Source organism: Trachypithecus francoisi, unplaced genomic scaffold, assembly GCF_009764315.1.
Source record: "Trachypithecus francoisi isolate TF-2019V2 unplaced genomic scaffold, Tfra_2.0 Lachesis_group11, whole genome shotgun sequence".
In the NCBI taxonomy this organism is placed as follows: Eukaryota; Metazoa; Chordata; class Mammalia; order Primates; family Cercopithecidae; genus Trachypithecus; species Trachypithecus francoisi.
In genome coordinates, this window is record NW_022681456.1 from 83,157,693 (window position 1) to 83,300,033 (window position 142,341).

General features: G+C 44.5%; 3 protein-coding genes and 1 non-coding gene across 25 annotated transcripts; 2 read left to right on the forward strand and 2 right to left on the reverse strand.

Moving 5' to 3' along the window:
* Positions 1–4,790: 4,790 nt before the first annotated feature.
* TFCP2 (transcription factor CP2) lies at positions 4,791–88,068 on the forward strand. Of its 3 annotated transcripts, none has more exons than XM_033222054.1 (15): positions 4,791–5,644; positions 60,898–61,049; positions 61,924–62,000; positions 63,222–63,327; positions 69,225–69,331; positions 71,216–71,368; positions 73,165–73,275; positions 73,978–74,066; positions 76,991–77,039; positions 77,430–77,523; positions 79,146–79,236; positions 81,699–81,823; positions 82,833–82,975; positions 85,717–85,768; positions 86,569–88,068. In XM_033222054.1, exons 1-15 carry the CDS (start codon positions 5,523–5,525, stop codon positions 86,604–86,606), a joined length of 1,509 nt encoding a protein of 502 aa, XP_033077945.1. In that variant the 5' UTR covers positions 4,791–5,522; the 3' UTR covers positions 86,607–88,068. The 3 variants fall into 3 exon arrangements, with proteins under 3 accessions (XP_033077945.1, XP_033077946.1, XP_033077947.1); XM_033222055.1 differs by having other exon boundaries at positions 86,572–88,068; XM_033222056.1 differs by lacking the exon at positions 71,216–71,368 and having other exon boundaries at positions 86,572–88,068.
* On the reverse strand, positions 11,646–11,752 carry LOC117091135. The gene has a single exon (XR_004440257.1). It is a non-coding gene; the product is annotated as a U6 spliceosomal RNA (small nuclear RNA).
* A 10,804-nt stretch (positions 88,069–98,872) lies between the features above and the next one.
* Positions 98,873–122,657, forward strand: CSRNP2 (cysteine and serine rich nuclear protein 2). 6 transcript variants are annotated; one of them, XM_033222059.1, is made up of 6 exons: positions 98,880–99,294; positions 105,569–105,857; positions 105,949–106,185; positions 109,052–109,311; positions 114,994–115,290; positions 119,221–122,657. In XM_033222059.1, exons 3-6 carry the CDS (start codon positions 106,035–106,037, stop codon positions 120,139–120,141), a joined length of 1,629 nt encoding a protein of 542 aa, XP_033077950.1. In that variant the 5' UTR covers positions 98,880–99,294; positions 105,569–105,857; positions 105,949–106,034; the 3' UTR covers positions 120,142–122,657. The 6 variants fall into 6 exon arrangements, with proteins under 6 accessions (XP_033077948.1, XP_033077950.1, XP_033077952.1 ...); XM_033222061.1 differs by having other exon boundaries at positions 105,569–105,722; XM_033222057.1 differs by lacking the exon at positions 105,569–105,857 and having other exon boundaries at positions 98,873–99,294.
* LETMD1 (LETM1 domain containing 1) lies at positions 114,013–137,169 on the reverse strand. 15 transcript variants are annotated; one of them, XM_033222064.1, is made up of 9 exons: positions 136,927–137,096; positions 136,223–136,374; positions 132,895–133,010; positions 131,258–131,340; positions 128,768–128,954; positions 128,543–128,644; positions 128,286–128,438; positions 126,030–126,126; positions 115,636–115,720 (listed from the first exon to the last, which is right to left on the reverse strand). In XM_033222064.1, the coding sequence occupies exons 1-9, from the start codon at positions 137,046–137,048 to the stop codon at positions 115,701–115,703; spliced, it is 1,032 nt and encodes a 343-aa protein (XP_033077955.1). In that variant the 5' UTR covers positions 137,049–137,096; the 3' UTR covers positions 115,636–115,700. The 15 variants fall into 15 exon arrangements, with proteins under 15 accessions (XP_033077967.1, XP_033077955.1, XP_033077956.1 ...); XM_033222063.1 differs by lacking the exon at positions 115,636–115,720 and adding an exon at positions 123,122–124,187; XM_033222073.1 differs by lacking the exon at positions 115,636–115,720 and adding an exon at positions 123,122–124,187 and having other exon boundaries at positions 131,258–131,306; positions 136,927–137,078.
* Between the last annotated feature and the right edge of the window lie 5,172 nt (positions 137,170–142,341).

A 142,341-nucleotide genomic window follows, 5' to 3' on the forward strand; every position in this document is an offset into this window, starting at 1 on the left:
CCTGGGCGACAGAGCGAGACTCGGTCTCAAAAAAAAAAAAAAAAAAAAAAAAAAGAAAAAAAAAAAAAAAGAAAAGAAAAAAAAAAACCAGGCCAGGCGTGGTGGCTTACGGCTGTAATCCCAGCACTTTGGGAGGCCGAGGCGGGTGCATCATGAGGTCAGGAGATCTGAGACCATCCTGGCTAACAAGGTGAAACCCCGTCTCTACTAAAAATACAAAAAATTAGCCGGGCGTGATGGTGGGCGCCTGTAGTCCCAGCTACTCGGGAGGCTGAGACAGGAGAATGGCGTGAACCCAGGAGGTAGAGCTTGCAGTGAGCCGAGATGGCGCCACTGCACTCCAGTCTGGGAGACATAGGGAGACTCTGTCTCAAAAAAAAAGAAAGAAAGAAAGAAAGAAAAACAAAACAAAAACTTCTGTGAAGATTAAATGATATGATGTATTTTTTAAATTTATTTATTTATTTATTTATTTATTTTTTTTTTTTGAGGCAGAGTTTCACTCTTGTTGCCCAGGCTGGAGTGCAATGGCACGATCTCGGCTCACTGCAACCTCCGCCTCCCAGGTTCAAGCAATTCTCCTGCCTCAGCCTCCCTAGTAGCTGGGATTATAGGCATGTGTCACCAGGCCCAGCTAATTTTGTATTTTTAGTAGAGACGGGGTTTCTCCATGTTGGTCAGGCTGGTCTTGAACTCCTGACCTCAGGTGATCCACCCGCCTTGGCCTCCCAAAGTGCTGGGATTACAGGCTTGAGCCACTGCGCCCAGCCTGATTTATTTATTTTTAATAGAGACAGTGTCTTGCTCTGTTGTCCAGACCGGGTACAATGGCCCAATCATGGCTCACTGTAGCCTGGAACTCCTGGGCTCAAACCATTCTCCCACCTCAGCCTCCTGAGTAGCTGGGACTACAGGTGCACACCACCATGCCTAAGTTTTAAATTTCTTGCAGAGAAGGGGTCTCACTATATATTGCCCAGGCTGATCTTGAACTCCTGGGCTCAAGTGATCCTCCTGCCTCAGCCTCCCAAAGTGCTGGGATTACAGGTATGAACCATGGTGCCAGGCCAAGACAATGTATTTTAAAGTACTACTGAGGCCAGACACGGTGGCTCATACCTGTAATCTCAGCACTTTGAGAGGCCGAGGCAGGCAGATCACATGAGGTCAGGAGTTCAAGGCCAGTCTGGCTAACATGGTGAAACCCTGTCTCAACTAAAAATACAAAAATTAGCCAGCCACGGTGGCGTGTGCCTGTAGTCCCAGCTACTCGGGAGGCTGAGGCAGGAAAATCGCTTGAACCCGGGAGGTGGAGGTTGCAGTGAGCAGAGATCGCACCACTGTACCACAGCCTGGGCAACAGTGGGAGATTCCGTCTCAAAAATAAATAAATAAATAAATAAATAAATAAGAAAATGCTATTAAAACCATAACAGACTGGGTACCTTGGCTCATGCCTGTAATCCCAGTACTTTGGGGGGCTGAGGTGGGAGGATCGCTTAAGCCCAGGAGTTTGACAGTCGCTTGGGCAACATAGTAAGATCCTGTTTCTACTAAAAATAAAAAATTAACTGGTGTGGTGGTGTATGCCTTTAGTCCCAGCTACTTGGAAGGCTTAGGTGGGAGAATTGCTTGAGCCTGGGAGGTGGAAGCTGCAATGAGCTGTGATCATGCCACTGCATTCCAGCCTGGGCAACAGAGTGAGACCCGGTCTCAAAACCAAAACCAAAACTAAAAAAAAGAAAACATGGCTGGGCTCAGTGGCTCACGCCTGTAATCCCAGTACTTTGGGAGGCCAAGGTGGGCAGATCACAAGGTCAAGAGATCGAGACCATCCTGGCCAAAATGGTGAAACCCCGTCTCTACTAAAAATACAAAAATTAGCTGGGCGTGGTGGCACGTGCCTGTAGTCCCAGCTACTTGGGAGGCTGAGGCATGAGAATCACTTGAACCCAGGAGGCAGAGGTTGCAGTGAGCCGAGATTATACCACCACACAACAGCCTGGTGACAGAGTGAGACTCTGTCTCAAAGGGCATGGTGGTGTGCACCTGTAGTCCCAGCTACTTGGGAGGCAGAGGCAAGAGGATTGCTTGAGCTCAGGAGTTTGAGGTTACAGTGAGCTCTGATCAGGCCACTGCACTCCAGTCTGGGTGATAGAGCTATACCCTGTCTCTAAAAGAAACAAAAAAAGCCTAAGCCCATAACATACTTTACAGTGTAAATTAATGTTATTAAAATAGGATAACAAAATCAACCCAATGTTAATAGAGAAGCAGAAGTGTACTACTAGTGGGAGACTGGAGCTAACATTTATTGAATCATTACTATTTTAGTGGCATTTTGGTACCTCATTTAATACTCACAACAAGTTTAGGAGGAGGTATTATTTGCACTAATTTATGCATTAAAATACTGAGGCTCAGAGATGTAAAATTACTTGCCTGAGGTTATACAGCTAGAGGTGGAGCTGTTGGTCAAACAAGGCATGGCTCTATCTAAGAGAGATTTAAAAATACCCTAAGTACAATGCTGGTTTACAAAGGATTTTGACCACCAGGCATGGTGGCTCATGCCTGTAATCCCAGCACTTTGGGAGGCTGAGCCAGGTGGATCATTTGAGGTCAGGAGTTCGAGACCAACCTGGCCAACATGCTGAAACCCCGTCGCTACTAAAAATACAAAAATTAGCCAGGTGTGTGGTACATGCCTGTAATCCCAGCTACTTGGGAGGCTGAGGCAGGAGAATTGCTTGAACCTAGGAGGCGAGGTTGCAGTGAGCCGAGATTGTGCCACTGCACTCTAGCCTGTGCAAAAACTTTGAGCCCTCAGATCTCCATGTGACATCTCTCTTGTGGTCTATGAGCCCGGGACCCATTCCTTTACCCACAGTCACACATTTTGAGATAGAATTGGCTCATGGGAAGAAAAGATGGCTTAAAGAGATACTGAATATCTCCAGAATGGGCCAAGACTTGGATCGCAGGGCTTACTAAGGTAAGACGGCAGGTTTAAGCCCGGAGCCCTCAGAGAAATGCCTATGGCTGAAACACCCCACACCGGCACAACATGTTGTCAACTTCATGTCTACTTCTTTCTTTTTCGTGATTCTCTTATTCCTTTTTCATTCCTTTTTAAATTCAATAAACATGTTTAAAAGTCCTATTGAATGCAGGAACTATAGTAGGAGATATTTAGAACACAAGCCTGAAAAAGACCTATTCCTTGTTCTTTAGATCAATCTAGTGAGAGAAGCAGATATATACAAAAGTATAAGTCAAGGCAGATTTTTAAAAATTCAGCAATGGAGTACAACAATGAACCAATACTTTCACATAAAGGCAATGTCTTGTAATGAAAAATGCCAGGCTTTGGAATCAGCTCTGAAGCTGGCATGTCAATTTAGCTCTGGCCAATGTAAGCGCTTAGCCTTGGTTCCTTATTGATAAAAGAAGAGTTATTATACTTAGCTTTATCATTCTAATTCCAAGATTGCTTTGAGGACTACTCATGGTGTAATAAAATTCCTAGCAATAGTTGATACTTAATAAACAATGGCCATTATTACTCAATCCTCAAAGGAGGAAGGTGAAGCAGATATAGTTACTCCCGTTGACAAAGGAGGAAGCTAAATCTCAGTGAGATTAAGCAATTATTCTGAAGACACCAAACTAATAAGTGAAGACGCCTAAACTCTGATTTTCAGATCTTTTAAATTCCAACACCCCATACCAGCACAACAACCTTTTAAAAACTACAATTTTTTTTTTTTTTTTTGAGATGGAGTCTCGCTCTGTCACCCAGGCTGGAGTGCAGTGGTGTGATCTCGGCTCACCGCAAGCTCCACCTCCCGAGTTCATGCCATTCTCCTGCCTCAGCCTCCCGAGTAGCTGGGATCACAGGTGCCCGCCACCACGCCAGGCTAATTTTTTGTATTTTTAGTAGAGACGGAGTTTCACCGTATTAGCCAGGATGCTCTTGATCTCCTGACCTCGTGATCCGCCTGTCTTGGCCTCCCACAGTGCTGGGATTACAGGCGTGAGCCACCGCGCCCGGCTTTTTTTTTTTTTTTTGAGATGGAGTTTCACTCGTTGCCCAGGCTGGAGTGCAATGGCCCGATCTCGGCTCACTGTAACCTCCGCCTCCTGGGTTCAAGTGATTCTCCTGCCTCAGCCTCCTGAGTAGCTGGGATTACAGGCTCGCGCCACCATACCCAGCCAATTTTTGTATTTTTAGTAGAGACGGGGTTTCTCCATGTTGGTCAGGCTGGTCTTGAACTCCCGACCTCAGGTGATCCGCCCACCTCGGCCTCCCAAAGTGCTGGAATTACAGGCGTGAGCCACCTCGCCCGGCCTAAAAACCACATTTTTACTGATCTCATGCTTTTCTGTTCAATTGCATTAGAGAGGACGCCTAAGATAAAATAAATATAGAGGGAAGTGGGATTTATGCAGGGTCTCCACCTCCGGAGAGGTGAGTTTAAGGAGACAGGAGAATGAGCAGGAGCAAGCGCGCGCACGTAAAGAGCGTATGGGAAGTAGTCAAGAGTCCGCCAGGGGTGGAGTGGGTTCATAAGGCTAGAAGGAGGGCTCCTTCCACGGTTCAGGGTGATGACTTGATGAGTAGCGGATACTAGAACTCTGGTAACTACACGGAGAGACGTTTAAACCCGGACACTTGCACGCCGGGTCCTCTCCGTGATCGCCCAGCCCATCTCGGGGGCAGACCCGTGGCGCAGCCCGCCTATCATCGCGGCCGAGACTGACGAGGTCTCTTCTTTATAGGCGAGCGACAGCGTGACGTCATGTTCGCCGGGCAGGCGAAGAAAGAGGACGCCATGATTGGTTGGCGCTGGGGCGGCGGGCGGTGGAAGGGCCTGGGGAGTCCAGGTTTCACGCCTGTGCTGGACTTTCTCCTTCTATGTTTCCAGGCCGTCGGGGGCTACAGAGAGCGAGGAGTCGGCTCAGCGGAAACCTGGATTTGGTTCTAAGCCGTGGGGTTGAGAGGGGGTGACCGGAAGTGATCGTGGGACTGACCGGAAGCGAGGCCTGGAGGGGAAAGAGAGAGCGAGCCCTGGGAGGGAGGGGGCCTCCAGCAGAAAGGGGCGGGGGAAAAGGTGCAAAAGCAGCGTGGGAGCGCCGGGCTAGCTTCCTGCGGCTGCTGCTGGTCTGTCTGGGAAGCCGCAAGCCACCACTACGAACTCTCAAGAGGGGGTCTTAAGGAGTGGGAGTGCGGGAGTCCAGAGCTGCTTCTGGGAAGTCTGCAGTAGTTGAGCAAAAGGGTCCTCACGTTCCTGAGACCTGGGCAGGGGGGATTTTGGAACCTGGGGCAACCAAGAACTAGCAGCCAAGGGTACGGGAGATTAGTTAGACGAGCAGTGCTGGTCGGGCTTGGGGGTGGCTGGTGGGCACTGCGTGGGAAACCCTGGTTTGTAGTTTTCTACTGTGTTACTCCTGTTGGGTAGAATTACCCTCCGCGCCTTTGTACAAGACACGGTGTCTCCTGGGGCAAGGAAGGGGCCAGGATGGCCTGGGCTCTGAAGCTGCCCCTGGCCGACGAAGTGATTGAATCCGGGTTGGTGCAGGACTTTGATGCTAGCCTGTCCGGGATCGGCCAGGAACTGGGTGCTGGTGCCTATAGCATGAGGTGAGTGAGATTTTCCCAGACCCTACACCTTCTGAATAACAAAGGCGGATAGAGACTAAGAAAAGTGGTTGAGTGGGAAGGAGGTGTATAGAGTTTTAAAAAGCTCTCTACGATTGTGGGAAGGGGACTTGTCCTTTGTCGCTTTGAGTATTGTGGAAGAAATGGAAAAAGCGATTGTAGGCGATATGAAGCCTGCGCAGGATTAGTGGAAGAAGGAAGAGTGGTCCCTGATTAGCAACCAGATGAATGTTGAGAGGCTGTTGTGCCAATGTGCATTGGAGACTTGGGGACTGTTGGTGTATGTGGGGGTAAGTCTGACGTTATGTGAAGAAGGGGTTACATATAGCATAGGAAGGATATCTAGGAAGTTGGGAAATTGGGAGCTGGTGCTTAATGATGAATATTCGTTCGTTTCTTGTTGGAAAGATATGGAAGTCCTTGATGAAGAAGTCCGTGCAGCTATATCTTATCACTAGCTTGCTTTAAGACTTTACTTAATTCTGGGGTTTCTGACTTTTAAAACATAAGCTGTGAAATGAAAAAATGACGAAGAAAACTTAAGATGCTTCCGGATCTTTACGTATCAAGCCAATTGTTGATAACAGATGATACATCTCCTTGCGGCCGGGCTCGGTGGCTCACGCCTGTAATCCTAGCACTTTGGGAGGCTGAGACGGGCGGATCACTTGGGCCTAGGAGTTCGAGACCATCGTGGCCAATGTGGTGAAACCCCGTCGCTACCAAAAATACAAAAATTAGCCTGGTGTGGTGCTGCGGGCCTGTAATCCCAGCCACTCGGGAGGCTGAGGCAGGAGAATCACTTGAACCCCGGAGGCGGAGGTTGCAGAGATGGTGCCATTGCCCTCCAGCCTGGGCAACAAAGTGAGACTCCATTTGAAAAACAAAACAAAAACTCCTTTGAAAGCAGTGTTACTGCCTATATAACTTTCTGCATGCATTGGCTAGTTTATTCCTCCAATATAGTTTATTTCATTTATAGATGTGCAAGAATCCTGTATGGAAGTGTTGAAACAGCTGCGTCTTAGGGGTAGATGGACTATAATTGGGTTTCCTAATGCATTATAAGACTTTAAGTGAGTCAAGAGACTAGAACTTAACATTTTCATTGGGTTTATAAAAGTTCATAGGGGAAAGATGCTTTTTAGGGGGAAACTAGATGCATTTTTCATTCTGATAGTGAGATCTTTTAAGAGTTATGTAAAGTTCCTTTATTCCTACTAATTCAAAGTGGACTTTCCTCACTGAAGTAAAATTATGAGTTAGAATTTACGACTTCAGGCCGGGCATGGTGGCTCACACCTGTAATCCCAGCACTTTGAGAGGCTGAGGTGGGCGGATCACAAGATCGGGGGTTTGAGACCTGGCCAACATGGTGAAACCCCGTCTCTACTAAAAATACAAAAAATTAGCCGGGTGTGGTGGGGCACGCTTGTAATCCCAGCTACTTGGGAGGCTGAGGCAGGAGAATGGCTTGAACCGGGAGGCGGAGGTTGCTGTGAGCAGAGATCACACCATTGCACTCCAGCTTGGACAACAAGAGCAAAACTCTGTCTCAAAAAAAAAAAAAAAAGAGAATTTAATACTTCAGCATCTTGAGGAATCTTTACTTATAATTAGAATAATAAAGACTGTTATTCTAAATAATAATCATGCCTGTAATACCAGCACTTTGAGGGGGTAGAGACTGGAGGATCTCTTGAAGCCAGGAGTTCCAGACCTGCTCTCCACAAATTAATCAATAGATAAATTACCCCGGCCTGGTGGCATGTTCCTGTAGCCCCAGCTACTCAGGAGACTGAGGTGGAAGGATTGCTTGAGCCCAGGAGTTTGAGTCTGCAGTGAGTTGTGATTGTACCACTCTACTCCAGCCTGGTGACAAGAGTGAGACCTTAAGAAAAAAAAAAAAAAAATTAAGAAAAATTGGAAAAAAATAACTATCCTTATGTAAATATTTTAGTGATTTCTGGGATACTTGAGTTCTATATGTGCTATCATGCAGTCCTCTTAGTCATGAGAAATTTAACTTTGGTTTTACCTGTCATTGTTTATATAAGTCTGAGCATAAAAATAGAGGTGAATTTGGTCTGAAAGTAAGTGCCCTGACCCTGAAGTTAACACATGAGCATCTGACATAATATTTGACAATTTTCTATGCTGTTGCTTGTGTAAAGATATTCACAGCAAAAAGTTTGATTTTGTTTAGATTACCAGAGGTTAGGCTGGAAATAATTAAATATAACATCATCAAACATTTGTTAATCTACTGAGTGCAATACCATATGCTCTTGATCCTATGCCATCTTGCATTTAATTAAGAGTGCTTTACAAATCATACCGTGTGGTTGTCGCAGACATTAGAATGGCTCGCATATTTACACATTTAGGTTTTTTCAACATCAAAATCAAATGCGTAAGTTTTCAAACATCACTTTGAGTTCTCAAGAGCAGAGTGTGCCAACATTTTAAGTACTCTTTTCTTTTCTTTTTTTGAGACGGGTCCTGTTCTGTCACCCAGGCTGGGGTGCAGTGGCACCATCTCGGCTCAGTGCAACTTCCATCACCCGGGCTCAAGTGATCCTCCCACTTCAGCCTTCCCAGTAGCTTAGACTACAGGCACATAACACTATGCCCGGCTTTTTTGTTTTTTTCATCCTTCTTTTCATGTGTTAGGTACTTGTCACTATTCTCTTGACTTTTTTTTTTTTTTTTGAGATGGAGTCTCACTCTGCTGGCCATGCTGGAGTTCAGTGGCGCGATCTCAGCTCACTGCAACCTCTGTCTCCCTGGTTCAAGCAATTTTCCTGCCTCAGCCTTCTGAGTAGCTGGGACTACAGGCACACATCAACAAGCCCAGCTAATTTTTGTATTTTTAGTGGAGATAGGGTTTTGCCATGTTAGCCAGGCTGGTCTGACTCCTGTTCTCAGGTATCCACCTGCCTCGGCCTCCCAAAGTGCTGGGATTACAGGTGTGAGCCACCATGCCCGGCCAGCTTTTTTTTTTTCTTTTGAGATGGGGTCTCACTCTGTTGCCCAGGCTGGAGTGCAGTGGCATGTTCATGGCTCACTGCAGCCTTGAACTCCCGGGGCTCAAGCAGTCCTGCCTCAGCCTCCTGAGTAGCTGGGACTACAGGCATGTGCCACCATGCCCTACTCAGAGCTTTTCATAAATGCCGTTTTAGTGTTAAAAGAAGTTTCCTTCTATTCCTAGTTTGCTGAATATGTGTGTATATGTGTTTATTGTGGTAAAATACCCATAACATAAAATTCTATCATTTTAACCCTTTAAGAATGTCCAGATTAGTGTAATTAAGTACATTCACGTTGTTGTGCAACCATCACCGTGATCTGTCTCCAGAATTTTTTCATCCCAAAGTGAAATGCTATACCTATTAAACACTAACTTCCCATCTCCCCTCACTCCAGCCTCTGGCAACCACCATTCTACTTTCTGTCTCTATGAATTTGACTACTCTAAGAAACTCATATATGTGGGATCATATATTTATCCTTTTGTGACTGACTTATACACTTAGCATAATGTCTTTGAGCTTTTGCTGAGTGTTTTTCTTTTTAAATCATAAAAGGGTATTGAATTTTTTCAAACATCTTTTTTGTGTCTATTGAGATGATAATGTGGTGTATCACATTGATTGATTTCCTTATGTTGAACCACTCTTGCATTCCTGGGATAAATGTTGGTCATGTTATATAATTTTTTAAATGTATTGTTGGATCCAGTTTGCAGTTTGCTGTTATTTTCTTGAGGATTTTTGTTTCTATATTCATGCGGGATATTGGTTTATAGTCTTCTTATCATATCTTTTTTTTTTTTTTTGAGGCGGAGTCTCGCTCTGTCGCCCAGGCTGGAGTGCAGTGGCCGGATCTCGGCTCACTGCAAGCTCCGCCTCCCGGGTTCACGCCATTCTCCTGCCTCAGCCTCCCGAGTAGCTGGGACTACAGGCGCCCGCCACCTCGTCCGGCTAGTTTGTTGTATTTTTTTAGTAGAGACGGGGTTTCACCGTGTTAGCCAGGATGGTCTCGATCTCCTGACCTCGTGATCCGCCCGTCTCGGCCTCCCAAAGTGCTGGGATTACAGGCTTGAGCCACCGCGCCCGGCCCCTTTTTTTTTTTTTTAAAGAAACTAAGTCTCCCTGTGTTGCCCAGGCTGATCTTGAACTCCTGGACTCAAGGAATCCTCCTGCCTCAGCCTCCCAAAGTGCTAGGATTCCAGGTGTGAGCCACCATGCCCAGCCTGAATTTTATCATATCTTTTTCTGGCTTTGGTGTCAGGGTGATGTTGGCCTCATAGAACATTAGGAAGTGTTCCATTCTTTTCTGTTTTTTGAAGGACTTTGAGTAGGATTGGTGTTAATTCTTTGAATATTTGGTAGAATTTGCCAACGAAGCCATGTGATACTGGGCTTTTCTTTGTTGGGAGGTTTTTGTTTAACAATTCAATCTCTTATTATAGGTTTGTTGAGACTTAATGTTTCTAAACATTTGTCTGTTTTATCTAAATTATCTAATATGCTGGTTTATAGTCATTCATATTATTATCTTATAATCCTTTCATTTATGTAAAATTAGTAGTAATATCCCCGGTTTCATTTCTGATTTTATTTATTTTCATCTTCTTTCTTTTTTTCCCAGTCAATGCAGCAGGAATTTATAAATTCTGTTGATCTTTTTAGATAACAGATTTTTGGTTTTGTTGATTCTTTCTGCTATTTTTATTCTTCTTGGTTTTTGTTGTTGTTGTTTGTTTGTTTGTTTTTGAGAGATGGGGTCGTGCTCTGTTACCCAGGCTGGAATGATGCAGTGGTGTGATCATATGCACTGCAACCTCAAACTCCTGGGCCCAAGTGATCCCCTTACCTCAGACTCCTGAGTAACTGAGACTATAGACATGCATCACCAAACCCAGCTAATTTTTTTTTTTTTTTTAATTTCATAGAGATGGGGTCTCACTGTCTTGCACAGGCTTTGAATTCCTGGCCTAAAGCAATCCTTCTGCCTCAGCCTCCCAAAGTGCTGGGATTATAGGTGTGAGGTACTGCACCTGCCTTATTTTTATTCTTTATTTCACTTATCTCTGCTCTAGACATTATTATTCCCTCCGTTTTGTTGGGTCCAGTTTGTGCTGCTTTTTCTAGTTCCTTAAGGTCTGAAGTTAGAGTATTGATTTAAGGTCTTCCTTTTTTTTTTAACTCTCTTTTTATTTTTATTTTTTGTAGAGATGGGGGTTTCACTATGGTGCCTAGGCATGTCTTGAGCTCATGGGCTCAAGCAATCCTCCCACCTCAGCCTCCCAAAATGTTGGGATTAAAGGCATGAGCCACCATACCCTGACTTCTTTCTAAAATTTTGTTATTATTTATTTATTCATTTATTTGTGTATTTATTGAGACAGAGTCTCTCTCTGTTGCCTGGGCTGGAGTAGAGTGGCGTGATCTTGGCTCACTGCAACCTCTGCCTCCCAGGTTCAAGTGATTCTCCTGCCTCAGCCTCCCAAGTAGGTGGGATTACAGACATGCACCACCATGCCCGGCTAACTTTTGTATTTTTAGTAGAGACGGGGTTTTGCCATGTTGGTCAGGCTGGTCTTGAACTCCCAACTTCAGGTGATCTGTCCGCCTTGGCCTCCCAAAGTGCTGGGATTACAGGTGTGAACCACCGTGCCTGGCATTATTATTATTATTATTTGGGACAGGGTCTTGCTCTGTTGCCCAGGCTGGGGTGCAGTGGCACCATCACAGCTCACTGTAGCCTCAACCTTCCAGATTCAGGCAATCCTCCCACCTCAGTCTCCCAAGTAGCTGGTACCATAACTAGCTAATTTTTGTATTTTTTTTAAGAGACAGGGTTTCATCATGTTGCTCAGGCTGGTCTCAAATTCCTGGGATCAAGTGATCCTCCTGCCTTGGCCTCTTAAAGTGCTGAGATTACAAGCATGAGCCACCATACCCAGCCCTGAAATGTTTAAAATATGGAATGCTTCACGAATTTGCATGTCATCCTTGTTCAGAGGCCATGCTAATCTTCTCTGAATCGTTCTAACTTTAGTATATGTGCTACTGAAGTGAGCATTAAACAACATACTTAAACACCAAATGAATAAAAAGAGGAAATCATTAGGGAGATAAGAAAATACAATGAGCAAATTAAAATGAAAACATACATACCAAAACTTATGGATGCATTAAAACCTCAGAGGGAAATTTAGGGTTGTAAATGCTTCAGTGAGCTGTGATCGTGCCACTGTACTCTAGCCTGGGTGACAGAGTGAGACCCAACCACACAAAAAAATCAGGATTTAGTTCAAAAGCTCTTATACATATGGGGACTATAGTTATTACAATATATTGTATACTTGAACATTGCTAAGACAGTAGAGTTGATTTTAAGTGTTTTCACCACAAAAAAGAGAAGCATATGAGGTAATGCATGTGTTAATTAGGTTGGTTTAGCCATTGATACATTTGATGGTGTCCCAGTAGGCCCCATGGCTCGTTCCTTTTTTTTTTTTTTTTTTGAGATGGAGTCTAGCTCTGTCACCCAGGCTCGAGTACAGTGGCACCATTTTGGCTCACTGCAACCTCCACCTCCTAGGTTCAAGAGAGTCTCCTGCCTCAGCCTCCTGCGTGGCGGGGACTACAGCCGTGGGCTACCACACCCAGCTAATTTTTGTATTTTTAGTACAGATCTGGTTTTGCCATGTTGGCCAGACTGGTCTTGAACTCCTGACCTCAGGTGATCCACCCACTTTGGGCTCCCAAAGTGCTGGGATTATAGATGTGAGCCACTGTGCCCAGCCTCTGTTCCTTTTTCTTTGTTCATTTTTTTTCCTGCTTTTTAGCTTAAGTAATTTCAGTTCTATCTTCATGTTCATTGATTCTTTCTTCTGCCTGTTCAACTCTGCTGTTGAATCCTTTAGTGAAATCTTTATTTTGGCTCTTGTATCTTTATGTCCAGAATTGCTGTTTCATTCATTTTTATATTTTAAAAATTTTTTTTTTTTTTTTTGAGACGGAGTCTCGCTCTGTCGCCCAGGCTGGAGTGCTGTGGCCGGATCTCGGCTCACTGCAAGCTCCGCCTCCCGGGTTCACGCCATTCTCCTGCCTCAGCCTCCCGAGCAGCTGGGACTACAGGCGCCCACCACCTCGCCTGGCTAGTTTTTTGTATTTTTAGTAGAGACGGGGTTTCACCGTGTTAGCCAGGATGGTCTCGATCTCCTGACCTCGTGATCCACCCGACTCGGCCTCCCAAAGTGCTGGGATTACAGGCTTGAGCCACCGCGCCCGGCCTTAAAAATATTTTTATTGATATTCCTTACTTGCTTATACATTGTTCTCCTGATTTCCTTTAGTTTTTTGTTCGTTTGTTTGTGTTTTCATAGTTTCCCTCAACTCTCTGAGCATATTTAAGACAGTTAAAGTCTTTGTCTAGTAGGTCCATTGTCTGGCTTGCTTTGGGGTGGTTTCTGTCAATTTCTTTTTCTTTTTTTTTTTTTGAGATGGAGTCTCGCTATCTCCCAGGCTGGAGTGCAGTGGCGCGATCTTGGCTCACTGCAAGCTCTGCCTCCCAGGTTCACACTGTTCTCCTGTCTCAGCCTCCTGAGCAGCTAGGACTACAAGTGCCCACCACCACACCCAGCTAATGTTTTGTATTTTTAGTAGAGATGGGGTTTCACCCTGTTAGCCAGGATGGTCTCGATCTCCTGACCTCGTGGTCCGCCCGCCTGGCCTCCCAAAGTGCTGGGATTACAGGCATGAGCCCCCATGCCCCACCAATTTCTTTTTTTTTTTTTTTTTCCTGTGAATGGGCCATATAGTCCTGTTTCTTTGTTTGCTTTGCAAAGTTTTCTTGGGAAGTTGACATTTTGTGTGCTGTAATATGGTAACTCTGAAAGTCAGATTCCACTGCCTCCCTAGAGATAATTGTTGTTACTTATGAAAGCTGCATTTGTTTTGTGACTTTTCCAGATTGTCTTTGCAAAGAGTGTATACCTGGTTGCATGTGGTCACTGAATCTCTGTTCTTTTATCTCTGTGGTCTTTCAGTGACTTGACAGAGATTTCCTTAAATGCTTAGATCCAATAAGAAAAGAAAACATAAAGAAAAAAGGAGCGTTCTCTCTCTTTAAGTTCAATTGTCTGGTGCCACTAGGGAAGCAACTTCAGTCAGGGGGTGTGCGTGTGTGAAACAGTGCCCAGCGCTCTGGCAGCTCCTCAGCAATCAAAAGTAGTGAATGAAACACATAACCTCAATTTTTTGGAGGACAAAGCCCCTATTTCCCACCCTAGCACCAGCAAGCTGCAACAGGAACTGCCATCTCAACAGCTGCATACCACAGGACTGGGAGCTACAGAATGATAGATGCTATTCCAAATGCCAAAATTCACTAAAATTTACCAACTTTTTTCTTCATCAGGCACTCTTCTGGACACTGCAAGTGTTTCATTAGACCCCAGAGTCCTAAAATAGTCACCTCAAGCAGTTCTTGCCATCTCAATAGTTGTTTTGGTGAAAGTACTAACTCCTAGAGTTCCTACTCTATCGTCTTCCATTACCTATGTCCCTAATTTTCAGCATCCATTTAGTTGATCCAACCCTCCTTCTGACTCAGTGTATGTGCGCACACACACATGCACACACACACATACTCATCCAATCTGTTCTCTACACAGAAAGAACCCTTTGTAAGTGCCAGTGCCTATGTTTTTTTTTCACTTAAAAGATAATTATTTCATTCTCAATATGGAAAAAGCAGAGTTTAAAAAAAGAAATTCACAGCCGGGCGCGGTGGCTCACGCCTGTAATCCCAGCACTTTGGGAGGCCAAGGCAGGCACATCACAAGGTCAGGAGTTTGAAACCAGCCTGACCAACATGGTGAAACCTCGTCTGTGCTAAAGATACAAAAAATTAGCTGGGCGTGGTGGCAGGCACCTGTAATCCCAGCCACTCGGGAGGCTGAGGCAGGAGAATCGCTTGAACCCCAGAGGCGTAGGTTGCAGTGAGCTGAAATTGTGCCAGTGCACTCCAGCCTGGGTGACAGAGCAAGACTCCGTCTCAAAAAAAAAAAAAAAAAAAAAATCAGAGAGGATTGTGGGAAGATGATAAAGTAGAAAGTACCAGAAATCTGTCTCCCCACCAAGATAACAATTGTTCTAGCAGAATCTGTCTGATGCATCTTCTTTGGAACTCTGGAGTTTATTGAAATCTTACAACTGTGAGGAATTAACTGCAATTTACCGTCCAATCCTGGACAGTAAATTGTGGTTAATTTCAGTCAATTGCAGCACTTAGTACAATAGCAGCTGCCCATCCACATCCCTCAGCCCCATGGAAGGTGGCTGTGCACGTGTTCCTGGAGCAGCTTGCACATAGTTTGTGGAACCGAAGGTGGGCAGAAAGGACCATTTCTTCCAAATATCAGGAATCTGAATCAAGTGCAGTAGCTGCTGCCTGTAATTCCAGCGCTTTGGGAGGCTGAGGCGAAAGGATTGCTTGAGCCTGGGAGTTTGAGACCAGCCTGGGCAACATAGTGATACCCTGTCTCTAAAAACAAAAACCCACATTTCAGAAATCTGTGCTCCAATCAGAATTGCTGCTTCTGGCCAGGCGCAGTGGCTCACGCCTGTAATTCCAGCACTTTGGGAGGCCAAGACAGGTGGATCACTTGAGGTTAGGATCACTTGAGGTTAGGAGTTTGAGACCAGTCTGGCCAACATGGTGCAACCCTGTCTCTACTAAAAATACAAAAATTAGCCAGGCGTGGTGGCGCATACCTGTAACCCCAGCCACTCAGGAGGCTGAGTCAGGAGAATTGCTTGAACCTGGGAGGCAGAGGTTGCAGTGAACTGATATTGCACCACTGCACTACAGCTTGGGCGATAGAACTTGTGCCACTGCACTACAGCCTGGGCGACAGAGTGAGACTCTGTCTAAAAATAAAGAGGCTGGCGCAGTGGCTCACACCTCTAATCCCAGCACTTTGGGAGGCCGAGGTAGGTGGATCACTTGAGGTCAGGAGTTTGAGACCAGCCTGGCCAATGTGGTGAAACCCCGTCTCTACTAAAAATACAAAAATTAGCTGGGCGTGGTGGGGGGGGGCGCCTGTAATCCCAGCTATTTGGGAGGCTGAGGCATGATAATTGCTTGAACCTGGGAGGTGGAGGTTGCAGTGAGCCAAGATCACGCCATTGCACTCCAGCCTGGGTGGCAGGGTGAGACGCCATCTCAAAAAAATAAAAAGTAAATTAAAAATAAAAGAAAGAATTGCTGGTTTTGATCACGGAGTTGCAAAGAGGCAATGGTTATTGTTGCACCTCACCACTTTGTTATAAGTCCCCCCACTACCACCACCAAAGTGATGTCCAGGAGATTTCTCTTTTTTTGAGACAGAGTCTCACACTGATGCCCAAGCTAGAGTGCAGTGGTGCGATCTTGGCTCACTGCAACCTCCGCCTCCTGAGTTCAAGCGATTCCCCTGCCTCAGCCTCCCGAGTAGCAGGGTTTACAAGGGCCCGCCACCATGCCTGGCTAATTTTTTTTTTTTTTTGTATTTTTAGTAGAGACAGGGTTTCACCATGTTGACCAGGCTGGTCTCGAACTCCTGACCTTGTGATTCGCCCACCTCGGCCTCCCAAAGTGCTGGTATTACAAGTTTGAGCCACTGCATCTGGCTGATGTCTGGGAGATTTAAAGGGCTGGCACTATACTCTCTGTCTCCATTTTTTTTCTTTTTTCCCTTTTGAAAGCCAGATATTGATGACTAGGGGCCGGCATGGTGGATCACGCCTGTAATCTCAGCACTTTGGGAGGCCAAGGCTGGAGGATCACTTGAGGTCAGGAGTTTGAGACCAGCCTGGCCAGCATGGTGAGACCCTGTCTCTACTAAAAATATAAAAATTAGCTGGGCGTGGTGGCTCATGCCTGTAGTCCCAGCTACTTGGGAGCCTGAGGTGGAAGAATCGCATGAACCTGGGAGACAGAGGTTGTAGTGAGCCGAGATCGTGCCACTGCACTCCAGCCTGGGCGACAGAGCAAGACTCTGTCTTAAAAAACAAACAAACAAAAAAACATATTGATGACTAGGACGATCAATAGGAACCAAATAGATGGGAGAAATGAAGAAGTCATTGTGCATGCCCGGGATAGGTGGAAGGCTCAGTACAGTCATGTACTGCATAATGATGTTTTGGTCAGTGACAGATAGCATAGATGACAGTGGTCCTATGAGATTATAATGAAGGCCAGGCATGGTGGCTTATACCTGTAATACCAGTGCTTTAGGAATGGGGGGCTCTCTTGAGTTCAGGAGTTCAGGACTGGCCTGGGCAACATAGCAAAACCTCATCTCTACAAAAATTATAAAAGAAGAAAAATTAGCTGGGCATGGTGGTATATGCCTGTAGTCGTAGCTACTCCGGAGGCTGAGGTGAGAGGATTGCTTGAGCCCAGGAGTTTGAGCCTGCAGTGAGCTATGATCATGCCCCATCACTCCAGCCTTGGTGACAGAACGAGACTTTGTCTCTAAAAAAAAAATTAAGATTATAGTGGATAAAAAAAATATTATAATGGGTTGGGTGCAGTGGTTTATGCTTGTAATCCCAGCACTTCGGGAGTTCAAAGTGGGAGGATCACCTGAGGTCAGGAGTTTAAGACCAGCGTGGCCAACATGGCGAAATCCTGTCTGTACTAAAAATACAAAAATTAGTCAGGCATGGTGGTGCATGCTTATAATCCCAGCTACTCTGGAGGCTGACGCAGGAGAATTGCCTGAACCCAGGAGGTGAGCGGTGGTTGCAGTGAGCCAAGATAATGCAACTGTACTCCAGCCTGGGCAATAGAGCGAGACTCCATCTCAGATTACTGAAATACTAAAGATAAAATTGAAAGTGGGAATATTACCCTCAATTCCACAGAAATGGAAAGGGTAGGCTGGGCATGGCAGCTCACATGTATAATTCCTATGCTTTTGAAGGCTGAATTGGGAACATCACTTGAGCCCAGGAGCTCAAACCAGCCTGGACAACATACTGAGACACTGTCTATACAAAAAAATAACACCTGCCTGTAGTCCTAGCTACTTGGAAGGCTGAGGCAGAAGGATTGCTTTAGCCCAGGAATTCAAGACTGCAGTTAACCATGATTGTGCCATGGCATTCTAGCTAGGGTGACAGAGCCTGTCTCTTGGGCTGGGCGCAGTGGCTGACGCCTGTAATCCCAGCAGTTTGGGAGGCTGAGATGGGCAGATCACTTGAGGTCAGGAGTTTGAGACCACCCTGGCCAACATGGTGATATCCCGTAAAAATACAAACAAGAAAATTAACCAGCCATAGTGGCGTATGTGCCTGTAAGCCCAGCTATTCAGGAGGCTGAGGCAGGAAAATCGCTTGAACCCGGGAGGTGGAGGTTGCAGTGAGCTGATGCTGCGCTGTTGTACTCCAGCCTGGGCAACACGAGTGAAACTCTATCTCAAAAAAAAAGAAAAAAAAAGAGAGATTATAATAGAGTACGATAAGCAATTGTAGGCTGGTCTGAAGATAGTGAATTATCTTAATTGATTGTTGACAGTCAGTTAGGGATAGAACTTATTCTACTCTTTCCCCCATCCTTACTACTGCACTTGACTAGTTTTTTGGGGAAAAAAATTAATAAACCAATTGTACGCCAACAAATTGGGTAACCTAGATGAAATGGTCACATCCTAGAAACACAAAACCTACCAAGACTAAACTACTAAGAAATAGAAAATGTAAATAGTCCCATAACTCATAAGGAGATTGCATTTGTAATAAAAAATGTCCCAACAGAGAAATCTCTGGACCTGATGACCTCACTGGTGAATTCTATCAACATTTCAAGATTAACTAACACCAGTCTGTTTCAGACTTTTCAGAACATTGAAGAGGAAAGAACACTCACTAATTCATTCTGTGAAGTCAGCATTATCTTTGACATAGTTTGGATATTTGTCCCTCCAAATTGCAAGTTGAGATTTGATCTGCAGTGTTGGAGGTGGGTGGGGCCTAGTGGGAAGTATCTGGGTCATGGGGGTGTATCCCTCAGGAATGGCTTGGTGTGGTCCCTATAGTAATGAGTGCATTTTTGCTCTATTAGTTTACTCAAGAGCTGGTTGTTTAAGTGTTACACCTCTCCCCTCTCTCTTGCTTCCTTTCTTGCCATGTGACATACCTGCTCTTCCTTCACCTTCTGCCGTGATTGAAAGTTTCCTGAGGTACTTATTAGAAGCAGATACTGGCACCATGCTTCTTGTACAGCCTGCAGAACCATAAGCCAAATAAACCTCTTTCCTTTGTAAATTACCCAGCCTCAGGTATTCCTTTATAGCAATGCAAAATGGATGAATACAGTCTTGATGCCAAAGCCCTACAAAGATGCTCTAAGAAATCTATAGACTAATAGTTTGTTCTTTCTTTCTTTTCTTTTTTTTTTTGAGACAAAAAAGAGTCTCACTGTATCACTGAGGCTGGAGTGTAGTGGTGCAATCTTGGCTCACTGCAGCCTGGGCCTCCTGGTTTCAAATGAATCTTGTGCCAAAGCCTCCCAAGTAGCTGGGATTACAGGCATGTGCCACCACACCCAGGTAATTTCTAAATTTTTGGTAGAGGCGGGGCTTTGCCATGTTGGCCAGGCTGGAAGTGATCCACCCTCCTTGTCCTCCCAAAGTGCTGTCTTTACAGGCGTGAGCCACCGTGCCTGGCCTATAGACCAACATTTCTTAGGAACATTGATGTAAAAATCATCAACAAAATAGTAGCAAACCAGATTTAGCAATATATTAAAAGGATTTACACCATGACCAATAAGCAAATGAAAAGATACTCAACATTGCTAATTAGGGAAATGCAAGTCAAAACTCCAAGATACTACCTCACACCCATTAGGATGGCTGCTATCAAGAACAGCAGAAAATAATTGTTGGGAAGGACATGGAAAAATTGGAACCATTGTACACTGTTGGTAGTCATGTCGAATGGCACAGCCTATGTGAAAAACTATGGTGGTTCTTCCAAAAATTAAAAATAAAATTACCATATGTGTCAGGATTTTCCAGAGAGACAAAACCAGTAGGGTATAGATGGATGGATGGGTGAAGGAGAGGGAATTTATTAGGAGAATTGGCTTACTCAATTATGGAAACTAAGAAGTGCCATGATAGGTCATCTGCAAACTAGAGAACCAGGGATGTCAGTACATTGGCTCAATCTAAGTCTCAAAGCCCCAGAACCAGGGAAACCAGTGGCATAACTTTCACACCGAGGCTGAAGGCCTGAAAACCTGAGAGGCTACTGGTGTAAGTCCTGGGGTCCAAAGGCTGGAGAACTTGGAGTACTGATATCAAAGGGCAGGAGAAGGGTGTTCCAGCCCCAGGAGAGAAAATGGATTTACCTTTCCTCTGCCTTTTTGTTCTATCTGGGCACCCAGCCCACTGGATGTTGCCCTCCCACATTGAGGGTAGATCTTCCTCTCTCAGTCAACCGACTCACACACCAGTGTCCTCTGGAAACACCCTCACAGATACAGTCAGAAACCATGCTTTATACCCACTTTCTAAGTATCCTTTAATCAGTCACGTTGACACCTAAAAATCCTCACACCATACGATCCTGTCATTCTACTTGTGGAGGTTTAGTGGTTCCCCTTTATCCTAGGTTTCACTTTCTGAGATTTCAGTTACCCAAGTTCAACTGTGGCCTGTAAAAAAGATAGGTGAGTATAGTGTAATAAGATATTTTGAGAGAGAGAGAGAGACCTCTTTTATTTATTTATTTAGAGATGGAATCTCACTGTGTCACCTAGGCTGGAGTGCAGTGGCACCATCTCAGCTCACTGCAGCCTCCACCTCCCAGGTTCAAGCGATTCCTGTGCCTCAGCCTCCCGAGTAGCTGAGATTACAGGCGCCTGCCACCATGCCTGGCTAATTTTGTATTTTTAATAGCGACAGGATTTCACCATATTGGCCAGGCTGGTCTTGAACTCTTGATCTCAAGTGATCTGCCCGCCTCGGCCTCCCAAAATGCTGGAATTACCGGCATGAGCCACTGTGCCCAGCCACATTTATATAATTTATTACTATATATTGTTATGGTTGTTTTATTATTAGTTGTTGTTAATCTCTTACTCTGCCTAATTTATAAATTAACATTACCATGGATAAATACATATATATATATATATATATATATAGAAAAAAACACACTATACGTGGAGTTTGATACTCTCTGTGGTTTCACACATCCATGGGAGTCTTGGATCCCCCCATCAGATAACGATGACCTAATGTATACTCAAAATAATTGAAAGCAGGGTCTTTAAGAGATATTTGTGTACCTAATGTTCATAGGTATAACCCATTGATCAAGGGATGAATAGATAGGCAAAATGTTGTGAGTGCATACAATGGAATATTATTCAGCCTTTAGGATGGCTGCTAGTAAAAAATCGAAGTAACAGGTGTTGGAAAGAATGTAGAGGAACTGGAAACTTTATGCATTGCTGGTGGCAATGTAAAATGGTGCATTCACTGTGGAAAACAGTATGGTGGTTCCCAAAAAAATTAAACGTAGAATTATGATACAGCTGTTTCACTTCTGAGTATGTATTCAAGACAACTGAAAGCAGCTACTTGAGCAGCTATTTGTACACCTGTGTTTAGCAACATTATTCACAACAGCCAAAAGGTGGAAGCAACCTAGATAAACAAAATGTATATAATATGTACATATGATGGACTATTATTCAGGCTTGAAAAGGAAGGAGATTCTGATACGTGATATAACATGGATAAATCTTGGGACATTATGATGTGTGAAATGTCAGACACAAAAGGATAAATATATGATTCTACTGCCATGAAATACCTCAGGTAATCAAATTCATAATGATAGAATGTTGAGTAGTGGTTACCAGGAGAGGGGAGAGTGAGTAGTTCTTGTTTAATGGGCACAGAATTTTAGATTGGATGATGAAAATTTCTGAAAATGGATAGTGGTGATGGTTAAGTACACTATGAATGTACTTAATAGCACTGACATGGACACTTAAAAATGGTTAAAATATTACAGATTGAAGCATTGATATAGACAATAACAACAAAAAAAAACAAAAAAAGGTTAAATGATAACTTTTTTTTTTTTTTTTGAGACAGGGTCTTGCTCTGTCACCCAGGCTGCAGTGCAGTGGCACAATCACAGTTCACTGTAACCTCAAACTCCTGAGCCCAAGTTATTCCCCTGCCTTAGCCTCCCGAGTAGTTGGGACTACAGGTGTGCACCACCACACCTAGCTAATTTTTTAAAAATTTTAGAGAGATGGGATCTTGCTATGTTGCCCAGGCTGGTCTAGAACTGACCTCAAGCCATCCCCCTGCCTTGGCCTGCCAAAGTGCTGGAATTACAAACCTGAGCTGCTGTGCCCAGCCAACATAGTATTACGTATATTTTACTACAAATTTTAAAAATGGAAAACAAAAAGAATGCAAATAGTTCTCCTTTGCCCTAGTCCTGATCCCTCAGCTAGCTGCAAAAGTATTTACCACCAATGATGGTTGCCAGGGGCTGGTTCCTGTTCAGTGGGCATGAGAGTTTCAGCTTTGCAAGATGAAGAGTTCTGGAGATGGATGATGGTGATGGTTGTACAACAATATGATTGTGCTTAACACCACTGAACTGTTCACTTAAAAGTGATTAAGATAGTAAAGTTTGTTGTGTGTATTTTATCACAATAAAAAGCAATTGGGAAAAAATAATTTTAGACTTGTATAATATTTGCATGAATACTACAAATAATTTGTGAAAACCCTTCACCTAGATTCCCCAAAGGATAATATTTTAATATATTTGCTTTATCCTTCTCTTTTTCAGAATTTCTCACACACTCAGAATTATTTTTTTCTGAATGATTTAAAGGTAAAAGGCAGATGTGATACCCCAAACACCTAAATACTTCAGTTTGTATTTTTTAAAAACAAGAAATTCTCTTACATAACTATGGTATAATGATCAAAATCGGGAACTTAACACTGACACAATGCTATAATCTGTAGACCTTATTCAGATTTTCTCTGTTGTCCTAATAATATCCATTATAGTAAAAGAATATCCAGTGTCATGTGTTGATTCGGTGACCTTGTCTCTTTCATCTCCTTTAATCTGGAACAGTTCTTGAGTCTATATTTTTATGACACTGACAATTTGATAAGTGCAGGGTAGTTATTTTGTGGAGCATCCTTCAATTTGTTTTTGTCTGTTGTTTCCTCGTGGTTAGATTCAGGTTATGCACGTTGGGCATTAATACCTAAGAAGTGATGCTGAGTTCTCTGTGTATCATATTAGGATGCACATCTATTTATTACTCTTATTACTGGCAATATTACTTGAGTGGTAGGGTCCAGTTTTCTCCTTCATAAAGTTATTCATTTGCCTTTTGTAATAATGTCTTGGGAGATGTTTTGTGACTGTGTAAATATCCTGTTCTCAGACTTTCACCTGTTAATTTTAGCATTCACATGATTCTTGCCCTAATCAGTTATCTTTATGGTCATTGCCAAGTGATTTTCTCTTTTTGCCTTCCCTCTACATTTATTAGTTGGCTTTCTACTGTAAGAAAGAGTTTTCTGTTCCTATTATTTTTTATCAATATAGACTCATAGATTCTTACTTTATTAAATACATTGTAATCTTCTATCACTATATATTTTGATGACAGTGTTCCAGGTTTGGCCAGGAGGAATTCCTTCAAAATGATGTACACACAGAGAAGCCTTTTAAAATTAGGTCTTGTTAATACTGTCCTAAGTTAACTATTAATATCACCCTTTTTCACTCACCAAGGTATACCTGTTTTAGTGATAAATTATATGATCACTTTCTTTAAAATGTTCATCAGATTGTGCTACTTTTCTCCTGAAAACTGTCCAGTGGTTTCACATCTCACTTTGCATAAAAGCCACACATCTGGCAAGGATCCATATGGTCTGCTCCTCCAGCCATTTTGTGTACTCTTTCCCGGCTTGCTCTGCTGTAGCCGCACCTGGTCTTAGGGCTCCACTTTCACCTCACTGTCTTTGCATTTGCAGTTACTCTTCCCGAAACATTCCTGTATGTTCCTTACTTCCTTTAGGTTTCTACTCCCATGTCACTTTATCAGAGAGGGCTTCCAATCTCCTTCATGTAAAATAGCAAGAGCCTCCTTCCCCTCACCAGCACTCCTTGCTTTCTTTACTCTCTCTGCTTTATTTTTTCCCTAACATCTGATGTGTAATTCATTTGTTGGCTTCTCTCCCCAACTTCATGCTTCATAAAAGAAGGGATTTTCTTTTGTTCTCTGCTCTCTGCCTACTGTTAGAATAGTGCCTAATAAGTAGTATGTGCTAATTTGTTGAGTGAATGAACTGACTATCTCTCCATTTTGTTAAAAAAGGCAAGTACTATAGCAGTTCCTGAGGCAATGATCTCTCTTCATTGAGACCTAAGTCTCTTTATTGAGACTGATTTTTGCCCTTTTGTTGCTGTTGTTGTTTGCTGTGCTTTTTCAGTACTTTTTTCTTCATTTCTACCCACTTCAATTATCACCTGCCCATCTTCCACATCTTCTCTCTTTGTCTTAGAGTTGGTCAGTTGTTACTGTTCTTTACTTTCCCTTTCATTCTAAGTCTTTTATGATGGACAGTGTATTTAGATGAGGTTCGCCCTGTTTTGCTGCAAAGGTTATCCATTACTTTTTATTTTATTTTATTTTATTTTATTTTATTTTTTTTTTGAGGCGGAGTCTTGCTCTGTCGCCCAGGCTGGAGTGCAGTGACCGGATCTTGGCTCACTACAAGCTCCGCCTCCCGGGTTTACGCCATTCTCCTGCCTCAGCCTCCGGAGTAGCTGGGACTACAGGCGTCCGCCACCTCGCCCGGCTAGTTTTTTTGCATTTTTTAGTAGAGACGGGGTTTCACCGTGTTAGCCAGGATGGTCTCGATCTCCTGACCTCGTGATCCGCCCGTCTCGGCCTCCCAAAGTGCTGGGATTACAGGCTTGAGCCACCGCGCCCGGCCATCCATTACTTTTTAAATTTTAAAATTAAAAATAATTTTTAATTCATTACTTTAAAAAAAAATTTTTTTTTCTTTTTTTTTCAAGATGGAGGCTTGCTCTGTCACCCAGGCTGAAAGTGCAGTGGCGCAATCTTGGCTCACTGCAACCTCCGCCTCCCGGGTTCAAGCGATTCTCATGCCTCAGCCTTCCAAGTAGCTGGGATTACAGGTGCCCGCCACCACGCCCAACTAATTTTTGTATTTTTAGTAGAGAAGGGGTTTCGTCATGTTGGCCAGGCTGGTCTCAAACTCCTGACCTCAGGTGATCCGCCTGCCTTGGCCTCTCAAAGTGCTGGGATTACGGGCATGAGCCACTACACTCAGCCATACTTCACTACTTTTTAAAAGATGGCACAGCTGGCCGGGCGCGGTGGCTCACGCCTGTAATCTCAGCACTTTGGGAGGCTGAAGTGAGCGGATCACGAGGTCAGGAGTTGGAGACCATCCCGGCAAACACGGTGAAACCCTGTCTCTACTACAAATAAAATTAAAAAAAAATTAGCCAGGCGTGGTGGCGGGCGCCTGTAGTCCCAGCTTCTCGGGAGGCTGAGGCAGGAGAATGGCGTGAACCCGGGAGGTGGCGGAGCTTGCAGTGAGCCAAGATCGCGCCACTGTACTCCAGCCTGGGCGACAGAGCGAGACTCTGTCTCAAAAAAAAAAAAAAAAAAAAAAGGCACTGCTGTAAAAATATAAAGACATGCTAAGAATGATTAAGTGCAAATTCAGGGAGTTGGAGGGGTATATAACTGAGGAAAAATATAGAGGGCTTCAACCATTAATGCTGTTTTGTAAGCTGCCTAGAGTGTACAGTCATTTGTTACACTGTTTTTTTTTTTATGTCTAAAATACCTTATAACAAATTAAAGACTAGGCACAGTGGCTCACCCTGTAATCCCAGCACTTTGGGAGGCTGAGGCAGGTGGATCACCTGAGGCCAGGAGTTCTAGACCAGCCTGGCCAACATGGCAAAACCCCGTCTCTACTAAAAATGCAAAAAATTAGCTGAGCATGGTGATGCATGCCTGTAGTTCCAGTTACTCAGAGACTGTGGCACGAGAATCGCTTGAACCTGGGAGGCGGAGGTTGCAGTGAGCAAAGATCGTGCCACTGTATTCCACCCTGGGTGACAAAGCGAGCCTCCATCTCGGAAAAAAAAAGAAAAAAATTTAAGAAAAAATGTATCTATCACGTAATCTATTTCTTCATTCTTTTAAGTTATGCTGTTACTCCTTTTTACTGTAAGTTCATAAATTTTCTTTGCTTTCCTACATTTTTCTTGGCCTCCTCTTATTATAGAAGACAACCTACAAAGCAGCAGTGTTGCCTTCCTTCCCTTTACTTTTTTTTTTAAGGTGTTTGGGGAACGAGTGATGTTTGCTTACATTAATAAGTTCTTTAGTGGTGATTTCTGAGATTGTGGTGCACCCATCTCCTGAGCCTGAGCAGTATACACTGTAGCCAATGTATAGTCTTTTATCCCTCACCTCTTCCCATCCTTTCCCCTCGAGTCCCCAAAGTCCATTGTATTATAGTTAAACATTTGTGACCTCATAGCTTAGCTCCCATTTATGAGTGAAAACATACAACGTTTGATTTTCCATTCCTGAGTTACTTCACTTAGAGTAATGGTCTCTAGTGCCATCCAGTTTGCTGCAAATGCTGTTATTTCGTTCTTTTTATGGCTGAGTAATATTCTATGGTGTATATATACTACATTTTCTTTCTTTCTTTTTTTTTTTGAGATGGAGTCTCGCTCTGTTGCTCAGGCTGGAGTACAGCGGCGCAATCTTGGCACACTGCAACTGTCACCTCCTGGGTTCAAGAGATTCTCCTGCCTCAGCCTCCTGAGTAACTGGAATTACAGGTGCCTGACACCACGCCAGGCTACTTTTTGTATTTTTAGTAAAGACAGGGTTTCGCCATGTTGGTCAGGCTGGCCTCAAACTCCTGACCTCAAGTGATCCGCCCACCTCGGCGTCCCAAAGTGCTGGGATTACAGATGTGAGCCACTGCACCTGGCCTGTATACCACATTTTCTTTTCTTTTTTTTTTTTTTTGAGACAGAGTCTCACTCTGTCGCCCAGGCTGGAGTGCAGTGCCACAATCTCGGCTCACTGCAACCTCTGCCTGCCGGGTTCAAGTGATTCTCTTGCCTCAGCCTCCGGAGTAGCCTGGATTACAGGCACCCACTACCATGCCCGGCTAGTTTTTGTATTTTTAGTAGAGATGGAGTTTCACCATATTGGCTAGGCTGGTCTTGAACTTCTGACCTTGTGATCCGCCCGCATCGCCTCCCACAGTGCTGGGATTACAGGTGTGGGCCACCACGCCTGGCCACCTCATTTTCTTTATCCACTTGTTGATGGGCATTTGGGCTGGTTCCATATTTTTGCAATTGCAAATTATGCTGCTATAAACATGCATGTGTTTGGGAGGCCGAGACGGGCGGATCACGAGGTCAGGAGATTGAGACCATCCTGGCTAACAGGGTGAAACCCCGTCTCTACTAAAAATACAAAAACTAGCCGGGCGAGATGGCGGGCGCCTGTAGTCCCAGCTACTCGGGAGGCTGAGGCAGGAGAATGGCGGGAACCCGGGAGGCGGAGCTTGCAGTGAGCTGAGATCCGGCCACTGCACTCCAGTCCGGGCAACAGAGCGAGACTCCGCCTCAAAAAAAAAAAAAAAAAAAAAAAAAAAACATGCATGTGCAAGTATCTTTTTCATATAATGACTTCTTTTCCTCTGGGTAGATACCCAGCAGTGGGATTGCTGGATCAAATGGTAGATATACTTTTAGTTTTTTAAGGAATCTCCACACTGTTTTTCATAGTGGTTGTACTGTTTACATTGCCACCAACAGTATAAAAGTGTTGTTCCCTTTTCACCACATCCATGCCAACATCTGTTGTTGTTTTTTTTTTAATTTTTTGATTATGGCTGTTCTTGCAGAAGTAAGGTGATATTGCATGGTGGTTTTGATTTTCATTTCCCTGATAGTGATGTTGAGCATTTTTCCATGTGCTTGTTGACCATTTGTATGTCTTCTTTTGAGAATTGTCTATTCATGTCCTTAGCCACTTTTTGATGGGATTGTTTTTTTCTTGCTGATTTGTTTGAGTTCCTTGTGGATTCTGGATATTAGTCCTTTGTCGGATGTATAGATTGTGAAGACTTTTCTCCCACTCTGTGGGTTGTCTGTTTACTCTGCTGATTATTTCTTCTGTTGTGCAGAAGCATTTTAGTTTAATTAAGTTTCATCTGTTTATCTTTGTTTTTGTTGCGTTTGCTTTTGGGTTCTTGGTCATGAAGTATTTGCCTAAGCTAGTGTCTAGAAGGGTTTTTCCAATGTTACCTTCTAGAATTTTTATGGTTTCAAGTCTTAGATGTAAGTCTTTGATCGACCTTGAGTTGATTTTTGTATAAGGTGAGAGATGAGGATCCAGTTTTATTCTGCTACATGTGGCTTGCCAGTTATCCCAGCCTTCCCTCTACTTTGTCACCTTCTGTCTTCCCCACCCCCCCCGACCTTTTCCTATCCTGGTCTCCTTTATCTGCCTTGTTCATAGTAGTTTCCATTTGTTGCTGATAGTCGACTCTCACTATGCCTCAAGTGGAACCTAACAGAATAAACTTGGGACTTTGGGTACACAAATAGGTGTTCTGGTTTTCCTTTCACCAATGATTTAATTTTCTTTCTTTTTTTTTTTTTTGAGATGAAGTCTAACTCTGTTGCTGAGGCTGGAGTGCAGTGGTGCAGTCTCAGCTCACTGCAACCTCTGCCTCCTGGGTTCAAGTGATTCTCCTGCTTCAGCCTCCCGAGTAGCTGGGATTACAGGCGTGTGCCACCACACCTGACTAATTTTTGTATTTTTAGTAGAGATGGAGTTCCACTATATTGGCCAGACTGGTCTCTAACTCCCGACCTCAGGTGATCTGCCTGCTTTGGCCTCCCAAAGTGCTGGGATTACAGGCGTGAGCCACTGTGCCCCGCCTAATGTTTTATATGCGCAGCAAATCCTAGTTTATTCCCTCGGTCACTAAGCAGATTTTTACTCTTATCATTCAGCAAACGTTTGAGTGCCTACTATGTACTTGGTTTTGTACAGCGTGATTCTATAGCTTTGTCTTCACCATATGCTCCCATATGCAGGTGCTGAATATAAATAAATCAAACAGGTTTCTGTCTTTCATTTGCTTACAATTTGATAGAGAAGACATGTATATAAATAAATGTGATACAGGTTGGAAATAAATAGGAATTCAAAACATAGAAATACTACTTCTACCTCCTAAGGTGGTATCTGAAAGAAGGGTAAGATTTGGCCGTGCAAAGGTGGAAGAGAAATATATTCCCGGCAGAGGGATTATAGGAACAATGGAATTGTTGGATTATGAGCTTGCTATATCTTCCTACAAGATAATGCTAAATTATTTTTCTAGTATACTTAGAGTTTAGGTGTTTCGGTTCTGCATCCTAGCCATTATTTTATTTGTTCACTGTTGTAATTTTTGTGTGGAATAGTATTTTATTGTGGTTTTAATTTGTATTTTCCTAATTTCTTATGAGGCCAGCACCTTTTCATATGTTTGTGGGCCACTGGTGTTTTCTCCTAAGAATTAAGTATTTGAGTTTTTTGGGGATATGGGGTGGGGGAGGGAGGTTTGGCCTTTTTCGTATTAATTTATAGGAATCTTAAATATATTTTATTAATTTTCTTTTTTGAGGTAGGCTCTCACTCTGTCACCCAGATTGCAGTATAGTGGCACAAACTTGACTCACTGCAGCCTCAAACTACTGGGCTCAGGCAATCCTCCTACCTTAGCCTCCTGAGTAGCTGAGACAACAGCTGGGCATGCCACCATACCTGGCTAATTTTTTATTTTTGTAGAGATGGAGTAATCTACAAAAGTGTTGAGATTACAGGTGTGAGCCATCATGGCCAGCCCCAAATATATTTTAGATACTCATCTTTTGTCAGTTTGTATGTAGTCAGTATATTCTGCCAGTTTGTGGCTTGTCATTTCCCTCTCTTTATGTGTCTTTGGTTCTAAGGTTCTTTTTTTGGTGGGGAAGGGGCAGGGACAGGGTCTTGCTCTGTCGACCAGGCTGGAGTGCAATGGCAGTCACAGCTCACTGCAGCCTCAACCTCCTGGGCTCAAGTGATCCTCCTGCCTCTGCCTCTCAAGGAGCTGGGACCACAGGCATGCACCACCAAGCCTGGCTAATTTTTTGTATTTTTTGTGGAGACGGGGGTCTCCCTATGTTGCTGAGGCTAGTCTCAAACTCCTGGACTCAGGCAGTTCTCCCACCTCGACCTACCTCAAAGTGTTGGGATTACAGGCATTAGCCACCATGCCTGGCCTAAAGTTCTTAACTTAGTATAATTTATGAATCTTTTATGGTACATGATTTTTCAGTCTTGTCTAAGAAAAAAAATTTTTTTTTGAGACAATCTCACTGCATCACCCAGGCTGGACTGCAGTGGTATGATCTTGGCTCACTGCAGCCTTCACCTCCTGGGTTCAAGCAATTCTGCCTCAGCCTCCCAAGTAGCTGAAATTACAGGTGTGTACCACCATACCCGGCTAATTTTTGTATTTGGTGTTTTTTTTGAGACGGAGTCTCACTCTGTCCACCAGGCTGGAATGCAGTGGTGTGATCTCGGCTCACTGCAACCTCTGCCTCCCAGGTTCAAGCGAATCTCCTGCCTCAGCCTCCCAAGTAGCTAGGAAGACAGGCACCCGCCACCATGCCCAGCTAGTTTTTGTATTTTTAGTAGAGACAGAGTTTCACCATGTTAGCCAGGCTGGTCTCGAACTCCTGACTTCAAGTGATCCGCCCACCTTGGCCTCCCAAAATGTTGGGATTATAGGCATGAGCCACTGCACCTGGCCTAATTTATGTGTTTTTAGTACAGACAGCATTTTGCCATGTTGGCCAGGCTGACCTCAAGTGATCCTCCCGCCTCAGCCTCCCAAAGTGTTGGGATTGCAGGCATGAGCCACCTTGTCCAGTGTTGTCTAAGAAATTCTTGCTTATGCTGAGGCCATAAAGACATTCTCCTATATTGTTTTTTTAAAGTTTTCTATGTTTGCTTTTCACACGTTAGTCTTTAATCTACTTAAAGTTGATTTTGTACTAGGTGTTGCTAAGGTTCCAATTCTGTTTTTTTCACATCCAGATGTCTGATTTTTCTGCCATAATTTATTGAAAAGTCCATCTTTTGCCACTGATCAACTATACCAGCTGTCATAAATCAAATTTCTATATATGTGGGGTCAGTTTATGGGTTCTGTATTCTCTTCTATAGGTTAATTTGTCTATCTGTGTCAATGCCATGCTGTCTTAATTACTAAAGTTTTAAAGTAATTGTTGGTATCTGGCAGGGCATAGCCCTTATCTCGTTCTTTTTCTGGAGTATTTGGCCTTTCTTGGTTCTGCTTATTGATAGAAATTTTAGAATGGCTGGGTGCAGTGGCTCACACCTGTAATCTCAGCATTTTGGAAGGCTAAAGTGAAAGGAAGGATTGCTTGAGCCCAGGAGTTTGAGACCAGCCTGGGCAACATAAACAGACCCTATCTCTACAAAAAAAATTAAAAAATTAGCCAGGTGTGGTGGTGCACACCTGTAGTCCCAGCTACTCAAGAGGCTGAGGTCGGGGGAGGATTGCTTGAGCCTCGGCAGTTGAAACTGCAGTGAGCCATGATTATGCTACTGCACTTGACCTAGGCAATAATGAGACCCTGTTTCAAAAAAAATTTGTTTTTTAGAATCATCTTGTCAAGTTGAATCTATTGTGATATTTATTGGAATTGAACCTATAGATGAATTTGGGATAAATTGACATCATTGGCATATGTATTCAGTCTTTCTTTTTTTTTTTTTTTTTTTTTTTGAGGCGGAGTCTCGCTCTGTCGCCCGGACTGGAGTGCAGTGGCCGGATCTCAGCTCACTGCAAGCTCCGCCTCCCGGGTTTACGCCATTCTCCTGCCTCAGCCTCCCGAGTAGCTGGGACTACAGGCGCCCGCCACCTCGCCCGGCTAGTTTTTGTATTTTTAGTAGAGACGGGGTTTCACCGTGTTAGCCAGGATGGTCTCGATCTCCTGACCTCGTGATCCGCCCGTCTCGGCCTCCCAAAGTGCTGGGATTACAGGCTTGAGCCACCGCGCCCGGCCTGTATTCAGTCTTTCAATCCTTGAACATAATGTAACTCTCTATTTAGGTCTTATCTGAGTATTTCTTGAATTTGTCTGCTTTGTGTCTGTACTTTCGTTGCTGTGTCATATTCTCATTGTTTTTTACCTGGACTGTTGAATAGCTTTCAACTCCCCATCTTTGGTCTATTTTTTCTAAGAGACAGCCTAGCATAGTGACATCGGAAACCAAACTTAGGGGTTTGAATTCTGGCTTCACCAGGATTGGGCAAATTACTTAACCTCTCCATGCTTCTCTTTAAAATGGAGGTAATAATAGTAGTACTTACCTTGTGAGATTGTTATGAAGATTAAATTAGTTTATATATGTAAAATAATTAGGGTAGTGTCAGGCAACTAGTAAGTGCTCAATAAATGCTAGCAATTATTACTGTCATGTAAATTCTAGTAGCTTACCTCCAGAGCCTGTCCTCTAAATTTCTATCTGCTACTGAAGAGAATGTGAACTCAAGATATATTTTATAGATAAAAACATATAGGACTTGCTAATGAACATGAGGATAAGAGGAAAGGATCAATCTAGGATGCCCTCAAGAGTTCTGGTTTGGCCGGGCGTGGTGGCTCAAGCCTGTAATCCCAGCACTTTGGGAGGCCGAGGTGGGCGAATCACGAGGTCAGGAGATCGAGACCATCCTGGCTAACACGGTGAAACCCCGTCTCTACTAAAAATACAAAAAACTAGCTGGGCGAGGTGGCGGGCGCCTGTAGTCCCAGCTGCTCGGGAGGCTGAGGCAGGAGAATGGCGTAAACCCAGGAGCCGAAGCTTGCAGTGAGCCGAGATCGCACCACTGCACTCCAGCCTGGGTGACAGAGCAAGACTCCGTCTCAAAAAAAAAAAAGAGTTCTGGTTTGAATATTTTGTTGGATGGTATTGACATTTGCTGAGAAGTGGGGATAGGCTGGGTATGTTTGGAATAAGATCAAGAGTTTTATATTGGACTTGGTCTGTTTGATATCTCTGAGAGACAACAAAAAGGCAGTGTTAGGTAGGTATTAAATATGCAAATCAATATACAAGTCTAGACCTAGTAGACACATTTGGGAGTCATCAGAATAAAGAGATACTTGAATGTATGGGAGTTAATGAGATCTTCTGAAAGTGTAGAAAGAGAAGAGCCAAAAATCAAGTGCAGAGGTTTTGTAGAGCAGGAGGGTTGCCACAGGGAGTTAAGAAGATGTTGCCAGTGAGGTGGGAAGAAAATTAGGTAAGAGTATTCAGGATCCAGAGAAGAGAGTGGTGAATGTAGGAGTTACAGCTGTGTTGAGTGCTCCTGAAAACAGAAGTAAGATGAGCCCAGAGGGCCGGGCTCAATGGCTCAAGCCTGTAATCCCAGCACTTTGGGAGGCCGAGATGGGCGGATCACGAGGTCAGGAGATCGAGACCATCCTGGCTAACACAGTGAAACCCCGTCTCTACTAAAAAATACAAAAAACTAGCTGGGCGAGGTGGCGGGCGCCTGTAGTCCCAGCTACTCGGGAGGCTGAGGCAAGAGCATGGCATAAACCTGGGAGGCGGAGCTTGCAATGAGCTGAGATCCGGCCACTGCACTCCAGCCTGGGAGGTAGAGCGAGACTCCGTCTCAAAAAAAAAAAAAAAAAAAAAAAAAGATGAGCCCAGAGAAGTGACCATTGAGTTTGGCTACATGGAAGTTGTTGGTGACCATGACAATTATTTTCCATGATATGTTGTAGTGAAAGCCGAACTGTGTTGGTTGAAGGAATGAATTGGAGGTGAGGAAATAGAGGTTCTTTATATAAAGACTTTTAGTTATGAAAGGTACAGAGAAGTAGAGCAGTAGTTGAAGGCGGATGTGGGAAGACTTTCTTTTTTTAAGATGGGAAATACTCAAATGTGATGGTATGCTAATGGGAATGATCCAGAGATGAAGATTGATGGTACATGTATTGGGATTATCAGAGGAAAAAGGTTCTTGAGAATTGAGAAGGGGTGGGCTCCAAGTCTGTGGGTAAGGATTAGCCTTTCCCAGGAGGATGAACTTAGCCCTCATTACATCAGGAGCCAAAGAGAAGATAGTTTCAAGGGCAGATAGATTTGTAGGTTTGATAGGGAAAGAAGATGCTTAAAAATGTGTGAGAGATTTAATTAATTAAATTGTATTTGAAGAAGTAATTGCAGTAACATGCAGACTCGTGAAGAAGAATATTCAGGAGCACTTCACAGGGATCATAGACAGCCAGGTACTCAATACAGAGTTGATAATAAATGGTAGCAGCATTGTCTTGACTATTCATCTACAGTATAACCCAATCATGTTTGCCAAGTAGCCTAATTATAAAGACTTTTTTTGTTTTGTTTTTTTGCAATAGAGTCTTGCTCTGTCACCCAGGCTGGAGTGCCGTGGCATAATCTCGGCTCACTGCAACCTCCGCCTCGGGATTCAAGCAATTCTTCTGCTTCAGCCTCCTGAGTAGCTGGGATTACAGGTGTGTGCCACCATGCTTGGCTAATTTTTGTATTTTTAGTAGAGACGGGGTTTCACTATGTCGGTCAGACTGGTCTCAAACTCCTGACCTCGTGAGCCACCACACCTGGCTTTTTTTTTTTCTTTTTTTTTTTTGAGACAGAGTCTTGCTCTGTCACTCAGGCTGGAGTGCAGTGGTGCCATCTTGGCTCACTGCAACCTCCACCTCCCAGGTTCAAACGATTCTTGTACCTCAGCCTCTCGAGTAGGTGCGATGACAGGCGTGCGCCACCATACCCAGCTTTTTTTTTTTTTTTGTATTTTTAGTAGAGATGAGGTTTCGCTATGTTGTCCAGGCTTGTCTCTAGCTCCTGGCCTCGAGTGATCTGCCCCCATCGGCCTCCCAAAGTGCTGGGATTATAGGTGTGAGCCACCCTTCCCAGCTAAAGACCTATATTTTTTATATGGGCATATTATTATTATTATTATGGGCATATTATTATTATTATTATTATTTTTTTTTTTTTTTTTTTGAGGCGGAGTCTCGCTCTGTCGCCCAGACTGGAGTGCAGTGGCCAGATCTCAGCTCACTGCAAGCTCCGCCTCCCGGGTTTCCACCATTCTCCTGCCTCAGCCTCCCGAGTAGCTGGGACTACAGGCGCCCGCCACCTCGCCCGGCTAGTTTTTGTATTTTTAGTAGAGACGGGGTTTCACCGTATTAGCCAGGATGGTCTCGATCTCCTGACCTCGTGATCCGCCCGTCTCGGCCTCCCAAAGTGCTGGGATTACAGGCTTGAGCCACCGCGCCCGGCCTTATTATTTTAGTCATTTAAAAAATAGTGTTTATTGAGTACCTAGGATGGCCAGGTCTTGGTGATAATAGGGTGACAAGACAAAGAAGATCCTTGCAAGAATAGAGCTTGCATTCCTATGAGAGAAGTACAGAGAAGAAACTATAAACAGACAGATAAGGAAATTTCAGAAAGAAGTGCCATAATGAAAATATATGGAATCTTCTTTAGGTAGAATGACCAGTGAATGTCTCTCTGCAGAGGTACACACTTGAACACAGACCTAAATAATAAAAAGAACCATACAGAAATCTGGAAATTCATTTAGCCTTAGGGCAGAAAGACCAGCTATATTGCAGAATCTTTTAGTCCTTCACCCACCTCCCCCTGCTTTCTTTTTTTTTGGTCCCAGCTACTCAGGAGGCTGAGGTGAGAGGATTGCTTGGACCCAGAAGTTCAAGACCATCCTGGGCAAGATGGCGAGACCCCATCTCTACCAAAAAAAGTAAAAAATATTATTTTATTATTATTATTATTATTTGTATTTTTTTTTTTTTTTTTGAGACGGAGTCTTGCTCTGTCGCCCAGGCTGGAGTGCAGTGGCCGGATCTCGGCTCACTGCAAGCTCCGCCTCCCAGGTTCACGCCATTCTCCTGCCTCAGCCTCCCGAGCAGCTGGGACTACAGGCGCCCGCCACCATGCCAGGCTAATTTTTTTGTATTTTTTTTTAGTAGAGACGGGGTTTCACTGTGTTAGCCAGCATGGTCTCGATCTCCTGACCTCGTGATCCGCCCGTCTCGGCCTCCCAAAGTGCTGGGATTACAGGCTTGAGCCACCGTGCCCGGCCTATTATTTGTATTTTTTAGACAGAGTCTCGCTCTGTCGCCCAGGCTTTAGTCCAGTGGTGTGATCTCAGCTCACTACAACCTCTGCCTCCCGGGTTCAAGCGATTCACCTGCCTCAGCCTCCCAAGTAGCTGGGATTACAGGCGCCTGCCACCACGCCTGACTGATTTTTGTATTTTTAGTAGAGACAGGGTTTTGCCATGCTGGTCAGGCTGGTCTCAAACTCCTGACCTCAGATGATTCATCTACCCTGGCCTTCCAAAATGCTGCGATTACAGGTGTGAGCCACTGCGCCCAACCAAAAACTTTAAAAATTAGATGGTTGCAGTAGTGTGCCTCTGTGGTTCCAGCTATTCAGGAGGCTACAGCAGGAGGATCCCTTGAGCCTAGGAGTTCAAGGTGGCAGTGAGCTGTGATAGCACCACTACACTCCAGCCTGGGTGACAGTGTGAGACCCTGTCTCTAAAAAATGAAGGAAAGAAAGGAGGGTGTACAGGAGGGATGAAAGGAAGGAAGGGCCCAGGTGCAGTGGCTCACGCCTTTAATCCCAGCACTTTGGGAGGCTGAGGTAGAAGGATCACTTGAGCCCAGGATTTTGAGACTAGCCTGGGCAACATTTTGAGACCCCATCTCTACCAAGAAAAAAAAAAAAGAAAGAAAGATAGAAAAGAAGGAAGGAAGGAAGGAAAAAGAACAAAAGACAGAGTCTCACTGTATTACCTAGGCTGGTGTTGAATTCCTAGGCTCAAGTGATCCTCCGCCTCAGCCTCTGAAAGTGTTGGGATTATAAATGGGAGCCTCCATGCCTGGCCTTTGAGTCCTTTTCAGGTTTTTTTAGTGAAATCATAGTTAATTGATACTATCATTTCATTAGTATGAGTTGTGCAAATATCCATGCATAAGTGTTAGAGTGCAACACCTTTAGAAATATCTTTGGAGCACTCAGTGGGAGCTTTTGATTATATATTTTTTGCCCTCAGGAATGTTTTAAACAGTTGCTACTTAATATAAAGCATTGAGTGTTGATAAACAGGATAAAACTTGGATAAAATGAGTTTGTTTGCTTACTATTTCCCTACTGCCTGAAATAATCCCAGGCATATCAGTGTTCATAATGTATTTATGAATGAATGAATAAATTCATTTGTAAATCCAGTATTTAATAGCTGTGTAACCTTGGGCACATTATTTAACATTTCTAATTACTGTAGCCTCAGTTCCTTCAGTTGGAAAATGGTGAGGAGGAGATAATTCCTCCTACCTCACAGCATTATTGTATGAATTAAATGCAAATTTATGTGCAAAAAATGAATCATAGCAGTTGAGTTGAGGTAGAAGAGAGCAGATGGACCCCAAGGCCTGGGGGCAGGGGAAGGAACTGCAGTTTGTCTGCTGAATCTTTTAAAAAGGGAAAAGAGGCCAGGTGCAGTGTCTCCTGTCTGTAATCTCAGCACTTTAGGAGGCTGAGGCAGGAGGATCCTGAGAGGCCAGGAGAGTGAGGCCCTGTCTGTACAAAAAATTAAAAGATGAGCCAGGCGTGGTGGCGTGTGCCTATAGTCCAGCTACTTGGGAGGCTGAGGCTGAGGTGGGAGGATTGATTGGGCCCAGGAATTTGAGGCTGGCAGTGAGCTGTGATGACGCCACTGCTCTCCAGCCTGGGAAACACAGCAAGACGCAGTCTCACTATACGTACGTATAGAGAGATGGGAAGTATGGCGAGAGATGAGACTGAAAAGGTAAACTGGGCCCAGTTCTGAAGGGTTTTGGGAGACATGTTGAGGAGTTAGCACTTTGTCATGATTACATTGGGAAACCGCTGAAACTTTATAAACAGAGAAGGAACATTTCTAGATTTACATTTTTAAAAAGTTACTCTGAGGCCGGATGCGGTGGCTCAAGCCTGTAATCCCAGCACTTTGGGAGGCCGAGACGGGCGGATCACGAGGTCAGGAGATTGAGACCATCCTGGCTAACCGGGTGAAACCCCGTCTCTACTAAAAAAAAAAAATACAAAAAACTAGCCGGGCGAGGTGGCGGGCGCTTGTAGTCCCAGCTACTTGGGAGGCTGAGGCAGGAGAATGTCGTAAACCCGGGAGGCGGAGCTTGCAATGAGCTGAGATCCGGCCACTGCACTCCAGCCTGGGCGACAGAGCGAGACTCTGTCTCAAAAAAAAAAAAAAAAAAAGTTACTCTGGCTACAGATTGGAGGATAATGATAAAAAGCTAGTTATCATGCCTGAGAAGGGTTGAAGCTTAGTAAACTGGGTGTCTTCTGTTCTGCATATCCTTAGAAATACAAATTTACTCTCTATAAAAGACAAGGGGCAAATAACATTTCTGCTTTGATTACATCATCAGAGCTAACTGGTTACATCTCTAGGGAATTTGCTGGCCATTTTAGAAGAAAAGGCCTTCATCAGAAATGTGGTCTGGCCTGACACAGTGGCTCACACCTGTAATCCCAGCACTTTGGGAGGCCGGGAGGCGGGTGGATCACCTGAGGTTGGGAGTTTGAGACCAGCCTGACCAACATGGAGAAACCCTGTCTCTAGTGAAAATAGAAAGTTAGCCAGGTGTGGTGGTGCACACCTGTAATCCCAGCTACTCAGGAGGCTGAGGCAGGAGAATCGCTTCAACCCGGGAGGCGGAGGTTGTGGTGAGCTGAGATCATGCCATTGAACTCCAGCCTCTCACCATTGCACTCCAGCCTGGGCAACAAGAGCGAAACTCGGTCTCACACACACAAAAAAAAAAAAAAAAAAAAAAGAAATGTGGTCTGAGGGAGGAGAAATGTTCTTAAGTCCTATCACTTTGAGCATAAAAGAGAAGAGATGGTTAGGGCCTATTTACCATTTCATAGGACTAAGTATTCTGGTACTTTCAGGATTTTCCTGAGAGTCATCAGCAATTACAGCCTTAAAACACAGAAAAGTACGCCAGGCCCAGTGGCTCACGCCTGTAATCCCAACACTTTGGGAGGCTGAGACAGTTGGATCACTTAAGGCCTGGAGTTTCAGAGCAGCTTGGCCAACGTGGTGAAACCCCATCTCTACTAAGAATACAAAAATTAGCCAGGCATGGTTTACATGGGATTACAGGAGCGCGCCTGTAATCCCAGCTACTCAGCAGGCTGAGGTGGGAGAGTCACTTTAACTCGGGAGGCGTAGGTTGTAGTAAGCCGAGATAGCACCACTGCACTACAGCCTGGGCAACAGAGTGCTACTGTGTCTCAAAAACACACACACACACACCCCAAAAAACATGCACACAAGAAAAATAGAAAATAAATAAATAAAAACACAGAAAAGTGTCTGTGCTTGCCTTTCAGTACAGGGAGGAATGAGGGACTAGAGAGATTGTCCTACTTTGAAGCCGGGCATGGTAGGGAGTACAGGATGAGCAAGACCTAAGAACTCTCAAGTATAGAGAGGTAATAGTGATGCTTGCCAGTGAAGATGGAAGCCTAACTGCAAGGAGGAAGAAAAGCATGAGCTGGTAGACATTTTGGATGGGAAAAGAAGCTTTGAGGCTCAGCACTATAAAGGGCTAAGTGTGGATTCCCTTAGTCACAAGAAAACAAAACAAAAAAAATAACTGTTGGTGTTTTCCCAGTTATGCCATACTATGATGATAGACATTTGATCTTTGAATACTTAAATGAGAGTTCTATTTTCTATATCAAAATAGTCAGATTCCCTTGAATATTTAACCTATGAATATTGTTGTGAGTTGCCATTTTTTGCCTAACTGGAAAGAGTCAGTGATTTCAGAAATTTAATAAAAGAGCCTAGTACTAATGATGCCACAGGTGATGTTTTCAATTAGCAGTGTTTTAATGAGATTTGTAGGCTGGTAAGAGCTAATCCTATAATGTATGGAAAAAAACTAAGAAGGTAGGCCTATATCTGGTAAATCTCCTGAGGTAGGGCTTTGCTGATTCAGATTTCTTTGATTAAATGTTTAATATCTTACAAACTCCCTGGAAGTAAATTTGTATCTGACATAGATACTTTTCAGCTTCCAAAATAAATAAGGTTAGCAGAAATTAGATGTGTTTAGTGACTTTATAAGCTAAAGGAAAATAAAAGCACATTTCTGGTAGGTATAAATAATTGGTAGTTGGCAAATAATTCAGCAGAGTAGAAATGTGAGAGACTGAAAGACTTGAGGAGAAAAAAGGGAAATCAGCTTCATTGTTTGGTAAACTTCAAGTTGTACATCTCAGACTTTGAGATACATCTGGTATCTTGCAAATGATCTAAACTGATCTCATAATCGTGCTGAAGAAATAGAAAGATTTGTACTCCAGAAGCACTTCTTAAAGTGCTTAAAGAACATTAAGCCCGGTTTTAACATCTGGGAAACAGTTCCAGAACCAGTATTCCCAGAGAAAGACTATCAAATGACAGCTCTCTCAGGGATAGCATAAAATCCACATATAGTGTAGTTTTTTTGTTGCTGTTTGTTTTTGAGACAGAGTCTCTCTACTCTGTCGTCCAGGCTGAAGTGCAGTGGCGTAGTCACGGCTCACTGCAACCTCCTCTCCCTGGTTCAAGCAATTCTCCTGCCTCAGGCTCTCAACTAGCTGGGACTACGGGCTACAGGCGTGTGCCACCATGCCTGGCTAATTATTTTTTATACTTTTAGTGGAGATGGGGTTTTACCATGTTAGCTAGGCTAGTTTCGAACTCCTGATCTCAAGTGATCGACTTGCCTTGGCCTCCCGAAGTGCTGGGATTATAGGCATGAACCACTGCACCCAGCCTATCGTGTAGTTTTTATCTACTGCTCACTTGTGTTTCCATGTTCCTGGTTTGAAACTGGAGGGGAATAGAGGTAAGCTACTCAGGGCAGTTGCATAAAACATCTGCTATAAGCATACTAGGCCCTTTCAAGTTACATCATTTTTACTATATGTTTTAAAATAATTCCTTTATGCTTCCTTTATTATCACTAATACTGTAAAGACAGTGAACTGGAGAGAAAGAAAACATGAGGGGTTTGCTGAATAATTTAGTATGGTATTGCTGTGAAGAGATAGAAATTTAGATGACAATGATGTTATATTCTGTCAGGGAACCTTCTTTTTCTTTTTCTTGTTTTTTTTTTTTTTAGAGTCTCGCACTGTTGTCCGGGCTGGAGTGCAATGGCGTGATCTCAGCTCACTGCAGCTTCTACCTCCCAGGTTCAAGAGATTCTCCTGCCTCAGCCTCCTGAGTAGCTGGGATTACAGGCACCTGCCACCACGCCAGTCTAATTTTTTTTTTTGTTTTTAGTAGAGATGGGGTTTTACTATGTTGGCCAGGCTGACCTCGAACTCCTGACCTCATGATCTGCCCACGTCGGCCTCCGAAAGTGCTAGGATTATAGGTGTGAGCCACCGCGCCCAGCCAGGGAACCTTCTTTAACTTGTTTATTGCTATATTCCTGCCACCTAAAGCAGGGCCTAGAACATAGCAAGTGCTCAAAGACTATTTGATGAATTCAAAAAATAAAAAAGGTTTGAAGGGATTTACTGAGACCATGTCAGACTGAATGTTTTCACCCTATGTGTAGACCTGAACAAATACCCTCACCCTTTGTGCTAATGTTTCAAGATAGCTCACTGAGGACCTCTGCAAAGTCAAGTCTTGCTATAAAAAGATGGTCATTCTAGATGACATAGAGATCAAACCCATTCATTCTCTTAGTTTATTAATACATAGCACTGAGTAATTAAACTCACCAATCCCTCCTCCCCATTTGGATTTAGTTGACATGGGATATAGCCTGAAAGGGAGTTTTTAAAGCTCCCCAGGTGATTCTAATGTGCAGCTGCTAAGATTGAGAGCCACTGCTATTTATATGCCTTTCATACAGACCTGACTTGAATTTAGTAATATAATATACAAATACAGCAGAAGATTACTTGAAAACTATTTTATTTCTAAATACTTTCTGACTTAAAAAGCAGGATCTGATTGTAGTTTTTTGTGTGTGTGTGTGTGACAGTCTTGCTCTGTCGCCCAGGCTGGAGTGCAGTGGCATGATCTCAGCTCACTGCAACCTCTGCCTCCCAGGTTCAAGCAATTCTCCTGCTTCAGCCTCCCGAGTAGCTGGGACTACAGGCGCCCACCACAACCCCGGGCTAATTTTTGCGTTTTTAGTAGAGACAACGTTTCACCATATTGGTCAGGCTGGTCTCAAACTCCTGGCCTCAAGTGATCCTCCCGCCTCAGCCTCCCAAAGCGCCGGGATTACAGGTGTGAGCCACTGTGCCTGGCCCTGAACTGTACATTTTTGTTGTTGTTGTTGTTTGTTTTTGAGATGGAATCTCACTCTGTTGCCCAGGCTGGAATGCCATGGCATAGTCACGGCTCACTGCAGCCTCAACCTCCAGGACTCAAGTGATCCTCCCACCTCAGCCTCCTGAGTAGCTGGGACTACAGGTGCGCACCACTACGCCTGGCTAATTTTTAAAATTTTTTTATAGAGACAAGGTCCCACTATGTTGTCTAGGCTGGTTTTGAACCCCAGGGCTCAAGTGATCCTCCTGCCTTGGCCTCCCAAGTGCTGGGATTATAGGCGTGAGGCACAGTGCCCAACCTGTATTTGTTTATCTATTTAAGTAGATATTATTCCTGTTCTTTTTTTTTTTTTTTTTTTTGAGACGGAGTCTCGCTCTGTCGCCTGGGCTGGAGTGCAGTGGCCGGATCTCAGCTCACTGCAAGCTCCGCCTCCCAGGTTTACGCCATTCTCCTGCCTCAGCCTCCCGAGCAGCTGGGACTACAGGCACCAGCCACCTCGCCCGGCTAGCTTTTTGTATTTTTTAGTAGAGACGGGGTTTCACCACATTAGCCAGGATGGTCTCGATCTCCTGACCTCGTGATCCGCCCGTCTCGGCCTCCCAAAGTGCTGGGATTACAGGCTTGAGCCACTGCGCCCGGCCTATTCCTGTTCTTAAGTAGCTGAATTACAGTATGATCTTTTAGACTTGTCTTTTATTATGTTTGTTTTAAAAATACTGTTAAAGGAACTGTAAATAAACTTGATTTAATTTGGTACAAAGTTCTAAGGGGCACAAAAGACTAGAGTAGTGTTTTTTCCAAACTTCAGGTTGTAGTAAAAATTTAAAATGAAGTCAAATAGAGACTACCAAGGCTAGGCGGGGTGGCTCATGCCTGTAATTCCAGGACTTTGGGAGGCTGAGGCTGGCAGATCGCTTGAGCTCACAAGTTTAAGACCAGTGTGGGCAACATGGTGAGACCCCATTTCTACTAAAAATACAAAGAAATAGGTGGGCATGGTGGTGCATGCCTGTAGTAGTCCCAGCTACTCAGGAGGCTGAGGTGGGAGAATGGCTTCAGCCCGGGAGGTGAAGGTTGCAGTGAGCCAAGACGGCACCACCGGACTCCAGCCTGGGCAATAGAGCCAGACCTTGTCTCAAAAAAGAAAAAAAAAAGTACCAAAATTAGTAAGTATTGTTTCATGAAACTTTTCAGTTCTGTAGACGCACAAATATATGTATGTGTTTACTGGGTCTGAATATAAAATGGCTTACCTAATACGAATGGTATTTCAAGATGTGGAAAGCCACAAAACCAGAGTGTGTGACAAGAGGGAGGAAAGAAGATAGTCATCCCATCATTCCTTTTATGGGGCTACACTGTTACACACATTTATTTTCTCCTTTTTTCTCTGTTTCTTATACATTTTTTGTTTATTTTCTTATCCAGTTGCTTAATTTTTGGATCTGGCCATATTGTTCAAATTCTTTAACATTGTTTCTTTCTTTTTTTTTTTTTTTTTTTTTGAGACGGAGTCTCGCTGTGTCGCCCAGGTGGGAGTGCAGTGGCCGGATCTCAGCTCACTGCAAGCTCTGCCTCCCGGGTTTACGCCATTCTCCTGCCTCAGCCTCCCAAGTAGCTGGGACTACAGGCGCCCGCCACCTCGCCCGGCTAGTTTTTTTTTTGTATTTTTTAGTAGAGACGGGGTTTCACCATGTTAGCCAGGATGGTCTCGATCTCCTGACCTCGTGATCCACCCGTCTCGGCCTCCCAAAGTGCTGAGATTACAGGCTTGAGCCACCGCGCCCGGCCTGTTTCTTTCTTTCTTTTTCTTTTTTTTTTGAGATAGGGTCTCACTCTGTCACCTAGACTGGAGTGCAGTGGTGCAATCTCAGGCCACTGCAACCTCCACCTCCCCAGTTCAAATGATTCTTGTGCCTCAGCCTCCCAAGTAACTGGGACTATAGGCACCTGCCACCACGCCTGGCTAATTTTTGTATTTTTAATAGAGACAGGGTTTTACCATGTTGGGCAGGCTGTTCTCAAACTCCTAACCTCAAGTGATCTGCCCGCCTCAGCCTCCCAAAGTGCTGGGATTACAGACGTGAGCCACCGCGCCCAGCCAACACTGTTTCTTTACCCAAAGAGTGAAAACAAAGGCCAGGCATGATGACTCACGCCTGTAATCCCAGCACTTTGTGGGGCCAAAGCGGCAGATTGCTTGAGCCCAGGAATTTGAGACCAGTCTCAGTCTGGGCAACATTGCAAAGCCTCATCTCTACAAAAAAATATAAAAACTAGCTGGGCATGGTGGCACACACCTGTAGTTCCAGCTCTTCGGGACGCTGAGGTGGGAGGATGGCTTGAGCCCAAGAGGCTGAGGCTATAGTGAGTAGTGATTGTGCCACTGTACCCCACTTGGGCAACAGAGCAAGACCGTCTTAAAAAAAAAAAAAGAGTGAAAACAGGTATATTTTATTGGTAGTGTAGTTAAAGGTGTTATAGCATTAAATTGTTTTAAAAGGTAATGTAAGTTCAGATGAGTTATATTGTAATCTGAGATAGTTTTATGCTTTGTTGTTTCTTAAATGTCATACAGTGGCTTTTGGAATGTACCTTTTTTTTTTTTTTTAGTAGAACTGTTCTAAGTAAGGTTGACTTAATATTTTCCTTTGCACATTCACCATTACTATTAAGTTTTGTTTTAGAACAAAGAAATTTTTTAGAAGCTTTGTTATCTTATCGCATAACAAACCACGCACAAAAACTTAGTGGCTCAAAACAACAATGACTTCTCATGAATCTATGGATTGACCATGCAGTTCTCCTTCATGTGGAATCAGTAGGCTGAGGCTGCAGTCATTGTGAGTCCTAGGCTGGGACATTCAAGATGGCTTACTTACATGTTTGATGCTGGGCTCTGCTGGGACACTGGGTTGGCTGGAGCTCGCTGTCTTTCCGTGTAGCCTCAGGACCTCCCATCTCCACTGAGCCACTCCATGTGGTTGCTTCAACAGAGTAGCCAGACTTCTTACTAGCAGTTCAGAGTTCCCAAAAGTGCAAAAGTAAAAGCTAGCAATCCTTCTTAAAGACTAGACCCAGCCGGGGGCGGTGGCTTACGCCTGTAATCCCAGCACTTTGGGAGGCAGAGGCAGGTGGATCACGAGGTCAGTACTTCAAGACCAGCCTGGCCAGCATGGTGAAACCCCATCTCTTCTAAAAATACAAAAAATTAGCCAGGCATGGTGGTACATGCATATAATCCTAGCTACTCGGGAGACTGAGGCAGGAGGTGGAGGTTGCAGTGAGCCGAGATGGCACCACTGCACTCCAGCCTGGGTGATAGAGCAAGACTCTGTCTAAAAAAAAAAAAAGAAAGACCAATCCCTAAACCAGAACTTGCACACTGTTATTTCTCGCACATTCTTGTTAAAGCAAGTTACCAGCCCATATCCAGTGTGGAAGACGTGCTGCGAAAGGGTGTGAATACAAAGAGCTGTGGGTCATCTGAGACCATCTTTGGAGATTAGCTACCAAAGTCACATTTAGCAGCCTAGTGATGAAATCTCGGGCGGTTTTTATGATATTTAAAATTTAAGACTACTTTTGGGTTATTTAGATTTTATTTATATTCATTTTGCCCCCAACCAGTTGTTCCTCTATTTTAACATTTGTTCTATTACAGTTAGATGGGAACTATCTAGCAACTGTTTAACTGAAATTTAGGCATAAATGAAAAAGAACTTAGTTGTAAATTGGTTAGGGAGAAGTAAGTACAAAATAGAGAATAGATGATGTCATAAACTTTGTGTTTAAAAAAGCAGTAAGAACTTAAAAAGGTATACCATTTATTTACTGCTGCTGAAACACTGAAGACCAAAAGAACAGAAAAAGAAGAGAAAAGAAGGAAAAGAAAATAATTTTATTTTTAAAAATTGATATGTGATTTTTCATACTTAGAATAGTAGCTGGTACTTAGTAGGTAATAAATCTTTGAATGACTGAAGTTTTCTTTTCAAAAGGGGAGTTATTCAAGGCCACCTTGAGTGAAAAAAATATTTTTAAAGGGAGTTATTGGTATTTCAGGAAATATATATTTTACTTAGCTTGTTCATAGACAGTTTAGAAGATCTGAGAGTATCATTCACTATACTGAGAGCATAGTTCACCTTTGGCCAAGTGGATGTTCATAAGATGTAGAAGTTCTCTGAGAACTGAAAACCTTTTTATATCTTAACTTTAACCAAGAATATCATTTTTAGGGATTGTTTGTGACAGAACAAAGCTATACTGATTGGCCTGTTGTATTTGGTATACAGAAGATTTAGTATGTTGGCCGGGCGCGGTGGCTCAAGCCTGTAATCCCAGCACTTTGGGAGGCCGAGACGGGCGGATCACGAGGTCAGGAGATCGAGACCATCCTGGCTAACATGGTGAAACCCCGTCTCTACTAAAAAATACAAAAAACTAGCCGGGTGAGGTGGCGGCGCCTGTAGTCCCAGCTACCTGGGAGGCTGAGGCAGGAGAATGGCGTGAACCCGGGAGGCGGGGCTTGCAGTGAGCTGAGATCCGGCCACTGCACTCCCTGCAACCTCTGCCTCCCAGGTTCAAATGATTCTCCTGCCTCAGCCTCCTGAGTAGCTGGGATTACAGGCACCTGCCACCACGCCCAGCTAATTTTTATATTTTTAGTAGAGGGTTTCGCCATGTTGGCCCAGCTGATCTTGAATTCCTGACCTCAGGTGATCCACCCGCCTCGGCCTCCCAAAGTACTAGGATTACAGGTGTGAGCCATTATGCCTGGCCAGTTTTTTTAAGTATAGACAGATTTATAAGCCAGTTGGTTTAGCCAGTATGTAGGGTTTTATAGTTATCATTTGGCTCTGCCTTCTATAGCAGATGGAAAATATGCTTTGGACTTTGTAATAGCAGTGAACTAGTGGTATTTCCTATCAGAGGAGACTATATGCCAGTTAGTATTTTCTAATAATAAATAGGATCCCTAAACACAGCCCAGTGCTTTTTTTTTTTTTTTTGAGACTGAGTCTTGCTCTTTCACCCAGGCTGGAGTGCAGTAGCATGATATTGGTTCACTGCAGCCTCTGCCTCCCAGGTTCAAGCGATTCTCCTGCCTCAGCCTCCTGAGTAGCTGAGATTACAGACGCATACCACCACGCCTGGCTGATTTTTATATTTTTAGTAGAGACAGGGTTTTGCCATGTTGGCCAGGCTGGACTTGAACTCCTGACCTGAGGTGATCCACCTGCCTTGTTCTCCCAAAGTGCAGGGATTACAGGCATGAGCCACTGCGCCTGGCCAACAGCTTCTATTTTTAATGTTGTTTTTGTGTTTGTAGGTTTTTTGTGGTGGGGTCTCATTTTGTTGCCCAGGCTGCTGCAGTGCAGTGGCACAATCATGACTCACTGCAACCTTCCAGGCTCAAGCAATCCTCCTACCTCAGCCTCCCAATTAACTGGGATTACAGACGCACAGAACCATGCCCAGCTAATTAAAAATTTGTTATTGTAGAGATAGGGTCTTATTTTTTACCCAGGCTGGTCTGAAATTACTGGTCTCAAGCAGTCCTCCTGCCTGAGCCTCCCAAAATGCTGGGATTATGGGTGTGAGTCACTGTGCCTGGCTCCAATGGAGCTTTTTTTTTTCCTTCCAGTTTAAGAACATTTTTATCCTGCCAAAAGATTTCCTGTGCCCATTTTCCTTCCAGTGCAGCTTCTAATACCTGAACAGTCTCACAACATTTAGTCTTTTAAAATAATAAAATCATGGAACTGATTTGGAGACCCTTTTAAAGAGGTCAGCTCATCCAACCCTGAGCTATTGAAATCTCTTTACAGGATAGAACGAAAAAGACTTCTTTGCTTCAGCAATCCTCTTTCCCTTCAGTTACTCTACATATGACATGACTTTAGGTCACCTCACTTATTCTTATCTCTCTCCTTAGATTTTTTTTTTTTTTTTTTAGACGGAGTCTTGCACTGTTGCCCGAGCTGGAATGCAGTGGCACGATCTTGGCTCACTGCAACCTCCGCCTCCCAGGTTCAAGAGATTCTCCTGCCTCAGCCTCCCAAGTAGCTGGGATTACAGGCACCTGCCACAATGACCAGCTAATTTTTTGTATTTTTAGTAGAGACAGGGTTTTACCATGTTAGCCAGGCTGGTCTTGAACCCCTGACCTCGTGATCCACCCGCCTTGGCCTCCCAAAGTGCTGGGAATTACAGGCATGAGCTACCATGCCCGGCCTCGCCTTAGATTTTTTAAGTCTTCTCAAATGTGTACATTCAGAACTAAGTATATTCAAGTGTAGTCTGATTTGCATAGAGAATGACATTTTCTTCATTCAGACTTTGCTTTTAATGAAACCTGATATCAGTGATTTTGGCAGCTGTAACACACTGTTTGTCTCTTTGAAATAGACTTTTTAAAAAAGCCTAGTCATTTCTCACTGTCCTGTGCCATTTTTGTTGTTGTTTATTTTTTGTTCTAAGCTTATGACTTTATATTTATCCTTATTAAATATGATCCCCTTAAATTTAGCCTCCTGTTCCAGCCACTTAGAATTACTTAAAAAGTTGATAATGGCGGCCGGGCGCGGTGGCTCAAGCCTGTAATCCCAGCACTTTGGGAGGCCGAGACGGGCGGATCATGAGGTCAGGAGATCGAGACCATCCTGGCTAATACGGTGAAACCCCGTCTCTACTAAAAAAAATACAAAAAACTAGCCGGGCGTCGAGGGGGGCGCCTGTAGTCCCAGGTACTCGGGAGGCTGAGGCAGGAGAATGGCGTAAAACCCGGGAGGCGGAGCTTGCAGTGAGCTGAGATCCGGCCACTGCACTCCAGCCTGGGCGGCAGAGCAAGACTCCGTCTCAGAAAACAAAACAAAACAAAACAAAACAAAAAGTTGATAATGGCATACAGGGTGTTTACTTTTCCATCCCAGATTCCTGTCATTTGCACATTTGATCATCCTCCTTTCCATATTCTCATCCAAGTCATTTATAAAAAAATGTTGCAAAGGACAGGTTACTCTGGGCCCCGTTGCATACTACTGAGCCTTCTTCCAGATTTAACTGCAACTCTTTAGGTACAGTTGTATAATTATCTGTGAAGCCACTTTCAAGTTAAAAAATTCATATTTTTTCACTTTGCACAGTGATATCAAGAGAGATTTTATTTTATTCCTTGCTGAAATCCAGATACTATATTTATGCCTATAGCATTTGCTGGCCTAACCATATAAAAAAAGGAAAATGGAGTTTGGTTATGGTTTCTAGATGTTCCTGATACTAGTTTTTATTAATGAACTATTCTTTTAGTAACCTATTCTGCAGTTTTGCTTGTCCTGCACATCACATCAACTCTAGTATAAGGTACGGAGAATATAGTCTCCCTTCTTTTTGAAAATTGTTTCTGCAGGCTGGGCATGGTGGCTCACGCCTGTAATCCCAGCACTTTGGGAGGCTGAGTTGGGTGGATCACTTGAGGTCAGGAGTTCGAGACCAACCTGGCCAACATGGTGAAACCCCATCTCTACTAAAATACAAAAACTAGCTGGGCGTGGTGGTGCATACATGTAATCCCAGCTACTCAGGAGGCTGAGGCAGGAGAATTGCTTGAACCCGGGAGGCAGAGGTTGCGGTGAGTCGAGATCGCACCACTGCACTCCAGCCTGGACAACAGAGTGAAACTCCTTCTCAAAAAAAAAAATAATAAAAAAAAAAAGAACAGAAAAGAAAAGAAAATTGCTTCTGCAGACACACGAAGCTAATGTGATATTTGGGATTGTTAGAATCATGAGACTTGTCTGGGTTTCCAGAGTGTCACTCATGGGTCTCATCTGCAGATTCTTCAAGTTCTCTGGTGTAGAATTCATCCAGGCATTTTTTATTCATTTAGACAGATAGGCACTCTTTGACAGTCTCCTTATTTATCTTGGTCAGTAATCTAGTTTTCCTAATATTTCTTCTTCTTTTTTTTTTTTTTTTTTTTTTTTTTGAGGCGGAGTCTCGCTCTGTCGCCCGGACTGGAGTGTAGTGGCCAGATCTCAGCTCACTGCAAGCTCCGCCTCCCGGGTTTACGCCATTCTCCTGCCTCAGCCTCCTGAGTAGCTGGGACTACAGGCGCCCGCCACCTCGCCCGGCTAGTTTTTGTATTTTTTTTTTTTTTTTTTTAGTAGAGACGGGGTTTCAGCGTATTAGCCAGGATGGTCTCGATCTCCTGACCTCGTGATCCGCCCGTCTCGGCCTCCCAAAGTGCTGGGATTACAGGCTTGAGCCACCGCGCCCGGCCATATTTCTTCTTTTCTTTCTACTTTCAAGATGATTTTTCTTGTCAGAAAAGATAGAAGAAAAACAGGAATTGAGATGTTTTGTCTCTGCTTTATATTAATTAGTAATATGCCATTTACATCAAAGAGTGGGCCTGTGTCTTCCTTACCTTTTTTGCAAGTCTCAGCACATTCTGGGCTTCAGCTTCAGCTTCCTTCTTGGTGACACATCAGTGCAATTTTTAAAAATAGTTTCTTTCTTTTTATATATGTTGTGTATGTCTGTCTAATTCTGAGTTGATTGGTGAGCTTTCCAGCTAGTCTCTTTAGATAAGCCCCTTCTTTTTTCCCCCATCTATCTTAAATAATGTGAGATTGCCAGAATTTCATTTTTGAGAACCTCAATCCTGTTGTCTTCCCTTTTAGCACCTCAGACTTAGGTCCTGTCTCCTTGACTGGTTGAAGCCTGTTCTCAGAGTCTAGTTGCTGCTTCTAGCTGTGCCCCTTGCCCTTCTGCCTGCCTATCTGCCTTGGTTGTTTTCTTTTGAGGCATCCACTACTACTTTTCTGATCAATTTCTTCTTATTCAGATTAGGTTCCAAATTATAATTCTACTCATTTCATCTACCTTCTGGATGATAGAATAATTAGCAAGGCAAATTTAAAAAATCTTATATGCTGCTTTTTAGTTGTATGAGATTTTTCCGTAGCAGAAATCTTTTATCATCGCTGGCTTTATGGTAAAATCACAGGGCCATCTGTCCTTGCCAGGTCTCCTCCCTGATCTGACCTTACATCCTTCCCACAAATCCCAGAAAATCAGTCTATTTTCTTAAAGTTGTTATGGCCAATTGTTTGCTGGATATTTTTTGTCTTTTGAAGCTGGCCTTAGAGTAGAGTGTAGTCTCTTCAGCTGTTGCCCTTTCATGCTGTAGCTAACATAGGGATGTTAGCATGCTTTTGCTTCAAATGCTTTATTCTCATTTAGTGGAAGCTAAATGAGGGTTACAAATAGGAAAGCTGAAGTTCATGACATCTTATTGTGCCAAGTTAGCTTCTAAGTTCCTTAGATGCTATCTACTGCCTTTCTTACTCAAGGTAACACTCTTCAACCCTCTTCTCCCTTTTCTAGGCTCTTTCTAGAACAGGGCATCTCAAACAGCTGGTAGGCCTGAAGGAAGAAAGCTAAACCACAGTTATGAATTAGTAGAGACCATTCAGGGGCTGCCCTTTCTCAAAAGGGTAATTTATACCTCAGGGGACTGTGAAGCAGCTCTTTGTGGAATCTTAGTTACATTCAAGAAAGATCACTCCTGATATTGCTTCTATTCCTCTTTCTTTCACTCAGTTGCTTTCTGCTATGACTTCATGCTCAGGTTTGGATTTCCATTTAGGGGTATACATTTTTAACATATACTCAACTTATCCTTTTAACAGGTGTGATTTCTGTGTCTTTTTTTTTTTTTTGAGATGGAGTCTCGCTCGGTCACCAGGCTGCAGTGTAGTGGCGCAATCTTGGCTCACTGAAGCCTCCGCCCCTGGGTTCAAGCAATTTTCCTGCCTCAGCCTCCTGAGTAGCTGGGACTACAGGCGCACACCGCCACGCCCCGCTCATTTTTGCTTTTTTTTTTTTTTTTTTGAGACAGTCTCACTCTGTTGCCCAGGCTGGAGTGCAGTGGCGCAATCTTGGCTCACCGCAAGCTCCGCCTTCTGTGTTCACGCCATTCTCTTGCCTCAGCCTGCTGAGTAGCTGGAACTACAGGTGCCCAACACCACGCCCGGCTAATTTTTGTTGTATTTTTTAGTAGAGACAGGGTTTCACCATGTTAGCCAGGATGATCTCTATCTCCTGACCTCGTGATCCGCCCACCTTGGTCTCCCAAAGTGCTGGGATTACAGGCGTGAGCCACCGTGCCCGGCCAATTTTTGCATTTTTAGTAGAGGCGGGATTTCACCATGTTGGCCAGGATGGTCTTGATCTCCTGACCTCAAGTGATCCACCTGCCTCGGCCTCCGAAAGTGGTGGGATTACAGGCGTGAGCCACCACGCCCAGCCTGTGATTTCTGTATCTTTATATTTTGATCAGAGATAGGGTAAGATCAAAAATTCCAAAATGATTATAGTGTATATAGTGCTGAGTATTGTGGTGAATGCAAACAACCTGTCAAAGGATAGAATTATAGCAAATTTAAAAGATCTCAGTTGGCTTTCTTTGTGATTCTAGAATTGAGTAAGACATCATTCCATAAAATATAGTAATGTTCCAGTGAGCTGAGCAGAAGAGGTTAGACAGAAGGGCTAAAGGAAGCAGAAGCAAAGAACAGTGTATTAGTTACTTTTTCTTGTAAGGCTAGGAGAGGGAGAGAGAACAATAGAGCAATAACTGATTGATTCATGTGGAGGTCAGAGTGGAAGCAGGTGTGAGAGGGTCCCGCAGAAGAAAACATGTCTGCCAAAGTGTGTGAGTCCATGGTAAGTTTGGCTTGACCTTAGCTGTTGCAGGAGGCATGTGAACTCTGCCTTATATAATGTGGATGCTGGGCACAGAGCTGTCGTCTTTGACTGATTTCAGGACAAAAATGACAGGACATTGTGGTAGGGGAAGGGACTCACTTTCTCATCCCATGGGTACAGAAACCAATTATCTTTGACTGCCTTTCTCCACCACATCATGTACCAGTCATCACTGGTAGCAAAGATTTACAGAATGTCAACATCACACTGCGCATCATCTTCCCGCCTGTCGCTATCCGGCTTCCTGCATCTTCACCAGCATTGGAGAGGCCTATGATGAGCGTGTGCTGCCGTCCATCACAACCGAGATCCTCAAGTCAGTGGTGGCTCGCTTTGATGCTGGAGAAGTAATCACCCAGAGAGAGCTGGTCTCCAGGCAGGTGAGCATCGACCTTACAGAGCAAGCAGCCCCATTTGGGCTCATCCTGGACGACGTGTCCTTGACATATCTGACCTTTGGGAAGGAGTTCACAGAAGCGGTGGAAGCCAAACAGGTGGCTCAGCAGGAAGCAGAGAGGGCCAGATTTATGATGGAAAAGGCTGAGCAGCAGAAAAAGGTGGCCATGGTCTCTGCTGAGGGCGACTCCAAGGCAGCCGAGCTGATTGCCAACTCACTGGCCATGGCGGGTGACGGCCTGATCGAGCTGTGCAAACTGGAAGCCGCAGAGGACATTGCGTTAACAGCTCTCACGCTCTCGGAACATGACCTACCTGCTGGCAGGGCAGTCCGTGCTCCTCCGGCTGCCCCAGGAGGGCCTACCCTGCCTGCACCTCCACAGGCTGACTAGGCCACAGCCCCGATGATTCTTAAACACCGCCTTCCCCCCACACCCCAGAAATCACGGTGAAATTTCATAATTGGCTTAAAGTGAAGGAAATAAAAGTAAAATCACTTCAGAACTCTAAAAAAAAAAAAAAAAAAAAGAAGAAGAAGAAAAAATAACTGATTGGGCCAGGTGGCTCATGCTGGTGATTCTAGCACTGTGGGAGGCTAAGAGAGAAGAGCTTGAGCTCAGGAGTTCAAGACCAACCTGAGCAACATGATCAGACCCCATCTCTACAAAAAATTTAAGAATTAGCCAGACATGGTGGTGCACACCTGTAGTCCCAGCTACTTGGGAGGCTGGAGGATCCCTTGAACCCAGGAATTGAAGGCAGCAGTGAACTTTGATCACGCCACTGTACCCCAGCCTGGGTGACAGAGTGAGACCCCCTCAAAAAAGAAAAAAAGAAAAGTGGCTGGTTGATTAACATCAGGCTACTTCAGGCTACTATTTTTGTGTGAGGATTAAAGCAGAGAGAACTTTATTATCATGCTGTTTGAAGATTTAAACTGTCCTGTTTGGGACATTAGGTGTTCTGTCTCTCCTGATTTCTTAGAAGATAAGATAGCTTAGTTTAGGTTTAACAATGTAGAACAATGTAGAATGACTCCATTTTTATTTTTAGTCTGCTTTGTTGGGGCCTAGTATAGGAGTTTAGTGGCCTCCTATAGTTTTTATTTAACAAAACAAAAGTATACATCATATCAGTGAATATTTGCTAAGAACAGGAAAGAGAAGTCTTCCTTTCAAATAGCTTATGGTTCATTGAAATTAATTAATCCAGGCACAGTGGCTCATGCCTGTGATCCCAACAGTTTGGGAGAAGAGGTGGGAGGATTACTTGAGGCTTGGAGTTTGAGACCACCCTGGGCAACATAGCAAGACCTCCATTTCTTTTTTTTTTTTTTTTTGAGACGGAGTCTTGCTCTGCCACCCAGGCTGGAGTGCAGTGGCCGGATCTCAGCTCACTGCAAGCTCCGCCTCCCGGGTTTACGCCATTCTCCTGCCTCAGCCTCCCGAGTAGCTGGGACTACAGGCGCCCGCCACCTCGCCCGGCTAGTTTTTTGTATTTTTTAGTAGAGACGGGGTTTCACCGTGTTAGCCAGGATGGTCTCGATCTCCTGACCTCGTGATCCACCCGTCTCGGCCTCCCAAAGTGCTGGGATTACAGGCTTGAGCCACCGCACCCGGCCAAGACCTCCATTTCTACAAAAAATAAAAAATTTTAAAAAATTAGGCCGGGCGCGGTGGCTCAAGCCTGTAATCCCAGCACTTTGGGAGGCCAAGACGGGCGGATCACGAGGTCAGGATATCGAGACCATCCTGGCTAACACGGTGAAACCCCGTCTCTACTAAAAATATAAAAACTAGCCGGGTGAGGTGGCGGGCGCCTGTATTCCCAGCTACTCGGGAGGCTGAGGCAGGAGAATGGCATAAACCCGGGAGGCGGAGCTTGCAGTGAGCTGAGATCCGGCCACTGCACTCCAGTCCGGGCGACAAAGCGAGACTCCGCCTCAAAAAAAAAAAAAAAAAAAAAATTAAAAAAAGAAATTAAATGCATAAAGCAATCAGAAAATATAATAAAATGTTAAATTATACATTGGCAGCAGTTACTTAGAATCTACCAGAATGGGTTTGGGTTTTCCTTATCTAAACTCACCTCTAAGGAAGAGCAGACTTGGATTTCCAAAACCGTTTCTTTCTGGATGCACTTGTTTTTGTTTTGGTATAAATAGGGACCTAGAATTATGTTTCCAGTGACCTTTAGCCTCTATCTTTAGGAATGTGGAACTGAATGGTACTTTTGCTCCCACAGCAGACTAAAAGAAATGCAGTGTAGCAAGATTATGAATAATTGAAATATGTTTGGGGCTTTTAGATCTTAAACTCTCTGATGAGGAAATATAGTCTTGTGCATTTGGTTTGGCTGTACTGTTTCGAGTTAGTTTTAGGGGTAACTTTGAGAATCAGTTTTAGAATTCCAGCCCCAGATGACAGTCCTTTGCCTAGTCATGGGTTAGGTGTAATGCCACATGATCCTGAGAAGACTAGGAATGGTTGCTGTTTATTAACCTTGGTTGGTAGTGATACTTGAGAAGAAAAAATAGCCACCCTACATTCATAAAGGTTGAACTGTTGCTATGTTTCAAAATCCTATTTGCCTCGATATCTGGTAATCTTTACTAATCTTTTAAGGAATCATCAGATGTGATGTATTTGAGAATGATAAGACAGTAAAGGCTTCCAAATGCTAACACTGTGTTAAGTTTTGTGGTGTTTTACTTTATTTTCTATACTTTTTGTTATGAGAGCACTGGTAACTTCCTGATCTTGAGAAATAAAAGAACTAGAACAGAGTAATTTTTTAGAAAACTCTGTTTCTACAGTTGTAAATAGTCTCAAGGGAACATATGTTTCATGTGGAAAAAAATTAATATGGACAGGAAGAAGGATTCCCTCAACATTCTCCACTCTTTTTTTTTTTTTTTTTTTTGAGGCGGAGTCTCACTCTGTCGCCCGGACTGGAGTGCAGTGGCCAGATCTCAGCTCACTGCAAGCTCCGCCTCCCGGGTTTACGCCATTCTCCTGCCTCAGCCTCCTGAGTAGCTGGGACTACAGGCGCCCGCCACCTCGCCCGGCTAGTTTTTGTATTTTTAGTAGAGACGGGGTTTCACCGTGTTAGCCAGGATGGTCTCGATCTCCTGACCTCGTGATCCACCCGTCTCGGCCTCCCAAAGTGCTGGGATTACAGGCTTGAGCCACCGCGCCCGGCCAACATTCTCCACTCTTAACTCATATGAGCAAAGCCTAAGGAAAAGAAAGTGCCTTTTATGTTTCTGGCCATTGAAATATTTTTTGACGATGAGAAAACTGTTTCATAGGCCGGCTGCGGTGGCTCACGCCTGTAATCCCAGCACTTTGTGAGGCTGAGGTGGGCAGATTACCTGAGGTCAGGAGTTTGAGAACAGCATGGCTGACATGGTGAAACCCTGTCTCTACTGAAAATATAAAAATTAGCTGAGCATGGTAGCAGGTGCCTGTAATCCCAGCTACTCGGGAGGCTGAGGCAGGAGAATCACTTGAACCCAGGAGGCAGAGGCTGCAGTGAGCCGAGATGGTGTCACTGCACTCCAGCCTGGGTGACAGAGGGAGACTCTGTCTCAAAAAAAAGAAAAAGAAAAAAAGAAAACTGTTTCATGAAAACTGGTTTGCATCAAGTCTTACTGGATTCAGATAATAACATATTATTGTTATTCAGACATCAGCAGAAAGAAAAATTTTCTTCTCTTCCACCCCTCCTTTTTTTAGTGTTCATGCCAGTAAATTTGTATTATACCTGTGTGTGAAGTCAATAATCAGAACATTTGCTACTTGTTTTATTTTCCAGTAATAATTTATAATATTGTCTGTAAAATTCACAAGAGTGTAGTCAACTTTCTGTCAATAGTGTCTTTGCCTGAAGGTAGTGACCCTGTAATCTGATGTATTGGGGAAAATGTGTGTACTGGTGAGGGATATAGGTACATATAAAGAATTGCTTTTTCATCTGTGAATGGTTAAAAAGAAGCATTTTGGTCTCTTTATAAGCTTAATATTTAAATTATAGGTAAAGGTTTGAATGTATTCCATTTCGAACATGGGGAATGTTAACAAGAATCTCTGGGCTGGGTGAGGTGGCTCACACCTATAATCCTAGCACTTTGGGAGGCTGAGGTGTGCGGATCACTTGAGGTGAGGAGTTTGAGACCAGCCTGGCCAACATGGTGAAACCTTGTCTCTACTAAAAATACAGAAGTTAGCCGGGCGTGGTGGCATGTGCCTGTAGTCCCAGCTACTTGGAAGGCTGTGGCAGGAGAATCGCTTGAACCCGGGAGGTGGAGGTTGCAGAGAGCCGAGATCGTGCCACTGCATTCAAGCCTGGGAGACAGAGCGAGACTGTCTAAAAAAAAAAAATCCCTGGATTCCTGACTTCTAATCTTTTGGGGGGAATTTTTTTTTTTTTTTTTTTTAGATGGAGTCTCGCTCTGTCTCCCGGGCTTCAGTGCAGTGGCGTGATCTCGGCTCTCTGCAACCTCCACCTCCCGGGTTCAAGCAATTCTCCGGCCTCAACCTCCTGAGTAGCTGGGACTACAGGCACGCGCCACCACACCTGGCTAACTTTTGTATTTTTAGTAGAGACGGGGTTTTACCATGTTAGCCAGGCTGGTCTCAAACTCCTGACCTCAAGTAATCTGCCCGCCTTGACCTCCCAAAGTGCTGCGATTATAGGCGTGAGCCATACTGTGCCCGGCCAAGGGAATCTTAATTGTTTCTTTTATTTCATGTGCCCTGTTCCTTTTCTTTTGTACCCAGAAGTACTCTGTGGCCTATGTATATTTTTTCTTTTTTTAAAAAAACTTTACTGTGGAAAATTTCAAACATATACAAAGTAAACAGAATTATATGATGAACCCTCTTATACTCATCACCTTGCTTTGACAGTCATCAACATGTTACTACTCTTTTATCTTTTTTTTTTTTTTCAGACACAGTCTCACTATGTCGCCCAGGCTGGAGTGCAGTGGCACAATCTTGGCTCAAGCGATTCTCGTGCCTCAGCCTCCCACATAGCTGGGATTACAGATGTGTGTCTCCACACCCAGCTAATTTTTGTATTTCTATTAATAGTAGAGATGGGGTTTCACCATGTTGGCCAGGCTGGTCTTGAACTCCTGGCCTCAAGTGATCCACCTGCGTTGGCCTCCCAAAGTGGTGGAGTTACAGGCGTGAGCCACCACACCTAGCCCTCTTTTATTATTTTTACTTCTACCTATTCCCCATCTTCTATTCAATAAATTTTTTTTTAGGTAAAATTCATTTACAGTGAGATGCAAAAATAAGCTGTTAGAGTTACAACTGTGTAGCAGACCTATCATAGTATAAAACATACTCATCTCCCTACAGAGTTCCCTTATATACCTTCCAAGTCATCCCCTGCCCCACCAGGAAACCATTGTTCTCTTCGGCTCTGCCTGTTTTAGACTGTCATATAAACAGAACCATGCATTATGCATTCTTTGTGTCTGGCTTTTTTTGTTGAGCATTATATCTGTGAGATTCATCCATGTTACATTCCTTTGTTTCACTGAGTAGTTCATTGTATGGATATATCATGGTTTGTACATCCATTCTCTTACTCATGAACATTTAGGTTCTTTCCAGTTTTTTTTGTTTGTTTTTTTTTTGTTTTTTTTTGAGGCAGAATCTTGCTCTGTTGCCCAGGCTGGAGTGCAGTGCCACGATCTTGGCTCACTGCACCTCTTGCCTCCTGAGGTCAAGTAATTCTCCTGCCTCAGCCTCCCAAGTATCTGGGACCACAGGCCTGCACCACCACACCCAGCTAATTTTTGTATTTTTGGTAGAGACGGAGTTTCACCATGTTGGCCAGGCTGGTCTTAAATTCCTGACCTCAGGTGATCCACCCACCTCAGCCTCCCGAAGTGCTGGGATTACAGGTGTGAGCCACTGCGCTTGGCCTAGTTTTTGCTTTTATGCTGTGGACGTTTATAACAAGTCTTGGGTGGACTTATGTTTTCATTTTTCTTTGGTAAGTACCAATGGGTGGAACTGCTGGGGTCAATAGATGCCTGATTAATTTAAAAATTTTAAAATTATTATTATTTTTTTTGAGATGGAGTTTGGCTTTTGCTGCTCAGGCTGAAGTGCAATGGCACCATCTCGGCTCACCGCAACCTCCATCTCCCAGGTTCAAGCAATTCTCCTGCCTCAGCCTCCCGAATAGCTGGGAATACAGGCATGCGCCACCACTCCTGGCTAATTTTGTATTTTTAATAGAGACACGGTTTCGCCATGTTGGTCAGCCGAGTCTCGAACTCCGGACCTTAGGTTATCTGCCTGCCTTGGCCTCCCAAAGTGCTGGGATTATAGGCATGAGCCACTGCGCCTGGCTGCATGTTTAATTTTATAAAAAATTGCCAAACCTTTTCCTAAAGTGTTTATGTCATTGTACATTCCTACTGACAAAGGATGAGAGTGTGGTTTTACATTCCTACTGACAAAGGATGGATGTGTGTCTTTGGTTTGCAAGTTTAGATAAACTGATAGATACAAAAAGCTTTTTCTTAGAGGAAATGGCTTGTAGGAATATCTCAATATTAGTTGTTATTCCCCAGAATGTAAGATGACCTTGAAATATATACTCGTTATTGATTTGTCCTTTTCATGTGGCTTCTAAGGAATTGTAGAAGTTATTTTAGTCCTTATAGAACATCAGCTGATATGGTTATACAGGTAGTACAGTTGTTGCCTTTCTGAGAACAAAGACATTACTGAGTGTCCTAGATTTATACATTTTAGAACTCTGTTTATAATTTCCAGAGTCCTTTTAGGAACTCCTGTCTATGATTCCTAGAAACATTCTCTTTTTTTTTTTTTTTTTTTTGAGACGGAGTGTCTCTCTGTCGCTGGGGCTGGAGTGCAGTGGCCGGATCTCAGCTCACTGCAAGCTCCGCCTCCCGGGTTCCGGCCATTCTCCTGCCTCAGCCTCCGGAGTAGCTGGGACTTCAGGGGCCCGCCACCTCGCCTGGCTAGATTTTTGTATTTTTTAGTAGAGACGGGGTTTCACCGTGTTAGCCAGGATGGTCTCGATCTCCTGACCTCATGATCTGCCCGTCTCGGCCTCCCAAAGTGCTGGGATTACAGGCTTGAGCCACCGCGCCTGACAAAACATTCTCTTTAACACTTAGTGGTTTTAGCAGTGAATATCTGTCTTCACCCACACTATTGTGGTCAGGGGGATAGCACAGCAGGTAATCTAAATGGAATTGTTGGGGTGAAACTCCACCAAGGTGAGTAATGTTTATGGCTTTCCAAAGCATTGCAATTAAATTATTTAACAATAAACCTGCCTTTGCACAATTGCCAGATATTAATGTGAATCATTTGTTTTATTTTAGTGATGTCCTCGCATTGCCCATTTTTAAGCAAGAAGAGTCAAGTTTGCCTCCTGATAATGAGAATAAAATCCTGCCTTTTCAATATGTGCTTTGTGCTGCTACCTCTCCAGCAGTGAAACTCCATGATGAAACCCTAACGTATCTCAATCAAGGTTAGATGCTTCCTCATTCATTCGTACTATTGCAGGCCTACAGTATTTATGAGTTTTTTTTTTTTTTTTTTTGGGACAGAGTCGCCCAGGCTGGAGTGCAGTGGCGCGATCTCAGCTCACTGCAAGCTCCGCCTCCTGAGTTCACACCATTCTCCTGCCTCAGCCTCCTGAGTAGCTGGGACCACAGGCATGTGCCACCACGTCCGGCTAATTTTTTTTTTGTATTTTTAGTAGAGATGGGGTTTCACCGTGTTAGCCAGGATGATCTGGATCTCCTGACCTCCTGATCCGCCCACCTTGGCCTCCCAAACTGCTGGGATTACAGGTGTGAGCCACTGTACCCGGCCATTTATGATGTTTTATTAGGTACACTTATATGTAAAAACTTAGATCTTTCTGGTGTGACCTATCAAACTAGAAAAACTACTTCAGAGATTTGAGTTATAATGTCATACTTGATATCTATTACTAGCTTCTTTTGCTTAGCTGTCCATTTTTAGTTCCCAGCTTCCTCTTCCTAATCATGTTCCCTAGACCCTCCCATTGATTACTGTCTGAGAAGTATTACTCTACCTGGCTCTATTATTTACCAATTGTGTGGCCTTGGACAAGTTGCTAAAACTCTTTTAAGTTTCAATTTCTTTGTCTGTAAAATGGGATTGGTAATACCTTAGAAAGGTATATCAGTTAAATGAGATAATGTGTGACAATACTTGGCACAGGGCTGAGCATCTAGTAAAGGCTTCTGGTTGTTGTTACTAATACTAATAATATTATTATACTATTGTATATTCAACCAACTGAATTTTATTCTTTCTGAATCTAGCAAAGTTAAGTTGTGATGAATATAATATGTAATTACTTTTTCTTCTAGGACAGTCTTATGAAATTCGAATGCTAGACAATAGGAAACTTGGAGAACTTCCAGAAATTAATGGCAAATTGGTGAAGGTAAAACGAATAAATCATTCTTCTGTACATTTTTTTTATTCTTTTGTGATTTAAAATTTTTGTTTTTGTTGTTAATGTTCTTTTGCTTCCAAGGGCTTGATGGTATCTCTTGCGTGCCGTAATTTGTTGGCAGAGTGGTAAGCTGATGTGTTATTTCTTTGGGGTCAGAGTAGGCCCCACTATTCACATGAATTTTTCAGAGCTGCAGAAATAGAACGCTTACCGCTCCCTGTCCAGGGTAATCACCCCTGGCTCAGTGAAGTTCTTTTGGAGTAAAGTAACCTCCTTGAGATCTTTAGAGAAGCCTGAGTGTCTTTTTTGATACTTAGTCTTATAGCGAGGAAAACAGAAGCTACTTTGATGAAGAGCAGTTCTTAGTCTGTGATAATTCACAGCACAATTGAAACAGGAGTTTTGTCAAAAGGTGGTGGGAGGAATTAACAGACACTGCTACAAAGAAAAAGTAACAAAAGGAAAGTTGATGGAAATAGGCTCTACCTACCCTCAGTGTTTACAGGTTGTATGGTGGGTTAGCAAGCAGGGCACTTGGTGAGTTTTTCATATACATCTGAAGAGCTAAGCCAGATAAGCCATGGCATAACAGAAGAGGCATGCAGCAATGCTTCATATGGGAGTCCTTTATGCCAACTTACCATCGGACTGAAGTTTAAGCCAAGTTTTAAATATGATACCAGTTAACTATAAAGATTATATCTGAGAAATTGGCTGGGTACGGTGGCTTACACCTGTAGTCCCAGCACTTTGGGAAGCTGGGGCGGGCGGATCACTTGAGGTTGGGAGTTTGAGACCAGCCTGACCAACATGGAGAAACCCTGTCTCTACAGAAAATACAAAATTAGCCAGGCGTGGTGGCGCATACCTATAATCCCAGCTACTTAGGAGGCCGAAACAGGAGAATTCCTTGAACCCGGGAGGCGGAGGTTGCCGTGAACTGAGATGGTGCCATTGCACTCCAGCCTGGGCAACAAGAGCGAAATCCGTTTCAAAAAAAAAAATAAAAGATTATATCTGAGTAATTATAAAATTTTATCCTGAAATAGCACTTAGTATGGTATGGGTTTTAGAGTGAAGCAGATCTTAAGAAAAATAATTTTAGATTGTGTTTAGAAACCAACTGGCAGTGAGTCCTGCTAGTTTTTCTTTGTCAGCACTGATTTTCAAGAGGTCCTGTTATCATCTGATTTTGTTGTATCCTTTTAGAGTATATTCCGTGTGGTGTTCCATGACAGAAGACTACAGTACACTGAGCATCAGCAGCTAGAGGGTTGGAGGTGGAACCGACCTGGAGACAGAATTCTTGACATAGGTGAGTTAAGAGAATCTATTGCCTAGGAAGTGCCTTTAGCTATGGACCGAGAGTTGGTTTTCTTTATTTGACATTTACCTTGATTCATATGCTTGTGAAGCTCAATTAGTATAAACCTTGAAAGTATTTATTAAGCATAAAAAATTTTAAGTAATACAAGTTAAAATGATACCAAAATTGAAGTTGAAAGTATAAACACTTTAGTTCCATAGCAACTATAGGATGATTTTGTTTTGTTTTTTAAGTTGTGGTAAAATATATGTTACATAAAAGTTATCATTTTAAGCATTTTTAAGTGGATAGTTCAGTAACATTAAGTACATTCAAATTATTGTGTAACCATCACTATCATCCATCTCCAGAACTTTTCTTATCTGCAAAACTGGATGTCTGTACCTGTTAAACAACTCCCCATTCTCCCTTCTTCACAGCCCCTGGTAACCACTATTCTCCTTTCTGTCTCTATGAATTAGACTACTAAGTACTGCATAAATGAAATCATACAGTATTTGTACTTTTGTGACTGGCATTTTTCACTTAGCATAATGTTTTCAAGGTTCATGGTGTAGCATATGTTAGCATATCCTTCCCATGTAAGGCTGAATAATATTCCATTGTGTGTATATACCACACTTTGTTTATCCATTCATCCCATAATGGGCACTTAATTTAATTCCATTTTTTGGCTATTGTGAATAACGCTGCTATGAACATGGATGTACAAATATGTGTTTGAGTCTCTGCTTTTAATTCTTTTGGATGTATATCCAGAAATGGAATTGCTGGGTCATATGGTAATTCTACCTTAAATTTTTTTTTTAGAAACCACTATATTGCTTTCCATAGTGACTACACATTTTACATTTCTACCAGCAGTACTCAAAGGTTCCAGTTTCGGCTGGGCGTGGTGGCTCATGCCTGTAATCCCAGCACTTTGGGAAGCCAAGGTGGGCAGATCAGGAGGTCAGGAGATTGAGACCATCCTGGCTAACACGGTGAAACCCCGTCTCTACTAAAAATCCAAAAAAATTAGCTGGGCATGGTGGCGGGCGCCTGTAGTCCCAGCTACTCAGGAGGCTGAGGCAGGAGAATGGTGTGAACCCAGGAGGTGCAGCTTGCAGTGAGCTGAGACCACACCACTGCACTCCAGCCTGGGTGACAGAGCGAGACTCTGCTGTCCCAAAAAAAAAAAAAAAATTCCAATTTCTTCAATCCTTGCCAACACTTGTTGCTTTCTTTCTTTTTTTTTTTTTTTTTCCCCTGAGACGGAATTTCGCTCTTGTTGCCCAGGCCTGAGTGCAATGGCGAGATGTCAACTCACCACAAGCTCCACCTCCCAGGTTCAAGTGATTCTCCTGCCTCAGCCTCTGAGTAGCTGGGATTACAGGCATGCGCCACCACACTCAGCTAATTTTTGTATTTTTAGTAGAGATGGGGTTTCAACATGTTGGCCAGGGTGGTCTCAATCCCCTGACCTCTAGATCTGCCTGCCTCAGCCTCCCAAAGTGCTGGGATTACAGGTGTGAGCCACTGCACCTGGACTGTTGCTTTCTATTTTTTGATAATATCCATCCTGATGATTGTGAAGTAGTATCTCATTGTGGTTTTGATTTGCGTTTCCCTGGTGATTAGTAATGTTGAGCATCTTTGCATGTGCTTATTGGCCATTTATATATTGTCTTTCTTTCTTTATTTTTATTTATTTACTGATTTATTTATTTTTTGAGATGGAGTCTCCCTCTGTCGCCCAGGCTGGAGTACAGTGGCATGATCTCAGCTCACTGCAACTTCCACCTCCCGGGTTCAAGCAATTCTCCTGCCTCAGCCTCCCGAGTAGCTGGGATTACAGGGGCCCACCACCACACCCAGCTAATTTTTGTGTTTTAGTAGAGAGGGAGTTTTGCCATGTTGGCCAGGCTGGTCTCAAACTCCTGACCTCAAGTGATCCACCCGCCTTGGCCTCCCAAAGCGCTGGGATTACAGGCGTGAGCCATGGCTCCTGGCCCGCCATTTATATATTTTCTTTGGAGAAATGTCTGTTCAAGTCTTTTGCCCATTATCGAATTGGATTGTTTTGTTTTTTTGTTATTGAGTTGAAGGAATTTCTAAAATATTCTGGATATTAACCCCATAGCAGATATATCATATGCAAATATTTTCTCTTATTCTGTGGGTTGCTTTTTTACTATGTTGATACTATCCTTTGATGCACTAAAGTTTTACATTTTGAGGTGGTCTAATTTATCTAATTTTTTTTAATTGCCTGTGCTTTTGGTGCCATATCCAGGAAGTCGTTGCCAAATTCAGTACCAAGAAACTTTTCCCATATGTTTTCTTCTACGAGTTTTATAGTTTTAGGTCTTATATTCAGGTCACAGATCCATTTTGAGTTCATGGTTGTATATGGTACAAGGTAGGGACCCAACTTCATTCTTTTGCATGTGGATACCCAGTTTTCTCAACACCGTTTGTTGAAAAGACTGTTCTTTCCCCCACTGAATGGTCTTGCACCCTCGTCAAAACTCATTTGACCATATATTTGAAAACTTATTTCTAGGCTCTCTATTCTATTCCATTTGTTTATATGTCTAGCTTTATGCCTATACCTCACTATTTTGCTAAGTGTAGCTTTATAGTAAGTTTGGAAGTTGTGAAGCATGAGACTTCCAACTTTGTTCTTTTTCAAGATTGTTTTGGCTGCTCAGGATCTGATATTTTGTTATACGTTTGTAAAGGGGGGCAGACTTTTTTCCCCAGCATGCTGAAAGTTCCTTCCTTTTTTTTCACTTATTTGTTTTTTGAGATGGAGTCTTGCTCTGTCATCCAGGCTGGAGTGCAGTGGTGCGATCTCGGCTCACTGCAAGCTCCGCCTCCCGCATTCACACTATTCTTCTGCCTCAGCCTCCTGAGTAGCTGGGACTACAGGAACCCGCCACCACGCCCAGCTAATTTTTTGTATTTTTAGTAGAGATGGGGTTTCACCATGTTAGCCAGGATGGTCTTGATCTCCTGACCTCATGATCTGCCTGCCTTGGCCTTCCAAAGGGCTGGGATTACAGGCATGAGCCACCGCGCCTGGCCAAGTTCCGTCATTTTACTAGTGCCTGAGAACCAGTCACTAAAGTGGGAGTTCTGATATTAGAAGCTATGTCTCTCGGTTTGCAGTTATGTTTTGTCTTCCTACGTTGCTACACAGAGTAGAATTTGTTTTTCCTAAGTCATAGGGTATAAAGGAAAGATCTTCACAAATACATATGCAGTCACTTTTCCTGGTATCTGCATATGTATTTGTGAAGACCTGTAACATAGTTGTTAAAAAAAAATTAACTGGGCCGGGCGCGGTGGCTCAAGCCTGTAATCCCAGCACTTTGGGAGGCCGAGGCGGGCGAATCACGAGGTCAGGAGATCGAGACCCTCCTGGCTAACACGGTGAAACCCCGTCTCTACTAAAAATACAAAAAACTAGCCGGGCGTGGTGGCGGGCGCCTGTGGTCCCAGCTACTCGGAGGCTGAGGCGGGAGAATGGCGGGAACCCGGGAGGCGGAGCTTGCAGTGAGCCGAGATCGCGCCACTGCCCTCCAGCCTGGACGACACAGCGAGAGTCCGTCTCAAAAAAAAAAAAAAAAAAAAATTAACTACTACTAATTTTACCTGAGAAAACATTGGTTCTCATGCAGTGATCCTGATATCTGTATGATAAATTGACCTTAAGATGAATCTAACGCAACTAATATTGTGGAGTGGAACCCACTTGATGCTTTATTGTTTGAATCATTGATGCCAAAATAGTAGGATAGTTATACCACAGTTCTGATAATACATATCACCTGGCCTTAACTCCCCAGTCTGATCGTTAATAGGATAACTCAGGGAATACTATTTGAATATCTGCTATGTGGAATGGAAAGAAAAGTTCTACTCAGACCCATTAATTCTTGCTTCCCTTTTAAGTAAAGATTTGTCACTCTGTTACAGGATTATTTGATTACTTTGTAAGTCAGCATCAACCTTCCTTTTTTTTTTTTTTGAGACAGAGTCTCGGTCTGTCACCCAGGCTGGAGTGCAATGGCATGATCTCGGCTCACTGCAAACTCTTTCTCCTGGGTTCAAGTCATTCTCATGACTTGTGCATTTGTAACAAGCCTCCTGAGTAGCTAGGATTATAGGTATCCGCTACCACGCCCGGCGAATTTTTATACTTTTAGTAGAGATAAATTTTCACCATGTTGGCCAGGCTAGCCTTGAACTCCTGACCTCAAATGATCCACCTGCCTCGGCCTCCCAAAGTGCTGGGATTACAGGCGTGAGCCACCACACTTGGCCTGCATCAATCTTTATGTTAAAATTTTCCCACTTCCATTCGTGATATAATGCTTTCTACTTTCATGTAGACACTCTGCTGCACCCCTTCAATAGCAGTCCTCTTAATGTGCTTTTGGCAATAAAACTAATTTTAAAACTGTAGTTGAAACAGATTATAAATTACAGTTTTCGTGATAGTGTAGACTTAATCCACCTTAAATAGGATTTTAGCAAATTAAAAGGAAACTGCCTTTAAATTGCCATATTTTAAGCTAGAAGGATACTGAACATTCCCAACACAAAGAAATGACAGATGTTTGAGACAATGAATATGCTGATTACCCTGATCTGATCACTATGCATTATATGTATTGAAATATCCCTATATAGCCCATGAATATGTACAATTATTGTCAATTTAAAAATGATTTTTTTGTTTTTTGAGACAGAGTCTTGTTCTGTCGCGCAGGCTGGAGTGCAATGGCACAGTCTCAGCTCACTGCAACCTCCGCCTCCTGGGTTCAAGCAGTTCTCCCTGCCTCAGCCTCTCAAGTAGCTGGGATTACAGATGCCTGCTACCACACGTGGCTAATTTTTGAGTTTTTTAGTAGAGACAGGGTTTTGCCATGTTGGCCAGGCTGGTCTTGAACTCTTGACTTCAGGTGATCCACCTACCTTGGCCTCCCAAAGTGCTGGGATAACAGGTGTAAGCCACAACGCCCGGCCTAAACATTTTTTTTTTTTAATGGAGTCTTGCTCTGTCACCCAGGCTGGAGTGCAGTGGTATGATCTCGGCTCACTACAATCTCCACCTCCCAGATTCAAGCCATTCTCCTGCTTCAGCCTCCTGAGTAGCTGGGATTACAAGCATGTGCCACCACAGCCAGCTAATTTTTGTATTTTTAGTGGAGACGAGGTTTCACCATGTTGGTCAGGCTGGTCTCGAACTCCTGACATTGTGATCTGCCAGCCTTGGGCCCCCAAAGTGCTGGGATTATAGGCATGAGCCACTGCGCCTGGCCAAACAATTTTTTTAATTGCCATATTTTAAAAACTTTTTAAAGAGGAGAAAAGGTGCTCAGAAGCAAAGAACTTAAGCCAATTTTATTCTAATCAAATATTTTCATTGACAAAGAAGAAATTTAAGATGTGGGCTGGGCACGGTGGCTCAATCCTATAATCCCAGCACTTTAGGAGGCCAAGGTGTCTGGATAACCTGAGGTCAGGAGTTCGAGAGCAGCATGGGCAACATGGCGAAACCCCATCTCTACTAAAAATAAAAAAAAATTTGCTCGGCGAGGTGGCATGTTCCTGTAATCCCAGCTACTCAGGAGGCAGAGGCAGGAGGATCGCTTGAACCCAGGAGGCGGAGGTTGCAGTGAGCTGAGATGGTGCTACTGCACTCCAGCCCTCTACCACTGCACTCCAGCCTGGGCGACAGAACGAGACTCCATCTAAAAAAAAACACAAAGAAATTTAGGATGTGATATACAAAAATCTTAGTAGCTACGCTGAGTAATATAAGAATCAATACTTTCTCATTTAAAACTGAGTAGCCCTCAGAATTGTTCAATGATTACCATTTTGTTTCTCAGATATCCCAATGTCTGTGGGTATAATCGATCCTAGGGCTAATCCAACTCAACTCAATACAGTGGAGTTCCTGTGGGACCCTGCAAAGAGGACGTCAGTGTTTATTCAGGTAAGGCGCTGCAGATAAAGTTCCAGTTTTGAAGAGCATCTCTTACTACCAGTTTATTTCTTAAAGGACAAAACATGTTAACTTTGAAATCTTTACAGGGTTCTAGCCTTACTGTCAAGCCCAGGCTCTTTAACCTGTGCCTGAGAGCATTGAGGAGTTTCTGAATTGCTCTTCTAATACCCCAGTTTATTTATTTGTGTCTCCCAAAATTGCTTGGTAATGGCTGCATAATATTTCATTCCTTGGTTGTACCATAATTTACGTAACAATTATTTGGCATTTAGATCAGCATAATTTTTTTTTTGAGACAGGGTCTCGGTTCTGTCTCCCAATCTGGAGTGCAGTGGTGCAATCTCGGCTCACTGCAACCTCCGCCTTCCAGTTCAAGTGATTCTCTTGCCTCAGCCTCACCAGTAGCTGGGACTAGAGGCACATGTCACCATGCCCGGCTAATTTTTGTATTTTTGGTAGAGGTTTCACCATGCTGGCCAGGCTGGTCTTGAACTCCTGACCTCAGGTGATCCGCCCACCTTGGCCTCCCAAAGTGTTGGGATTATAGGTGTGAGCCACCATGCCCGGCCTTGATTGGCCTGATTTTTTTACTATTATCTGTAATGTTATTTTGAACATCTTTATACTTAAAATTTGATTTGCGTACCTGATTATGTTCTTTGGGTAGAGTCCTTGAAAATCCTATTTGTAATAATTATAATAACCAGTAGTTTATTGAGTATTTCACATGGGATAGTCACTATGTTAGCACTTTGTATATATGATTTTAAGACTTTCAGCTATAATCTTAGTCAGACAAGGTTCTTCTATTAAGATTCACCAGGCCGAGTGCCGTGGCTCACACCTGTAATCCCAGCACTTTGGGAGGCTGAGGCAGGCAGATCACCTGAGGTCAGGAGTTCGAGACCAGCCTGGCCAACATGGCAAAAACATGTCTCCACTAAAAATGCAAAAATTAGCAGGGCATGGTGGTGCATGCCTGTAATCCCAGCTACTTGTGAAACTGAGGCAGGAGAATTGCTTGAACTGGGAAGGCAAAGGTTGCAGTGAGCTGAGATTGTGCCATTGCATTCCAGCCTGGGCGACAAGAGCAAAACTTAGTCTCAAAAAAAAAAAAAAAAAAAAATCACCAATCTTAGACTTTATGCAATAGCCAAGCTAACGTTTTTCTCCAATATTACTGTGAACTTTCATATTTACTATGTTCCCAGACTGGGTAGTGGCTCTTCTTTCTAAAATCTTCCTTAAAATTGAGGAAACTTTAACAGAAATCATTTCTCTCTCTTTTTTTTTTTTTTTTTTTTTTTGAGACGCAGTCTCGCTCTGTTGCCGAGGCTGGAGTGCAGTGACGTGATCTTGGCTCACTGCAACCTCCACCTCCCGGGTTCACGCCATTCTCCTGCCTCAGCCTCCCGAGTAGCTGGGACTACAGGCGCTTGCCTCCACCCTGGCTAATTTTTTGTATTTTTTAGTAGAGATGGGGTTTCACCTTGTTAGCCAGGATGGTCTCGATCTCTGACCTTGTGATCCGCCCGCCTCAGCCTCCCAAAGTGCTGGGATTGCAGGCGTGAGCCACCGCACCCGGCCAGCTCTGTGTTCTTTGAAGCAGTTAATGAATTTAGTTTCTCACAGCAGCTTTTGTTAGCATTAGATCTGTACTTGTATTTTGTTTGCATTTGTGAAGCATTTAAGTTTTTTCTATTTCCTCTATCAGATTGTAAATTCTTCAAGATCACAAAGAGGAAAAGTGTTTTTTGTAGGTATTCATAATGCCTAGTAAAGGTTTTGCTGTTAATAGTTGCTAAAAAAAAATACTGCCAACTGGTTTGGCTAGCTAGTGGTACTGAAGCCTTGATGTTGTATTCTTTTCAGGTGCACTGTATTAGTACAGAGTTCACTATGAGGAAACATGGTGGAGAAAAGGGGGTGCCATTCCGAGTACAAATAGATACCTTCAAGGAGAATGAAAACGGGGAATATACTGAGCACTTACACTCGGCCAGCTGCCAGATCAAAGTTTTCAAGGTATTCGTGAGCAACGTGCTGGCCCTTGGATTCTTTTACCTTATCATTCTACGTTAACATTAGTTACCCAGTCAGAAAATCAACTTGTCTTATTTTTTTGAAAACTCAAAAAAAAAAAAAAAAAGTCTAAGCTAGAGTCATTGACATAATTACCAAGATGCCTGGTAAAGAAATTTACATGGAGATGGTCATAGGATAATAGGAACTTGGAAAAGAGGGCTAGAGGCACGAACATGGATTCTCATTGAAAGCTCTTAAAGCCTATTGAAGTTACAAACTCTTGTAAAGCTCACAAAAATGGACTATTTTTGGTTACATTCATACTTGATCTTTTCTTATTTGGTCTTACTTATTTATTTATTTTTGAGACTGGGTCTCATTTTGTCACCCAGGCTGGAGTGCAGTGGCGCAATCATAGCTCAATCCTTTTTTTTTTTTTTTTGAGATGGAGTCTTGCTCTGTTGCCCGGGCTAGAGTGCAGTGGCCGGATCTCAGCTCACTGCAAGCTCCGCCTCCCGGGTTTCCGCCATTCTCCTGCCTCAGCCTCAGGAGTAGCTGGGACTACAGGCGCCCGCCACCTCGCCCGGCTAGTTTTTTTGTATTTTTAGTAGAGACGGGGTTTCACCGTGTTAGCCAGGATGGTCTCGATCTCCTGACCTCGTGATCCGCCCGTCTCGGCCTCCCAAAGTGCTGGGATTACAGGTTTGAGCCACCACGCCCGGCCTCATAGCTCAATCTTTTGGGCTCAATCAATCCTTCTGCCTCAGCTTCCCCAGTAAGTGGGACTCCAGGCATGTGCCACCACACCGGGCTAATTTTTGTATTTTTTTGTAGAGAGGGGGTCTTGCCATGTTGCCCAGGTTGATCTTGAACTCCTGGTCTTAAGTGATCTGCCCGCCTTGGCCTCCCAAAGTACTGGGATTACAGGTGTGAGCCACTGTGCCCCAGCCAGGGTCCTATTTATTTTTATCACATGGATAAATATGTTCTCATTGTAAGAGATTGAATAATACAGAAGTATTCAGAGCAACACTGAAATTCTCCCTTTACTACTCTGATGCTGACCCCCCCCCGACAACCTCTTCCCAGAGGAAACCACTGTCATAATTTCGTAATTTCATATGTGTCCGTCTAGTTCCCTCTTCTTTTTCTTTTTCTTTTTGAGTCGGAGTTTCACTCTGTCGCCCAGGCTGTTTTGCAGTGGTGCAATCTCAGCTCACTGCAACCTCCATCTCCTGGATTCAAGCGATTCTCATACCTCAGCCTCCCCAGTACCTGGGACTACAGGCACACACACCATGCCCAGCTAATTTTTTGTATTTTTAATGGAGACAGGGTTTTGCCACATTGGCCAGGCTGGTCTTGAACTCCTGAGCTCAGGCAATCCGCCTGCCTCGGCCTCCCAAAGTGCTGTGATTACAGGCGTGGGCCACTGCGCCCAGCTCTTCTACTTCCTTTCTATCCTTTTATACACACACATACATAGCTATATACATATTTTCTTTGACATATAAATGGGATTATACTATCTGAAATGTTTTGAGCTTTGATTTTTTTCAGTTAATTATGTGCTTTAAAGATCTTTCCATGTCCGTAGCTATAGATCGGATTCTTTTCAATTCCATCAAACAGAAACATTTAAATTTCCTATTTTCAAACTTAAAGTGATGTGTCTTGCCTTTACATCACTGCACATACAATTTTGTTTCATACGTGAATATTTAAGTTTTTAGAAGCAATATTGTTGGGTCAAAAGGTGAGTACCTGAATTTAAAACAAAATGTTTCTCATTTCAGCCCAAAGGTGCAGACAGAAAGCAAAAAACCGATAGGGAAAAAATGGAGAAACGAACACCTCATGAAAAGGAGAAATATCAACCTTCCTATGAGACAACCATACTCACAGAGGTAAAAAGATTTCTTTTGGTGACAATTTCAGTTCATAATTTTTAATCTTAAAAATTCATCACTTCCAAACTGGTCAAAATTTTCTCCTAAGCAACATTCTCTCTCTCGCTCACCCCCTTTTTTTTTTTTAAACAAGAGCACAAGTCTACTTTTGTTTACTTTTCATTAGTTTAAATCCTTGAGGGACACAGTATCACATGGATTCTGTGTCCAGCGGCCTTAGCAGGAAGATTCCTTTAGAATTTGGCACGAACCATGCTGCTGTTTCTGTGTCCAAGTTATCTTTCCCCACATTACTCTGGTTTTGCTTGGTTTGCTGCATGCTACTGTGGTGTTCTTTGCTTTGTATACCTAAGCACATCTCTTGCCCAAATAGAATTCAGTTTCATCTTGGGCATAAACCACCTTCAATTTTAAGAAGAGCTGTGTGCTGCCTTTGGTTCTGGAGAACCCACTTATAACCAACAAAAATGGCCCGGGACCACAGTTTTCTAGACATGTTTCCTTTTAAAATTCCTATTCCCAGCAGGTCTCCACAGGCTCCAAGATGGTGGAAAGAGAAGCAGTGTTCTCTGTTGCTTGTGGGAGTCTCTGAGGAATTAAGATTTACTAATCAAGATGTGCTATTCAAGTAACAATGTTTTAGTCAAATCCTAGGGTCAAATGTGCTTGTTCATTATCTAACTTATCCTTTGTTTTTAGTGTTCTCCATGGCCTGAGATCACATATGTCAATAATTCCCCATCACCTGGCTTCAACAGTTCCCATAGCAGTTTTTCTCTTGGGGAAGGGTAAGTCTGGGATATAAAATTGGCTTATATTTGTCCAAAATATATATTCTTTCATTACCTGTTCATAAACAAGATCTTTTTAAGTCAAGTACATCTATTTGGTCGTTCTTTGATGGATATATATATTAACTGAGATTTGGAGTATCTTCAAAAGAGATTGAAAGAGTTTTATATAGCCCTGTCTTCTCCTTGTGTTTTCCCCTCTCCCTCCTCCTCCTCTTTTTTTTTTTTTTTTTTTTGAGACGGAGTCTCGCTCTGCCGCCCAGGCTGGCGAGCAGTGGCCAGATCTCAGCTCACTACAAGCTCTGCCTCCCGGGTTCACGCCATTCTCCTGCCTCAGCCTCCCGAGTAGCTGGAACTACAGGCGCCGCCACCTCGCCCGGCTAGTTTTTTTTTTGTATTTTTAGTAGAGACGGGGTTTCACCGTGTTAGCCAGGATGGTCTCGATCTCCTGACCTCGTGATCCGCCCGCCTCGGCCTCCCAAAGTGCTGGGATTACAGGCTTGAGCCACCGCGCCCAGCCTCTCCTCTTCTTTTTTACCCCCACTAGAAAGTAACATTTATCGTCAATTGTTAGTGGTTCAGGGACTGATGATCTGGGCTTTTTACCTCTCCCTATTACTGCACATCTTGTGGTTATTTCACTTCCTGATCATACTTGCACCAGATTTGGGAACAGGAAACAATTGTACAAACACTAAAATTTGTTTTGTTACTTGTTAGGAATACTTCTAACACCTAATTATTACGAATCTTTGAAAATTGAAGAAATAAGTTTGAAGATGATGGTTAAAATGAAGTTTTGGACTTATTTATGGGATACATTTAATCTTGCCTTATTATCTTTTACCATAAGAGATAATTGAAAGTTGGTACAGACACCTACTCCAATTTTAAAAAGTAGCTGTATTATATAGTCCTAGCATCTAACGTGTATTTCACATAACCATATTGAAACTTGAAATAGTTAGACTACCAAATGTGTGAGCATATTGTTTGGTTGCAATGTTTGTGTTTTTGGATTTATTTAGGCTCTATGTCTGACCTACTTTTTAAAGGATTTAATTAAGGTAGCTTAAATATTCAAAACGTAACAATTAAGAATAAAAGTAGGTATTAGTTGTAGAAGGAATACATATAACTAGGGCCCTAAGATAAGTTAATTACTATGTTCAAATACCAAATTTGAATTTTGCAGCTAAGGCTAAAAAAGAAAGAAGATCTTATTTTAAAAGAAAAAAAGATCTTAACATCCGCATAGATGATACATTCTACTTATAGGTAATTCCAAATATGATACAGAGTTTAAGAGTTGTGTTTAAAAATTTTTCTCTTCTCTTTGTCATGTACTTCATACTAGTGAAACTTTTCTTCCATAAAAGTAGGCATTAGGGAAGAGGGACAATTCATAGACAAAGAATGTATAAAGAAAACTGAGGCTAGGCTGGGCGCGGTGGCTCAAGCCTGTAATCCCAGCACTTTGGGAGGCCGAGACGGGCGGATCACGAGGTCAGGAGATCGAGACCACCCTGGCTAACACGGTGAAACCCTGTCTCTACTAAAAATACAAAAAACTAGCCGGGCGAAGTGGCGGCGCCTGTAGTCCCAGCTACTCGGGAGGCTGAGGCAGGAGAATGGCGTGAACCCGGGAGGCGGAGCTTGCAGTGAGCTGAGATCTGGCCACTGCACTCCAGCCTGGGTGACAGAGCGAGACTCCGTCTCAAAAAAAAAAAAAAAAAAAAAAAGAAAACTGAGGCTGAGTGCGGTGGCTCACACCTGCAATCCCAGCACTTCGGGAGGCCGAGGCAGGCGGATCATGATGTCAGGAGTTCGAGACCAGCCTGGCCAACATGGTGAAACCCCAATTAGTGGGGTGTGGTGGCAGGCACCTGTAATCCCAGCTACTTGCGAGGCTGAGGCAGGAGAATTGCTTGAAACTGGAAGGCAGAGGTTGCAGTGAGCTGAGATCATGCCACTGCACTCTAGTTTGGGCAAAGGAGTGAAACTCTATCTCAAAAAAAAAGAAAAAGAAAAACTGAGGGTGTGGCGATAACCCTTGGATCATAAATTAGGCAGCACCAATTTTTGAGACTGCTTTAAAAATAATTGTTTTTGCCGGGCACAGTGATTCACAACAGTAATCCCAGCACTTTGAGAGGTGGAGGCAGGTGGATCATGAGGTCAGGAGATTGACTGGCTAACACAGTGAAACCCCGTCTCTACTAAAAATACAGAAAAATTAGCCGGGCGTGGTGGCGGGTGCCTGTAGTCCCAGCTACTCAGGAGGCTGAGGCAGAAGAATGGCGTGAACCCGGGAGGCGGAGCTTGCAGTGAGCCGAGATCGCACCACTGTACTCCAGCCTGGGAGAAAGTGCGAGACTCTGTCTCAAAAAAAAAAAAAAAAAAAAAAAAAAAGTTTTTTTTATTCTAAATGTGTGTGATCAAATAGCATTGCATAAATTTTCTTCCAATATTTTTCATGTGTATGTGTGCATATTTGTGTATTTCCTACAGTAGTAATGTATTGATAAAATTTTTTATCCTGATATTTTTCATTTTATTTTTAAATTTTTTTCTTGATAATTATTCTTTCATAATTTTTCATCTTAGTAAATTTACGGTTAAATATTTTTATGCCATAATTTATCTCATCAGTCCCAACTTACTGAAATGTTGATATTTTCTTCAATTTCCTCAATAATAAAAAAATGTTGCTAATGACATAGTTTCTCCCCCTCCGCATAAAGTATTTAGGTTAAACTAATAGAAAATTTAAGTATTGGGTCAAAGAATAAGAATGTTTTATGAGAGAGCACAGATTTTTTTAAATCTCTAGCTTAAGATTTATTGTGAAGATGAGGAATGAAATAGTGAGCCCCAGCATGTGTCATGGACTCATCCTTTCATTTTAAATGTTTCTTTAGAAATGGTTCACCAAACCACCAGCCAGAGCCACCCCCTCCAGTCACAGATGTAAGTCTAAAGTTGAATGTCAGTTACTTGCAATGTCTAGTAATACTTTGATGACTGTCCAATTCAGTAGAAATGCCCAACTTTTAGGGAGTATTATTCATTCATTCATTAAACAAACATTTATTGAATTTTGACTATGAACCAGATACTGTGCTAGGGACTAAAGATATGAAACGAGTAATGCAGGACCCTTCCATTTGAGGAGCTTATGGTCTAGTGGGGAAGAAAAGGATGGAACTCCTTGAGCGTCTTGCATGGTTGGAGAAAGAAAACAACTTTCACAAACGAGGCCTGAGTATGGGGTTGTGTGGGTGTGTTTGGCTATGTGTTACCTAATGGGTTAACAGACAAATCTATTTGGTTTCCTAAAAAATGCTCTCTCCCTTTCAGAACCTCTTACCAACAACCACACCTCAGGAAGCTCAGCAGTGGTTGCATCGAAATCGTTTTTCTACATTCACAAGGCTTTTCACAAACTTTTCAGGTTACATTTTCTTTTTCTTTTGTTTTCCTTAGCATGAGATTTTCCTTTGCATTCTAGGGCCTCCTGGTATCCATGGGAGAGTTGTGTGTATATATGTGTATGAGAGATCTTACTGCATTTTTCTGATGAAATGAATTTCGTAGAACCCTTAAGACTTTCTCACCAGTTGCAGCTGTGCTGTGAAATACTTCAAACACCTTTTAGTTTAAATTCAATTTAATTTAAAAATGCTTATTTCATACAACACTTTTTAAAATGTATATTTCATTTGCAGGTAGTCTGAAATTTTCCCCTTGATATCACTATAATTTATTTCATTTACACAATCCAATTTTATTTAGCATTTTTTGTTGTTGTTTTTTTTTTGAGATGGAGTCTCACTCTGTCACCCAGGCTGGAGTGCAATTGCATGATCTCAGCTCACTGCAACCTCTGCCTCCTGGGTTCAAGCGATTCTCCTGCCTTAGCCGGGATTATAGGCACCTGCCATCATACCAGCTAATTTATGTATTTTTAGTAGAGACAGAGTTTTACCATGTTGGCCAGGCTGGTCTTGAACTCCTGACCTCAAGTGATCCACCCTTCTTGGCCTCCCAAAGTGCTGGGATTACAGGTGTGAGCCACAGTGCCTGGCCTATTTAGCACTTTTTGATGTGGTAGGAATACACAAATGAATGAGGCATACTTCCTGATCAGATAGCCCATTAATCATCTGGTGTCCAAAAAAAAAAGCACCAAAACAAAATACAACTAATTAAATCAAAATAAAACTCTGAAAAACTGATAAATAGTTGTGATGCTATAGATAAGTGTTCTGATAGTGACAGTAAGACCTTTGTGGGAAGATCTGGTGTTAGGGAACATGTGTGACACATCAGGTGAATCCAGGACTTTTTTTTTTTTTTTTTTTTTTGAGACGGAGTCTGACTGTCACCCAGGCTGGAGTGCAGAGGCGCAATCTCAGCTTATTGCAACCTCTTAACTCCTGGGTTCAAGCGATTCTCCTGCCTCAGGCCCTGAGTAGCTGGGATTACAGGCACCTACCACCACGTCCGGCTAATTTTTGTATTTTTAGTAGAGACAGGGTCTCACCATGTTGGCCAGGCTGGTCTCGAACTCCTGACCTCAATGATCCACCCGCCTCGACATCCCAAAGTGCTGGGATTACAGGCGTGAGCTACCATACCTGGCCCAGGATTTTTTTTTTTTTTTTTTTTTTAGAGATGGGGTCTTGCTATGTTGTCCACACCAGTCTTGAACTCCTAATAGTCGATTGGCTTCTAACAATCTTCCTACCTCAGCTTCTTGAGTAGCTGGGACTACAGGCGTGTTGTGACCAGCTTAGATAGTGGAAGGTTGTTTCAGGCAGAAAAAACAGCTTGCTCATTAGACATCATCAGTATGATGAAAGCATAGGGTTAAATGGGGAGGTTAATTGGGGTGAATTGAGATGGGAGAGGAGGTGGGAGCCAGGTCATGAAGGGCCTTATATGCCATGAAGAAAATTATGGATTGTAACATTCTGGTAATGAGGTGTCCTTATAATAGAGCCCATTTTAATAGTCATTAACAAAGAGAATCTTTGCCTTTATAAATCATCCATTTTCTTATATTTATTCCAGGGGCAGATTTATTGAAATTAACTAGAGATGATGTGATCCAAATCTGTGGCCCTGCAGATGGAATCAGACTTTTTAATGCATTAAAAGGCCGGTATGTAATTAGTGTTAAAATATCAATGAAGTTGGCTTCCAAATGGATTTGAATTCAGGAATTCTTCACAGTAGTCTATACAGCTAAATACACTTTCTGGAAACATTTCTTTTAAGTGTCAGCTATGTACCAAATACAGATTTAAAAAAATATTTTCTTGCACTTTGTCCAAGGAATTCCCCATGATATTCCATTTTTCATTTCCAGGTGAATGAATTTTCCAATGAAAATTCATCATGCTTTTCATGAGCCAGGTACTATTGTAGGCTCTGGGAATATTAATATATTGGTGAGCAAAACAGGGTGCCCATTGTTAGGGAGTTTACTTTCTAATGGGGAGTAAGATAAATAAGTATTGTGGATAGTGATAAGAGCTTTGAAGGAAAACAAAACAAATAAGCAAAAAACAAGGCTGTGGGCTACAGGGTGCCCAGAATATGGTCAGGAAGGACCTCTTCAAGGAGGGGATATTTAAACTGAGTTCTGAGAAGGATGCAGCTCTGGAGTCACAGGAAGGGAGACTGTTCTAGGCAGAAGGAACAATAGGTGCAAAGGCCCCAAGTTGATTTTAACTGGAGAAGTGGTCATTCTTAAATGTGGGTGGGAATTACTTTTTTTTTTTTTTGAAACTAAGTCTTGCTCTTTCACCCAGGCTGGAGTGCAGTGGCGGGATCTCGGCTCACTGCAAGCTCCACCTCCTGGGTTCACGCCATTCTCCTGCCTCAGCCTCCCAAGTAGCTGGGACTACAGGCGCGTGCCACCACACCCGGCTAATTTTTTTTTTTTTTTTTTTTTTTTTTTTTTTTTTTTTGAGACGGAGTCTTGCTCTGCCGCCCAGGCTGGAGTGCAGTGGCCGGCTCTCAGCTCACTGCAAGCTCCGCCTCCCGGGTTCACACCATTCTCCTGTCTCAGCCTCCCGAGTAGCTGGGACTACAGGCGCCCGCCTCGTCGCCCGGCTAGTTTTTTGTATTTTTTAGTAGAGACGGGGTTTCACCATATTAGCCAGGATGGTCTCGATCTCCTGACCTCGTGATCCGCCCGTCTCGGCCTCCCAAAGTGCTGGGATTACAGGCTTGAGCCACCGCGCCCGGCCTAATTTTTTGTATTTTTTAGTAGAGACGGGGTTTCACCGTGTTAGCCAGGATGGTCTCGAACTCCTGATCTCGTGATCTGCCCGCCTCGGCCTCCCAGAGTGCTGGGATTACAGACGTGAGCCACCGTGCCAGGCAAATGTGGGTAGTAATTACTTAAGTGTCTCCCTGCAGTTGTTAAAATACACAGTAATTTTTGGTCCTCTTTTGGGATTTACAATTTTAAATAGGTAGTAGTAACATTGATGAAAAAAGCATTTAGGTCAATGGCAACAGAACCAAATCAGTGACTACATAGTAAAACAGATTGCGCAGTATTTATTTTTGGATTGCTTTTGTTTTGGGTTTTCTTTCTTGAGACAGCATCTTGCTCTGTCACCCAGCTTGGAGTGCAGCAGTGCAATCATGGCTCGCTGCAGTGTCGATTTCCTGGGCTCAAGCCATCTTCCTGTCTAGATCCCTGAGCAGCTGGGACTACAGGCACGCACCACCACGCCCGCCTAATTTTGTACTTTTTGTAGAGATGGAGTTTTGCCATGTTCCCCTGGCTGGTCTCAAACTCCTGAGCTCAAGCAATCCTTCCGACTCGCCTTCCTAAAGTGCTGGGATTATAGGTGTGAGCCACCGTGCCTGGTCATGTTTGTTTTTGTCTACATCATAAGGGATGTGGAAGCTTGGAAAATTTTAAGGAAAGAAGGGAAATCAGGGATTGATGACTTGGGGAAAAATAATTGATCTTTTATTTTTTAAAGCATATTATCTAAAGAGTGTTTAGAAATTGGAAGGATTCAGAGGATCAGATCAAGAGGTAGTTGAATACCTTTCTCTAAGAAGAGCAGAAAAAGGACTTAGGCTAGTTAGGAGAAGGTAATGAGAGAAATAAGATGATCTAGTTTACTGTGTTGGTATTTTTTAGTAAGAAGTATATCTTGAACCTGACCCAAAAAGACATAAGGCTTTTATATTTTGACTATGTGTAACTTTTACACCAAAGGCCACAAACTCAAATGACTATAGAGGACATACAGGTAATGTAAATGAATGGCAGTCAAGACTGGGGTATAGTGAAGAATATATGCATTATGTAAGAAGAACAGCATGTGAGAATGTGGGCTTAAGATTGCTAGATCTTCAGGAAAAGCCAAAAGTTCAGAGGTTTATATGATGTCTCATATTGGAACTAATTCCACTTAAGGAAAAAAAACCCTTACCACTGGGGAACTAATAAAACATAGCAAATTAATTGCATTTGGCCAATGAGCTTCCAATTTTCATCTGCTCTATATGATTAATGTAGAAACACAATTTCTCCCTTTTTATTGTGCTTACCGTAAAGAATGTAAGACTAATTAGCCTTTTTCCTCCCCTTAGGATGGTGCGTCCAAGGTTAACCATTTATGTTTGTCAGGAGTCACTGCAGTTGAGGGAGCAGCAACAACAGCAGCAGCAACAGCAGCAGAAGCACGAGGATGGAGACTCAAATGGCACTTTCTTCGGTAGGTTGTTCTGGACACACCAGGACAGATATGAAGAAAGGTGAAGAGGTAACTTATGGGCATGTATGATGGGAAACTATCAAACAGCAGATTTAGCATTTGCTAGAAGTAACAATAATCACTAGCATTTATTGAGCTCCTAATATATGGCAGGTGCTTTTTTTTTTTTTTTGAGACAGAGTCTCACTCTGTCACCCAGGCTGGAGTGAGTGGCGCGATCTCGGCTCACTGCAAGCTCCGCCTCCCGGGTTCATGCCATTCTCCTGCCTCAGCCTCCCAAGTAGCTGGGACTACAGGCGCCTGCCACCTCGCCCGGCTAGTTTTTTGTGTTTTTTAGTAGAAATGGGGTTTCACTGGGTTAGCCAGGATGGTCTTGATCTCCTGACCTCATGATCCGCCCGTCTCGGCCTCCCAAAGTGCTGGGATTACAGGCTTGAGCCACCGCGCCCGGCTTTTTTTTTTTTTTTTTTGAGACAGAGTCTCACTCAGTTACCCAGGCTAAAGTACCGTGGTGCAATCATGACTCATTATAACCTTGACCACCTGGGCTCAAGTGATTCTCTCCCGTCAGCCTCCCGAGTAACTAGAACTATAGGTGTGCACCCCACGTCTACCTAATTGTTTTATTTATTGTAGAGATGGGATCTCCCTATGTTGCCTAGGCTGGTCTTGAACTCCTGGGCTCAAGTGATCTCCCTGCCTCAGCCTCCCAAATTGCTGGGACTATAGGTGTGAACCACCATGCCCAGCCAGGTGCTATTTACAACTAGTATCTTCTCTTTGCGGAGGATTTTACTGTTATCTCTAGTATTTACATCGAGAAAAATGAGGCCTAGGGATGTTAGATAACGTGCCCTAGGTCACACAGCTGCAAGTGGTTGAGCCAGGGTTTGACCTTAGGCAGTCTGATTTCTGAGTCCTTCAGAAAAGTGGACATTCCTAGTGATCAAGTTATGTGTAAGAGTGGACAACCTTTGTACTGACTCCTGTTGCTCTCTCCCTTTTGCAGTTTACCATGCTATCTATCTAGAAGAACTGACCGCTGTTGAATTGACAGAAAAAATTGCTCAGCTTTTCAGCATTTCCCCTTGCCAGATCAGCCAGATTTACAAGCAGGGGCCAACAGGAATTCATGTGCTCATCAGTGATGAGGTAGATTTTTCAGTACAGTTGAAATTACCAGATGATGGTTAATTTGTCAGCACATGGAGCAAGAGCAGTTCTCCTGGGGCAGAGTGTTCAGTTTTCTAGATCAGAGGGTTTCATACTTTTTTGCTTGCTTTCCTCCTAATTTTTTTTTTAAACAGTCTCTCTCTGTTGCCCAGGCCAGAGTGCAATGGCCCAATCTCAGCTCACTGTAACCTCCGCCTCCTGGGTTCAAGTGATTCTCCTCCCTCAGCCTCCCGGATAGTGGGAATTATAGGCGCGTGCCACCACGCCCGGCTAATTTATGTATTTTTAGTAGAGATGGGGTTTTGCCATGTTGGCCAGGCTGGTCTCAAACTCCTGACCTCAAGTGATCTGCCCGCCTCGGCCTCCCAAAGTGGTGGGATTACAGATGTGAGCCACCACGCCCCGTCCTGAAATATTTTAAAAACCACATATTCCCATGCACATTTTTAGGTTGACTTAAAATTTTTTGTTAAAGTTTAAATAGTTGTAAAAGATGTCATTTCTGGGCATATATAATGACATTTCTAAGTGAAATGGTTACATCATTATTCTAATTGCATCCCATGTAATCTTAGTGCAAAAATGATTTAATACCACCACCATCCATTAAAAAAAAAACAAAACACGACTGTGCTTTCCTTTAAGTTAGAATTCTTGTACTATTCCTCTGTTTCCTTCAACTATTATTTTCATTTACTTCCCCCATTGAATTTTATCTTACTGTAACTTTATTTTTTTGAGACAGAGTCTCACTTTATCACCCAGGCTGTTGTGCGGTGGTGTGATCTTAGCTCACTGCAACCTCTGCCTCCGAGGTTCAAACGATTCTCCTGCCTCAGCCTCCCAAGTAGCTGGTATTACAGGCATCCACCACCACACCCGGCTAATTTTTGTATTTTTAGTAGAGGCTGGGTTTCACCATGTGGCCAGTCTGGTCTCGAACTCCTGGCCTCAAGTGATCAACCCGCCTCAGCCTGCCAAAGTGCTGGGATTACAGATGTGAGCCACCACGCCTGGCCATCTTACCGTAACATATTTTTATGCACAGACATCTTTGATTGATTATCCCACTATATTTGTTTGAAACAAAGTTTTTAAATAAAAATTTAAAAATTATGAATGGAATCATCATAATTATACAGTTGATTAAAATAAGATAAATATGCTACATGTTTTAATAAGTAATTATTAAACATTAAGACGGCCGGCCAGGTGCAGTGACTTGTGCCTGTAATCCCAGCACTTTGGGAGGCTGAGACAGGTGGATCACAAGGTCAGAAGTTCAAGACCATTCTAGCCAAGATGGTGAAACCCCCATCTCTACTAAAAATACAAAAATTAGCTGGGCATGGTGGCAGGTGCCTGTAATCCCAGCTACTTGGGAGGCTGAGGCAGAGAATTGCTTGAACCTGAGAGGCAGAGATTGCAGTGAGCCGAGACTGTGCCACCACACTCTAGCCTGGGTGACAGAGCGAGACTCCATCCAAAAAAAAAAAAAGGCCAGGCTCAGTGGCTTATGCCTGTAATCCCAGCACTTTGGGAGGCCGAGGCAGGCGGATCACCTGAGGTCGGGAGTTTGAAACCAGCCTGGCCAACATGGAGAAACCCCGTCTCTACTGAAAATACAAAATTAGTTGGGTGTGGTGGCACGTGCTTGTAATCCCTGCTACCCAGGAGGCTGAGGCAGGAGGATCCCTTCAACCCAGGAGGTGGAGGTTGTGGTGAGCCGAGATGGGGCCATTGCACTCCAGCCTGGGCAACAAGAGTGAAGCTCCGTCTCAGAAAAAAAAAAAAAAAGAAAATTAAGAAAAATATTATTACAGGTATATCTATGAATGAGTTGGATGAAATTGTTTCAATCCCTAGTCGTACCTTTGCACCTAATTATTTCCTTTGTAGGTGAATACTGCCTATTGATTGCTAGAATGACATAGGATTTCAGCATCAATTCCATTCTGTTTTTTACCTCTAGATATAAATGCTGAGGGACTTGAGTCACATAAATTGATAGATAGGAATGGATGGAATTTTGTAATGATGTCATTAGATTATACTTCAGAATTATATACCAGCAATTACATAGTGATATTATCAAAAAATCATTTTGAATCCTTTATCACATGACAATTTTGTGATTAGGTTACTCTTTAATTCTGGTGAAAGGAAAGAGTTAGAAACCATGTGGCTCATAAAAGGGTCTGTTGCCCAGTTTAATATTAGAGTTCACCTTTGCTATTCCACTTTGCCACCTGAAGCTTTCACATCATGGGCCAGAGTACCTTACTAGGATCCTGGGAGGGTGAAACTCATGCCTTTATCTTGTAAAATGGGAGAAGGGAGTTTGAGAAGGGAAAGTGAGGAAGGAAAATTAAAGAGGTTTTAGGAAGGAGCACATATGGGAGTTGAAGACATGGAAGTCAGTTCTCCTGTATGCATATATTAGTGTCTGTGTGCTCCTTGGCGAGTGTTGGGGTTAACCCAGGGAAATGCATACCAGGCTTTAAGACAACTGTTCTAATCTGCTTAGTTTTTTAATATTTAAAAACCAAACAGGGGAGGGGAGGAAAAAACTTTTACGATCCTAGATATTCAAGAAATACATTATTTGTGACCTGTAAAGCCTCCCATCTAAATCCCGCTGGATGTAGTCCTTAGGGACACAGGAATATAAAGGGGTTATTTTTCATTTAAATAGTCACACATTTTCTTGCTTTTTTCAGATGATACAGAACTTTCAGGAAGAAGCATGTTTTATTCTGGACACAATGAAAGGTAATAGTAAGACAAACATCTTTCTCTAAGTAGTTTAACAGCTTTACTACTACTAGGCAAAGTACATACTTCTTTGAGGAGAGATAGGGAGAGTAACCATATTTGGGTAAAGAAAGTGACAGTATTAGAGATTGTTCCTTTTTGTAAGTCGGCTTTTTTTTTTTTTTTGAGACAGAGTTTTGATCTGTTGCCCAGGCTGGAGTGCAGTGGCACGATCTCGGCTCACTGCAACCTTCACCTCCCGAGTTCAAGTGATTCTCCTCCCTCAGCCTCCCAAGCAACTGGGATTACAGGCACATGCCACCTTGTCTGGCTAATTTTTGTATTTTTAGTAGAGACGGGGTTTCACCATGTTGGCCAGGCTGGTCTCGAACTCCTGACCTCAAGCAATCCACCCACCTCGGCCTCCCAAAGTGCTGGGATTACAGGCATGAGCCACAGTGCCTGGCCCGGCTTTTTGCCATTCTCTTTCATCTTCCATTGCAGAGGAGGAAATTGAGGCATGTTGTTTTTGTAATGCATATTTATTATAAGGAATCTGTGCTAATGAGTAAGTATGCTGCTGTTTGTCCTGCTCTTTTTTTTCCCCTTTCTCTCTTTTTTTTTTTTTTTTTTTAAGACGGCATTTCACTCTTGTTGCCCAAGCTAGAGTGCAATGGCATGATCTGAGCTCACTGCAACCTCCACCTCCCTTTTTTCCCCTTCTCACAAGAATCTTACCATACTTTGTTTCTCCTGCCGTGTTTTGGAGGTGACTAAAGATGATTCTCTCTCTCTCTCTCTCTCTCTCTTTTTAACAGCAGAAACCAATGATAGCTATCATATTATACTGAAGTAGGAGTGCGGTGTTTTCGTGCCCAGTGGCTGCTGCTTCCTTCACTCTGAAAATGGCTCTCTCAAAGGGGGATATGAATGGAGATTTGAAGGTCTGCAAGAACCTGACTCATCTGACTATGTGTGGAGGAGTCCAGGCCATGGAGGCAGAATCCTGGCCCTTTGTGTTGGCCCAATTTCTGTGGCACACACAGATTACTGTCCAACATGCAGTTCTGCAGCTGTTTCTTAGTTCAAATTTCTGGACCTTGTTGTTGTGGAATATCAGTAGAAACTCTACATAATTTAGAGTGTATGTAGAGCATAATGATGATGGGAATTGTGTGATGTTTAACAGGAAGATCTTAAATTTTGTGATATGGAGCCATGTAATTTTTTTCTTATATAAAAATGGGTATCTATATTCATAAGACTAGGTCTTCAATCTCTTTGTACTGGTCTCAAATGTACTAGTATCTCTGCTTTTTGCCATAGTTTGTCCCTGAAAACTTTATCAGTGAGGAGAAATACAGAGACAGAATTTTCCTTTTGGTTCCCCTGTAATACCACAACTAATATTTTCAGCTAATATCTATTGACCAGGCAGTGTGATAAATTTTTTGAATGACCATCTTGTTTAACCCCCTAATCACACTATCTGAAGTAGGTGCTATAGTGACCCCCAACCGAAGATGAGGAAATGGAGACACACAGTGGCTAAGTAGCTTGCTAGGTGCCAGGAGCTGGCAGGCAGTGATGCTGAAATCCAAACCAGGCAATCTGGCCCTCCTTATTCACCTTCTCATACCACCAATGCCACCCTTTATAACCTGTGTTCACTTCGCTTATTACTGTGGCCCTTCTGGTAACTAGGACATAACACTGAGTATAAACTGAGGAATTAACCACTGAAAGAGACAAAGCACACCTAAATAATGATTAACAAATCAAGACCTACAAAAAATGAACACATAGATGCTTTTTAATTGTCATTAGTTATCGGAATCAAAGAATTTGAGGTGGTGACAGCTGGGGATTATCTGTCACTCCCCAAATTTATTGTTCTTGAATGACATTCTCAAACTATTAATGAGTTAGTCTCATCCCTGCTTTCTGTTTCCTCTCTCTGCATCTGCTCTTGGTATAGGAAGTTATTTTACTCATGCTGTGTTTTTTAATATAAGCTGTACAAAAAAAGATGCATTTCCTTCCTGTTCACACTCTTACCACGTTTTTGTTCTTCCGCAAGAATGATTGTGTGTGTGTGTGTAAGTGTAACATCATGGGTTTTCTTTCTTCACTTGTAAAGTTTTATCTGGAAATACTTTTACAGGTTATGTTGAGGTAAACAAAGATAATGTTCTAAGATCGTGTATTGGATTTGGATTTGTGTGTGTGTGTGTGTGTGTGTGTGTTTAAAGCATTTGATAAGGTTTAAATGTTTTTTATACAGAGATTTTTGTTCATTAAACTCAATCTGCATCATAGTCTAATTTCACTTGGTTTGAAACAAATTGAAAACTTTGAAACCAGAAAATTAAGTCAATGACTTGTTTAAAACTGACCTGAGCAACTTGTTATATTACGCCAAAATGCTTTTTAGTGAATGATTACCAGATGTCTCCATTTTGAGGAGGAGACATTTCTGGTTGTCTTATATATTCCTAGTACTGGTTCTCAACTTCAGTTCTTTCCTCAGCAGGCTGCTATTGGTATTTATTTATTTATTTATTTATTTATTTATTTATTTATTGTATGTCTAGGTGTTTGGATAGGAAAGTTGGACTAGATGCCTTTTTTTTTTTTTTTTAATATAGAAATGAAGCTGGGCACGGTGGCTCATGCCTGTAATCCCAACACTTTGGGAGGCTGAGGCAGGCAGATCACTTGAGGCCAGAAGATCGAGACCAGCCTGGCTAACATGGTGAAACCCCGTCTCTACTAAAAATACAAAATTAGCCAGGCATGGTGGCACACACCTGTAATTCCAGCTACTTGGGAGTCTAAGACATGAGAATTGCTTAAACCTGGGGGGTAGGATTGCAATGAGCTGAGATCAGGCTGCTGCACTCCAGCCTGGGTGATAGAGCAAGACTCTGTCTCGAAACAAAAATTTTTTTTTTAATGAAATAAAATAAAATATATAAATGAGGTCTCACTATGTTGCCTGCCAGGCTGGTCTTGAACTCCTGGGCTCAAGTGATCCTCCTGTCTCATCTTCCAAAGCGCTAGGAGTACAGGTGTGAGCCACCGTGCCTGGCCAAGACTGGGTGACTTTTTTGTTTTGAGACAGAGTCTCACTCTGTTGCCCAGGCTGGAGTTAAATGGCCCGATCTCGGCTCACTGCAACCTCCGCCTCCTGGGTTCAAGCGATTCTCCTGCCTCAGCCTCCTAAGTAGCTGGGACTACAGGTGCAGACCATCATGCCAGGCTAATTTTTCTCTTTTTGGTAGAGACGGGGTTTTACTATGTTGGCCAGGCTGGTCTTGAACTCCTAACCTTGTGATCCACCCACCTCGGCCTCCCAAAGTGCTAGGATTACAGACTTGAGCCACTGCACCTGGCCCAAGGCTAGGTGACTTTTAAGGTTTCTTCCAAATCTGTGCATTTGTGACTCTTACTGCAAATGATGCATAAAATTATATATATAGATAAGGCACAGTTGTTCATGCCTGTAAGCCCAGCACTTTGGGAGGCCAAAATGGGAGGATCACTTTGGGCCAGGTCAGGAGTTCAAGACCAGCCTGGGCAGCAAAGTGAGACCCCCCCCCCCATCTCTACAAAAAGTTAAAAAAATTAGCCAGGCATGGCAGTGATTACTTGAGCCCAGGGTTGGAGGCTGCAGTGAGCTGTGATCATGCCACTGCACTTATAGCCTAAGTGATGAAGTGAGACCCCCATCTCAAAGAAAACAAAACAAGAATTGTATCTCCCTCTGTCACCCAGGCTGGAGTGCAGTGCCACAGTTATAGCTCACTGCAGCCTCAAACTCCCAGGCTCAAGTGATCCTCCTGCCTCAGCCTACCAAGTAGCTAGGATTACAGGCACACACCACGAAGCCCTGCTAATGTTTTTTTTTTTTGTAGAGACAGGGTCTTATCTTGTTGCCCAAGCTGGTCTTGAACTCCTGGCCTCAAGCAGTCCTCCTGCCTTGGCCTCCCAAAGTGTTGAGATTACATGCCTGGCATTCATTAATATATTGACTATAAATTGCACTTAACTATTTTTACCTGAAGTCAGGGTTTTTTAGAGTAGTCTTCAATTTATGGAAATGAACTTATACAACTTTGTAATTATAGATCCTTAAATTTACCAGAAAAATCTCTTAGGCTTTCTTTAGCTACAAAAAGTTTTTATTGTGCCAGTGATGTATAATTGGTAAGAACTGGCATAGTGATAGAACATTGTAATTATTCAGTTTGCTTTAAAACATTGCATATGTTCACTAATAATGCTTTCAATTAAATGAAAATTTTATACTAGCTTTTTCATTATGAAAGTAATACACGGCCGGGCGCGGTGGCTCAAGCCTGTAATCCCAGCACTTTGGGAGGCCGAGACGGGCGGATCACGAGGTCAGGAGATCGAGACCATCCTGGCTAACACGGTGAAACCCCGTCTCTACTAAAAAAGACAAAAAACTAGCTGGGCGAGGTGGCGGGCGCCTGTAGTCCCAGCTACTCGGGAGGCTGAGGCAGGAGAATGGCGTAAACCCGGGAGGCGGAGCTTACAGTGAGCTGAGATCCGGCCACTGCACTCCAGCCTGGGCGACAGAGCGAGACTCCGTCTCAAAAAAAAAAAAAAGAAAAAAAAAAAGAAAGTAATACACAAAATGTTAAATTCAAACTATAAAGAATAGCATCATATAACTTAACCCCCTTACCTCTTAGTCCCACTCTGTAGAGGTAATCATTGCAGAGAATTTCCCCCATCACATGCGCGCGCGCGCACACACACACACACACACACAGACACTCAGATGGGCTCATGTTATGCTAATGACCTGTAATTTGATTTTTGTGTTTAGCATATCTTGAATATCTTACTATATTAGAATTTTTAGTTCTACATCATTCTTTTTAAAAACCAGTTATTCTGTATGGATGCCATTTAGGTCACATATATTTGAACATGCATCGTTTTTGTGTGTGTGCATGTCACCCAGGCTGGAGCGCAGTGGCACCATCACAGCTCATTGCAGCCTCTGCCTCCCAGGCTCAAGCGATCCTCCCACCTTAGCCTCCCAAGTAGCTGGGGCTACAGGTGTGTGCCACCACACTTGGCTAATTTTGTATGTTTTTGTAGAGACAAGGTCTCCCTATATTGCCCATGCTGGTCTTGACCTCCTGGGCTCAAGCATCCTCCTGCCTCAGCCTCCCAAAATGCTGGGATTATAAGTGTGAGCCACCCACCATACCAGCCTAGGCCCTTTAGAGAATTGGCATAGCATCCTGTTTGACTTACCATTGCCTGTACTCCCTTAAAGTATAATAGGTTCCATGTAGAAAAAGCTGCTGTATAGCCCGGCTAATTTTTATATTTTTAGTAGAGACGGGGTTTCACTGGGTTGGCCAAGCTGGTCTCAAACTTCTGACCTCAAGTGATCCACCAGCCTTGACCTCCCAAAGTGTTGGGATTACAGGCATGAGCCACTGCGCCCAGCCTAATTGATAATGAAAAGGGAGTTATTGGGAAATATTAATAAAAGGGGAGGGGAGTCATTGCAGGACTCTAAGGATTGAGTAGTCACTACCTGAAATGTGGCCGTTGAGTAATAAGATTGACTGTACAGTGTTATGGCCCAGTGAGAACGTAAGTGATTTATTTAAAAAGCCATATAAAGGGAAGAAACAGGGCCGGGCACGGTGGCTCACACCTGTAATCCTAGTGCTTTGGGAGGCTGAGGCAGGCAGATCACCTGAAGTCAGGAGTTCAAGATCAACCTGGCCAACATGCTGAAACCCTGTCTCTGCTAAAAATACAAAAAAATAATTAGCCAGGTGTGGTGGTGCATGCCTGTAATCCCAGCTACTCTGGAGGCTGAATCACAAGAATTGCTTGAACCCAGGAGGCGGAGATTGCAGTGAGCCAAGGTTGCGCCACTGCACTCCAGCCTGTACGAGAGAAACAGAGACAGAGAAAAACAAACTCTATTTTTAAAAAATTTTTTTAAAAAGACAACCCAAGACATGACAAAAAAGTAAGGTCCACATGAAGGGGCAGAAGTTCTGATTCCTGGATGTCCAGGTACTGGGTATGTTGTGAGGGCAGAGTATGATCTCTGAGTTGGAGGTTCTGCGGGAAGCTTGGCAAGTAAAGAAGGTGTGGGATAATGGCACCAACCATTTCTAATGTATGCATAATGGAGGAGTGTTCTCAAAATCCTGTGTATCCCTAGATATTCTGAGAAAGTGTTTTGTATAGGGTTACTGCAGAGATTTGAACTGTCTTGCAAATCACCATGAAGGGCTGAACAGAACTTCGGTATTCAGTCTTGAAAGCAATTTAGAGTCCAAATGTTTGAAGTCAGGATTGAGCTTCTCCCTCTTGTAGCTTTTTTCTCTGGCCAAACCTAAGAATTCCAGATTTTTGGGGACTGGAGAACTGAAATTGAACCATTTTATCATTTTCCTGAGTCATTGGTCTGCTGTTTTGGTCGCGGATGGTTCCTCTACAGGAATTTGATCTGTTATGACCCCCATGGGTCTTATGAGAACTCCAGTCTCACTGGGAATGGCATGATTGTCCCACCCAGCTGCCTCATTTATATATATTTCTTTTTTTTTCTTTTTTTCCTTTTTTTTTTTTTTTTTGAGACAGAGTCTGTCGCCCAGGCTGGAGTGCAGTGGCGCGACCTCGGCTCACTCCAACCTCTGCCTCCTGGGTTCAAGCGATCCTCCTGCCTCAGCCTCCTGAGTAGCTGGGATTACAGGTATGTGCCACCACGCCCGGCTAATTTTTATATTTTTAGTAGAGACAGGGTTTCACCGGGTTGGCCAAGCTGGTCTCAAACTTCTGACCTCAAGTGATCCACCAGTCTTGACCTCCCAAAGTGTTGGGATTACAGGCATGAGCCACTGTGCCCAGCCTTTCTTTCTTTCTTAGCTTCTTTTTTTGTTTTTATTTTTAAGAGACAGGGTCCTCCTCTGTTGCCCAGGCTGTGGTGTGATCATAGCACACTGCAGCCTTGAACTCCTGGGCTCAAGTGATCCTCTCGCCTCAGTCTCCGGAGTAGGTAGGACTACAGGCACATGCCACCACACCCAGCTAATTTGTTTTGTTTTGTTTGAGGCAGGATCTCACTTTGTTGCCTAGGCTGGAAGGCAGTGGTACCATCACAGCTCGCTGCAGCCTTGACCTCCTGGGCTCAAGCAATTCTCCCACCTCAGCCCATCCAAAGTGCTGGGATTACAGGAATGTGCCACTGTGCCCAGCCCTAATTTTTATTTTTTGTAGAAACAGGATCTTACCATGTGGCCCTTGCTAATCTGAACTCCTGGCTTCAAGCGAGCCTCCCACCTTGGCCTTCCAAAGTACTGGGATTATAGGCATGAGCCACCACACCCAGCCTATATACTATTTCATTAGGAATAATCCTACGTCATTCTGCTTCTCCTGTAAATGCTCTATTTTCTTAGTTGTGAGTTAAGGCTTTCCCTGCTAGAATGCTTGCTTTTAGTTTGTGATTAATTTTTGTTTCATTATACCAACTCCAAAACTTAGATGAGGAAGAATATCCTACCACTGCAAAATGGAGTGAGTTGGGAAAGATGCCCTTTGTGACATGGGAGTAATGCCACCAGCACTGTTTTTTCTGCATACTTTATTTCTCCTTCCTGCTTCTTTAGTGACCTTGTATTTTATCTTCAACCTTGAACTTTCATCTATTTCCACTTCTTCCTTCTTTTCACGTATTTCTTCACACATTCTCTACAGCATTTCCCCTGTAATGTTCCTTGTGAACATAGGCCTAAGCTAAAATCTATCTTGCTTGAAAATTTCTTTTTTTTTTTCTTGAGACAGAGTCTTGCTCTGTCGCTCAGGCTGGAGTGCAATGGTGCGATCTCAGCTTACTGCAACCTCCGCCTCCCAGGTTCAAGTGATTCTCCTGCCTCAGACTCCCAAGTAGCTGAGATTACAGGGGCCCACCATCATGGTCGGCTAATTTTTGTATTTTTAGTAGAGACAGGGTTTCACCATATTGGCCAGGCTGGTCTCGAACTTCTGACCTTGTGATCCACCCACCTCGGCCTCCCAAAGTGCTGGGATTACAGGCGTGAGCCACCGTGCCTGGCTGAAAATTTCAAGTAGGTTTAGCATTTGCATTTTCAAATTCAGACACTGAAAAGTTGCATATGAATTAAAGTTTTCAGTTGGATTAATATCAGTTATAAGGGAACTTGCTATTTAAAATAGTATTATAAGCCGAGCGCTGTGGCTCACACCTGTAATCCCAGCACTTTGGGAGGCCGAGGCGGGCGGATCAAGAGGTCAGGAGATCGATACCATTCTGGCTAACACAGTGATACCCTGTCTCTAATAAAAATACAAAAAAAATAGCGGGGCGCGGTGGTGGGCACCTGTAGTCCCAGCTACTCGGGAGGCTGAGGCAGGAGAATTGCTTGAACCCGGGAGGTGGAGCTTGCAGTGAGCCAAGATTGCGCCACTGCACTCCAGCCTGGGCAACAGGGTGAGACTCCATCTCAAAAAAATAAAAATAAAAATAAATAATATTATTGTGGTGTTGTCTTATTGTACTATTTTTTACTGATCGACTATTTTGGGACATGAGTTATAACTGGTTTACCTATTATGTGAATCTCTGTTTTCATATGTTAGATTTGTTTAAGATGAGGTGCACATTTTAATTAATGCAGATTCTTGTTTTCTTTTCCTTTTTTTGTGTGCGGGGAGGACAGAGTTTCACTTTTGTCGTCCAGGCTGGAGTGCAATGGCGCATATGACTTCTTTGGTGTTTGTGCTTTCAGTGTGCTGTGGCACTCTTTTTCTCAGATTTACACATACTGTTCTCTTTTTGTGAGTGTGGAATTAGTCACAAAGAAGTGCCTGTCTCTCTAGATCTGGAATATAATTAAATGTAAATGAGTGAAGTAACATACAACTTTAGGGCTAAGTCTACAGATTCCTTTTCAGCAAAACAAATACAATGCCTTAGATTTTTATTTTAACCCTTTTTCTCTAAGAATGTCAACATATTATATACTCTGTCCTATTTATCGTCACCTCTCTGGGGAGTGTGTTCTTGTTTATCTTTTGGTGGTAAGAGGTAGTTGATACAGTATATATTTTGGTGCCAGATAGACCTGCATTCAAATCCCAGATCCTTCTCTTCCTGGATATGACTTTGGACAGAGTAATCTTTCAAGCCTCAATTTTATCATCTTAACCCTATGAATTAAGTATTAAAAAGGAGGTAGTACGTAATTCATAGGGTTATTTGAGAGTTTTAAAGGGATTATGAGTGTGAAAGTTTATACTGAATACTATACACCTGTTCATTAGCTCAATAATTGAGGATACTACTGACTATAAGATCACCTTCACACACAGACATAGCTGAAAGACCAAAGTATAAAACACTTCCCAGGGTCAGGCGTGGTGGCTCATGCCTGTAATCCTAGCACTTTGGGAGGCCAAGGCAGGAGGATTGTTTGAACCCAGGAGTCCAAGACCAGCCTGGGCAACGTGAGACCCTTGTCTCTACTAGAAAAAAAAAAAAAGAAAGAAAAGAAAACACTGCTCAGGACATGATTTTTTTTTTTTTTTTTTAAGATAGAGTCTCGTTCTGTTGTCCAGGCTGAAGTTCAGTGGCGCGATCTCGGCTCACTGTAACCTCTGCCTTCCTGGGTTCAAGTGATTCTCATGCCTCAACCTTCCAAGTAGCTGGGATTACAGGCACGTGCCACCATGCCCAGCTATTTTCAGTAGAGACGGGGTTTCGCCATGTTGGCCAGGCTGGTCTTGAACTGGCGTCAAGTGATCTACCTGCCTTGGCCTCCCCAAGTGCTGGGATTACAGGCCTGAGCCAGCACACCCGGCCTGTTATTTTTATTTTTAGTGACAGAGTCTCTGCCAGGTATGGTGGCTCAGGCCTATAATCCCAGCACTTGGGGAGGCTGAGGCTGGCGGATTGCTTGAGCACAGGAGTTCGAGACCAGCCTGGGCAACACAGGGAGAACCCCAGTCTCTATTTTATTACATTTTTTTAATTAAAAAAGAGAGGGGGGAGGGTCTTGTTCTGTCACTCAGGCTGGAGTGCAGTGGCATGAACACAGCTGTCAGTGCAGTCTTGACCTCCTGTTCTCAAGTGATTCTCCCACCTCAGTCTCCCAAGTAAATGGGATCACAGGTGCATGCCACTGCACCTGGCTAATTTTTAAAAATTTCTTGAGACAGAGTCTCCCTCCATGTTGTCCAGGCTGGTCTCAAACTCCTGGGCTCGAGCAATCTTCCCTCCTCAGCCTCCTAAAATGCTGGGATTACGGGTGTGAGCCACCATGCCTGGTCCAGATGATCTTTTAACTGATCAAGAGCTTATTCCCAAATTGAATTCTGCTGTCTTCTCAAAGGATGTGCTAGCCTTGGTTTGGCTATCTTTTCGTTTGGTGGCATTAACCAATTGAGGTTAATGCATTGGTCACTGGGGCTGATGGTGCCCTGATGAATTTCCATGACTGCTAGAACACTGGATGAGTAGACATATGAGACACTTTTTTTTAGCATCCTCAACATGGGCATTAGGCTGGTTTTTTGTTAGCCTACTGATTTTATAGAGTGGTCTAGGATAGTTTTCTCTTCCCTTTTGTCTTCTGTATGTACAGGAAGAATGGGATCATGAACCAAACCTTCTACACAACTGAATAGAAAGCTTATGATTAAAAATAGCTAACATTTACACAGCACTGACTGTTGTAAACATTTTCCAATGTATCAGCTGTTTAATCTTCACAAAACCCAATGAGATAGACATCATCATCCCCGTCTTGCAAATGAGGAAGCTAAGGCAGAAAACTTATGTCCCTTGCCCGGGGTCATGCCACTAGTAAGTAGAGGAAGTGGGGTTTATATTCAGGCAGTCTGGCTCCAGGATCCATGGTCTTGATCACTCGTTATATTGCATCTAAATTTCAGCAGAGAGGGAGATGATAAGTGCATGTTACCAAAAAATTGCTTTTTTCTGATCTGCTTTTTTATTTTGCAGTGTAGTGTCCTAGCTTCTTGGAGTCTCTGATGTCACCTAGGGGAGAGAACCGAAATTCTTAGCATTTTTTCCCAAGCCATCCAACCTCTCAATTCTAAAGCTGAGATGGCTTGGTAGCTAGTGGATCTGGCTTCATAGTTTCTTGATTGCAGTGAAAAATGCACCAGGTTTTGGAATCAGCCTAACCTGAGTTTAAATCTTGCCATCCATCCATCTATCCAATAAATATCTATCATGCTCTTAAATGTCAACTATAGGCTTTGTACTGTGTGCTGAGGATACAGTAAACAAAAACAATTCCTTGCTCTCACCAAATTTAGTCAAGTGAGACAAGACAAAAACAAATACATCAGGTGGATGCTAACAAGAAATATAAGGCACAGGGATAGAAACTAAGGAGAAGCACCATTTTAGAAATATGGTTAGGCATTTGTGCCCGGGAGTTTGAGGCTGCTGTGAGCCATGATCGCGCCACTGCACTCCAGCCTGGGTGACAGAATGAGATCCTGTCTCTTAATGCAGGGAAAAAGAAATATAGTTAGGGAAGATCTCAGATATGGGGACATTTGAGCAGTTATTACGTGAGGGAGTAAGTATGTGGCTAGCTGGTGGAAGCCAGACAAAAGGCCCTGAGGTAAGAGAATGATTGCCCTGTTGAAGCAACTGCAATGAGGCCAGTGTATTCAAGCAGAGTATGGAAGGGGGAAAGTAGAAGCAAACAAGATGACAGAACAAAATGAGGGGGCCGGGTGGGGGGCGGGGGACAAGAGAATGCAGCTAGAGCTTGCCCAGCCTTATAGTTCAAAGGAAAGACAACAGAGAAGAAACCAAGACAATGTGTCTTTGGCAAATCACATACAACTTTTGACTTTTTAATCTTGGTTTTCCCTTTTCTTTTTTTCTTTTCTTTTCTTTTATTTTTTGAGACGGAGTTTCGCTCTTGTTGCCCAGGCTGGAGGACAATGGCGCAGTCTCGGCTCACTGCAACCTCCGCCTCCCAGGTTCAAGCCATTCTCCTGGCTCGGCCTCTCGAGTAGCTGGGATTAAAGGCACTTGCCACCACCCTCGACTAATTTTTGTATTTTTAGTAGAGACGGGGTTTCACCGTGTTGGTCAGGCTGGTCTCGAACTCCTGACCTCATGACCCGCCTGCCTCGGCCTCCCAAAGTGCTGGGATTACAGGCATAGGCCACCGCGACCGGTGCCCTTTCTTAAAAATAGGTTGCGGAAGGGCAGGGTGGCTCATGCGTATCATCCCAGCACTTTGGGAAGCCGAGGCGGGCAGATCGCTTGGGCCCAGGAGTGCAAGACCAACCTGGGCAACATGGCGAAAACCCCTTTTCTATTTAAATAAATAAATCAGTTTGCAAACTTGAGATCATGGCAATTTTTTGTTTGTTTGTTTTTGAGAGGGAGTCTTTGCTCTTTGGCCCAGTTTCGAGTGCAGTGGCGCGATGTCGGATTCACGCCATTCTCCTGCCTCAGCCTCCCGAGTAGCTGGGACTACAGGCGCCGGCCACCACGTCCGGCTAATTTTTGTATTTTTTAGTAGAGACGGGGTTTCACCGTGTTAGCCAGGATGGTTTTGATCTCCTGACCTCGTGATCCGCCCGCCTCTGCCTCCCAAAGTGCTGGGATTACAGGCGTGAGCCACCGCGCCCTGCAGCAATTTTGTTTTGTTTTGTTTTTGAAGAAAACACTCAAAGCAGTTCCTCATATAAGTAGATAACTCAAGATATTGCTTGATTCTTTATAACTTGGGCAGGCTGCAATAAGTCATATTGCTGAAGACTAACACCCCATGAGCGAGGAGAAGGTGGGATCATGTTCCTAATGGCGTGTGGTACTGGCGAAAGGAAAAGGGAGCTTTGGAGGAGAATTCGTTTTTTTAAGATCTGTAACTGAGCGTCTCCTCTCTTCCCCGATTAAAAGGTTGCAGCAGAGCTGCCGCCTCCGGAGCCGGTTTGCCCGCCGGCTTCGGCTTTGCAGCAGTCACCGCCTACAACTCCCGGCATGCTGCTGGGTGTGGAGCCGGCACGTAGACTCCATTTCCCAGCCAGCCCCGGGTCTCGGTCAGGACGTGCCGGCGCCTATAAGAGCCAGTGCGCTGCGGCCGGAGCCTATTGTTAGCCGCAGTCGGGGCGGTTCTGGGCGTCTGCTGCCGGGGGCGCCCGAGTTGCCGGAGCCGCCCGGCCCTCTCTGCCTGCCGGCTGGGCTGCCCACCGCCCTCCCTCCCCGCCCTGCCGCCCTGGGAGCTCCCCGGCCGTCGCCGCGGGGCCCGGGACTCGCTCGCTCCTCCCTCCTTCCCACCCGGGCTAGGGCGGCGGCGGCAGCGGGGGCGGCAGAGACCATCACGGGAGGAGGCAGCTGCGGCGGGGCCGGTAATGGGCCTAGGGGTGCGGGGCGGAGGGTGCCGCCTCGTCCTTTCTCGGGATCTGCCCTCGGGCGGCCGTGGAGGAGTGGTCAAGCCCAGAGCCGTGCGGATGGAGGGGTCAGAAACGAGAGGCTCGGACGGGAGCGGTCGGGGGGCGGGGAGGTCGGGTGCCGTTGGGAAGGAACCGAGTCGGGAAGAGGCGTGGGAGCGAGGGGCACGGAGGACGCGGGCCCGGACTGCGGGGGCAGCTCGCCGGAGACCGATGGGCGGCTTGGAAGCCTGCAGGATTGCGGATGAGGATTGAGTTCGGAATGGAGTGGAGAATGATGTAGGATGGAAGGAAGGGGAGGGGGAACAGAGGAAAATGTGGGAGGAGTGGTTGGGAATTTGTGAGTAGCAGGCAGGAAGGGATGAGGAAGGCTGGGTAGGGGCTGCAGAGGATTGGAATGAGCGGGAAGGTTAGCAGGAATCAGAGGGAAGTCGACCGAGGGCTGAAGGGTTCGGAAGGAGTGTTCATTAAAGGGAACTGGTGACTTGACATGTCCCTTCGCTCCTGTTCCTGATGTCTCCCATGTTTCTGGCGTCGTGTGGGAAAATGAAAGCATCAGTTGCCCTGGTTGCTAGCTTGATCCTTTTTCATAGGCCCAAACACGCAGCCAACTGCCACCCTTCCCTTTTAGTGCTGTGGTCTTGATTCATCCTTTTAAAGGGGTTGAGAGTGGCAGTGTGACACACAAACTGTTCTTCAAAATGAAATGCTAGAAGTTATCCCCACAAGACAACACTGTCCCCTTGTCCTGCAATTTTCAGTTCAAGGTAAATCCTTAGTTCAGATTTTTTCTTCACTGGCTTTCTGTCTTGCAAATCCGCAAAGCCAGGATGTTGGTTGTGCCGGTGTTATAAATGACTGGATATCCTTGAGAGTTAATGCAGCATCATGTTCCAGTTCCCACAAAGATCTGTCTTCCACACGATGGTAGTTTAGGCATGGAAAATTCTAACCTTGTGTTAGTGAATGGGTAAAAATCGGGGAGTGGGGGTGGTGAGTGCACGGCTTTCTTTAAACACCTGGCTTAAGCGGGGGGTTTTCATTTGAGCGCTTTATAAGTTCAGATCCTGGTGATCACAAAGACACATGGATCCATGAAATTCATAGTATTTGAGAAACTACAGTATCTTGTAAAAGGAGAAACAGGGCAGGTCATTTTATTCAGATTTATCATAACACAGCAGCAAGCCTTCCTTCTTCCAACCCAGCTACAGATGGTAGCCCTGACCATCTTACTGGAGATTTTGATTCCTTGACCTTTCGCAGAAGGTTGGGTTCCAGTCAAGTGAAGACACTTTCTCCTGTGAGATGCAGCTTATTACTTTGGACTCGTTTAAGAAGGGACATATTACCTAAACTTTGCAAATAGATTCTTCCAGAAAATTTTGCCTGGGCAGTCCCTCTTGCTGGTCTCACATATGCTGTTTTTGTTTTTGTTTTTTAAATTTTATTTGTTTGTTTTGGTGGTTATAGGAATCCTTATAGTCCTGAAAAAAACTTAGATCTAGTACTAAAATACACATATGCTGGTAGACCTCTTTATTAGGTGCTAGCCTGATGTCTTCTATGCTCTGGATCTTAACTATTTCATATACCACTAGGAAATCTTCAGCTAGAAACCCTTGAGAAAAGACCATTAGACATGTAGCCAGAAAGTGTCAACTGACCTTTCATTTCACTGGCATTTAAAAGCTTTAAAGAGGGTTGCGTTATTTTCTCCAAAAGCATTTGTTGAGTTGGTCATTTTGACAGTTAACTGTCAGTTTTTACCTGCATTCCCAAGTGCTAAAACTTAACAAATGTATCTCTTGAACACGGGCATTGATCCTCTACCAATGAATAATTGAGAGAGGTAGGAATGACTGATTTTTCTAGTTGTAGCTTGAAAGATTAATTTGATGAATTGGAAAGTATGGAAACTATTCTGTTACTATTGCAAAGAAAGATTTCTTTTTTCAAAAAAAATTTTTATTTTATTTATTTATTTTTTTGAGACAGGGTCTGGCTCTGTCACCCAGGCTGGGGTGCAGTGGCACAATCTCAGCTCACTGCAACCTCTGCCTCCTGGGTTCAAGCAATCCTCCCGCCTTAGCCTCCCAAGTAGCTGGGACGACGGGCATGTACCACCATGCCCAACTAGTTTTTGTATTTTTAATAGAGGCGGGGTTTTGCCATGTTGGCCAGGCTGGTCTTAAACTCCTGGCTTCAAGTGATCTGCCCGCCTTGGCCTCCCGAAGTGCTGGGATTACAGGCATGTGCCACCATGCCGGGCCAATTTTTCAAAAATACAGAGACAGGGTCTCGCTGTGTTGGCCAAGTTGGTTTTGCACTCCTGGCCTTAAGCAATCCTCCTGCCTCAGCCTCCCAAAGAAGAATTTCTTCAGGGCACTATGGAAGTGAACAGGAGGTTTGTTCTTGGTGCCCAGTGAACATCTTTATCTAAAAGTCAACTTCATATCAGAGAGTTGGACAAGGGGAGCTGGGTTGAAATTTAATCTTACATTGGTTGTTGGGACATAATAGATCTTTTTTCTTTTTAAAAAAATAAAGGAGCTAATGTCAGAGAAAATGCTGCTAACAGCCTGGGTAGGGTGAAGAGCACAATGGAGTCTCCTTGAGGATTTCCCTGAGTGCCATCCACGTGAATGGAAGAGTTTGACCATAAGTCAGTATACATGTTATTTACACACATAGCCATAGGTTCTACTTATTCTCAGACAGCTTAAGGAAAATACTTTTCTCCTAGGTGTCACATCTTTTTTCTTCTTTCTTACCTATCTCCTGTCATTGCCGAGAAACCACTATTCCAGAAGTATGAGGAGGAGAATAGAACAAGCAGCCAGCAATCCTTGCTGCATCCAAGCTCACAAAAAGTAACCTAGAGAGAACTGATACTCCTGAGGGCAACCGGGTTAAGACCGTGGAGAATTCTAGTAATAAAGATGATTTTGGAGCAGACCCAGGTTCATATGGGGCTTAGAAAGAAATATTCAAAGGAGATACTACCAGAAGCCTGGGGACACCTGAAGAAAGAACAGGAGTGGACATTTACTTACAGTCATAAATCCTTGAGTGTTTCCAGGCTAAGGAAAAAGCCTGCCTGCCTGCCTGCCTTCTTTCTCTCTTCCCTCCCTCCCTCCTTTTTTTTTTGACAAGGTCTCGCTTGACATGTCGCCCAGGCTGGAGTGCAGTGGCGCAATCACAGCTCACTGCAAGCCTGGACCTCTTGGGCTCGAGTGATCCTCTCACAGCCTCCCAAGTAGCAGGGACTAAAGGCGCACACCACCATACGCAGCTGATTTTTGTATTTTTTGTAGAGACGGGGTTTTGCCATGTTGCCCAGGCTGGTCTCGAGCTCCTGGACTCAAGTGATCTGCCTCCCTCAGCCTCTCAAAGTGCTGGGATTACAGGCGTGAGCCACTGTGCCTGGCCAAAAGCCACTTTTCTAGTAGCAGCACTAACTGCAGCTCAGTTACAAGTCAGGTGGGCCTAAAACCCTTTCTGAGAAAGCAGATTTTTAGCTCAGTCAGATTTATCATATGGCTGATAAGTGGGGAGGCAAAATTAAATTCAGTGGGCAACATTATTATATATATATATATATATTTTTTTTTGAGACAGTTTCACTCTTGTTGCACAGGCTGGAGTGCAATGGCGTGATCTTGGCTCACCACAACCTCTGCCTCCCAGGTTCAAGCGATTCTCTTGCCTCAGCCTCCCAAGTAGCTGGGATTACAGGCACGCGCCACCACGCCTGGCTAATTTTTTTTTTTTTTTTTTTTTTTAGTGGAGATAGGGTTTCTCTGTGTTGTTTAGGCTGGTCTTGAACTCCCAACCTCAGGTGATCTGCCCGCCTCAGCCTCCCAAAGTGCTGGGATTACAGACGTGAGCCACCGTAAATTCTATCTCTAAAAAATCCCACCAACATAAGTATTCAGTCACAAGTGGTTCTCCCTCCCTGCTACAATAGAATGGAATGAGAAGTTTGTTGATAGGTATCTTTTTTTTTTTTATACTTTATGTTCTAGGGTACATGTGCACAACATGCAGGTTTGTTACATATGTATACACGTTCCATGTTGGTGTGCTGCACCCATCAACTCATCATTTACATCAGGTATATCTCCTAATGCTATCCCTCCCCACTTCCCCACCCTACAACAGGCCCCGGTATGTGATGTTCCCCACTCTGTGTCCAGGTGTTTTCATTGTTCACTTCCCACCTATGAGTCAGAACATGTGGTGTTTAGTTTTCTATCCTTGTGATAGTTTGCTGAGAATGATGGTTTCCAGCTTCATCCATGTCCCTATAAAGGACATGAACTCATCCTTTTTTATGGCTGCATAGTATTCCATGGTGTATATGTGCCACATGTTCTTAATCCAGTCTATCATTGATGGACATTTGGGTTGGTTCCGAGTCTTTGCTATTGTGAATAGTGCCGCAGTAAACATACGTGTGCATGTGTCTTTATAGCAGCATGATTTATAATCCTTTGGGTTTATACCCAGTCATGGGATGGCTGGGTCAAATGGTATTTCTAGTTCTAGATCCTTGAGGAATCGCCACACTCTCTTCCACAGTGGTTGAACTAGTTTACAGTCCCACCAACAGTGTAAAAGTGTTCCTATTTCGCCACATCCTCTCCAGCACCTGTTGTTTCCTGACTTTTTAATGATTGCCATTGTAACTGGCGTGAGATGGTATCTCACTGTGGTTTTGATTTGCATTTCTCTGATGGCCAGTGATGACGAGCATTTTTTCATGTGTCTGTGGGCTGCATAAATGTCTTCTTGTTGATGGGTATCTTTAAACCCAGCTAAAATCTTAACCCATAAAAAGCCCTTGGCTTGCTCCTTTCTTACCATGCCCTAAGAATGTGACCTCAGATGGTAAGATCAGTAACCTGAAGAACTGAACCGATACTTTGGGCGTGTTTTTTAATTTAATTACAATTTTTATCAAATATTTGATTCTTTTTTTTCCTCCCTGGCCAAATTTATTTCAGGAATGTGCTTGTCTGAGACTTCTGATGGCTGAGGTTTCTTAGGTACATCTTGTGACTTTAATGCAGAATTGGATGCAATCTGGATAGATTAGGAAATACCTTCTCTAAGGTACTTATTAGGTCTGGTTGACTTTGTAGAGCTGATCCAAGAGCAGGCAAATTGCTTCCAACAGACACAGTCCAGAAAAACAGCTCTGTAGCAGGCATCTCTTAACACCACAGTATATTCTGGGTAGCTGCTCTGCAGTAATGCAGCCCTGTTGTTCTGGGCAGTGTTGTTATTCCTGCTGCATAATTAGCAACTAGTGAGATCATAGTCTGGGGAGATTCTGGCGTTACTGAGGCAAGGGAGGGTTCGTGTCTCATCACACATGGCTCCCGCTCTGACAGCATTTCTGCTGAGCAGATTCGTGTCCTTCTGGAACTTAAATCCAAAGATGGAGGAAAAAGATTTGTACCTAGGAAATGGACTGTCTCAGACTCCTTGGTTGTATTAAAGCATGTTGAAAACAACACTGCTTGCCATGTTGATATAACCAGAATAAATTGTTACTTCTCTTGCTATTTGTTTTCCCCTTGCTGATTTCTTTATAGAGGGCAAAGATTGTAAAGCTACGATGTCCTTGCACAGAGGATGGTGACAGACCAGATGAGCCCTATTTTATGGAGCAGTATGAGATTGGGAAAGATTCTGGGTTTTGAAGCCATGCAGATTCTAATCTTGGGTCCATTCTTTGGTACCAAATTTGGCCTTTATAGAAGCCTGGTGAGACACTTGACGCTTGTGAAGATCTGGGTAAAGGGCTTTCCTGACTGCTAATGTCCTTCAGAATTGAGTGCCTGGAGCAGTATTGCCCAAAGTGTATCCAAGCATTATTTGCACTCCAAAATATCTTGGAAACAGTAGGTTCCATAATCAGGTTTGTAGAAACACTGCATTCTGTGTTCTCTCAGCCGTCACCATCCTTATTAGTATATTAAAAGCCCCTAAGAAGTTCCACTATAGGCAATTTTTAAAACCCTTTTGACACAGCAGTCCTATTTCTATGTAAAAGCTATTAATACCATAAGATAGGCACTTTGGGAAATGCCGGGCTGTATTATCACTAGGAAAAATAAGTGGGTCTAGCCGGGTTCGGTGGCACATGCCCCGTAGTCCCAGCTACTCTGGAGGCTGAGGCAGGAGGATTGCTCGAGCCTAGGTGTTCAAGACCAGCCTGGGCAACACAGTGAGACACTGTCTCTAAAATAGATAAACAGTTGGGTCTAGTCTTGGTTTAGGCAAAGCCTAATTCTGCTTTTTTTTTCCTTTTTTTGCCAACCAAACAAGCAGCAGTGATAATTGTGTTTTTGATCTCAAGTTCTTCTCACTGGTCCCTTGGAGAGCTTTCCTATGTGATCAGAAGAGCAGCTACTGTGATTCCTGGGCTAATGAAGCGTAGACCCCAGCTGGATTGGAAGCAAAGACCTTCCCTCCACTGGGAAAGGTGCCGCTGCTACCCATCTCATGATTCTAAGAGTGACTGAGAATGGAGGGGCTGTTGGGAAACGAAAGTAGGAGAATGTTGGCCAGAGCTAGTAGAGAAAGAACATAATATTGAGAAAGCAGACATCAGTGCTAGGTGAGGTGCTTTCTTTAGAGAGCTGTGTGTCTAGACTGGGGAGGGGTCTGTCTTGGGACAGGAATGCTGATTCCTTTTTTTCCCTGGGCAGAATCCTAATGTACCTGGCTAGCTGGTGGTGAGCAGGGGCTTTGGGGCCAACTTGTTGGGCTCCCCAAGGAAACCCCTTTGAAACCAATGGATGCATTCACGGGCTCGGGTCTCAAGAGGAAGTTTGATGATGTGGATGTGGGCTCATCAGTTTCCAACTCGGATGATGAGATCTCCAGCAGCGATAGTGCTGACAGCTGCGACAGCCTCAATCCTCCTACCACTGCCAGCTTCACACGTGAGTAAGCTGCTCCCTCCCTGCCTATACCCACATTCCCCAAGCAGTAGAACCCATGGCAGCTTGAAGCAGCTTCTGTGTGGCTTGGGGATTTGCCCTTAGTCATCATCTTTCCTTGCTCTTTGGAGGACCTCATTTCTCTAATCCTGGAGACTGAAGTCTGATTTATTCTAGCTGATTTTACTTGTGTTGTGGGTTGGTGGTTCCCAGAAAGGGTTAAATTAGATTGACGAAGGAGTCCAGGACTCTACCCTGCCCCCACCAGAGTCCCAGAGAGTTCCAGGAAATTGAGCTGTAGCAGGATATAAATGCTTGCTGCTTGGACAACTGGGGCAAATCCAGATTTCTTAATTCTTTTTTTTCTCCAGACGGAGTCCGCTCTTGTTGCCCAGGCTGGAGTGCAGTGGCGCCGTCTCAGCTCACTGCAACCTCTGCTTCCTGGGTTCAAGTGATTCTCCTGCTTCAGGCCTCCCGAGTAGCTGGGATTACAGGCGCCCGCCGCCACGCCCGGATAATTTTTTGTGTTTTTAGTAGAGACAAGGTTTCATCATATTGGCCAGGTTGGTCTCGAACTCCTAGGCTCAGGTGATCCACCCGCCTCAGCCTCCCAAAGTGCAGGGATTACAGGCGTAAGTCACCATGGCTGGCCGAGATTTCTTAATTCTTACGGGTCTATTAGTTCTGGGAAAGAACTTCTGATACTATATATGAGGGGTTGCCCATGGGCCATATCTGGCCCAATGCCTGTTTTGAAAATAAAGTTTTGTTGGAACACAGTCATACCCATTGTCTATGATTGCTTTCACGCTACAGTGGCAGAGTTGAATTATTGCAACAGAGACCTCATGGCCTGTAGAGCCTAGAATAGTTACTGTCTGGCCCTTGACAGTTTGCTGTCCCCTGCTACAGATCAGTGCTATCAAATGGAATTTTCTTTTTTTTTTTTTTTTTTTTTTTTTTGAGACGGAGTCTCGCTCTGTCGCCCAGGCTGGAGTGCAGTGGCCGGATCTCAGCTCACTGCAAGCTCCGCCTCCCGGGTTTACGCCATTCTCTCGCCTCAGCCTCCCGAGTAGCTGGGACTACAGGCGCCCGCCATCTCGCCCGGCTAATTTTTTTTTTGTATATCAAATGGAATTTTCTGTTAGGATAGAAATGTTCTGTATCTGCATCGTCCAACAGTAGCCAGTTGCCATATGTGACTATTGAGCACTTGAAATGTGATTAGTGGCCGGGTGCAGTGGCTCACGCCTGTAATCTCAGCACTTTGGGAAGCTGAGGTGGGTGGATCGCTTGAACTCAGGGGTTTGAGACCAGTTTGGGCAACATGGCGAAACCCCGTCTCTACAAAAAATACAAAAATTAGCTGGGTGTGGTGGCGTGCACCTCTAGTCCCAGCTACTCTGGAGGCTAAGGTAGGAGGATCACTTGGGCCTGGGAGGTTGAGGCTGCAGTGAGCAGTGATTGTGCCACTGTACTCTAGCCTGTGTGACACAGCAAGACCCTGTCTCAAAGGAAAAAAGAAAATAAAGAAATATGGTTAGTATAATTGAGCTGAAATTTTTTTTTTTTTTTGAGATGGAGTCTTGCCCTGTCACCCAGGCTGGAGTGCAGTGGCACAATCTCGGCTCACTGCAACCTCCTTCTCCCAGGTTCAAGTGATTCTCCTGCCTCAGCCTCCTGAGGAGCTGGGACTACAGGGACGCCACACCACACCCAGCTAATTTTTGTGTTTTTAATAGAGACGGGGTTTCATCATGTTGGCCAGGATGGTCTTGATCTCTTGACCTCGTGATCCGCCCGCCTCAGCCTCCCAAAGTGCTGGGATTACAGGCGTGAGCCACCATGTCTGGCCTGAGCTGAATTTTAAATTTTATTTAATTTTAATTAGCTGAAATTGCCACATGTGGCTAGTAGCTGCTGTATTGGACAGTAAAGCTATAGATTGTTATATTCAGAAAAGATTACCTAGAGATCCTCTTCCCAGCTGATGTCTAAAAATGGATTTTGTGGTCATCTGTTTAGGTATAGTCAGTCTGGAGGCAGTGGTATGAACCAGCTGAGGTTCAAGGTCCCTTCTGACAGAGCATTTAGGATTTGCAGATATTAGACAGTTCTCTAGGTATAGAGAACACGTTTAGAGAAGAAGAGTTGAGAGCCTAGATGGATGAGAAAGAGCAAGCTCCCCAAACAGGTCATCCCTGAGTTAATAAAGCATCTCTTGGCTGGGCGCGGTGGCTCACGCCTGTAATCCCAGCACTTTGGGAGGCTGAGGTGGGCGGATCACCTGAGGTCAGGAGTTCAAGATCAGCCTGGTCAACATGGTGAAACCTCGTCTCTACTAAAATACAAAAATTAGCTGGGTGTGGTGGCGCACGCCTGTAATCCCAGATTCTCAGGAGGCTGAGGCCGGAGAATTGCTTGAACCCCAGGGGTGGAGGCTGCAATGAGCCAAGACAGCGCCACAGCACTCCAGCCTGGGCAACAGAGCGATACTCCGTCTCTAAATAAATAGACAAATATGGCCGGGCGCGGTGGCTCACGCCTATAATCCCAGCACTGTGGGAGGCTGAGGCGGGCAGATCACGAGGTTAGGAGATCGAGACCATCCTGGCTAACACGGTGAAACTCCGTCTCTACTAAAAATACAAAAAATTAGCCGGGCGTGGTGGTGGGTGCCTGTAGTCCCAGCTACTCGGGAGGCTGAGGCAGGTGAATGGTGTGAATCCGAGAGGTGGAGCTTGCAGTTAGCCGAGATCGCGCCACTGCACTCCAGCATGGGTGACAGAGTGAGATGCCAAAAATAAATAAATAAATAAATAAGTAAATAGAAAAATAAATAAAACATCTCTCTGTGCTCCCTTCTCAGCCACATCCATCCTGAAGCGGCAGAAGCAGCTGCGGAGGAAGAATGTACGCTTTGACCAGGTGACTGTATACTATTTTGCCCGGCGCCAGGGTTTTACCAGTGTGCCCAGCCAGGGTGGTAGCTCACTGGGCATGGCCCAGCGCCATAACTCTGTACGGAGCTACACACTCTGTGAGTTTGCCCAAGAACAGGAGGTGAACCATCGAGAGATTCTGCGTGAGCACCTGAAGGAAGAGAAACTCCACGCCAAAAAAATGAAGGTGCCTAAGGGGTCTGGGGTCTGCTGCTGTCCATGTAGGAAACCATTTAGGTTCATTGGTTGGTTGGTTGGTTGGTTGGTTGATTTTTTTTTTTTTTTTTTTTTTGAGGCGGAGTCTCGCTCTGTCGCCTGGACTGGAGTGCAGTGGCCGGATCTCAGCTCACTGCAAGCTCCATCTCCCAGGTTTACGCCATTCTCCTGCCTCAGCCTCCCGAGTAGCTGGGACTACAGGCGCCGCCACCTCGCCCGGCTAGTTTTTGTATTTTTTTTAGTAGAGGCGGGGTTTCACCGTGTTAGCCAGGATGGTCTCGATCTCCTGACCTCGTGATCCGCCCGTCTCGGCCTCCCAAAGTGCTGGGATTACAGGCTTGAGCCACCGCGCCCGGCCTGATTTTTTTTTTTTTTTCCGGGACAGAGTCTTGCTCTGTCACCCAGTGGGCTGGAGTGCACTGGCGTGATCTCAGCTCACTGCACAACCTCAGCCTCCCCGGGTTCAAGCGATTTCTTGTGCCTCAGCCTCACGAGTAGCTGGGATTACAAGTGTGCATCCGTCTAGTTTTTGTATTTTTAGTAGAGACAGGGTTTTGCCATATTGCCCAGACTAGTCTCGAACTCCTGGTCTCAAGTGATCTACCTGCCTTGGTCTCCCAAAGTGCTGAGACTACAGGTGTGAGCCACTGCACCCAACCGATTTTTTTTTTCTTTTAATTTGACTGTTGTCCTTGGGGTATAGAGATTTCAACTCTTTCTAATGAAAAATCTCAGATATGGAATCAAATCTCAGTCCAAGACTCCCTTCTTTTTATCTGGCAGGGGAGTCTACCAGATATAGCAAAATGGCTTCCCTAAAATTTCCTCCTCCCAAACCCCCACTGCCTCCCTCAGTTTTATGTATGTATGTATGTATGTATGTATGTGTGTGTGTATGTTTTATTTTGAGACAGGGTCTCTCTCTGTCACCCAGGCTGGAGTGCAGTGACTCAATCACAGCTCATTGCAGCTTTAAACTCCTGGCCTGAAGCCATCTGCCCATCTCAGCCTCCCAAGTAGCTGGGAACCACAGGCTCATGTCACCATGCCTGACTAGTATTTTTTTTAATAGTAATGAGATCTCAATTCCTGGGCTCAAGTGGTCCTCCCCTCTCAACCTCCCAAAGTGCTGGGATTACAGGCATGAGCCACCATGCCCAACCTCCCCCAATTTTTTCTTTTTTTAGGTTTAAAATGTGAATACATCCAGGCATTCAGGTCTGTCACCCTGGAACCCAAGGAAGCACAGTTTTCAATTTCTGGTCAAATGATTGTCCCTTGGCTGGATGCACAGAACAGGTTTTGGATATTTCACATTCTCTGAAAGGATCCTGCTGTTTCTATAACCCCCATCACCCTTACGTCATAATCTTGTAGATACAAACAGCATTATCAAATAGTTATTTAGACTTGTATAATACTATGCCTGCCACCTGATACAGCACCAGCTCTTTGAGAGAGAGAGAGGCTGGGAAAAGACCCACCTTAGATGGCTCTTCGAGCCACCCATTTTTTTTTTTTTGAGACGGAGTCTCGCTCTGTTGCCCAGGCTGGAGTGCAGTGGTGCCATCTCGGCTCACTACAAGCTCCGCCTCTTGGGTTCACGCCATTTTGCTGCCTCAGCCTCCTGAGTAGCTGGGACTATAGGTGCCCAATACCACGCCTGGCTAATTTTTTCTTTTTTTTTTTTTTTTGAGACGGAGTCTCGCTCTGTCGCCCAAGCTGGAGTGCAGTGGCCGGATCTCAGCTCACTGCAAGCTCCACCTCCCAGGTTTAGGCCATTCTCCTGCCTCAGCCTCCCGAGTAGCTGGGACTACAGGCACCCGCCACCTCGTCTGGCTAATTTTTTTTTTTTTGTATTTTTTAGTAGAGACGGGGTTTCACCGTGTTAGCCAGGATGGTCTCGATCTCCTGACCTTGTGATCCGCCCGCCTCGGCCTCCCAAAGTGCTGGGATTACAGGCGTGAGCCACTGCGCTCGGCCCATAGCCACCCATTTTTTATCTTGGCACTGTTTGGTATTCCATAGCTATAGTTTCTACTAATTCTCAACAATTTCCCCTAGAGATCCTGATTCCAAATTTGAAGAACACCAGTTTAAGCCTGGCCAGGTTTCTTTGGAGCCCAAAGCATGCTGACCCATATTAAAACAGGTAGCTCTATTATTTCCAGAGTCATGAGAGAGACACATTAGAATGTGGTGTAGTTGGAGAACTGGTGGTAGAGGATGTAGGCTAACCAGAGCATCTCATTCCTTTCTTTCTCTGAGAGCTCTATGTCTACTTCCCTCAGACTATTCCTAAGGCCCTACACCTGTTTTTCTCACTCTAGAATGACATTCAGGCTTCCCTTTCCTCTGTCTTAGGAATTCCATCAGTGACCCTATCACCTTCCAGCTGCTGTAGCAACAGCTGGGCAAATAAACACTGTTCTCATCAGTTGCACTGAAGGCATTCCTTCCTTTCCCTAGAAGAAAACTCCTCTCTCCTAAATCTGGCAGAGGAATGATCTGTCAAAACAGTATACCATCCTGTTCTGTGTTCTCCACTTACAGGAATTCTAGGGACAAAGCCAGGCAAACCCAAGACAGATACAGAGGCTCTACTTGTTAGCAGGATGTTTAGTGAGCACCAGCAGTGATGACATCTAATACAGCACTTTGTTTTTTTAAAGATGGGGTCTCATTTTGTTGCCCAGGCTAGTCTCAAACTCCTGGGCTCAAGTGATCCTTCCACCTCAGCCTCCCAAGTAGTTGGGACTACAGGTGTGGGCCACTGCACCAGGTTTGTCTTTATATGTCAAGAGGAAGCCCTTGCTTTACCTTAGCTTGTTTATTCTTTGCTTAGATTTTTTTTTTTTTTTTTCCTCTCTTGAAACAGCATCTCACTGTGTCACCCAGGCTGGAGTGCAGAGGCCTGATCATAGCTTAGTGTAACCTCAAACTTCTGGCCTCAAGCAGTCCTCCTGCCTTAGCCTCCCAAATAGCTGGGACTACAGCTGCATCACCACCACACCTGGTTAATTTTTGTAAGTTTTTTTTTTTTTTCTCTTGAGACAGGGTCTCTCTCTGTTACCCAGGCTGGAGTGCAGTGGCACAATCTTGGTTAACTGCAACCTCCGTCTCCCAGGTTCAAGCAATTCTTGTGCCTCAGCCTCCCTCAACTGAGATTGTAGGCATGTACCACCATGCTGGGCTAATTTTTTTATTTTTAGTAGAGACGAAGTTTTGCCACTTTGGCCAGGCTAGTCTCGAAGTTCTGGCCTCCCAAAGTGCTGGGATTACAGGAGTGAGCCACCGTGTCCGGCCAATTTTTGTAGAGACAGGGTCTTGTTCTGTTGCCCAAGCTGGTCTCAAACTCCTGGCCTTACGCGATTCTTCCCCCTTAGTCTCTCAGAGGTGCTGGGATAACAGTAATGCGCCACTGCCCCAGGCCTGTTTTTAGCCCTCTATAAGAGAGGCAGTTGGTTTCAAAAAATGTACATTCTGCATCTCTCATGTACCATCTAATGTTTGTCTTCCTTTGGGGTTGTTCCAGCAGCTGCTTGGTGTTCTGCAACTTTAACTATAATTTTCCTAATATTTTTATTTCATTTTTTGTATTTTGGCCTGTTACCCATATGGAACTCATTATCATGAACAGTATAAATTGGGAATCTTTTTTCCCCCAGAAAATATCCAGTTGTTCCAATACCATTTAATAACTAGAAGACTCTTTTCTCACTGATTTGAAATGCCACTTCTGTCTTGATATTTAAATTCTCACATCTACATGAGTGTCCTTGTGTTACATCTCTAATCCCTGGCCTATGAGAGGACGGTAAGAAAGGGGATGCTTAGGGGGAGGTCAATCCTGAGATCCACAGAAAGGCCCTTGTAGTTGGCCTGCCTAGTACTGAAACCACTGACTAGGGAACCTCCAGAAGCCCCAGGTTACTTTTCATTTCTCTACCGCCTCCCCCACAAACAAACAAGAAAACCAGGTGTGTAGCTGATTACCCAAGTCTGTTGCACCACGTCTCTCCCAGGAGTTGTCCCTTTACCAGCTCTACTCTGTGGTTGTCTGATGAAATCAACCAAAGGCTCCAGTCACGTGGCTTTCATCCTGCTAGCAGCTTCCAGAGCCCCAGGGATTATGAGGCCTCATTTTCTTTACTTGAATTCTCTAGTGAGTTTCAGAACTCTTTCAGCCACGGCTTGTCTTCAATCTGTCCTTCCACCGAGACTCCCTTTCTTGGCTCTCTATCCATCCCAGCCCAGAAAACCCAGATTTCTGCCTGTACCTAGTACACTCAGTGTTATTGATACCACCTTTCCTCACATACAGCTTTTCTTTGAAGTCAAATAAAAAAGGATTAGGCCCAGTGCAGTAGCTCACACCTGTAATTGTAGCATTTTGGGAGGCGGAGGCGGGTGGATCAGTTGAGGTCGGGAGTTCAAGACCAGCCTGGCCAACATTGTGAAACCCTGTCTCTACTAAAAATACAAAAATTAGCTGGGCATGGTGGCGGGCACCTGTTATTCCCAGCTACTTGGGAGACTGAGGCAGGAGAATCACTTGAACCCAGGAGGCGGAGATTGCAGTGAGCCGAGATCATGCACTGTATTCCAGCCTGAGTGACAGTGAGACCCTGTCTCAAAAAAAAAAAAAAAGTTAGAAAGGAGAAGGAATACATTTTTTCTCAGCTAAGGGCTTTCTTTAGTACCTGTTAATATATTTGCTTTTTCTCCTGACAGTAAAATGGAGCTCTTTAAGTGCATGCGCAGATAATTGTCCACACTGGGGATTTGGGTTCATTGGTGAAGACCTGGTAGCCTTTTACTACACTTCAATGTGCCCTTTTTTTCAAGAACGTAGTTTTGCATGCAGTGGGTGCAAGTTGAAGGGTGTTTCACATTTTTCTATATATCCAAGCATCATCCAGTCATGTACCTTTCTCTCTCTGTGTTAGAAGGCAAGTGAGCGTAAATTAGGGGACACGTGTCTGGAAATGGAGGGTATGTTTGTGGAAATAGATTTTGGTGTAGGAGGGAAGATGAGACGGGTTTTTGAGAAGGTTGGACCCAGAAAGGTCATGGTGCATAAGATTTCCCATCTTCCTACTCTGGATTTATTCTTTCGACCAGTGCTAGTAAATATAGCAGCCAGTAGTCACATACGGCTATTCATTAAAATTATGTAAATTGGGCTAGCACAGTGGACCCCAGCACTTTGGGAGGCCGAGGTGTGTGGATCACTTGAGGCCAGGAGTTCAAGACTAGCCTGGCCAACACAGTGAAACCCTGTCTCTACTAAAATTAGAAAAAATTAGCCAGGCGTGGTAGCTCACACCTGTAATCCCAACTGCCTGGGAGGCAGGAGAATCACTTGAACCCAGGAGGTGGAGGTTGTAGTGAGCCAAGATCATACACTGCACTCCCGCCTGGACGACAGAATAAGACTCTTGTCTCAAAAAAATAAATAAAATGACAGTTTTCCAGTTGCCGCATTTCTAGTGCTCAGTAGCCACATGTGCTAGCAGCTGCCATCATTTTGGACAGCACAGATATTCCCATGACTGCAGAAAGTTCAAGGGACAGCGCTGCTCTGGGATGGTCACTGAGGAGGTGCATGCCACTCATGTCTATGAGGCTAACCTTTCCTGTCTCTTGGCAGCTGACCAAGAATGGGACAGTGGAGTCGGTGGAGGCCGATGGCCTGACACTGGATGATGTGTCAGATGAAGATATTGATGTGGAAAATGTGGAGGTGGATGATTACTTCTTCCTGCAGCCTCTGCCCACCAAACGGCGACGGGCCCTGCTGAGGGCTTCTGGGGTCCACCGCATTGATGCTGAAGAGAAGCAAGAACTTCGAGCCATCCGCCTGTCACGGGAAGAATGTGGTTGTGACTGCCGACTGTATTGTGACCCAGAAGCGTGTGCCTGCAGCCAGGCTGGGATTAAATGCCAGGTCCGTCCAAGTTGGCCTGAGATAGTCTATCTACACCAGGGTCAGCGTGGTGAGGTGTGGGTGCCACTGAACATGGGAGGCCCATTCAGGGGTGCTTTCCCTATGGCTGTGAACACTCTCCAACTCCACAACCCTCCTCCATCAACAGAGTAAGCAAAGAGCACACGGCTAGGCATGGTGGCTCACACCTCTAATCCTAGCTACTTGGGAAGCTGAGGTAGGAGGATCTCGAGTCTGGGAGGTTGAGGCTGCAGTGAGCTGAGTTCACACCAGTGCACTCCATCCTGGGTTACAGAGTGATTCCCTGTCTCTTTAAAAAAAAAAAAAAATTTTTTTTTTTCTTTAAAAGAAAACAAGCATGACAGGATTCTTAGGCTGTGGAGGTATCTCATCTTTTTTTGTTTCATTTCTCAGAGGTGACAAGAAGCAGCTGTTAGCAAAGGGATGAAGAGGAGTTAGTACATTTAACATTTAGTAACGGTTTCCTAAATACTGATTCTTTGAGATAAAAGGAAGCAGGGTTGGGAGCTGTGGCTCACATCTGTAATCCCCAGCACTTTGGGAGGTTGAGGCAGGCAGACAGATTGCCTCCCAGGAATTTGATACCAGCCTGGGCAACATGACTAAACCCCATCTCTACAAAACATACAAAAATTAGCTGGGCGTGGTAGCATCGGCCTGTAGTCCCAGGTACTCAGGAGGCTGAGATGGGAGGAGGATCACTTGAGCCTGGGAGGCATAGGTTGCAGTAAGCTATGAATGTGCCACTGGACTCCAGCCTGGATGACAGCAAGACCCTGTCTCAAAAAGTTAGCAGAGAATGATGCAGGCCTATAGATTCTATCTGCAAACACTTATTCTTAGTACCTTTACTCCAATTTTGAAAAATAAAAATAGTTTTCAGAGCTTTATAATTCAGGATCAGACATGGCCTAGCAGAGCTTAAAACCATAGTTACCTGAAAGAGAAAGTATCGTCTCTTTTTGGCTGCCCCTTTTTTTTTTTGAGATGGAGTCTCATTCCGTCGCCCAGGCTGGAGTGCAGTGGCGCAATCTTGGCTCACTGCAACCTCCACCTCCCTGGTTCAAGTGATTCTCCTGCCTCAGCCTCCCAAGTAGTTGGGATTATAGGTGCGCACCACCATGCCCGGCTAATTGTTGTAATTTTTTTTTTTTTTTTTGAGACGGAGTCTTGCTCTATCGCCAGGCTGGAGTGCAGTGGCGTGTCTCGGCTCGCTGCAACCTCTGCCTCCTGGGTTCAAGCGATTCTCCTGCCTCAGCCTCCCGAGTAGCTGGGACTACAGGCGTGCACCACCACACCCAGCTAATTTTTATATTTTTAGTAGAGACAGGATTTCACCATGTTGGCCAGGATGGTCTCAATCTCTTGACCTCGTGATCTGTCTGCCTCGGCCTTGCAAAGTGCTGGGATTACAGGCGTGAGCCACCATGCCCAGCCAACTTTTGTATTTTTAGTAGAGACAGGGTTTCATTGTGTTGGCCAGGCTGGTCTTGAACTCCTGACCTCAGGTGATCTGCCTGCCTCAGCCTCCCGAAGTACTGGGATTACAGGCATGAGCCACCGTGCCTGGCCCCTTGTTGGCCCTCTGATGGGGGACAGTTTAAGACACATTTCAGTTGAAGACGACAGTACCATCCCAAAGAATGAAATTTATCTGGAACTTAATTACTGAGGGTGTAGATGTTGAGTCCTTGTGATTGGATTTCTCCTAACCCTTTATTTTTAGCTGGGTAACAAATAACTGTGGTAGATCTGGCTAAATACTGCTTTTCAGACCAAAGTCCCATAATGAGTTATTATTACACACACACCTGATAACAGTCCTAAGAATTGATGCAGCTGGGCCTGGCATGGTGGCTCACACCTGTCACTAGCAGTTTGGGAGGCTGGGGTGGAAGGACTGCTTGAGCCCAGGAGTTTGAGACCAGGCTGGGCAACATAGCGAGACCCTATTTCTTTTCTTTTTTTTTTTTTTTGAGATGGAGTCTCGCTCTGTGGCCCAGGCTGGAGTGCAGTGGCACGATCTCGGCTCACTGCAAGCTCTACCTCCCAGGTTCATGCCATTCTCCTGCGTCAGCCTCCCGAGTAGCTGGGACTACAGGCCCCTGCCACCACGCCCGGCTAATTTCTTTTTGTATGTTTAGTAGAGATGGAGTTTCACCGTGTTAGCCAGGATGGTCTCGATCTCCTGACCTCGTGATCCGCCTGCCTCTGCCTCCCAAAGATTACAGGTGTGAGCCACTGCACCCAGCCGGGAGACCCTATTGCTACAAAAAATTTTACAATTAGGGCCTGGTGGCCAGGCGCAGTGGCTCAAGCCTGTAATCCCAGCACTTTGGGAGGCCGAGATGGGTGGATCACGAGGTCAGGAGATCGAGACCATCCTGGCTAACACGGTGAAACCCCATCTCTACTAAAAAATACAAAAAAAAATAGCCAGGCATGGTGGCAGGCGCCTGTAGTCCCAGCTACTCAGGAGGCTGAGGCAGGAGAATGGCGTAAACCTGGGAGGCGGAGCTTGCAGTGAGCCGAGATCATGCCACTGCACTCCAGCCTGGGCGACAGAGCGAGACTCCGTCTCAAAAAAAAAAAAAAAAAAAAACAATTAGGACCTGGCACGGTGGCTCATGCCAGTAATCCCAGCACTTTGGGAGGCCAAGGCGGGTGGATCATGAGGTCAGGAGTCTGAGACCAGCCTGGCCAACATGGTGAACCCGTCTCTACCAAAAAAAAAACAAAAATTAGCTGGGAGTGATAGTGGGTGCCTGTAATCCCAGCTACTCGGGAGGCTGAGGCAGGAGAATTGCTTGAACCCAGAAGGCAGAGGTTGCAGTGAGCCAAGATCATGCTACTGCACTCCAGCTTGGGTGACAGAGTTAGACTCCATCTCACAAAAAAAAACTTCTTTTAAATTAGCTAGATGTAGTGCTTTGTGCCTGTAGTTCCAGCTACTCAGGAGGCTGAGTGGGAGGGTTGCTTGAGCCCAGGATTGCTGCAGGCTGCAGTGAGCCATGATGGCACCACTGCACTCCAGCCTGGACGACAGAGCAAGACCCTATCTCCAAAGGAAAAAAAAAATGGTATAACTGGACTGGAGATTTCTGTAAGTCACTATTATAGAAAGACATTGTGATTTGTACATGCTTACTTGCTTACTTGTGGTTTTAATTTTTCCTTTTATTTTTGGTTTATGTGTTTTTCCCGTTTGGAATACGAAAGTGATAAGGAGGTAGAAAGCATCTCCTTTCCAGATATCCCTGGTCTGTAAGTTAATTATCTTGGCAACTGCTTCAGAACTAAACTAGTCAACCCTCAGGGAAAATAAAGCAGGTAGCTAAAAAATTGGCCACTGTGTGAACCTGCGTTCTAGCACCTTAGCAAACTAAGGCACATTTGCTTAGTTTCCCCAGAATCTATTTTTTTGAAGTAGCAAGATCTTCCACTCACTGTCCCATGCCTGTCATTGCAGAAGGCCATAGGCTTGGGTCCAGCCTTTTGTTGTCTCAGTGAACCAGGTTAAGTTCTGAAAAAGTCTCTGAGGCTCGTAAATTTCCTCTGTGAAAACTATCAGCATTCAGAAAGTATCTGTGGACTCTAACTGGAAGGACCCTGTGATGTGATTTTTGTCTACTTTTTATTTGGAAGAGGAAACAAAGCCCTAGAGAGAGAAATGATTTTCTTGAGGTCACACCACTAATTAATGGCTGAGCTGGGATTGAAATGCAAGTGGTCTGATAACTACCATCTAGTGTTCTCTTAGCTCACACCGCATGCTATGCTTTGAATTGGTTGCTTTTCTTCTTAAAAGGAGACCTCAAATCCCAACTGCCTGTTTGCCAGCTGATGTCTCCTATCTCCATTGTTAGGACTGTAGGTCTCATCTGCCCCAACCTTCTTGTCCCCGCTCAGGTGGATCGCATGTCCTTTCCATGTGGCTGCTCCCGGGATGGCTGTGGGAACATGGCAGGGCGCATTGAATTTAATCCAATCCGGGTTCGGACTCATTACCTCCACACCATTATGAAGCTGGAGCTGGAGAGCAAGCGGCAGGTGAGCCGCCCAGCAGCCCCAGATGAGGAGCCCTCCCCCACTGCCAGTTGCAGCCTGACAGGAGCACAGGGCTCTGAGACCCAGGACTTCCAGGAGTTCATTGCTGAGAATGAGACAGCAGTGATGCACCTGCAGAGTGCAGAGGAACTAGAACGGCTCAAGGCAGAAGAAGATTCCAGCGGCTCTAGTGCCAGCCTGGACTCGAGCATTGAGAGCCTGGGTGTGTGCATCCTGGAGGAGCCTCTGGCTGTCCCCGAAGAGCTGTGCCCAGGCCTTACAGCCCCCATTCTCATCCAGGCTCAGCTGCCCCCAGGCTCCTCTGTCCTGTGTTTTACCGAGAACTCAGACCACGCAACTGCCTCAGCGGTGAACAGCCCGTCCTACTTGAACAGTGGGCCCCTGGTCTATTATCAAGTGGAGCAGAGGCCAGTCTTGGGAGTGAAAGGAGAGCCTGGTACAGAAGAAGGCTCAGCCTCTTTCCCAAAGGAGAAGGATCTGAATGTCTTCTCTCTCCCTGTTACCTCACTGGTGGCTTGTAGCTCCACAGACCCAACTGCCCTCTGTAAATCAGAGGTGGGGAAAACACCCACCCTAGAAGCGCTATTGCCCGAAGATTGTAACCCTGAGGAGCCTGAAAATGAAGACTTCCGCCCTTCCTGGTCCCCCTCAAGCCTCCCCTTCCGCACGGACAATGAAGAGGGCTGTGGGGTGGTGAAGACCTCCCAGCAGGAGGATCGGCCCCCTGAAGATTCTTCCTTAGAACTCCCTCTGGCAGTGTGATAGGGGCTAGAGGTCCTGCCTCTTACCCATTCTCTATTTATTCCCTTATTTTATCTAATACCATTTCAAAACAAAACTGTAGAAGCAGCTGCTGCTCCCATGTTATTTTATTGGGGTCTTTGGGGAATGGGTGGGAAAGGATTGTTTGAGTATTTTTTAAAAGGGAAACAGTACCAAGGAGACCAGCCCCAGCTTGATCTGGGGATCCTGGGGGCAGAGAAAGCTGCATAGTGCTGAACACTCAGCTTTCTGGGCCACTGGAACAAAGAACTAGGATCTCACAGGAGAAGCTGGGTAACTCAAGCAGCTAGTCTTTCTGTAGGGACCAGAACGTGAGAATTTGAAGAACATGGCAAAGCCCCTTCTCTCCCAAGCCCCAGGCAGAGTACAAGCTCATTTTTCTCGGTGGCTATTCTGATACCCCATTTTGGTGTGTCATAATACTTCAAACTAGAAAGTCACCTGGTCGAGTCTCAGGAGGAGGGAATGGAAGGATCTCTGCTTCTGTACAAAATCTCCAGAATTTACAAAAATTTAACCTGCCTTCCTTCAATCCCCTATTTGGTAAATAGGTTAATATTTGACATGTTTGGTGTTCTCCGACCTGTTCCCCACACTGGGGATTCCTGGTCTGTAACTTGAATTGTTTCTTCCACATGTTCTTAAGTACTAGAGTTAAACTTGTCTATATGTCTTTTTTTCCCTGCATCTTTTTTCCTTTGGAGAAAAAGAGCTGGATTGGCTGGGGATGTGCTATAAAGAGCCTGAGCCTTCTGTATGTATCTGATACTAGCACTGTCAGGCAGCTTTCGGCTGGGGCTCACCCATCCCACAGGAGGCCTATGTGGAGCATTAACTGTGGCCAAAGGAGGCAGCGGGAACAGGCTGCTTGCTATTTGGAAAGATGACATATTTGTGCTGTGCTTGTTTTTCCACCCAGGTTTTTCCCTCTTTGTGAGATCTGAGCTTTAGTGGAATGTAGGATGTGGCAATCTTAAGGTCACAACCAGTTTTCGTTCTTTTTTTCCTGTATCCACCCTCATGGTTGTTTTCAACATACCAGGTTAGAGAGTTCTTACACTGTTCAAGTCCAGGAATTGCAAATGTTTATTGGACCCCTCCATCTTGATGATATATAAAAATTGGAAGCCACACCAGTTCTTAAATGCCACATGCAATTCCCAGATTCCAAAGGATTCAGGTTCTAATTATAACCTTTGAAGCATATAGAATGGAACTCATTCAGTTTGATTCAGTTCTTACCTCTGTCAGGGGGAATACGGTTCCTGTTCATCCTATGTTCTAAGATCTCCTCCATTGAACAGCACTGATTTCCTTTTATTAGCAATCTTTGCCTCTGTTCTAAAATGGAGGCAGTAGGGAGCAAAACTATTCTTCTCAAGCATCCTTTACACCATGCATTACTTCTGGTATGGTTTATTAACCACACAAAAGTGAAAAACTGTTGGGGGGAGACACTTACTTATCTTCCTCATAAAGCCTTTTCTGTGGGATATTAAGGCCCTGGTGTCATAAAGAAACTATGTATGTCACAGAAGCATTTCACCCCTGAAGTCTCTAAACTCGAGCCTGAAAGGATTTGTATTTAATACACATACATTGTTTAGTTCATTCTGCCTCTCCTATTTGTTCCAGTGTTTGCTTGGTTTTAGTTTGGAGGGGAACTTAAGTACATAAATCCTTATCTCTCCCCATCCCCTAGCCTCACGAAACAGAGTTGAGAGTCTTAAGTACCTGAGATCTCGAAGCTATCCAGAACTGAACTAGACTCCCCTACCTTAGACTAGTACCCGCAAACACAGGACTGAAGCTTAACTGGGAATTTGGCTTTATGGAGAAAAGAATCTTTTTCAAAGTTTGTGTCAGAAGGGGAGGGTGAGGTCTGCACACTGCCTTTGCAGGAAGGCTCTAGCTTAATCTAGGAAGTAGATTCCAGCTGCACGATGAGGAACACATTAGCTTTTGGGATCAAACCAGGAATATGAATCTGTAATTATTAAGCTCATTGCCAACCCATAAGATAACTGATGTTTCTGAAAACCTGTAGTTTCTTAATCTAAGTCCATCCCCTTCATTAACTCTACAGTTGTGATTCACACTGATCCCAAACTTTTGAGTGCTAAATATTAACATTTAGCATTAACTGTCTTGTCAAGCAAAAGGCCTTCTCTACAACCTAGTCCATCTCACTTCTGGTGCTACCTGAGTTGGACAGAATTCTAGCTCATGGTTGCTAGGAAAGCTAGGCCTCTGATCACAGAAGCAGACAGCTTCAGCCCCAGTCTAGGCCTAGATAAATGACTCTTCTCACCACAACTCTTACTATTTTCCAATTTCCTTTCTCACATACTGTACACAGGTAGTATTTTCAATGTGAATCCAAAGCTTGTCTGGTTCTCTGAAAATAATTTTTTCCCCTTAGGTTCTTTACATTGTGATAATGCTGTATTTAAAGAGAATATTTAAATGTAATATTAAAGAAATATTCAAAAGAATGGTGTGTTACTCTTTGTCTCGGCAGGCCACAATTCAGTTACTTGTTAGAAAAAGGATGCTTCTCCAGCTTCGTTATAAAACTAATTAGGTCAGTTAGGAATTAATGTTAACAATAGAAACATTTTGTGATGGAAAAATAGAATATTCTCTTTGGACTACTAAGAGCTGGATTGGTCATATGCCCTTGTGTACCTGTTCAGCTGAAGCAGGCCTTGCTTGTGTCTGTTGGAGCTTTGCCCTGTCCCTACTCTGGGCTCCCATTTTCTCATTCCATTAACTATATGAAATTCTCTTTTCCTTGTTATCATCTTAAAGTGTCCAGCAAGGAGATCAACTTCAAATCAGTTTCGGCAAAACTTCCATCCCATCAGAAGGTTCTATTCCAACCAATTTAATCCCCACTTGTTAGGTTATGTCAGTCTTGTAAAAGGAGACTCAGCAAAATGATTAGAGTATGCATAAGTCATTTCCATCAACAGGTTTCAAGCAGTCTTTACTTGGGTTTAAAAACAGTGCTTCATGCATTTACAGTACGTTATTACAGAACTATAAGTCACTGATGCACACCCAAAAGCTAAACCCAACTTACTAACTCTATGCAGACCTCTCCTGATCTCCCCAGGCTGGGCAGTAATTAGTACCTTACAGGTGTGATCCATGGCCCAAAGAAGGCAGCCACTGTCAGTTACGGTTGGATTGCTGCATCACAGTGGAGGCAAGAAGCGGTGAAGATCCACAGGGGGCTGTAATACAGCCCGGAAGAGACAATGGAGAATGAAGGCTAGAAACATTGAGGAAGGGGTCAAGAATCACTTGTACTTCCTGTTATCTTTTCCAACAGAATATTCCTGCAAGTTACCCATCAAAAAAAAGTCAAGGTGTTCAAAGGGTTTGAAAACCAAGTGGTTAGCCCGTGCCAGTGAGGGGGACAAAAAACAAAACAGCTGGATTTTTGGTCATATCAGAAAGGACGGAGGGAAACACTGAAGTACATGCATGGACACGAGTGCTCTGGCCAAAGAAGTGCTGTTCTCGCCAGCCACAAATTCTCTACCAGCAACAAAAACCCACAGATGTAAGTAACATGGAGGTGGATCAGTCCTTAGCCAAATACAGATTCCCACTTGGGGCAAAAGCGGACTTCCTAGGACATGAACTGAACATATCACAGTAAAAGCCCAGTAAAGGCTGCTGCCAATGCCAGCTATGAGTAATTATGAGGGGCGGGATGACACACCTCACATGGGCCACCCCTGGCAAGAGGGTTTGTTTCCGTTCTAGCTGTGAAGGGAATGTCTGCAGTTCCCACGTGTGCCATGCTGTGAAGCCCATGGCCCCTGCTCCTCTCTCCCTCCCACACACTTAACAGTGCACACAGACATCGCTGGCAAGTGCTGTTTGTTCCTGCACTGCTGTACTACGCGACTGCAGGACAACGCCATCCGCTCCATGGTTCACTCAGCGCCTTGTCCCAAGGTAGTTGGTGGAGAGCAGGACCACGTTGTGCAGCAAGAGAGACAGCTCAGTTTCTGAAAACACCACAGTGTTAGTGGTTTGGCTTGGGAACACTCTGCCTTATAACTGCCTTGTTATATATGGCTTGAGCCTGGAGGCAGGAAGCCAAGTACAGGGAGGGGTGGAATGAAGAAGCTGTTTTTCTCAAAGTTCCCCTTCTTTGTTTCAGCCCCTGTACGCATGCCTTCCTTTCCTTCTACTATATATTTGTATCAATTCATCCTCTATTTCTCATGTGACTGCAGTAGAAAATTCAGAGATGGGGGCCGGGCGCGGTGGCTCAAGCCTGTAATCCCAGCACTTTGGGAGGCCGAGAAGGGCGGATCACGAGGTCAGGAGATCGAGACCATCCTGGCTAATACGGTGAAACCCCGTCTCTACTAAAAATACAAAAACTAGCCGGGCGAGGTGGCGGGCGCCTGTAGTCCCAGCTACTTGGGAGGCTGAGGCAGGAGAATGGCGGAAACCCAGGAGGCGGAGCTTGCAGTGAGCTGAGATCTGGCCACTGCACTCCAGTCTGGGCGACAGAGCGAGACTCCGCCTCAAAAAAAAAAAAAAAAAAAAGAAAATTCAGAGATGGTAATAGTACTAAATACCAGTCACCTTGGGATTGTTCTAGTAGAAGTTGCTGCTCTACGGACATTTTTCAGCTTCAAGATTAGTAGGCCTACCCTAACATCCAAAGGCCCAGACCACATCAAGACCTAGCCTAAACAAGGAGCCAATAAGCCCAATACATACCCTCATATGCTTTGTGTTTGGTCAGTAGACTGTTTTTGTTTTGAGTTTGAATGCCTTTAGACCAGTACTTCTCAACAGGGACAATCCTGCCTCTCTCCTCCCCATCCCCAGGACATTTGGCAATGTCTGGAGACATTTTTGGTTGTGACAGCTGCGGGTGAAGGGGTGCTACTGGCATCTAGTGGAGAGAGGCTAGGGATACTGCTATAATAAATACCTGTAAGAACAGGATACACCAGGCATGGTGGCTCACGCCAGTAATCCCAACACTTTGGGAGGCCGAGGCCAGCGGATCACCTGAGGTCAGGAGTTTGAGACTAGCCTGACCAACATGGAGAATCCCAGTCTCTACTAAAAAAAAATACGAAAGGCCGGGCGCGGTGGCTCAAGCCTGTAATCCCAGCACTTCGGGAGGCCGAGACGGGTGGATCACGAGGTCAGGAGATCGAGACTATCCTGGCTAACATGGTGAAACCCCATCTCTACTAAAAAATACAAAAAAACTAGCCGGGCAAGGCGGCGGGCGCCTATAGTCCCAGCTACTCGGGAGGCTGAGGCAGGAGAATGGCGTGAACCCGGGAGGCGGAGCTTGCAGTGAGCTGAGATCCGGCCACTGCACTCCAGCCTGGGCGACAGAGCAAGACTCCGTCTCAAAAAAAAAAAAAAAGAAAAAGAAAAAAAAAAAATACGAAATTAGCCGGGCGTGGTGATGCATGCCTGTAATCCCAGCTACTCGGGAGGTTGAGACAGGAGAATCACTTGAACCCAGGAGGCAGAGGTTACAGTGAGCTGAGATCGCACCATTGCATTCCAGCCTGGGCAACAAGAGTAAAACTCTGTCTCAAAAAAAAAAGCACAGGATATCCCCCCACAAGAAAGTGCCAAGGTTGGAAAATGGATTCACACTAGCATGCATTCACTCTTATGTTCCCACATCCCCACTACTCCCTCGTCTTACGGCCTACTTCATTACCTGCCAGGCATGCAGCAGCCATGTGAGTTTGTGCCCTTTCAATCAGTATGTCTCACAGTACTCCATAATTAACTTCAAAATGACCTCAAAATTATAAAAGTGGCTTAGATTTTACTGGTATAACCACAGAAATGTGTTTTACCTTTCAGGCTGCAGGAAATCTGTAGCCATTCTCCCAGCCAAGTTCGACACCTATCTTCACCAATATGTGTAGAATTCAGGCCACGGAGATAACAAGCCTATACCGCTCAGAAGAGAAATGGTCCTTAATAATCAGAGTGATTATGCCAAGGAAATGGAAATCCACAAACAATCCTAAATCTCCTTTAAATAAGTTACAATCTCACCGGGCACGGTGGCTCATGCCTGTAATCCCGGCACTTTGGGAGGCCGAGGTAGGCAGATCACAAGGTCAGGAGCTTGAGACCAGCCTGGCCAATATGGTGAAACCCCGTCTCTACTAAAAAATACAAAAATTGGCCAGGCGCGGTGGCTCAAGCCTGTAATCCCAGCACTCTGGGAGGCCGAGACGGGCGGATCACGAGGTCAGGAGATCGAGACCATCCTGGCTAACACGGTGAAACCCCGTCTCTACTAAAAATACAAAAAATTAGCCGGGTGAGGTGGCGGGCGCCTGTAGTCCCAGCTACTCAGGAGGCTGAGGCAGGAGAATGGCGTGAACCCGGGAGGCGGAGGTTGCAGTGAGCTGAGATCCAGCCACTGCACTCCAGCCTGGGCGACAGAACAAGACTCCGTCTCAAAAAAAAAAAAAAAAAAAAAAAAAAAATACAAAAATTAGCCAGGCGTGGTGGTGCGCACCTATAGTCCCAGCTACTTGGGAGGCTGAGGCAGGAGAATCACTGCAACCTGGGAGGCGGAGGCTGCAGTGAGCCAAGATCATGCGATTGCACTCCAGCCTGGGCAACAGAGCGAGACTCTGTCTCAAAAAAAAAAAAAAAAAAAAAAGTTACAATCTTATTCCCACAAGAAGCCTTTCCTCATGGCAATTTGAAAACTAGTGATGGACAAGATGACAAGCAAAGAGTCCTATATAATCTAAAATAGTAGGTCTAAACTGCAGTATCCTTGCTTTCCGAAGTGCTAGAAGAAATACAAACCAAAATTACTGTGGGCAACTCCTTCCCCCTAGCTAAGTTTATTGAGAAAAAAGACACAGAAATGAGATAAGAAGCTGGGTGCAGTGCCTCATGCCTGTAATCCCAACACTTTGAATGGCTAAGGCAGGAGGATCACTTGAGCCCAGGAGTTCAAGACCAGCCTGGGCAACACAGTGAGACCCTGTCTCTACAAAAATAAAAAATAATTTTATTTTTTTGGGGGGTTTTTTTTGAGACAGAGTCTTACTCTGTCACCCAGTGCGATCTTGGCTCACTGCAATCCACCTCCTGGGTTCAAACAATTCTCATGTCTCAGCCTCCCAAGTAGCTGGGATTACAGGCATGTGCCACCACTCCTGACTAATTAAAAAGTAATTTTTAAAAAGGTCGGGCACAGTGGTTCACGGCTGTATTCCCAGCACTTTGGGAGGCCAAGATGGGAGGATTGCTTGAGGCTAGGAGTTCAAGACCAGCTTGGTCAACATAGTGAGACCCCATCTCTACTGAAAAATAAATAAACAGGTTGGGTGCAGTAGCTCGTATCTGTAGTCTCAGCACTTTGGGTGGATGGATCACTTGAGGCCAGGGGTTTAAGACCAGTCTGGCAAACATGGTGAAACCATCTCTACTAAAAATACAAAAAAATTGCTGGGTGTGGTGGCACACACCTGTAATCCAGCTACTTCGGAGGCTGAAGTGGGAGGATCACTTGAACCGGGAGGCAGAGGTTGCAGTGGGCCAAGACTGTGCCACTGTACTCTATTTAGCCTGGACAACAGAATGAGACCTTGTCTCAAAATAAATAAATAAATAAATAAATAAAAATAAATCACAAATAGATAAATGAAGTGAGAGAATAAGAAGTTGGGTTCCGGCCAGGTGCGGTGGCTCAAGCCTGTAATCCCAGCACTTTGGGAGGCCGAGACGGGCAGATCACGAGGTCAGGAGATCGAGACCATCCTGGCTAACACTGTGAAACCCCGTCTCTACTAAAATACAAAAAACTAGCCGGGCGAGGTAGTGGGCGCCTGTAGTCCCAGCTACTCGGGAGGCTGAGGCAGGAGAATGGCATGAACCCGGGAGGCGGAGCTTGCAGTGAGCTGAGATCCGGCCACTGCACTCCAGCCCGGGTGACAGAGCAAGACTCTGTCTCAAAAAAAAAAAAAAGAAGTTGGGTTCCACGTAACAAACAAGACAAGGAGCCCCTGTAAATCTCTGGCCTGCCGTAGGCTCGAAAGCACACCAAGGGTTGAGGGTTGATGTTGCAATCAAGCTCTTACCGATTTTACTTCCTGAGCAGTCAGCTGGCCAATCCCCAGCTTTGCCAAAGCCTTGTCCAGTTGGTGAATCACAGTTGTACGAGTCTTCAAACGATGTCTCAACAAGGGAGGAGGCAGGTAAGATGTGAGAAGCATGGCCCGGCTCAAGGCTTTCTGTAACACAACCACATAGGAGGGGAAAGGCAAATAGTATGAGCTCAAGCAAACATCTGAAACATGGTGATGCTATGGAAAAGAGAAGCCCTCAAAGTGCTCACCACGTGCAAAGCCTGGAGTTGGTTCACGCCCAGAGGATGGTTAGAGAAACACTCTCTCAAAGCCAAGATATCATGTATTGCTGGGTGGGTACCACGCTGTATCTTGGAAGAGGTAAGAGATTGGTAGATGTTAGGAAAGTCCTAACTACCCCTCTCACCTAGTTTTAGTGCACACTGAATCTAACAAGATTCCACATTTGTAGGAAGGGTTAACTGCAGGAATACCTTGGTGCACAGATCTGTCAGATGCCACCGGAGTCCTGCATCAGAAATGAGAGGGATGACCTTTTCTAAATAACTAATAATTTCTGGGTGGGATTGCTTCCGGAAAGCATGATAGATATCTAAGAAATCAGTTTGTTGTTTTGGGGTCCAGAAATGCCTGATCAGTAGTTGCCTGGGAAACAGGTACCTGAAAGGAGAAAGAATCACAAACTCACTTGCTGAAACTGGCTTCTTTCAGAGGAAGCCAAAGAAAGCATTTGGTAGACATGAATACTAGGAAGAAGAGATGAAGACATTCTTTCCCTACCTCAGTGTTCTTTTTCTTTTTTAATTTTTTTTTTTTTAAAGACAGGGTCCCCTGTCACCCAGGCTAGAGTGCAGTGGCATGATCACAGCTCACTGCAGACTCAACCTCCTAGGCTCAAGCAATCGTCCCACCACAGCCTACTGAGTAGCTGGGACCACAGGCACAGGCCACCATGCCCGGCTAAGTTTCTAATTTTTCTGCAGAGATGAGGTCTTGCTATATTGCCCAGGGTGGTCTCGAACTCCTAGCCTCAAGCAATCTTCCTGCCTCAGTCTCCCAAAATGCCGGGATTACTGGTGAGAGCCACCACAGTCAGTTCTTTTCTTAAGTGATTCTCAGACCAAAGTTTATAAGATACAATGAAGCACAATTTCAAGCAACATTACTGAAATGTGATGTGAAAGGAAGGACTAGCAGAATAGCCTGCCATGCAGCAATCAGACATAATGACTCCTTTTGAACTAACACATGTGAAGAGCATACTTTGGACAGAGTTGCAGACTGACCTGGACACTATATGTGATGTTGACAATCTAACTATAGCACAGTCCTTATGTGGACACAGTATGTAAAAGGCAATCGATCTGTTGTTGTTGTTTTGAGACAGAGTCTTGCTCTGTCACCCAAGCTGGACTGCAGTGGTGCAATCTCGGCTCACTGCAACCTCTGCCTCCTGGGTTCAAGCGATTCTACTGCCTCAGCCTCCCGAGTAGCTGGGATTACAAGCGTGTGCCACCACGCCCAGCTAATATTTTGTATTTTGTATTTTTAGTAGAGATGGGGTTTCACTGTGTTAGCCAGGAAGGTCTCAATCTCCTGACCTAATTATCTGCTCGCCTCAGCCTCCCAAAGTACTGGGATTACAGGCGTGCACTTGGCCACGATTTGTTTTTTAATTCATTTATCTACATGTTTGGTGGTTTTAAAACATGACCTCAATTTCTCTGGCACTCATCTTATGGAGAGCTGAGGTCTACATCCTCCCCTTTTTTCATTCTAGGTGACTGATTCAATCAATAGGACAGAGCAGCAGTGAGTCTATGTGACCTTCAAGACAAGGTTATAAAGTCATATAGATTCTTACTGACTAGCACCCCTCACTCTTGGAGCCCTGAGCTCCCAAGTTAGAAGTCCCACTATGCTGAGACTGTCATACTGAAGAAGCCACATCTGGGCACTCTGGCTGACAGTTCAACCAGAACTGGCTAACACAGCCATCCCTGCCAGGGCACCAGACATAAGAGTGATCTTGGCCGGGCGCGGTGGCTCAAGCCTGTAATCCCAGCACTTTGGGAGGCCGAGACGGGCGGATCACGAGGTCAGGAGATCGAGACCATCCTGGCTAACACGGTGAAACCCCGTCTCTACTAAAAAATACAAAAAAAACTAGCCGGGCGAGGTGGCGGGCGCCTGTAGTCCCAGATACTCGGGAGGCTGAGGCAGGAGAATGGCGTAAACCCGGGAGGCGGAGCTTGCAGTGAGCTGAGATCCGGCCACTGCACTCCAGCCCAGGCGACAGAGCGAGACTCCGTCTCAAAAAAAAAAAAAAAAAAAAAAAAGAGTGATCTTGCACCTTCCAGACTAGTCCATTCAGCAGCTAATATCACTAAGGGACCTCTGTCAACCCTACATAGAAGAGAGAAATCAACCGCCCACCTGAGCACTGCCCTAATTCTGGACCTACAAAATCATGAAAATGATTTATACTATTGTTTTATGCTATTAAGCTTTGAGGTTATTTGTTATACAGCAATAGATAATGAATGACATGCAAGATCACAGTTTAGAAATGTCATTTTTGGATATGAAGTAATAAAAATATGTTATCAGAATACAAAATATACTTTTTTTCCTAAAGAAATTAGTCTAAAAGTGCTCTCTCTCGGGGATTGAGTTGTTGCCTCTAGGGATGATGGAGAAGGTCACTATCTTATTTCACATGACTCAGGGCAGCTAAGAGATAGGGAGAGTCTAGGCCACCTACACTTCTAGATGTGATGTGTTCCAGTAACCAAGGTCTTTCTAAGTGGCTTTTATGAACCTTGGAATAATGAGAAGATTGGAGCAGAAGTTTGATAACCTCTACCTAGCTTCTGTAATGAAAAGTTCTGTTTAAAGTAATTATTAATTTTTAAAAATTGATACATCTTCAAGATGTTGGGGAGATGGAAGTCTGTACTCACATTAGCAAGAAGACCAGGTAGTTGGCAAAAGGTGGAATGGAAATAATACCTAGGAAAAGACACTTGGTGACGTCTTGGCGGAACTAAGCAGAAATAAACACAGATGCAGTTTTAACCCAAATAAGTTGTTAATACAATAGACAATCCCTCCACCCCACTGTACAGTAAACTTCTATTACAGCCCAGAAAAAGGACCAAATTTATTTCTTTTTCTTTTTGAGATGGAGTCTTGCTCTGTCACCCAGGCTGGAGGGCAGTGGTGTGATCCCAGCTCACTGCAACCTCTGCCTCCTGGGTTCAAGTGATCCTCCTGTCTCAGTCAGCTGAGTAGCTGGGATTATAGGCATGAGCACCACTCCAGGCTAACTTTTGTATTTTTAGTCGAGACAGCATTTCACCACGTTGGACAAGCTGGTATCAATCTCCTGACCTCCAGCAATCTGTCCGCCTTGGCCTCCCAAAGTGCTAGGATGACAGGCACGAGTCACTGCATGTGGTCCCCAACTTTATTTCTATTTACTTCTGGATAGTTAGTTCCTTGAGGACAAAACCTCTGACTTATCTATGTTTGTATCCCAAATAATGTCTAGTACAGAGCCTGACATTATACCAAATCCTTCAGTGAACTCTTCCTGATCTGCGGAATGGGTCCTAGATTTTTACTCTCAGCTTCAAAATGACCCATCAAGTCACTACCAAATACTGCTTTCATGCTGCCCTTTGGATCCTTGCAGACCTTTTTTTTTTTTTTTTTTTTGAGATGGAGTTTTGCTCTTATCACCCAGGCTGGATTACAATGGCACGATCTTTGCTCACTGCAACCTCCGCCTCCCAGGTTCAAGCAATTCTTCTGCCTCAGCCTCCTGAGTAGCTGGGCCTACAGACGCCCGCCACCATGCCCAGCTAATTTTTGTATTTTTAGTAGAGACGGGGTTTCACCATGTTGGCCAGGCTGGTCTCAAACTCCTGACCTCAGGTGATCTGCCCACCTCAGTCTCTCAAAATGCTGTGATTACAGGCATGAGCCACCGTGCCTGACTGCCCTTGAGGACTTTTGTTTTTTTTGAGACAGAGTCTTGCCCTGTCGCCCAGGCTGGAGTGCAATGGCGTGATCTTGGCTCACTGCAATCTCCACCTTCAAGGTTCAAACAATTCTCCTGCCTCAGCCTCCCGAGTAGCTGGGATTACAGGTGCCCGCCACCACACCCAGCTAATTTTTGTACTTTTAGTAGAGACAGGGTTTCACCATGTTGGCCAGGCTGGTCTTGAACTCCCGACCTCGTGATCTGCCCGCCTCAGCCTCCCAAAGTGCTGGGATTACAGGCGTTAGCCACCACACCTGGCCCCCTTGCAGACTTTTATATGTTCAGAAACTAATTAGATTTTAGTGTGTACAACTTTCATTCAGAAAGTGTGCCAGAAATTCTGTGGAGCTCTTGCTATGGAGGGCTACAACTCTGGATGAACCCAATTCTTACAAATGATCTGATACCTCATTCAGTTCAGTATTTTGTTCTCATGGCAAAGGATAAAAGCTTGATCAGTGGTGAACAACAAATGAAAGAAAAAACCTTGAGATCTTGATTAAATATAATTACCTCACCATGAACTTCTGGGTATCTGCCCCTGGCCCATACCTGTCTCAAATGCTCCATCTCCCGGTATGGAAGTTGATGAAACTTTATATTGTGCTTCCACATATTTGTCTTTATTCTTCTAGCCTTTTTGGCATCAGCCCATAACATCTGCAATCCTGCCTCATTAAAGTAGAGGACAGAGTGTGATGTTATCCCAGTTTAAATCTTAACCACAGCTTCCTAGCCCATGTTCAATCACATGCAAACACTCTCGCCCCTCCCCAACAATACTCAAAGCTTTAAACTAGGTAACTTGAAACTCTTGAGGTCAACCCGAATCTCTTTTCTCAACCTTTTCTCCCCTAGCACATCGCCTCTCTTCTAGCTAAGTTTGGCTTCTATAATCTGCTATGGGATGGTCTCCCTCTTCTGTTTCATTGGTCACTCCTTTTGAAAAATCAAGCTCCCTAACTTCAAAAGGTCTTGCTAAATTAACCCTACGTATTCCCCAGCCACCTTTCTGGAACTTTTTTTTTTCTTTTTTTTTTGAGATGGAATCTCACTCTGTTGCCCAGGCTGGAGTGCAGTGATGCGATTTTGGCTCACTGCAACCTCCACCTCCCAGGTTTATGCAATTCTCCTGCCTCAGCTTCCCAAGTAGTTGGGATTACAGGTGTGTGCCACCACGCCTGGCTAATTTTTGCATTTTTAGTAGAGATGGGGTTTCACCATGTGGACAGGCTGGTCTCGAACTCCTGACCTCAAGTGATCCACCCACCTTGGCCTCCCAAAGTGCAGGGATTACAGATGTGAGTCACTGCGCCCGGCCTGGAACACCTTTTTTTTTTTTTTTTGAGATGGAGTCTTGCTCTGTCACCCAGGCTGGAGTACAGTGGTGCAATCTCGGCTCACTGCAACCTCCACCTCCTGAGTTCAAGCAATTCTCCTGCCTCAGTCTCCCGAGTAGCAGGGATTATAGGTGCCTGTCACCATACCTGGCTAATTTTTGTATTTTTAGTAGAGACAGGGTTTCACCATGTTGGCCAGGATGGTCTCAAATTCCTGACCTCATGATCTGCCTGCCTTGGCCTCCCAAAGTGCTGGGATTACAGGCGTGAGCCACCGTGCCCGGCCTGGAACACTTTTAAAAGTAGTTTAGTTCAATATATTTTTATGATTACATTTTAAATCTTCATTCTATGAAAATTCTTGCATCGATTTTTTTTTTCTTTGAGACGAAGTTTCGCTCTTGTTGCCCAGGCTGGAGTGCAATGGCACGATCTCGGTTCACGGCAACCTCTGCCTCCCAGGTTCAAGCAATTCTCCTGCCTCAGCCTCCCTAGTAGCTGGGATTACAGGCATGTGCCACCACGCCCGGCTAATTTTTTGTATTTTTAGTAGAGACAGGGTTTCTCCACGTTGGTCAGGCTGGTCTCAAACTCCCGACCTCAGGTGATCTGCCCACCTCGGCCTCCCAACGTGCTGGGATTACAGGCATGAGCCACCGCGCCCGGCCTCTTGCATCTATTTTTTAAAAGCTTTCATATTTATCAATGATTTACATGTCATTATATGATGTAGCGATTGTCCTCAAAATAATACATAAGGCAAGTATATAAACGAAGATTAGCAGCCATGAGTTATGATAATGAAGTGAGGTGAATACATGGAAGTTCGTTACACTATTCTCTCTACCTTTGTGTATGTTTAAAAATTTCCATAATAGTTGGCCGGGCGCGGTGGCTCACGCCTGTAATCCCAGCACTTCAGGAGGCCAAGACAGGCGGATCACGCAGTCAGGAGTTTGAGACCAGCCTGGCCAATATGATGAAACCCCGTCTCTACTAAAAATACAAAAATTAGCCAGGTGTGGTGGCAGCTGCCTGTATTCCCAGCTACTTGGGAGGCTGAGGCAGGAGAATTGCTTGAACCTAGGAGGCAAGGTTGCAGTGAACCGAGATCGTGCCATTGCACTCCAGCCTGGGTGACAGGGTGAGACTCTCAAAAATAATAATAATAATAATAAAAGGTTTAAAAACAAACACAAATGCTTTCATCCCTTTTTCTCATTTGATCCTATTCATCTACACAAGAACAGAAAAAGCAGCCAATTTTATCTCTACTTTACAGATTAAGGATAAGTAATTTTTCAAGTCCATGAAGCTAGTAGTAATTATGATAATGTTCAGATTTGGCAATGTAGTTTATTATAGTGTTATGATAAAAGCATAGAGCATACTATAGGTTTGGTGCAAAAGCAATTGTGGTTTTTGCCACTGAAAGACAAAAGCCTCGATTATTTTGCACCAACCTATAATATTGATACCTAACATTTAGATGAAAATAACCTAACATTTATTTGGCACTTACTAGGGATCAGGACCTGTTCTACATACTTTACATGTATCAATTTTTAAAATCATCACGCCGGGCGCGGTGGCTCACGCCTGTAATCCCAGCACTTTGGGAGGCCGAGGCGGGCGGATCACAAGGTCAGGAGATCGAGACCACAGTGAAACCCCGTCTCTACTAAAAATACAAAAAATTAGCCGGGCGCGGTGGCGGGCGCCTATAGTCCCAGCTACTCAGGAGGCTGAGGCAGGAGAATGGCGTGAACCCAGGAGGCGGAGCTTGCAGTGAGCTGAGATCCGGCCACTGTACTCCAGCCTGGGCGGCAGAGCGAGACTCCGTCTCAAAAAAATAAATAAATAAATAAATAAAAAAATAAAAAAATAAAAAATAAAATCATCACAACCATGTGATAAATAGGTAGGTTCCATGACTCCCATTTTACACATAAGAAAACCGAGGAGAGATTAATCAATTAGTCCAATTACACAGTGATGAACGGGGATTTCAATCAGGCAATCTGGCTCCAGAGTCGACACTTGACACGATACATATCATCTCCTAGTAACTAAGGATCTCTGATTTGAACCAAAACATTTAGAAACCAAGTATTATGAAGTGCTACTGCCACTACAACATACTACCTAATATAGATTCGTAACAAGGGTTAGACCTCATTTTCCTATGGGTAAGTCAACTGATAAATCACAGAGCAGGTCTGTACAGCCACAGATCCCTGCCCTGTGCAGGACAAAATTTTTTTACTATAGCCAGGTGTGTGGTTAAGAAAGTACGAGAACATACCTATATTCTCCCTCCCTCATGTTGCTGTCATAAGTTGTTTCTCACAACATCTTTCTAGAAACATTTTCAAGAAGTGCTAATTTATAAGAATTAGCTTAAGGCACCGTCATTTATGAAATATAAGATATCTCGGCTCACATCCCCATAGCAGAACCTGCAAATGATCTTATTTATGCTAACTCTTTGACCCTGCCCAAGAGCTGATTTAGGAATTTCTATGTAGTTTCGTTTTTACCTTTCATGAAGATTGTGTACAGGACATAGAAGCGGGGGAAATGACGACCCAAGAAACGATGGTATTTCCCATTAATCGCTTTTGTCTTGGTTACCACGTAAGACATCAAGTTCTTCACATCTGCCTTTGGAGAAAGGTGAAGCTTTGAAGACCTACAAGGAAGATCAAAGAGACTATCTGGGAACCAGTCCTAGAAGCTCCCTCACGCCTTGAGTCCCTAATGTAAAGCAGGAGTCTCGGAGAATGTATCCCAAGCTTGACACTTCTGAAATCCAAGGAAGGTCTTGGGGTCAAGAAGAGATAGGCATTCAGACTGTGACACACAAATCAGGCAAAGGCCAGGCAGGAAAGGAACTCAGGGCATGACTCTGGAGAGAATGCAATGCCTGTGGGACAATTTGAACTGCAGGCTAAATCAGAGAGAGGTGGAATCAAGATAGTAGCGGTAAAACCTGAGCCGAAAAAATGAGGCTGAAAGATGAGCTCAGAACACGCGAGGAGAGCAGACAATATGGGGCACTGAGAGTAGAGGGTCAGGAAGCCAGGTCACTAGTGGGGGTTGGAGTTTGAATCCTGAGCAGAAGAATAAAAATTCCAGGGCCAAGGCGTGGAACTCTGAGAATTGAGAGACAGAATGCAAGCAAGGTTGAGACACTGAAAGAACCTGAACGTCAAAAATGCTTTCCTTGCTACAGGACCCTCACCGAGGGGCCCCCCAAGCCAGGCCAGAGCGACCAAGTTGCAGCCTCCGGGTGAAAAAATGTCCAGGGGTGACTACCGAGCCCCACACAGCCGACCGAGCCCAGCACACCCTGGAGAGCGCCATCTTCACAGCAAGAGAGGCGAGAGAGAAGAGGTTGTCTTTGGGTCAAAGTTAACTTGTACGCCGCGTTCGTTCAAAGACGCATGCGTCTTTTCTGAGCGCTGATTGGTAGCCATAGCCTGCTTGGCTCCAGCACAAGCCAGGAAAGGGAAGTACTCAGAGACTAAGTGCGGAAGGAGGGTCAGGATTGGACACAGCAGTACTTCCCGGTTTAAAGGCGCCGGAAACAGGGTGTCCCAGAGGGAGAGAGTTCTTATGCCACTGGTGTGGGTTTGCGATGCGGAGGATACGGAGGATACCCTCTCCTTGAAGGGCCCAGTGACCCTCCACGATTCCCTAGGGTCTCAGGGCTTCCCAGCGCCGCCCTTGTCTTCTGCCTAGACCCGGGGCGTCTGTGCCTCGACTGTTAGGTACCAGATTTCAGTTTCCCAGTGCCTAGGCCATGGCGCCTCCTGGTGGCGTGGATGACCCGCGGCACGCTCTAATGGTGGCGGCGTGGATAGGCCGGAACTGTCCACTTTCCAGTCACAGTCTGGTGGCGAAGGTTGGAGGCCTGGGAGCGGCCCCTGTGCGGACTAAGTACACTTTTTCCTTTATTTGTCGTTTCCAGAACTGTTTGTGGGAAAATGGTTTTCGTTAAGCACCTACCGAAGACCAAGCTCTGTCTCAACTTAAATGTTACTTTTCTCAGAGGATTTCTGTGATCACCCAATCTGACATAGTGCCGGCAAAAAGGACACGTTTCACACTTATTCTCATGTTACTCTTTTTTGTTTCGTTTTGTGTTTTTGAGACGGAGTTTTGCTCTATTGCCCAGGCTGGAGTGCAGTGGCGCGATCTCGGCTCACTGCAGCCTCCGCCTCCCGGGTTGAAGCGATTCTCCCACCTCAGCCTCCCGTGTATCTGGGATTACAGGCGCGTGGCACCACGCATGGCTAATTTTTGTATTTCTAGTAGAGACGGGGGTCTTACTATTTTGATCAGGCTGGGCTTGAACTCCTGGCCTCAAGTGATCCGCCAACCTTGGCTTCCCAAAGTACTGGGATTACAGGCGTGAGCCACTGCACCCGGCCTTGTATTTTCTTTATAGCATCTATCACTTACAGTGTTTATATATTTGTGTCCTTGTTTGACAGCTCCCTGAACTAGAATGAGGATATCGTCTCTGCCTTGTTCCTTGCTGCACCTCCAACACTAGGTGCCATACATAGCACATAGTAGGTGCTCAGTAAATATGTTTGACTAAATTAATACTTGAAACTAGGAAGGATTCCCAGAAGTGGTACGTAACTGCCTCCAAGAGTTAACAGTCCTCCTGGATATATATGAATATTTATTTTTATGGAAGGTGGTAGAGCATCCCATGTGGGTTCCCTGGTTATAGGTTCAATCTTGGCATTGACATTTGTTTTAGTGAATGTTACCTTGGATATGTCACTTTGGCTCTGAGTTTATTTCCCTTATAATAGTACCTATTTTGTAAGACTTCTGTGAGGATCCAAAGATAATGCAGCTGTGAAAGCTCCCACATATGTATACTGCTTTATGGGTCACAGAGCTTTATATTAGCACAGGTTATTAATGACTGTACCACTTGTGCAGTCAGAGGAAAAGTTTTAAAAGATGGCCCTGAATCTTCACAAGTGTTGGGTAGATGGGGTGGACGGGATAGAAAGTTGACTATCTTTCTATCTGTTACAGCCGTGGCTCACGCCTGCAATCCCAGCACTTTGGGAGGCCGAAGCTGGTGGATCACCCGAGGTCAGGAGTTCAAGACCAGCCTGGGCAACATGGTGAAACCTCGTCTCTACTAAGAATACAAAAATTAGCCGGGTGTGGTGGTGGGCGCCTGTAATCCCAGCTACTCGGGAGGCTGAGGCAGGAGAATCGCTTTAACCTGGGAGGCGGAGGTTGAGGTGAGCCAAGATCATACCACTCTACTCCAGCCTGGGCAACAGAGTGAGACTGTCCCCCCCAAAAAAAGTTAACTAATTAACTAGGACATAGTCTCCATATTCAGGTAGTGTTTTTTTTGTTTGTTTGTTTTGAAACAGAGTCTCACTCTGTCGCCCAGGCTCGAGTACAGAGTCTCAGTTTCAGCTCACTGCAACCTCCATCTCCCGGATTCAAGTGGTTCTTCTGCCTCAGCCTCCCAAGTAGCTGGGTTTACAGGCACCCGCCACCATGCCCAGACAACTTTTGTATTTTTTTTTTTCTGAGATAGAGTCTTGCTCTCCAGCCCAGGCTGAAGTGCAGTGGCGTGATCTTGGCTCACTGCAACCTCCACCTCCCGGGTTCACGCCATTCTCCTGCCTCAGTCTCTGGAGTAGCTGGGACTACAGGTGCCTGCCACCATGCCTGGCTAATTTTTTGTATTTTTAGTAGAAATGGGGTTTCACCATGTTAGCCAGGATGGTCTTGATCTCCTGACCTTGTGATCCGCCTGCCTCGGCCTCCCAAAGTGCTAGGATTACAGGTGTGAGCCACCACGTCCAGCCCAATTTTTGTATTCTTAGTAGAGACGGGGTTTCACTATGTTGGCCAGGCTGGTCTCAAACTCCTGACCTCAGGTGATCTGCCCACCTCAGCCTCGCAAAGTGCTGGAATTGCAGGTGTGAGCCACCGTGCCCAGCCATCTTCAGGTAGCTACTGAGTCATGTCAACTACTCAAGAATGTTCAGCTCTAAAATTCTGAAACTGTCTTGGAAAGAAAGAGACAAAATCAGAGTTTTGTGGATAAAATAGGAAAGAACTGTGTCTGAAAGGATGGAGTAGAGGGGAGGGCATTTCATGCAATGAAAGAATGTGGCAGGAACACAGGTCATTCCTCTAACTAACTAACTTCCTTCCTTCCCTCCCTCCCTCCCTCCCTCCCTCCCTTCCTTCTTCCTCCCTCCCTTCCTTCTTCCTCCCTCCCTCCCTGTCTTTTTCTTTCTTTCTTTCCTTTCTTCTTTCTCAGGGTCTTGCTGTGTCGCCCAGACTGGAGTACAGTGGCCCCATCATGGCTCACTGCAGCCTTGATCTCCTGGGCTCAGGTGGCCCTCTCAACTCAGCCTCCCAAGGAGCTGGGATTACAGGCGCATGCCACCACGCCCAGCTAATTTTTGTATTTTTAGTAGAGATAGAGATTTGCCATGTTAGCCAGGCTGATCTTGAACTCCTGGACTCAAGCAATTCACCTGCCTTGATCTCCTAAAGTGCTGGGATTACAGACATGAGCCACTGCACCCAGCCCTTTCCTGAGATGTTTATTTAATGTTTAGTCCTCTTCCCCCTTTGTCCCTGTACACACACGTGCACACACATGTGCACACACACACACACACATGCGTCTTGTTGGCTCTACCTTCTAGCTGTTCTTCAATCAGCCAGCTTCCTTCTGTCTTCCCTGCCGCCACCCTAGGCTAAGCTGCAAGCCTGTGGTCCCGACTTCTACAGCAGCCTCTTTACTGGTTTCCCTGCCATGTGTTTTGTCTTCCCTCCAATCAGTTCTCCATGTTGTATGTAGCCAGAGAGAGCTTTTAAAATTGCAAATATAGGCCGGGCGCGGTGGCTCAAGCCTGTAATCCCAGCACTTTGGGAGGCCAAGACGGGCGGATCACGAGGTCAGGAGATCGAGACCATCCTGGCTAATACGGTGAAACCCTGTCTCTACTTAAAAATACAAAAAACTAGCCGGGCGACGAGGCGGGCGCCTGTAGTCCCAGCTACTCGGGAGGCTGAGGCAGGAGAATGGCGTAAACCCGGGAGGCGGAGCTTGCAGTGAGCTGAGATCCGGCCACTGCACTCCAGCCTGGGTGGCAGAGCAAGACTCCGTCTCAAAAAAAAAAAAAAAATTGCAAATATAAGGTTGTCATTTCTCTTTATAAAACCTTTCAGGTGGCCAGGCGCGGTGGCTCACCCCTGTAATCCCAGCACTTTGGGCGGCCGAGGCAGGCGGATCACGAGGTCAAGAGATTGAAACCATCCTGGCCAACATCCTGAAACCCCGTCTGTACTGAAAATACAAAAATTAGCTGGGGGTGATGGCACACACCTGTAGTCCCAGCTACTCGGGAGCCTGAGGCAGGAGAATTGCTTGAATCCGGGATGCAGAGGTTGCAGTGAGCCGAGATCATGCCACTGCACTCCAACCTGCCAATGGAGCGAGACTCCGTCTCAAAAAAAAAAACCAAAAACCAAAAAACAAACCTTTCAGGTTTCTGGCTGGGTGCCCTGGCTCACACCTATAATCCCAGCACTTTGGGAGGCTGAGGCGGCCGAATCACTGGGTCAGGAGATCAAGAGTATCCTGGCCAACGTGGTGAAACCCCGTCTCTACTAAAAATACGAAAAAATTAGCCATGCGTGGCAGCACGTGCCTGTAATCCCAGCTACTCAGGAGGCTGAGGCAGGAGAATCACTTCATCCTGGGAGGAGGAAGTTGCAGTGAGCCGAGATTGCACCACCACACTCCGGCCTGGGCAACAGAGCGAGACTGTGTCTCAAAAAACAAAACAGACAACAACAACAAAAAATAAGCTGTGGGCCAGGCACGGTGGCTCACACCTGTGATCCCAGCACTTTGGGAGGCTGAGACAGGTGAATCACCTGAGGTCAGGAGTTCGAGACCAGCCTGACCAATATGATGAAACCCCATCTCTACTAAAAATACAAAACTTAGGCCGGGGGCAGTAGCCCACGCCTGTAATCCCAGCACTTTGGGAGGCCAAGGCAAGTGAATCACCTGAGGTCAGGAGTTCAAGACCAGCCTGACCAACATGGAGAAACCCCATCTCTACTAAAAATACAAAATTAGCCAGGCTTGGTGGCACATGCCTGTAATCCCAGCTACTCAGGAGGCTGAGGCAGGAGAATCGCTTGAACCCAGGAGGGGGAGGTTGTAGTGAGCTGAGATTGCGTCACTGCACTCCAGCCTGGGCAACAAGAGTGGAACTCCATCTCAAAAAGAAAAGAAAAAATTACAAAAATTAGCTGGGCACGGTGACATGCGCCTGTAATCCCAGCTACTCAGGAGGCTGAGACAGGAAAATTGCTTGAACCCAGGAGGTGGAGGTTGCAGTGAGCCGAGATCACGCCATTGCACTCCAGCCTGGGTAACAAGAGCGAAACTCCGTCTCAAAAAAAAAAAAAAAGAGAAAGAAAAACCAAGCTGTGCCACAACCACCTTGGGCACATGTCATCAGGACCTCCTGAGGCTGTGTCACAGGCATGTCCTTAACCTTGGCAAAATAAACTTTCTAAATTGAGACCTGTCTCAGATACTTTGGGTTCACATAGATGTGAGGCACTAAGC

What these genes read in the sequence shown, in the direction of transcription:
- TFCP2 (XM_033222054.1), top strand. Translation starts at nt 5,523, where the DNA reads ATGGCCTGGGCTCTGAAGCTGCCCCTGGCCGACGAAGTGATTGAATCC. An exon ending in GGACGTCAGTGTTTATTCAG is followed by an intron (nt 69,332 to 71,215) that starts GTAAGGCGCTGC and finishes TATTCTTTTCAG; the next exon opens with GTGCACTGTATTAGTACAGA. An exon ending in GCTTTTCACAAACTTTTCAG is followed by an intron (nt 77,524 to 79,145) that starts GTTACATTTTCT and finishes TATTTATTCCAG; the next exon opens with GGGCAGATTTATTGAAATTA.
- CSRNP2 (XM_033222057.1), top strand. Translation starts at nt 106,035, where the DNA reads ATGGATGCATTCACGGGCTCGGGTCTCAAGAGGAAGTTTGATGATGTG. An exon ending in TACCACTGCCAGCTTCACAC is followed by an intron (nt 106,186 to 109,051) that starts GTGAGTAAGCTG and finishes CTCCCTTCTCAG; the next exon opens with CCACATCCATCCTGAAGCGG. An exon ending in AGGCTGGGATTAAATGCCAG is followed by an intron (nt 115,291 to 119,220) that starts GTCCGTCCAAGT and finishes GTCCCCGCTCAG; the next exon opens with GTGGATCGCATGTCCTTTCC.
- LETMD1 (XM_033222063.1), bottom strand. Translation starts at nt 137,048, where the DNA reads ATGGCGCTCTCCAGGGTGTGCTGGGCTCGGTCGGCTGTGTGGGGCTCG. An exon ending in TACCTGGTCTTCTTGCTAAT is followed by an intron (nt 128,955 to 131,257) that starts GTGAGTACAGAC and finishes TTCTCCTTTCAG; the next exon opens with GTACCTGTTTCCCAGGCAAC. An exon ending in CTGCTCAGGAAGTAAAATCG is followed by an intron (nt 126,127 to 128,285) that starts GTAAGAGCTTGA and finishes TGAGCGGTATAG; the next exon opens with GCTTGTTATCTCCGTGGCCT.